Genomic DNA, 144,179 nt, shown 5'->3' on the forward strand with positions numbered 1-144,179 from the left:
CAGATCTCCACCTTGCGGTCCGTAGCATCCTTAAGGGAGGACATGGATGGCATCGGCAATGTGGCACTACGGACAAGACGGGTTACGTGAGAATCCACCTGTGGAGGGGATTCCCACTTTGCAAAATAATTATCCGCGAACGGATAAGCCACCGCCAGGCGTCTCTGCGGCTGGTATCTTTTGCCAGGCTGTTTCCACGCCTCCTCTAAATGGTCCACTAACTGACCCGAAAGAGGAAAGACTGTGGCATCGCCCTTCACATCTTTGAAAAAGGCATACTCAGATTTAGCCGCTGGGGGAACTTCGTCCTCAATCACCAAGGCTGTGCGGACCGCCCGAATAAGTCCAGGAATATATACTTTGGACTTAGCATCAGCGTCCTTAGTGTGGAGAGGTTCCTGATCGTAAGGATCCAGAATCTCCCCATCATCAGACGTCCCCTCGTCATCCTCATAAGGAACCGACAGAGACGCCACCGGCCGTTTATGCGGCCGCATCACAGACTCCCCTTGCAACACATCCGACAAGTGCTGTACAGAACTCGTCAGGGAGTTAACCCACGCTGGCTCCTGAGAAATCGGGAGCAGGGAAATAGGGAGACTGTGGTGTACCACCAATTGTCGTGGGAAACCCTGCATGGGTGACGACACCACTGACTGCTGGGACAAACCCATCGGTGTAAACGAGGGCTGCGGAGCTAACTGGCCCACTAAGGCTGTAAGCGCCTGAGCGAAACAAGCCCAGGGCGGCTCCTGTACCGGTGCTGTAACCGTAAGCGGCCGCGCCATGGACAAACACTGCCGGCAAAGGCCCTCCGCGCTACCTTCCCCCTCCGCTAACGGTACTTTACACGTAGTACACTGTAGCCGGAGAGGAAAATCACTTTCAGACATGATGGCACCAAGTATGTGACCCCTCTCACCAATTATATAGTAAATAGGCGAGAGACCACCCTGCAGCACCGCACCGCAAGGGCTTAGCAGAAAGAACAGGGACAGAATAAAGCTGACAGTTTAGAAGAAAAGTTACAGGCAGCAGCGCTAGCACAGTCACATACAATGCAAAGAAAATCAATTCCTGCACTAACAGCGCTGATCACTCAACTACGCAGACACAGGGCCTGGTAGGACACAGCGCTGCATACACAGACCTGACCACAGTGGAGGAGAGGTATGCAGGGGGACCCAGACCACGATGCTTCCTTCCAGGCTTCCAGCAGCGTTCACCATGCGTTCAGGAGAAGATGGCCGCCGAGGAGCAGAGAGGAGGCTGGCCTGGGGGAGGAGCGCTGCCACAGGACCAGTCGGCAGCATGCAGAGAGGGCTGTGTGCAGCGGGGGAGGCGCCGGCTGTGAGACAGGGAAGGCGCGCTCCCCTGGCATGCATTTAACCCCTGGGACGCTGCAGCGCTACCGCTCTGCTGCGGTCCGCTGTCCCAGGGGGTAGTGGAAGCGCAGGTTGGTCGCCTGGCTCCACGCTGCAGCCAGTCCGCAGGGAGCCCCCTGCCTGGGGACTTAGGACCATGTGACCAGCGGGGACCCACCACGGGACCCCACTGCTTACCTTTGTCCCCCTTGAATCCGGCCATGGTCCGGAACATCTGGGGTCACCGCTAGCTGTGACCCCAGATGCTCACCAGCATCCCCGGATCGATACCGGCGTTCTGGTACCGGCGGGGGTGTAGGGAAGACAGCATGGACGTCAGGACTGACTGTCCATGCTGTACATCCAGATGTGCAGCCACAGCTGCATAGAAGAAAGCTTCAGGGGCTCTTCTAGCCCCCACTCCGACAGGTGCACCCGACTCCGGCCGGGCACCAAACTAAACTGAGGTGCCTTGGCTCGGGGGCGGGGTATGGGAGGGGGACCCTAGTGCATCCTGGGAGGCTGAAAAGCTTAACCCTATGGTGCCCGGCGACTGACGTCACACCTATACCCCAAGGTATCCTGTGAATACCCTATGGACCCTGAAGTAGAAAGATCTGTTTTTCTATCCAGGTGCTTTTTTTCTGTTATGAGGGTTCCCATTGTATGAGAAAAGTCAGTTGGGACCATGACTGTTATCCTAATTGGGTATCAAGAGTGGTACCTCATTAGGCCTTTGCTGTTTGCATCTGCATAAGGTACATCGCTTCAGTGAGTTGCTGGATTCTTTTGTTTTGGTGAAGAAGGTTGCAGTTTGCAGTTTCTACTAGGCTTTCTTAATTTCACATGTTGTGTAATTCCTATGGATAGGGATTTTTGTTGTTGGTTAGAAAGAACAGCAGGAGTAAAGAGGGTTCACCATTTGATCCACATTTCACTGGACTTAAAGGAGGACTTGCCAATGGTTAGCTTACAAGATATTAATGTGATTCATATATATGGCTGAACCAGCCGGTGGCCAACTCTGAACTCCAGTTATTTTTTTTTTTAAGCATGTTTTTATTGAGCATATCACAAATTTTACAGAGTGCAATGAGAAACAGTATGTCCACATAAAGACGATAATAATAAAATATAACATGTATACACAATCAGCATGTGGTACACAATACAAGTTGTACTCCGATCCATTACAATTATTGTATTCGTTCGGAAAACAGCTTAATAAGAAGAAAAAGAAGGGTTGTTTCAATTATATTTATGAAAAGTAATCGATAACAATAAATCGACAATTAATAATAAAAGAAAAAGAAAGGTACTGAGGGGGGAAAGGGGATAACAATCCTCCAAGGCGGAAGCCTCAAACCAAAATAGATAACAGTTAGAAGATAACTACCAAAGCAACTATAACGGAATAGGCTCATCTTCCAACAATAGTTTGATCTCATACCAACCCGTGTGTTGAAAGTAAGTTTTAACCTTCAGTTGCATTGAGGATGGCAAAAGTGTCCACATAGCTTTCCCGTAATTTGAAAAAATTGTGCACCCTATCCTTCTTATGAAGGGATTCCTCCAGCCAATCCATTTTAAAATGGAAAAATAAATTGTCATGAAAAGGAGACAAGCTAGGAGTTTTGGGAAGCTGAGGCAAAGGTTGCTACCCCTGACTGGGTGGTTTTACATTTAAGGGGGAACTATTTGGGCTCTTGCAAGGGCTTTGAGTTTATTACTGCCATTAAGCAAGATCTGCAAGCTCTCATCGTTTGTTAACCTAACATGAGTTTAGTCTGGTCAGATATTGTACCATGTTGGTTTTGGAGAGGCATGCAAGAGGGTGCATCATTGGATAGGGTTTAGAAAAAAGTTAATATAGCAATCTCCAGGCTTACTCCCCATCCACTAGATGATTAAATTGAGCGATAACGATATTGTTATCATTCAATGGTTCATTAATCGTTTGCAAAAATGTCTAAAACGACCAGCGATGCGTGCTCCCGCTGGTCATTTAGACATCTATCATCGACCAAACATGCTGGACAACCTGACGATAACGCAGGTTCAGCATGTTAGGAGATGATTAATGTGCCTACACTGAACGACTGCTCGTTCAGTGTAGGCACATCACAGACTGACAAACGACTGCACGATTACAATGTCGTAATCGTGCAGTCTTTTGCCTGTCTTCTAGTGGATGGGCAGCATTTAGGTGGGTGTGTTATCAAACACCCAAATTTATGTTTTGAGTAGGAGGATTTTATAGGCCAGATGGGGTCCATCTCACTGGGAGGATTTGAAGTATTTCATTAAGGATCTTTTTTCATTCCTTTAATTTGCTAGGCAGGTCAATTTATGTTGGCAGGCTGGGGTTCTTTGAACCTGTGCTCCTCGTCAGCCTATTGTGGTGCATGTTTGCTTGGGTGGCATTTCCCTTTTGAGAGCGGCAAATTGATCACTACTTCAGCAGAGGACCTGGTCTTCATCTCAGGGAGGGGCTAGTGCTAGGCCAATTAAGGGGAAGTGGTACTGTCCAATCCTGTTTGGGTTGGGACGGATATCCAACCCATTTATTTATATATTATTGAGCTGTGGCCGAGGTAGCACTGCTTTTTTCCATGCCACTATATATAACAATTATCAATTTGATTAATAAATTAGGCTATGATCTCTTTATTACAATTATCTGTGTCTGTGTCGTTATTTCTATAGTTTAGCTTATTTTAGGCTTCAATTAATGGGAGTAATAATACCAATGAGTAAGTTAATAGAAACCTCACACACATACCTTAAAACTGAAATCTGTAGCAGCCATTGTGAGAATGGAGAATAAGGATACTAGTACATGCTCACCCCACACAGTAACAACCAAGCAGACAATGCACACTTACACCAAACTTATTTAAAAAAAAAAAAAAAAAGTAAGCAAATGGGGCAAAATGTACTCTTTTTTTGACCTTTAAAATGGATGGTCAGCTCAGTCTCTGGTCCCTTTCTGCTGTTCTGACCCCTCTGCCACTCTATCCTGGCGTCCCTACTCACTCTATCTCGCTGCCACCCACCCTGACTTCCTTGTTTCCAGCAGCCAGCTCTCATCTTCCTGGTCTGTCCTCTATCTCACAGTGGGAGGCTTATAATAATAATAATAGGATAATTCATCTCATTGATAGCGGTGCGTGCATCTGACCCCTGTCTGAGCCTCTGAATCCCAATACACTGTAGGTGCATCTGAGACGTCATTGAGTCCCTGAAACACAACACTCGAGCCCCTGCACCCCATAACTGTATGGGTGTGTCATTGCAGAGTGCGGGGGAGTTGTGGAGCAATGTAGTGCCTTCAATACACTACTGCAACATTATTGATATGGAAATCATGTAGTTTTATTTAAAATTAAGGTTGCGTTTGAGTCCCTGAACCCCAACACCTGCGGTACACTCCAACATGGTACGCTCCGTTGAGATTAATACTGAAAGACGCAACTCAAGGCATACCATGTGGTGCAAGATGCAGGGGAAGGGCTACATGGCGTAGGGCGCAACAAACTAGCTGGGCATATCTGTAGTGATAAATTATTGTTTTTTTTACAGTGGAACTACAGGTGCCAGCATGCCTGCCTTTAGCACTTGTGGAACTACAAGTGCCAGCAAGCAGCCAGCACCCATACCCCCACTGTAAGGAAAATAGCGAAAAAACACTACACACACACTGTAGATTGTTCAATATTAATACATACACCTACCATACTCACACATACTTACCTGCTGCCGGATGTTCTGTCCAAAAAAATCCTATACTCTGGTAGCAGGTAAGTATGTGTGAGTGTGGTAGGTGTATGTAATAAAATTGTACAATCTATGGTCTGTGTGCTTGTGATTTTGAAACTTTTTTTTCTTTTACAGTGGGGGCATGGGTCCCGGCGAGCTGCGAGGAAGAGTCCCGGGCTTCAACCTAAGCCTGGGGTGCTCGGGAGAGGGTTGACCCCTTTTTATTGGGGGTCCTCATCTCCCCTGAGATCCTCGGCTTGGGCTGATAATGTTTTGATTGGGGAGACCCGGTTAAAGGGTCCCCTGGCTGTGGCAATACGCCCCGGGTGGATTTGAGTCCAGTACTGGTGTTAAAATTAGGGGGGGACCCTACGCAATTTTTTGTCCCCTATTTTTAAAACCAGGATAAGCTCAGCAGCCCAGTTCTGGTTCCTATAATACGGGGGAACCCTACTCGTTTTTCCCCCATATTTTTAGGAACCAGAACTGGCTGAGCAGTTCGGGGCTGGTTATGCTTTTTGGTACCCCACGTCATTTTGTTTTATATTAACCCTTTAGATTGTTTCTGCATGTAAAAACTTACACAAATCACACAGATCTGTGTATGTTTCTGCCAAACTCACAGCTCAGGTGGTGGTCTATTTGAAACTTCAATTTAGCTGCGAGTTTGCTACAATTACACCAGAGATTGTAATCTCAAATTTTGGTAATTCCAGAGTTGTATCTTTTTCATGAAAAGTACTTCCGAGGTTTGGCCGATGGGGAGTTTATTTGAGTTTGCAATCCCACCCGAGTTTTTCAGTTAAAAGAGAGAAATTTCACCCGAATTTGCCTTTAGTAATTTGCGAGTTGAAAAAATGACTAAACTCACCAGAGATTGCAATCTCGAGCAAACTCGGATCTTAGTAAATTTACCCCATAGTGTAGTATTGTCTTCTATCAAATAACAAAATAAAATGAATACATTGCACTCACATTCTAAAGATAAAAATTAGCAAATATCACCATACCCAAGTGAATAACATAGGGCCACAATGGTTAGCTGGAGTAGATGTCCACAGATCCTGGACACCTGTTCCTTCACTCTTGGTTAGGTTATTGCCAACACCAATGCCCCAAGGAAATCTTCAGCTTAATATATTTCAGACTTATTCCTTAGTCAGACTAACTATAAACTCTGAAACGCGTTAAGAGGACCATTCCTGCTGGGCAAGAGAGGATGCAGTTGACCACATCCACATGTTCAACTCCAAGAAACTCCCATCAATTATTCTTTCTTAGGATGCAGAGAAGGCTTTCGACAAGATCTCATGGTACTTTGTCCCAGACTTTACAGTATTTTGGCCTCTTTGTAAGCTTTCTTACTGGAGTCACCTCTCATGGCTCATGGCAAGGCTTATGGTCAGTGGTTCTCCTCTGACCCAGTCTTCATTAGGAATGGTAAGTGCCAAGACTGTCCCTTTTCTCTTTCCTCTATGCCCTTGTTAAAGAGCACCAGATGGCACCCATTAAGGTCTCTACCAAAATAAGTGTAGTCTTTGGAGAAATTTTTAGCATAAGCAGGTCTGATTGACACAGATGCATGCATACATTCATCAGTGAGATTCATGCCTGTAAAAAAAACCCCAATGACCTGGGGTCCCCCCCTAAAGCACAACCAGCCCCAGACTTTTCATAGCCAGTCCTGGTTGTGAAAATACAGGGGACAAAAGACGACAAGGGACTGTGCTCCGAGCCGGTCCTGGTTCTGGAAATACAGGGATTTTAATAGTACAGTCCTGAACTCTCTAGGCTGTATCATGATTAAAAACACTTTCTATCTTCACATCTTAAAATTGAATTCTTCCACAAGTCTCCATTTAACATATCAGTTCATCATCTTGTCTGACATTATGGGGCATATTCAATCAGGTGCGAAAAGTTGTGTACTTTTCGCATGCCAGACTTTTTGCCGTCATCGCTGGTTTTTCCATGCGAAAAAGTATCGTGCGTGCCCCCGCTTATCCCCGTATTCAATTAGAAAGCGGCAAAAACGGCACCCGGCGAAACGCAAACAGGCAAAAAGTGCTGGAAGATTTGGGAAATCAGCCTGATACTCCCCAATCGATGCAATAACATTGGGGATCATGGCAGATGCCCCCGTATAGCCATGCTGAAGGTATTTGGGGTACTTAAATGCTCTCATTAGCTGCTAATTAGCGTCTTTGCACAAGTGGTGAAGAATAGCATTTAGCAGTTTTTTTTGGGTGAAAATACCTAGTCCCAGGAAATTTGGGGTACCAGAAAATGGGAGCAAACATGATTAAAATTTGCAAGTGTGCTTCAGCAAGCGCCTGCAATAAAAAAATAAAAAATCCCCATACTTGTAGACCCCCCCCCCCCGCAAAGTCTATTTCGCTAGTTAAGTTTGTACCCCAACTTTTAACTTTTTCGCCCCTTTTTTCAAAGTATTTTTTTAGGGTGTTTTTTTTTTTTTTAAATAAGAATTTTTTGATGCAGTTTACCTCTGGGGACCTGCCCTAAGAGTGCAGAGTAGTTTCCCCACCTATGCACCCCAAAACTGAAATTCTGCACTTTTTTGCGACTACTATTCATATGCGAAACTTTTCCGCCAGGTTTATTGCATTGAGTTTCCGCACCGGTGAAAAGTCTCCACAATTGCATACGGGGTTAATTTTTCACTTGGCGAAATGATGGCAGCAGCTAAACTTTTTCACTGAAAATGGCTTTTCGCACTTAATTCAATACGGCCCTAAGTGCTGTTACATGTGTCTAATAGCTGTCTATCAGACCACTGCATAGCAGGGCTGCTACAGTGTATGAAAGTCCTATTTTTTTTTTCCCCTATCCAGTGCAGATATGCTATTATTCTTTTTCTTATATTAATAAACTTTATTTGAAGCATAGTTTCATCTCAAATACATACTCATTCATTTGTTTACATCTTAACCATATCAGTTATCCAATTCTGGTCTTATACTGTATGTATATATATATATATATATATATATATATATACATATATATATATATATAAAATATATTTTAGGAACATTTGTAACTGTACATTCTTTATCATACATCTAATAAACGATTTTAATACATCAAGTAGACGTGTGTGGCAAACTCCTCTATATACTTCATAAAGTATATCTAATCAATTAGTAATATTTGATCTTCCTGTGTAAGTATTCGGTTTTCAAACCATTGCATTGATATAAAATTTCTACGAATTAGGGTTTTTATATTGGGAGACAGAACTTCAATAAAACTTTCCCAAGTTGTTTCACTAGTTTCTCCTTTTGTATTGAAGCCTCCACCCATTCCATTTGAAAAATATGAAACAATTTTGCTCTAAATAAAGACATAGTTGTGGGAGAATTATATATCCACATATGCAACACACTTTTACATGCTGTTGAGGACACTGCTAATAATAATTTTTTAGGTCCTTTTTGTATTCAGATTCCTTCCGGTAAGATTCCCAATATAGCCCATTCCGCTGAATGGAGAAAAGGGATAACTAAATATCGCACAGCAAATTGCCACACATCAATACGAAATTTTTTAATATAAGAACACTGCCATAAGCAGTGATGTAAACCAGACATTTGAGATTTGCATTTAGGACACCTATGATTCTGTGACATACCCATACAGAAACGTCTTTTAGGAGATAGATATGTTCTATGATACAAGTTCTAAAACATTTTCGTATAAGTAATTGGCAGTATCATCTGAGATTAATTTATTAAATATTTTAATATTACAGTATCTCAATTGTTAGTTTAGGAAAATTATCCATTTCATGATTCCGATTGATGTTTTGGTGTAATCTAACGATTTGTGTAGTAGGTTATAATGAATAGAAATGACCCTTCAGGTGGGGATCGGCCTATTCAACAATTGATTCAAAGAGTTGGAGAGATCCACCGGCTTTAACCGACGCGTTATCGAGCCAACAATGTTGGGCCTGCAAAAATGCCAAATCATGTACATTAAGAATTCTATACAGAGAGCTAGCTTGTGCAAAGTTTAACGGTTTAACAGTGAACCTATCCAACAAGTGACCAACATTTCAGGTCCCCTCCAAATACCACTGATTGAAAGGATTACCGTCACTCCATTTTGAAAACCTGGGGTTTGTAATAGTGGCAAAAATTTAGATATATGGGGATTCATATTAAACTTTTTACATAGAATTAAAAATATTTTTTGGGTTTACAGGAGTACAGGGTTATTAATACTTACTAGGTCCAGTTCCATATCATATTGGTGTAAAACTACAATAAGATGAGTTTCTGCCAAAAAACCCTGTTCTAATGTTATATCTGTATATACCTGAGAATGTTGAATCCAAATCGCTTAGATGTCTAAGAATAGCTGCCTTATTATACCACTTTACATTTGGGAAATTAATACCGCCATAAGCCTTCCGCTGTTGTAACTTAAACATACTGATTCAAGATTTTTTATTCTGCCATATTAGTAGTACCCCTTATACAGAGGAGGCCCTACACACTATACACCATGTATGACAGAGATATACACAAACTAGACACCATGTAAGACTAAACACACACTTTGCAGCATGTATGAAAGGGGGGACAGGCACTGTGCGCCATGTATGACAGGCACTGTGCGCCATATATGACAGGGGGACACACGTATAATGCACCATGTATGATAGGGGGATACACACACTATGCACCATGTATGACAGGGGGATACACACATTATGCACCATGTATGACAGGGGGATACACAGAAAACACCATGTATGACAGGGGGATACACAAAAAACACCATGTATGACAGTGGGACACACACTATACACCATGTATTGCGGGGGTACAGACATTATACATCATAGATGACAGGGCATTATACACTATACCATGTATCACACAGGACACACACTATAATGCATCACTATATACAATACATAACAGGAGGCCACTAAATAATAATAATAATAATTTTATTTATATAGCGCTTTTCTTCTAAAGGACTCAAAGTGCTTTACATTTACAGTACAAAATACAAAATAAGCTTAAACAAGGGACATTAGTGAAATGCTTGGGTTAATAGGTGAGTCTTGAGTCTATTTTTGAAGGATTTTAGAGTGGAGGACTCTCGAACTGTGCGGGGAAGTGAGTTCCATAAGGTTGGAGCCACAAAACTGAAAGCTCGACCCCCAGACAAATTCCGTGAAATTCTAGGTACTGTTAATAGTCCTTCGTCAACGGATCGCAGTAATCGAGTGGGACAGTAGGGAATCAGAAGCTGCTTCAGGTACCCTGGGCCATGGTCATGAAGGGCTTTGTAAGTTATTAATCCAATCTTGAAAGCAATTCTCCATCTGACAGGCAGCCAGTGAAGGGAGTAGAGGAATGGGTGTTATGTGGCTGGAATGGGGCTGGTTGGCTAATAGCCTGGCAGCTGCGTTTTGTACCATCTGCAAGCGGTGTAATTCTTTTGCTGGGAGACCGAGGTAGAGGGCGTTGCAGTAGTCTAGGCGTGATGATATAAATGCATGTATGACTTTAGGCAGATCTTCTGAGGGAATTAAGTGCTTGATTCTGGCTATGTTCCTCAGATGAAAGACTGAGGATTTGATTGTGGCTGATACCTGATGTTTAAGTGTCAAGCCACTATCCAGGACAACACCAAGATTCCGCACATATTTAGTGTTTGTAATTCTGAACCCCCAAGAGTAAGTCCTGTTGGTTGGCTATGCTGTAGCCCTGTCCTGTGACCTATCATAAGAACCTCTGTTTTATCAGGGTTCAGTCGCAGCCAACTGGCACTCATCCACTCCTGAAGCTCAGCTAGGCAGCCATTTAGGGTTGTTATTGGGTCCTTTGTACCTGGAGCAAAGGATAGGTACAGTTGTGTATCATCTGCATAGCAGTGGTAAACCAGGCCATGACGTCTGATTATTTCACCCAGTGGCAGCATGTATACTGCAAAAAGTATTGGAGATAGTATAGAACCCTGTGGGACACCGCATGGAAGTGACACTGGTTTACTCCAGAAGAAACTCTGTGACCTGCCAGTGAGAAATGATTTAAACCATCTAAGGACTGTGCCATCCAGTCCACAGAAATTTTACAGGCGCTCAATTAGAATCCCATGGTCCACAGTATCAAATGCTGCTGAGAGATCCAGAAGGATTAAGATTGAACAATCACCTCTGTCTCTTGCCATCAGAAGATCATTAAGCACCCATACCAGGGCTGTTTCAGTGCTATGTCTTCTCCTGAATCCCGACTGGAATGGATCATAAATATCATGGGTAGACAGGTGGGTTTCCAGTTGCATTGCCACCACTTTCTCAATGACCTTTCCTAGAAAAGGAAGGTTTGATACTGGTCTATAGTTGGTCATGCAGTCAGGGTCTAAATTAGGTTTTTTAAGAAGTGGTCTAACAATTGCTTCCTTTAGTGGTTCTGGAAAAATGGCTGTTTGCAAAGAGCATTGAACTATTTTTGCAATTACAGGGCCAATAATGTCTATACACCCTATGAGAAGCTTGGTTGAGGCAGGGTCCAGATCACAGTTGGTGGGTTGCAACATTCTGATAATTTTAGCAATGTCTTTTGCATCCATTATGTCAAAACTGTTCCAGGGAGAAAGGTGGCTTACCTTGGCAGGCTTGGTAGTTTGGCACTCCTTTGATGGCACTGTGGGGATTCCAGCCCGGATGGAGGATACTTTATCTGCAAAGAATTTTGCAAACTCATTGCATCTTGACTGGGAGAGGGTTTCATCATGCTGCAGGCATGCTGGTTTGCAAAGCATCTCCACTGTACGGAAAAGCTGAGCCGGCCTATTGTTTGCTGCCTTGATCTCATTTGAAAGGAACTCTGTTTTCTTACGGGTGATTGTTGATTGATATTCTCTTATATGTTTGATTAGTGTTAACTTATCCTCTACCAGGTTCGTCTTCCTCCATCGTCTTTCAAGTCTACGCCCCCTTTTCTTGAGTTCACTAACACTATTGTCATACCAAGGGGCTTAACAGTGTGGTATGAGGGGTCGTATACGCACAGGGGCAATAATATCCACTGCAGCTGTCACATCCCTGTTATAGTAATGGACAAGGGAACAAGGATCTTCACAGGCCCCCATTACCGCAGAATGATCCAGGTTTGCTGCAAGAGCCTGGGGAGTCATGCCCCTCCTTGGACGATACCTTGTCAACTCCATGGGTAAAGTTCTGTTTTGAGGGGTTGCAACTGAGAAGTGAATTGAGTGGTGGTCTGACCACGTGACTGGGTTTATATTTAGGTCAGAGACATCTAATCCAATCTGGAAGACAAGATCAAGAGTGTGACCACTTATATGAGTAGCCGAAGGGATGACTTGTGTGAGGCCCAGAGCATTCATTGTGCACAGGAGATCTTGGCCAAGGTAAGAGAGCTCATCACCAACCCATGCATTGAAATCCCCAAGGATCAGCCATCTTTGATGCTCCAGAACTAGTCCAGCAACAATATATGCAAATTCTTGTAGAAATATCTTTCCATCTCCAGGGGGGCGGTAAATGAGAAGTACTCTGAATATTAGTTCTGTAGAACTCCGAGCAGCGATGCACTCAAATGAGTGAGTCATTTCCATTGGGTGAACCCTAAGTTTAAGTGCTTTTCTAAAGCAGATGGCCACTCCCCCTCCCCTGCGGTTAAGTCTTGGGTTGTGAATGACAGAATAATTTGTTGGAACTGCAGCTTCCAAGATAGGTGCTGCATTTTCATCTAGCCAAGTCTCTGTAATACAGGCAAGATCTGCAGATTCAATAAGGTCAGCAATTGTGGCAGTCTTGTTTCTTATAGATCTGGCATTACAAAGGACAGACCTGATTGGGCATTCCGGAGTGCCTGTAGTTTTCTTTATATTGATTGTGGGAGCTCTGGGGATGTCAGTCACAGAGCGGGAGTTTAATGATCTGTTCTTCCAAGCACAGGGCCTTTGATAGGTACCACTTCTATTTGTCTCCTATATGAGACTGTTGAACCTGAAGGCAAGGAACTTACTTGGTTACAGCGGATAAGAGATTTTCGTCCTCGCTTCCCACGACTGCCCCGTTGAGTTTTTTTGAAAATGCCAAGGGATTTAAGAATAGAAGCCTGTGCTGGATCAATAAGAACTGCTGCTCGTGGTGGGCGGAGTGAAAGCATAAAGTTGGAGGTGTAAAAATACATTGGGTCATCGATGAGAGAGCATGAATTGCATTTGATGATGAGAGAAGATCAAGTAGTTTTTATTTTTCTGTTTTCTCAACTCTGTGTATGATCCAGGAGTTATAATGGGATTCATGAGCAGACTAATTTAATTTGGCCATTGCTATGTCCAGTTGCTTCTCTCTTGTAATATATTGTACACCATATACAATGTCTGAGAGGGGACAGGACTCGTAAATGCGGCTCACTCTGGGAGATGACGATAATACAGAGCCGGGAAGAAGTTCTGCAGCAGCTGAGGGGCAGGAGAGAAAGGGGCTGAGGGGCAGGAGAGAAAGGGGCCGAGGGGCAGGAGAGAAAGAGACTGAATGGAAACAGTGAGAGACTGAGGGGCAGGAGAGAGAAGGAGAGAGACTGAGGGGCAGGAGAGAGAAGGAGAGAGACTGAGGGGCAGGAGAGAGAAGGAGAGAGACTGAGGGGCAGGAGAGAGAAGGAGAGAGACTGAGGGGCAGGAGAGAGAAGGAGAGAGACTGAGGGGCAGGAGAGCGAGAGACTGTGGGGCAAGAGAGCGAGAGACTGTGGGGCAAGAGAGCGAGAGACTGTGGGGCGAGAGCGAGAGACTGAGGGGCAAGAGAGCGAGAGACTGTGGGGCAAGAGAGCGAGAGACTGTGGGGCAAGAGAGCGAGAGACTGTGGGGCAAGAGAGCGAGAGACTGTGGGGCAAGAGAGCGAGAGACTGGGGTAAGAGAGCGAGACACTGAGGGGCAGGAGAGCAAGAGGCTGAGGGGCAGGAGAGCAAGAGGCTGAGGGGCAGGAGAGCAAGAGGCTGAGAGGCAGGAGAGCAAGAGGCTGAGAGGCAGGAGAGCAAGAGGCTGAAGGGCAGAAGAGTATGACACTGAGAGGTAGGAGACCGAGGGGCAGGAGAGGGAGACCGGGGGGCAAGAGAGGGAGACCAGGGGGCAAGAGAGGGAGACCGGGGGGCAGGAGAGGGAGACCAGGGGGCAGGAGAGGGAGACCAAGGGTCAGGAGAGAGAGACCAAGGGGACAGACACAGGGAAATTCAAAGGATAGACAGTAGGAAACAAATTCAACATCTGGCATAACTGTTATAAATAAACCTTCCTTATTATGAAAGTAATTGATGTGATTGTGTCCCCCCATCGGAAAGAGATTCTGCGGCAGCAGGGGGGCAAGAGGCTGAGAGGCAGGAGCGTAAGACACTGAGGGGTAGGAGCGCAAGATGCTGAGGGCCTGGAGAGTAAGATTCTGAGGGTCAGGAGAGAAAGAGGCTGAGGGCCAGGAGAGTAAGAGGCTGAGGGCCAGGCGAGTAAGAGGCTTAGGGCCAGGAGAGTATGGCACAGAGGGGCAGGAGAGAAAGAGGCTGAGAGGCAAGAGAGAAAGAGGCTGAGAGGCAAGAGAGAGACACTGAGAGGGAGGATAAGATGCTGAGGGGGAGGAGAGTAAAACACCGAGGGGCAGGAGAGTAAGACACTGAAGGGCAGGAGAGAGAGACCAAGGGGACAGACACAGGGGAATCCAAAGGATTGAAGGGCAGGAGAGAGACACCAAGGGGACAGACACAGGGAAGTCCAAAGGATAGACAGTAGGAAACAAGATCCATTTAACGTCTGTCATAACTGTTATAAATAAACCTTCCTTATTATGAAAGTAATTGATGTGATTATGTCCCCCCGTCGGGAAGAGGTTCTGCAGCAGTTGGGGGGCAAGAGAAAAAGAGACTGAGGGGCTGGAAAGAGAGAGACTGAGGGGCAGGAGAGAGACAGAGGGGCTGGAGAGAAAGACATAGGGACAGGAGAGACCGGTGGGCAGGAGAGAGAGACCTAGGGGACAGACACAGGGAAATCCAAAGGGTAGACAGTAGGAAACAAGATCCGTTCAACGTCTGGCATAACTGTTACAAATAAACCTTTCTTATTATGAAAGTAATTGATATGATTGTGTCCCCCCATCGGGAAGAGGTTATGCAGAAGCTGACACCTCCCCCCCGATTGTACCTTTCTGTGAATACACAGTTGCTCAGCGCCGTTGATTTGATGCAGGGTCTTGGAGAAGCTTCTTTGCTCCTGAGATGTGCAGTGGTCGGGGCGCCATGCTGTGGATGAGCGTCGTGATGAGGAGCCCTGCGAAGGTCGGAGCCTGAGTGTCACCGGCCGTAGGGCGTGACTATGGAGAGCAGCTGCTGTAGCAGCAGTAGCGTCCAGCCCAGCTAATACCACTGCACCTGCACACAATCACCACATCGGTCGCCAGGCAGCAGCAAATGGCAGCATGCGACAGGACAGAGGGGGTGAGGAGAGACCACCAATGAAGGCAGCTCAGGCGGGCCTGACCACCAGACACTCACAGGACCCGGGACTTAGTCACACAGAGTAGGAAGCTACATTGTGCAGTGCAACGAAAGGATAGGCTGCCCTGACGGCGGCGCCCCCCTCTGCTGGGCTTGCAGCGCCACCCAGGGCACATGCCCTGCTCAACCCCCCTAGTTACGCCACTGCTCATGAACTTTCTGCAGCACATCCCACATTTCTCTTGTAGTGTCACAGATATATATATATATATGCACCTGGGCCGTAGCCGGGGTAGTGCGGCCTGTGCAATAGCACAGGGCACCACAGGTCAGGGGGCGCTGTTTGGGCCTGTAACTTTTCTGTTTATTATCATTCTTGCTTGTACCTTCCTCTTATTTCATCCCCAGCATCTCATGGCCTCCCCCATCTCTTCCCTGGCCCTTCCCCATGAGGCCATGGCCCTTTTTTGGGGGCATTATGTCCCTTTGAAAAATGAGGGGGGGCACCACTGCTCTTTCTGGCACAGGGCACCAAAAAGTCTAGTTACGGCTCTGATATGCACACTCTGATCATCTACACTGAGAGATTGTGCATGCTGGGCTTTCTCAGGCCATTCCACTGTGACTGTATCAGGCTTAGTATCTTGTATACATTTCCACATATATTCTCTTATGAGCAGTATTTTTACTTTGAATTTCCATGTCTGATAGTAATGAGTCTAACCAGAGCAGAGAATTTGGTTTGAAACACTGTAGCAGGAGCAATTTCTCCTGGGCTCTATCTTTTCTGTCACTGAGGTACAGACTTTTATTCTTAAATTCTTAGGTTTTTTTTCTGCAGTTCTGGGCCCATAGCCTGTTAGCAGATACACTACATAGAAGCAGCAGAGAGTATAAACAAACAGGAACTCTATTTATTTACAAACCGAAATGCTTTCTTCTATAACAGAGTCTGGATCATTGGTGTCAAACTTGTGGCCATCCAGCTGCAGTGGAACTACACATCTCAGCATGCACTGCCAGTTTTGCTATTAGGGCATGCTGGAATATGTAGTGCCACAGCAGCTGGATGGCCATGAGTTTGACACCCATGGTCAAACTTATTCAGCAGCTGAACACAGATGACACCTGCATGTATAATAAACACATTTGGGAACAGTGGTTGCGATATTAAAGTGATTAATGTCTAACATTGAAATACATTACAAGCTTCGATGAGTACCAGTATTGCCCCATCCTATTCACCAAAATCAAATCTGACCTGCTCTCTTGGCACCCCTATTATCCCGTGGCTGGGCAGATAAAATATCCTTCCTTGCCTCCTTTATCTTGTCTGGATCATCCCTGTGTGTGTGCCCCACTCTCTCACCTTCCAAAAACACTTATCTATGTTCATCTGGCATTATATCTCAGATAGATATTTCATGACCTCAATGTGTACTACTGGGCAGAGCCGGATTTAGACCTCATAGGGCCTTAGGCAAGATACCGTTTTTGGGCCCCCCCTCAAACAATCCATAGCAGTATATTTTCAGGATCAGGACAGTGACACGGGCAGGACAGAGGTGACAGGGTCAAGACAATGGTAACAGGACTGAGGTGGCAGGTGCAGGATAGGGCAGTAAAGAGGTAACAGGGCAGAGAGAGAAAGGCGGGACAGTTGTGACAGGACAAAGGTGACAGGGACAGAGTCAGGACAGAGGTGACAGGACCAGGACAATGGGGGCTGGGGAGACAGGGCCAGGATAGAAGGGTGCAGGTACAGGACAGAGGTAACAGGGACATTAAATGAGGTGCCAGGGCAGAGGTGATAGGACCAGGACAGAGGTGACAGGGACAGGACAGTGGGGGCAGTATAGAGGTGACAGGTCCAGGACAGCATTGACAGTACCAGGAAAAAAGGTGACAGAACCAGAACAGAGTGGACATGGAAAGGACAGGGGTAACAGGGCCAGGACAGAACCGAGGGGACAGGAGATAGGGGTGACAAGGTCAGGACAGAACATAGGGAACAGGAGATGTGGGTGACAAGGTCAGGACAGAACATAGGGAACAGGAGATATGGGTGACAAGGCCAGGACAGAAATGACAGGGCCACAACAGAGGTACCAGGACAGAGGGGACAGGACAGAGTTAACAGGTGGATAGTAAACCTGCCAGGCCACTGACCTTACCCTTACCCCTGCAGTTGTGGGTCACATGGTTCTGGCATCAGACGTCCTTCAGCCCAGCTTGCTCCCTTAATATCTTTGACATTGCCTAGCCTCTTGGGAGCTTCCTGTGTCCATAATCTGGCCCAGCAATCACCATGATAACTAGATAATCACATACAACAATAACAGAGTACTCTTACTGTTGTATGTGATTCCTGCACACTAGCCAGCCTGAGCATTTGAGATTGAGACTCATTCAGAAGGCACACACACTTCCGTGCCAGCCCAGCAGCACACCATGCAGCAGCCTCACTTACCATTCTCAGAGTATCCACTCTTGCTCCCTGATGCTCCTCTTCAGTGGCTCCTCTCCGGCAGTCTCAGGCTATCTGCACAGTGCACGGCACGTGACATCACGTGTGCTGTGCCAATATACAAAAAAAATAAAAAAACCTTTATTGCAGAGCTCCGCCGAACACTGCCTGATCGCGGCACCCGGCCCCGCAATAGTGTGTGAGCCCAATCTCCCCTGACCTGTAACTCTACCTCTTCCCTCCTCCTCCTCCACTGTGCTGTGTGCTGATACTATACTGCCTGCTGCTTGTGTGTGCTGCGCAGCAGGGCCAGGTTCTCTCTAGGGATTTCAGGGGGGCCCGGCTACAGGCCCCTTGGGACCTGCCGGGCCCTAGGCGGCCGCTTAGGTTACGTAGCGGTAAATCCGCCCCTGCTACTGGGCAGCAGCCTCATTGTGGTTTCCATTGCACCTCTGGTTTCCCTGTCCTGGGTCAACCTAGAGTCCACTTATTTAGGCATATCAATGCCGCCCTGTCTTTGAGGTCTTGAGAAATCTACTAGATCTGCCTTCTTAATACCTATACTCACTTTTGCAACCTATGATCTAAGAGATTTGTAAGGGCCATCTACCCATGGCCACTTCTCCACTATTACTCCTCTTTTGAATACAGCAAAGACTTAACATTAGCACTGTCCACTGCTTTCCCCTGACCCTATATCAGGTTTTGGATAGGTTTTGCTGCTAAGCTCTTGGTCAGATGCTCCTTTCTATCCTATGAGGGCCTCAGGACCAAATACCCAGATTTTAAAACACAAATTCTTCAAATACCTGCAACTTAGAATTTTTTTTCAGATTTCCAGTTGGGTAGACCCCACCTCACTTTCCCCATTTGAGAAGTTATCATTCTATTATGGAAGGGAACAATTTAATTCCTTTACAATATTGTTCTAGATAGTATCTAAGGCTCACCAGCTGATATGAGCAAGAGAGGTACTTAGGCCATCCAGAAACTATAAACCTACAAGGGTTCCCTGTCGTTTAATTTCAACATTGATTAGATTGCCTATAAGGCATTCTATAAATGGTACCTCACTCTTGATAAACTCACTAGAATCTACCCCTCAGCCTCCCTGGCCTGCGGATAGAATTGTTGCCAATCTGACATATTTCTGCATATTTGGTATACTTGCCCTACAATATGCTCTTCTTGGGATAAAGTGAGATTTCTCATCTCTCCACTCCTCCCATGTCCCAGATGTAGATCCCAACTACACAAAATGTGTTTCCCACATACTGGCCGCAGCTCACTGCTTATTGCCAAGTTCCGGAAACAGGTTTAGCCACTTCATGTCTCAGAATTAAAGTATTTTGACAGAAAAGACCACCTGCCACTTATATGAGAGGAAAATGTAATCAGATTTGGGTTTCCTGGACATATATGTAGTCCTCCACTTTTGCTCCCCCCCAGGTCTTACATCCAGCTGCTTCTCCTCATTATCATAGATTTTCCCACCATTTTTTCAGCTTATAGAGGATTACCTCATTGTGTTTTTGTACCCACACTTGTTTTTCCATGGGACCGCCCAACTTAAGCAAAGACGCGAAATAGCAGCTATTGAGAACATTTAAAGTACCTTCAGCAGGGCTATTCGGGGGCATCTACAGTACAGTGATCCCCAATGTTGGTGCATCTCTTGGGGGGTGTCAGGCTGTTTTCTCCAAATCTGACAGGACTTTGCGCATGTTACAGTTTTGGCGGCTACCATTTTCGCCGATTTCTAATTGAATATGGGGAAAAGCGGGCACGGGCGCAATACTTTTCCGCATTGAAAAGTGGCGAAGTGGTCAAAAAGTACTGCATGCGAAAAGTACGGGACTTTTTGCATGGAATTGAATATGGCCTATAGTTGTAAACTAGGTTTGGATATCTAAAGGGATATGTATTAATGCGCTCTATTTGATCTTAAGCAGCTCAATTAATATAAATAACTTAAGTGAATGTAATAACACTGAGCGCTATATGGATGATAATACACATAAATGAATGTGGCACCTGTAAAGAAAATTCTTTACAGGTGCCACATTCATTTATGTTTATTACCATACATATAGCGCTCAGTGTTATTACATTCACCTATGTTTGGATATCTGTTGAGCACTAAGAAGGTGAGCTATTTCCAGAACAATGGTTTGAGCCGACAGATGCCCACTACTTCCTCACTGATATATATATATATATATAATGACACATACACATATGTCCTACAGATGACTGGTAGAAATGCAAACTGAATCAGTGAATGAATGTCAAATACTTTACTCAAATTACAAGTCTTCATCAATAATTCACGATCTGAACATAGGGAATAAAAGGTAGAAGATATGGTTGGGCATACCAAAAAAAACAAATTGTTATATTGGAGTGATAATGAAATCACCTGAGATGAGTCAATGATGATGAACCTGCTGGAATCTGAGGTATGGACAATTGAATCAAAACTGGAAAAATAAATAAATAAATAAAAATAAATATAATAAACTAAAAAGCAAAAGTACTGCGTTAATTGTCAATAAATTGTTCAAAATAATAATCAGTCTAAGAGTGAGGCCTGAAAATCCTTGAGCTCATAGACTGTTTGGTAATTGGTATTGGAAGTTTACAATGTAGGTGCGGCGTCCCGCACTATAGTATTGATGAATGCTGTGGAGTACGTGCCGTGGTGGTGAATCGGGGGGATATTTCTGGGGTAAGCAGCACGGACTGTACCCGAAGTACACTGGGAGGTGTGTGTCTAACCCGTGTCCGTCTGGGGTGGATGTCGCCGGAGAGCGCCCGGGCTACCTGGCAGTCTCCGGCGCACCCCGCCGGACCGGTCACTAGGTAATTTTTTGTTTTTTTCCAGTTTTGCTTCAATTGTCCATACGTCAGATTCCAGCAGGTTCATCATCATTGACTCATCTCAGATGATTTCATTATCACTCCAAGATAACAATTTTTTTTTTTTTTTGGTATGCCCAACCATATTTTCTACCTTTATTTTATACCTTTATTTATTATTATTGATGCAGACTTGTAATTTGAGTAAAGTATTTATGACATTCATTCACTGATTCAGTTTGCATTTCTACCAGTCATCTGTAGGACATATATGTATGTGTCATATATATATATATATATATAACATACCACCACAAATAGGGGTATTAGAGTGCACTTTACCTGATCCTATTGGTATCCACAGTATTGATTCTCCCCTCTTACTCTAGAAGGCAAGACACCCTTCTACAAAGTGCAGCCTACCCCGCACCCTTAGTCAAAGTCCAGCGCGCAGTATTCCTCCCCGTTTTCTCTGTAAGTATAATCATAGTTACCAATTATGTGAAAAACATCCTGTGTAATGTACAGTGGGAAAATGTCAAACTGTATTATTCAAAAAGGTGACTATTATTTAGAAACATTTTATATCCTCACAAAGATTTAACTTATGCAAGGCAAATGCATAGCCCTTTTCAAATGGCAAAATACACATATATAAACTTTTGACAATTCAAAAAATATGTAAAATGTTTTATTTTTAAACGTAAATTCATAATGTGGGCAAAGGGAATCCCATTGTACATCTAATCAAAGAACTCTTTTAAAGATCAGGAACCATTCTATTCCAAATTTCAGAATTAGGAACATTATTAACCAGCGATTTTCACCAGTTCTAAATAGTTACATTTATTTGCTGCACAGTAAACCATAAGTATTACCTAAACGATTACTGAATGAAGAGATTTTATCAATAGTACACAATAAGCCATTTTTTGCTAACTTTTATAAATTACATATTTTGTCCTATTGTAATGCTATGATAATTGGAAATGCCAGGCAAATGTAGCCTGTTAGAAGTTTTCTTTCAAGCAGCATTCTAGGGTGAAGTGAATCTGCCAAAGAACAGGATACTGCGGCTTTGCTTGTGTATGATAAAGAAAAGGAATGGATGGTCACAAGTGACTCTCGGAACAAAACGTGCACAGCGCAGCATAATTACAGCAGCTGTAGCAGCAGCTGCCTCAGTACCCTCCTCATTCACCTCCACAAAGGATTTGTGCACCACTTTAGACAGAACCAAGTCATGATCACCAGACATGCCGGATAAATCACACTTGCCGATATCAAAGGCATCAGACATCCCTAAACAGCTGAGAACAGACTCCAGGTCGTAGAAGTCTTCTAGCTTGAATTTAGGTAAAGAGAGTTCCACTTCTGTCCTTTCCAAAGTCTCCGGATTTGTCCAGTCTGCAAATTTCTTATAAGTAAGCTCCTGTTCAATCTGAGGACAAATACAAACCAGTTTATTACAAGGTTAATTGGTAATGCTTGGGAAGAAAAGTAGTAAATGTTAATGATATCAATTGTAAATTGTCATCAATAGGCAAATAAATCCCAGTTTTATGTAAAAGAGAAACTCACAAGAGAAAATAATAAGCTAATAATAATTAACTATAGTGTACCGTGTTTTGAGGCCAATTGGATTTTCTTAAATTTTTTTGATGGGTGGAATGATGCATTTATTGAGGACCGAATTATATTGTGTGAAATTTGTTGCTTAGAATAGAAATATAAAGATCACGTTTCCCAATTACAGTATTTACGTTCATGTGCCGGTCTCTCTTCCCCCTTGTTATCCCAAAATCCATGTCACTAGTGCATCATGTCCTTATCTCCTACTGTGGACACTTTGTGGCACCTTATAAATAAAAGTAAATAATACTGAAATGTTTCTCTTTGTGGCAGAATATGTAGACATAAAAGGGCAATGTGTTGCCCTCTCTTAAATATTAGTGTTACCTAGGTAATTCTCAGGTATGTAGTCTCACAGCTATCAGATCTGATAGTGCTATACATTTCAGGGTTAATCACATTGCTCTTCAAAGACTGGGATAAGTGGCTTGGATACCCTAGTGCAGTGGTTCTCAAACTTGGCCCTGAGGACCCTAAACAGTTCACGTTTTGCAGGTCACCTAGCTAGTGCACAGGTGTATTCATTACTCACTAACAAATTTTAAAAGATCCACAGGCGGAGCTAATTATTTCACTTGTGATTCTGTGGGGAGACTTGGAAAACATGCACTGTTTGAGGTCCTGAGGACAGAGTTTGAGAACCTGTGGCCTAGTGAGTTATTCCTATAAATAAGGTATTGCATAAGTTAGGTTCCCAAACTCCGCCATTAAAGTCCAGGTTTTAAGGATGTCCATGCCTAAAGGAAAGGGGAATTAATTAGTACCTCAACCATTTGCTCTAACAAGCTGGTCTCAAGCTTGGATATCCTTAAAACCTGGATTGTAATGATAGAGTATGGGAAACTAAGTTAGACAATAGATTAACAATCAACACTTTTTTTTTTTTTTTAAGAAAAAATAGACTGGGATATATTTGTAAATTGAAATAAGAAACGGATTTATGTAGACACAACATACAAATTCAATATTCAAAAGATAATTATGCACCCCCCCCACACATTCCAAATAACACATCTATTCTCATATCCAACACACTGAACTGTAAACATTAAATCACGTTTAAAGGAATTCTTAAGACTATACTTATATATACTGTACATGCATAAATCACAGATTGATTAGTTATAGATCATTTGCAATATAACAATAAATAGTGTGCTTGAAGAAATATCTTCAAAACACCTTTCACAAATCTCAGTGCAATATACTACTGCATTACCTTCACTTTTGTCTCTCCAGAATTTACATCTAAATTTAAAGATTTAAAGCATGCAAATCCTTTCCCGAAGTGTAAATACACAACAGGTATTAAATAATTGTACCTTTACCTTGATATTCATCTTGTACTTTGTATTGTAGATAGTGAAAATACTATACAATGGACTTGTAACAATGTTATTAACAGGGTAGGTATTCATAAAAAATGAAATGACAAATGCTTCTTAAAATGAAAAAATAACTTTAAAAGCTAAATATGGCCAATTACATAGTGCTCTTCTTTTAAACAAATTAAAATAGGATTTATAAACAGTAAGGAGGTGTCCTGAAATGTGCACAAGAACTGCCAACACAAAGCAACCTATAAGTGTCACCAAACACTTGTAATAAACATGGAAAAAAATTAGTTTAGGAGAATTCATAAAGGCGCTCAATATAATTACATTCCTTTTACACGGAGAGATGAATCCGAAATTGTGATCCTCCCCCTCTTAGATTTGAACCTCAAAAAGAATATTCACAATAGTGTAATAAAGTCAATAAAAGTCCAATAGTTACACTGAGCGCACGTCAAAGTTAAATCCACCACCCAGAATAATATTTCTTCTTCTCCTGATCGGTATTAAACATACAAGACTCAAATGGTCATAGGCATGTAAAGATCTCATAAAAGAAACAGACCATTTTATGGTCAAAACATGTTGGTTGGCGGTTTGCTGGACTTCAGGCTTGATAAGAGTAATGGGGGGCATCCACTAAACGATTTTAGCAGGCGATTGAACGATAACGATATCGTTCAATCGTTTAAAAATCGTTTGCAAATCGTTCAGAAATAGTTTCTAACGATGTACGATGCGCGCTCCCGCTGGTCGTGTGATCGTGTCCTCCATCGAGTGAACATGCAGGTCAATTTCACTTGATCGCTTCTATATCGCTTGTACATCGTTTGCACATCGTTTAGGGTGAATGATCAAACGATGAACCACTCCCTGACACTACTCCCTGACACTCCCACACCACCATTTTGTTTATTCTGCCCTGACGGAGCGTCTGACAAGATCACAAATAGAAGCTCGGTGAGTATTTATTTGTACACCACTGTCCACCAATGTAGCACTCCCTGGGGACTGGCACTGGGAAGGGGTACAAGAGGGGGCACACAAGTGGGGTGTGGCACTTGGAGGGTGCTGCATAGAGGGATTTGGGGGTGTGCAGTAAAAGGGCATACTGTGGGGGGGGTGCTGCATAAAGGGCAAGGGGGTGCTGCATAAAGGGCATAGGGGGGAGAGGCTGCATACAGGGCATAGGGGGAGAGGCTGCATACAGGGCATAGGGGGAGAGGCTGCATACAGGGCATAGGGGGAGAGGCTGCATACAGGGCAGAGGAGAGGCTGCATAAAGGGCATGGGGGGAGGCTGCATAAAGGGCATGGGGGGAGGCTGCATAAAGGGCATGGGGGGGAGAGGCTGCATACAGGGCATGGGGGGGAGAGGCTGCATACAGGGCAGGGGGGGAGAGGCTGCATACAGGGCAGGGGGGGGAGAGGCTGCATACAGGGCATGGGGGAGAGGCTGCATACAGGGCAGAGGGGAGAGGCTGCATACAGGGCAGAGGGGAGAGGCTTCATACAGGGCATGGAGGGAGAGGCTGCATACAGGGCAGAGGCTGCATACAGGGCATGGGGGGAGAGGCTGCATACAGGGCAGAGGAGGGGGAGGCTGCATAAAGGGCATAGGGGGAGAGGCTGCATACGGGGCATAGTTGGAGAGGCTGCATACAGGGCAGAGGGGAGAGGCTGCATACAGGGCATAGTTGGAGAGGCTGCATAAAGGGCATGGGGGTGCTGCATACAGGGCATAGGGGGGAGGCTGCATGGGGTAATGCATTTTTTTCTCACTTGCAGACATGACTGGAACTCAATCCAGAGCGTTTGTGACCGGGTTCATTGAGATCTACCAGGCCAATGAGTGCCTTTGGAAGCACGCAGATCGGGACTACTCCAATCGTGACGTCAAGCTTCAGGCACTGAAGAAGTTGTTAGTATACAGTCGGGAGTGCGACAGTGATGTTGGCATAGACTGGGTGAAGAACAAGATCCAGGGGTTGAGAACAGTGTTCCTGAAGGGGCACAAGAAGTATGAAGATTCAAAACGTTCGGGAGCAGGTGCAGATGAAGTCATAAAGCCGAAGTTATGGTACTATGACTTGCTCAAATTCGTCCTTGACCAAGAGCCAAAGACACGGGCGCGGTCTTCGCTGGTTCCCGAGGAAGAAGAGACCCTCGTGGAGAATGTGGAGGGGCAGGACCAGGTATGCCATTAAACTATTGTATTTTTTAATTGGACATTGGCCATGATTCAGAGCCGCTCGCTGCGACAGAGTGCTCGCTCTGAATAAGGACCACTATAGCGAGCGGCCATGATGATGGTCGCGATGGTCAAGACCATCGCGACCATCGGGCAGGCGACGAGACCCTTGTGGTAGGGTCTCTTGGCCGCAAGCACCAGAGAGATTTCGGCTCTAACAGAGCCAAAATCTCTCCCACTGACATAACTCGTGATGTCAATGGGGTGGCCCCAAACGGTAGGCGTTCACATGGAAACGCCTCCGTTTGGCCAGCCACCCCCTTTGCCCGCCCACCAAAGGGGGCGTGCTGTCACTCAACATCGACAGCACGACCCCTTTGGTGCCAGACCTGGATCGACGGAGTGCCCGTCGCTATCCGGGTCTCGCGCATGCGCACGACGGAGCCGGCTCCGTGGTGCGCATGCGCTCTGGGCCACCATCGACCCAGTTGTGAGCGCTCACCACTTGCGTCCTGGTCTGAATCAGGCCCATAGTGTATTATTTTTTGCTAGGATGGACAGGATGGTGATGCTCCAAATGTTGTGCTTTTTTAATTAAAAAAACATATTGTAAGGCACTGTATGTATGTTTATTTTGTTAATATCTAAATACTTTTATTATTTGTTTGTCATTTTTCCAAAGGAGGAAGTCCTGGATGTGATTCCTGTCCCTTCAACCAGCGAGACCACAGAGGTTATGGAGTCTAGAATTGAGAGGCCGGCAGTGGCAGCACCCGCCAAGAAGCGGAGGACGGCTTCCAGGACTCCATCCTCTGGCCCGTCAAGAAGTGACAGATTTTTGAGTCACGCGGAGGAGGTATTACATACACCTCCCGGGCCAAATCAAACTTTTGCAGCTCACATCGGCAACGAAATGGACAGCATGGCTCATAACCAGCTGCATCATTTCAAGCGTATTATATATAACGCTCTGTTACTAGCTAACGATGGAAAATTGGACGAGCATAGTAACATAGGGTCATATATGATGGCGCAGCCCACCCCATTGTCTTCTGACAATTTCCCTATCCCACCTCATAGACCCGCGTCCCAACTAATGCCAATTCCTCCTCCGTCACATCCCCTCACCTATCATGCGTCGGGCGCCCCACAGACACCAGTTCCCATTCCCACCACATCCAGCAGTGAAGTGCGCTCATCATGGATGAGCGCACAAGCCACGCTGGAGGCCGATGATGAAGTGTATTTTAATTATTAGATATTTTTTAATGTTCGGTTTTTTTAAGTGATTCTAAATTTGACACTTCTTTTTCTTTGGTTCTTTGTCAAGGCTGAATTTGAGCATGTACATAGTGCCTTAACTTGGGCAAATGTACTTCATTTGCACCTGTTTTCTGAACGTGTTGATTTCTGCATACTTCTTGTGCTCCCATGGACACAGTTTTTGAACCCTATTTCTTGTTCTTCACCCTGCTTATGTTGACATCACTGTTTAGCTCCCGACTGTATATTACACTTATTTCAGTGCCTGAAGCTTCTCATTTTTGGAGTAGTCCCTACTGAGGAGGCACTCAGTGGCCTGGTAATATTCAATGAATCCGGTCCAGTTTTTTTTTTTTTGATACTTATAAAAATGTTAAACTTCAATACTCTGGTCTTGTGTTTTTCTTTCTTGATGGTGCATTCATGTAGAATAAATGTTTGGTTGTGGGTGTGATTTTCATTAACCAATGTGTGTGAATTGAATATGTGTACCATTCATCCTATGTATACTGAACCTGAATAATTTGTGAATTCAGGGCCTGATTCTGACAAGGTCGCAAGCACTGAGCGCTCGCAACGGGGTCGATGGTTGACCACTGGGCATGCGCACCACGGAGCCGGCTCCGTTGTGCACATGCGCGAGACCCGGCTAGCGACGGACAATCCGTCGCTCCGGGTCTCACACCAAAGGGTTTGTGCTGTCGATGTTGAATGACAGCACGCCCCCTTTGGTGGGCGGGCCGGGGGGGTAGAAGCCCAAACGGAAGCGTTCCTGCCGGAACGCCTGCCGTCTGGGGGCGGCCCCACTGACATCACTTGTGAACTTCCGGCTCTGTTAATGCCGAAAGATCTCTGGGGCTTGCGTTGGCCGAGACCCTACCACAAAGGTCTCATTGCAAGCCGGATGGTCGCTACGGTCTTGACCATGGTGACCATCATCCTGGCCGCTCGCAATAGTTGTGGGTGGTCACCCACAGCTATGCTAGGGGCCAGGAGGCCACTTAATTAAAAAAAAAAAAACCCTGATTCTGAGCGAGCGCTCTATCAGAGCGACCGTATCTGAATCAGGCCCACAATTTTCACACCTAATCATTGCTTTATACCCATATTATATCCAGATGTTGTTCGAAAACCAAAACAAAATCTTATAAAAAAAAACAAAACACTTTAAAAAAATAAAACACTATACTATTTTCCAAAAAAAACAGAATAATTATAAATGAATTTATCTAAAAGCATAAGCAACTTTAAATTTGGAACATTTTGGTACATGATCTAATGACATTTTAGTAAATTTAATTCAAATAAGTATCCACAAAGTCAGTGTTTGTAAAATCTTTTATTGTCATTTTCAAAATATTAAGTATGGGTAAAATAAACAATTATATGTAATTATCTTGCCATTCCACAGCACCCACACCATTGAAGAAATGGAGGTATTCCTCCCTTATTGCTTTTGCACGCCCTGACGCAACCTGAGGGACTCTGGATTGGGATACTGTGGCAAGAGTTCATTGTTCACCGTTTGTTCGGGCCGCTCCAAAACAGAGGTAGGCAAGTGTGTTTGGGATGTTGCTTTATGCCGTAACAAGTTGTGTAGAGCACAGCAGGCCATTGCTACCCATTCAATTTTTGTAATTTCCAGATTAATAGGTGTATAGAAAATTCTAAACCTGCTGCACATGATGCCAAACGAATTTTCCACAGTATGCCTAGCCCTTGAAAGGCGATAATTAAAGATACGCCGCTCTTTGGTTAAACCCCTTTGGGGATAGGGTTTCATTACATTCTCCTGTAAGGCAAAGGCCGCATCAGCTACGAACACAAAGTTCAATTGATGCTTGCAATGTGAAACAGGCGGTAAATTGAGGGCGCCAGAGATCATACGATGGTAAAATTCAGTGTCCTTAAATGATCCACGGCCATTTTTACCCACATCTATAAAAATAAATTCGTAGTTGGCGTTGACAATGGCCATCAACACAAGGCTAAAATAACCTTTATAATTGTAGTAGAGCGAGCCACTATTAGCTGGTGGGACAATGCGCACATGCTTCCCATCAATTGCCCCACCACAATTTGGAAAGTTCCACTTATCTTCAAATTGCTGAGCTATTGTTTGCCATTCCTCCACGATAGATGGAAACTAAAACAAAATAATATAAATAAAAAAAATAAAAAAATGCAAAAAGAGATTTAACACTTTGGGGTAGATGTATGATAGCGGCACTTACCGTGCCCCTATACCGCTTCATGCTTCGCCTCTTTTCCGAGGCGAAGCAGGAAGCATTACCAATGAGACGTAAGAACATCTCATCGGACGGAAAGGGGGAGCCTTAAATCCCCCCTCCGGCACTAACCGCTGGAGAGCACAGCGCATCAGCCTAGTGCTGATGCACTGTGTCTGTCCCGGCCGGCTCTCGCCAGTATCGCGAGATCCCCATGTGCAGCCCTAGAGCCGGCAGCAGCCCCAGAAGGGACAGCGCTGTCCCTGTTGTGGGTATAGGCTAGCGCCAGGCTGTAGCTGTCCATAACGCCAGCTACATGGTCATGCGGTATGGCCGTTTATATATAGCCCTTATGCTCGGCGGTGCTATCTTGTAGATAGCAGCACCAATAATGACAATTACTGTCCAGACCCCCCGATCATACATCGGGGAGAAACGGTATCAGCGCACATAACGTGCGCAGATACTGGGTTTGGGCTTCATACATCAACCCCATTATATTCCAATTTAAAACAGATTTTTACAATATGGTATGTGAAGTGTTTTTTAGCAAATAAAATTACTCTTGAGTCCTGCACATACACATCTCCTGGGGGGGGGGGGATAGTGGGGTCCTGCACATACACATCTCAGGGGGGGGGGGATAGTGGGGTCCTGCACATACACATCTCAGGGGGGGGGGGGATAGTGGGGTCCTGCACATACACATCTCAGGGGGGGGGGGGGGGATAGTGGGGTCCTGCAGCACATGATATGTGAGAGATTAGGGCAGACTGTGGGGACCTGCAAGTGTATACTAGGAGTCCTGCACATACACATTTGGGGGGGGGGGGGGGATACTGGGGTCCTGCAGCACATATGTGAGAGATTAGGGCAGACTGCGGGGACCTGCAAGTGTATACTAGGAGTCCTGCACATACACATTTGGGGGGGGGGGAAATACTGGGGTCCTGCACCATATAGTAGAGGGGTAGCACATGATGAGTGACAGATTAGGGAAGACTGCGGGGACCTGCAAGTGTATACTAGGAGTCCTGCACATACAAACATTTCTGAGGGGAGAGGGAAGTAATGGGTTCCTGGATCACTTAATAAATGAACAGTATAAAATGTGATTACCTTAAAATACTCAGCCTTCAAAACCATAAATATGGCTCGACAGGTCTCTGGAATTATGCGACCTAAAGTTTGCGCAGAGATGAGGGTGCCAAACTTTAAGTCAGCAAGGGATCTGCCAGTCGCCAGGAACCGCAGGGTAGCTATCAGCCTCTCCTCAGGGGGTATGGCCCTTCGCATCCTCGTATCCTGCCTCTCGATATAGTCACCAAACTCAATAACTCCCGGAAGGTGACGTCATCCATCCTCAGATAGTTTCGGAAGTCATCAGGGTTGTTCTCACGTAGTCCCATCAGCAGTGGCATGTGCGACAGAGTATCCCTCTGCAGCAACCACTCCCTGGTCCAGCATGAGTGCACCCTTCTCCGTCTCTCAGACCTCTCCCTATCAGCTAAAAGCACGACTCCAGCATATGCGGTCATCACACGATAGCGATAAGAAGGATCCATGAGGAAGAGAAATAAGTACAGTTTGTTTAAAGACAAGCCAAAAACAAACCACAGCAAATGAGCAATGCAACAGCGTTCAGCAGGTATAAACCAAACCAAACTAGCCACAGAGCATAAATGCAATGAGTAAAATGGCCGCCAGCTCTTTATTCCCTCAGTATAGCCACGCCCACCGCTCTAAAATATCTGCCCACTATAGCAGAGAGCTGTCAATCACAGTTTGAAACGACATCGTTTATCCTTAGATCTTTTGAAAATCGTTTACAAATCGTTCAGAGTGGAAGATCAAATTTCAAGGGAAAATCGTTTAGAGGTTGGACAGGGCTAAAATCGTTTAGTGGATGCCCCCCATAAGAGATACTGATGGTCAATGTACCTGAGCTGAACATCTAAGAAGGGACCAAGGCTTTACAAATATGACTCATATGCCTATGACAATGTGAGTCTTGTGACTATTACTCTATTGTGAATATTCTTTTTGAGGGTCAAGTTTACTCCGAGGAGGTGGATCACAATTGAGGATTCACCTCTCCATGAAAAAGGAATGTAATTATAATGTGCCTTTATGAATTTTCTTAAATGGGATTCAGTATATTTAAGTGCTTGGGAATAAGAAAGAGAGATTTATTTAATAATATGGTTAAACTAAAGGAAGTGTGTTGCAACAAATTAACTTTAATTATTCTAGCAGTACTCAATGGGCGGAATTCAATTGATTACGCGGTTCGGAACTCCCGTCTAAAGTGACAGGAGATCGCGGGCCGCTATTCAATTGATGCCGTTTTTGCGCGATCGCGCCCATAGAGGTCAGGTTTAGCCGCGTAAAGTAGCTAAACCCGACAAAAATGCTGGGCGCGACCGCGAAAAGTGCTGTTTGGGCGCCCAAACAGGTCACTTTTCACACATTTCAGCTCTTATCCCCCTGGGGCTGCGAGCTGAAATGTAGTGCTGGCAACTGATTGCTCCCGACAGGAGCAAGAAATTGAATAGCTCCGTCGGGCGCGATAGGGGCTGGAATCAATTGAATTCTGCCCAATAAATCAATAGTGCTTATGATCTACAAGTTAGAACAGATCTGTGTTATTTGCACAATATTCCTAAAATATACAGGGATCTATTTACTAAGCTTTGTTAGGAGACAAAGTGAACGGTGATAAGGTACCAGCCAATCAGCTCCTAACTGCAATTTTTCAAACACAGCCTGTGACATGGCAGTTAGGAGCTGATCGGCTGGTATAACCGTTCACTTTATCTCCTAACAAAGCTTAAATAGACCCCACAGAACCTTAAAGAAAATAATTTGCAATATTGCAGTGATCTGCTCCCAAGTAATATTTTAAACCTAAGAACAAGGTTTTTAGTAATATGACTTAAGCAACTCAGGAAAAATCTCACTTTGATATATGAATACTAATATGCAAAACGTCTGGGCCTGCTCTGTCATATATGACGGTCCAGGAGGACTCGAAGTACAAGAGAGACTGGTGTTAAGAGAGGTGGCCAGTAAAAAAACTTTGGTATTTCCAAGCTGACCTCTAGTCCCCTGGCTTTGCTTGCACATAACTTGTAGGGAACATGTCATGGAAGTGGTTCGTAACACCTACACTGGTCTCATTTGCAAAAGGTACCTCACAATAAAAAGGGTTAGCAAGCAGCAATCTAGCAGGTAGTAAGTATATTGGTGTATGGGTCACTAATATCCACTAGCTGACTAGCTGCTAGACTAGATTTATGCTGTCTTTAGTATGCATTACAATGGGCCCTTCAATTTATATTAGTCACCAGAAAATAGTTTCAGTAACCATTACCATGAGGTGGTGGGACAGACAAGAGCATTGCTTCCAAGTTGAAGGGGTCTGTAAGGTTTCTGCCATCCTGCTCTCTGAGTTGGTTTCTGTTATAATTTAGGCAAGTGGAGGTATGGTGGATTGTGATAGTTGTGGGGACCCTACAAATATTTTCACAGGAAGAAAGGAGCATATAGCTAAAAACACAGACAACCCGTGTAACTTTTAAGCACACAAGTTCCCGTATTGAAGTTAAGGTCTGAACCTCAAACTATAGCCTAAACACACAGCTTGCTTGTTAAACATTTGTATAAATGCGTTCACAAATCAAAAAAACATATAAGATGGATCTTATAAAAAGTAGATTGAGTTACAAAATCCACTATATATAATTACTGGCCTAATTATGCATAAGACAGGTTTACAGCTAAGTGAATAAATTTAATAAGTGGCACTTTCAACCACTTGCTTGGTGCATTAACTACAACCACGCCAAGCTGGGCTTTTCCTGACACAGTCGCTTCAAATCGCCCATTGGTAACTTCTGGGAAATCATTTTCTGACAGTAACCTTCTTGAAATCCAAGCTGAAGAGTCTCAGGGTAACTTTAGCTACACACACTTCTCCGTTGGCTACAATCACTGCCTGTGATCAGTGAGACTAACATGCCTACCAGCCTGGGCTGACTACAGAAGCATCTCCCAAAAGTAACTCCCTCACCCAGACCGCAGTGATTGTTGATCCTCAGGAACACCCACCTACTACTGCTGGCTGCTCCTACTGCAGAACTGTGAAGTGTTTGATATACCCAACACATAAATACACACACAGACATTATATATATATATATATATATATATATATATATATAATTATGTGTGTGTGTCAGTGTGTTATTTATGTGTTAACATAGTAATAAAGAAAATAACTAATTTTTTTTACCAAAAATGTCCCCAAAACTGTTGATTAACATTTGTAGTATAACATTCCATAAATAATTAGTTTACTTTTTGCCATATGCAGATTTGTTAAGAATATTACTGTTAAATTTACAATAGCCATTATTCAGATAATTTTATAAAATAAACCAATTTTTATACTATGTTGACACACATACATATTGTGTTAACAGGAGTGTGTATTATATATATATATTTTTTGTTTGAGTGTGCGTATGTGTATATATACACACTCATAAACCGTGATAAGTTAAAAAAAGAAAAACTTTCTAAAATAATTTTTTCCAAAAATCTCTAAAATTGTTGATTTTTTTAATCAAAGTATGTGTATATTAGCTATTTAAACTTTTCAGTATAATATTAACAGATCTGCACATGTTAAAATAAACTAACTCGATATTATTTATGGAATTTTTGATAAAAAAAAATAAAATACTAAATCAACAATTGTTTGGCCATTTTTTTTATTTTTTTTTAAATATTAGTCATTTAAGTGTTTAAAGCCACACAGTCTTCAGAAGTTTCAGTCATTGGATTTAAAAATCATTTTTAACACAAAACAGGCATTTTTTAAATCCAGCGGCCATAGCCACCAAAGAGTCGACTGTAAAAAGTGCAGAAAAATTTACCCCTTAACTACTTTTACTATACATAAATTTTAATGTGTTGGCAAAATGTGTAGATCTCTGCAGTACATCATGTAACACATTGTGGCCAAACTTTAGGTACAGTATACATTTAAAAAAATATATTTGTGTGAGAATTAACAAATGACAAATATTGCTTTGATAGGACACTTGTTTTTTTTATTACGTATGAAAAACATTGAACTTCACCTTCATATAACAATGCAAATTATTGTGGTCTTTTTTATTTTTAAGAAAATTAGGTGTTGTGTAATGCATTACATTTTGAATTACTCAATGAAAAATAGAGTTATCATAATCCTGTATTTTGACAGAAGTACTTGTGACTACTTTTAATATGAAACAATTCTAAATCTTAGCCAGGCTCCAGAACTGCCACTAACCCACATGGCTGTATATCCCCTACAGAAATAGTTCAAAATAAGGGAATTTGGCAATTTTTCTCACCCAAAACAAAGGTTTTGGTGCATTAGGAGTGCACAGCGGATTACTACAATGCAATATTCATAAATGTACACGTACACATTCAAAAACACGCCTTAACTGAAAAGAGCGTAAGGCATTCAAAGGTAATTGAACAATTTGTGAATGTTACAAGAGGCTTTTAATTTGGTTCAACCTATGTTTTAGGTGTAGTGCCCCTTAAGATGGAGAAGAGAAAATTGTTTAAGGTGAAGTGAATCTGCCACAAAACAAAATGCTCCGGCTTTGTGCATGAGTGATAAAGAACAGAAAAGGATGGTCACAGACAATCTTTGGCACAATCCTCATACAACGCATCATCATAATTCCTGCTGTGGCAGCAGCAGCCTCTGTACCTTCCTCATTCACATCCACAAAAGACTTGTGCACTACTTTAGAGAGGATCAAGTCATTATTCGTAGACATTCCTGAGAAGTCAGCTTTGCTTTGGTCAAAAGCATCAGGCATCCCCATGTCACTAAGCACAGATTTCAGGTCATAACTGTCTTCTAGCTTAAATTTCGGTACAGACAACTCCATTTCTATTAGGTCCATCCTTTCTGGATTTGTCCATTCCAAAAATTTGTTGTAGGTTAGCTCTTTCTCAAGCTGAAAAAAGAAACAAAACATGGCAACAGGTCACTAAGAATTTTCACACTACATGAAGGGAATGTATAGCTAAGTTTTGTGCATGTGGTGCCAAGAGGTGTGGGGGATCTGCCTTGGCACCTGCAGCAAAGTTAGATAATAGGTTCCTACCCAGATCAGTATGACCTACTTTTCAGAGCAGTAACATATAATCTCCACTGCTGCAGACACCCAAGGCAAGAGGAAAAACTGCATGCACCAACTGCAGCCTCATCCACCATGTGGGGAATGTGAGTGAATGAAAAAGAGCAGTTGCAGAATATTGGCAGAATTCAGAGCTTTCTATTAGTCCAAGCTGCCACACCCTCATAGACTACTCGTACATTCAGTTAGCGTCAAGGGGGGTGTGTATCTGTGTTTTGTCAATAAAGTTAAATTTTGTTAAAAAGTGTTAATTTTCCCTGTGTATGAAGACTTTTGGACCACCCTGTAGAAGCAATTTTCAGAATGGTTACATTAAATTTATAATCCCATTTACTTTTTAAAAGGTACAATTTGTGTGGGCTTCAAAACATACAATTCATGATCAATAATACATTTTTAAGGAGTTGCGTTATATATTTTATAAGGTGTGATTACAGTTTGAGAACTTTTAATTATCATTGTTTTTATCCCAATCTTCTGTGCAAACCCAGTTTTAAAATTGCCAAACATGGAACCTGAAGCAATCACTTCATTAGAATGCGAATAAGGGCAAAGCTGTCTCTAACAGAGGCATGGCATGTTATGAAGAGAAGAGAGTTTAAGCAGCAGCCTAGACTGCATGGAATAGCTGAATAAGCAGGGTCCACACTTAGTTACGCCACTGGATGAGAGCCTAAGGGAGGGGGTGGGTGCTCAGGACAGTGGTTAGTGTGTAGTGCTCAATCAAACACACCGCCGACGGGTATTAAACTCACTGACAGCGCCACTACTACCTGGCAGCAGCTGTGTTTGTTTTAGTAGTCAATAGGAATCAGACTCACTCATTGGCTGTTGCACTCAGGGCTGGAGCCAGACTGGAGCTCACTCATGAGCTTCACCTTCCAGCTCCCGCAATGGATGAAGGGAGAAATGCCATTGTGCTGATAGGAACCGGAGGAGTGGGCGCAGGAGCAGGGATTCAGGTAAGTATAATGTGTATCTGATGTGCCAGGGGCACTGCGTAATGTGCACTACAACAGGGGGTTTTGCATAAAAGGCACAACTATTGAGAACATTGCATAAGGGGCACCACTACAGTGGGCATTCCATGAGGGGCAATACCAGGGGCATTGCATAAGGGGCATTTACTACTGGGGGCATTAAGGTTCATATGGAATGGAAAGGAATGTTTCCAGAGTGACAAAAAACATTGTGTCATGTTATGGTATGCGGCCACAGCCACTTTTTCAGGGTGCGTGCACAAAGTGTGTGTGGGGGGGGGGGCACAGTTGCTCCGTTTTTCATCTTGCCCTGGGCTCCTAGTTACGTCACGGCTCTCATCAAACTGATGTAGGAAAATGTAATAGGATAAAATTTTTCTTTAAATTCATCATATAACTGCTGTGCGTGTTCTCAATGATTTCTTATCTTCTCAGACGTAGACCCTTTCATTACTTCTTATGAAACAAGGTATGTGCAAAACAGTCTATCATATCAAATTATCTGCTTTCTCTCTGGTATAAATCACTATTTTAGTGTATCTCCCTTGTTGTACATACATATATATACCCCAGCTACAGTATGGTGTTGAAAATGACATCAGTGAAAAATCCATCAAACATCGAATATATGGATATCCTTTACATCTGATTTGTGCAATGAAAGAAAATCCCACATCATGATGCTGCCACCACCACAAGTCTGAATTGTTGCACATGGCATGATAGATCTATGGACTTACGCTTTTCTTTTTTTTACCATCTCCTGCTCTTCTCATCAGAATGACAGCAGAAATTCATGATGCAATGTTTTCTCAGTTCTCCAGTGTTTGTGTTCTTCATCCAACTATAATAGCACCTTACTACTCACAGGAATGGAACTCAGGATTGCAGTCATAACCATTCTAAGGCAAGCATCGATGGAGCTGCACTTTGTAATTCTGAATACACTTTTTAGATGACTGACAGTAGCAAATCTAATACTATGTGCAATACTTGCAGACTTTCTGGCTCCTTCCTCTGGGAAGTGAAAGCCAAGTAGGCATTGCAAGGGGCAAGATGCGGCATAGGTGGGCGGTGAGGGATGACATGATGGTGTCATTGTGGTGTCGCCCCGCTATAAAATGCAGAGATTACCGACATTGTAAAGTTAAAGGGTGGGGCTACAATGACGCAATTCAGTGTGAATCATATATCATTGGCCGTCTGGACCATCCACTTTACTTGGGCAGCAGCTTCAGACCGGGAGACTTGAATACTCTTCTCGGTGAACGGGAGCACAACCCGAGTTTCGGGAAACTCCCGACCGAGTAGGCAACTATACTCCGTGTCAGTTCTGCACATCTTTGTTGGCAATTCCATGCAAAAAAATCCTGTAGCTGTGCCAGATACTCTTGCGTGGTGGATGCAGGCATTAAATATTTGTGCAATGGCAAACTCATGCAGACAGGAAGAAACTATGCGTCGAGCCTAAGATAGCAGTATTATTCGCAGGTAGCCAGCATTAGGTGCAAACAGCAGATGACTGGCTGTACGAGAATGCCCAATTGACTGCCATATAGTATGTTTTTGTGAGTGTTCTTAAGAAAAAAAAAAATCCTTTGCATATGTGGGACAAGTAGTTTCTGCTGTATTAAACAGATCTTTTTTAGATTAATTATTGCCTATCAGTGAATGCATTTTGTTGTACATAAAATAAATGGTTTACAAAATGGGTACAATGGGATGCAAATGTGTTTGGTACGTGTCTAGACTAGACTCACAAGCTATTATTGCCGAATTAAATGCATCCTGAACTCTACATTGGAGCCAAAAGACTGTCTTTGCATGTGTTTTTTTTCTTCCTTCAAGAGTAATTTATACCCAGTTTGTGACCAAACCTACATAAGACATGTATAATTGGTCACAAAATGATTAGCTTATGGTCATACCATAAACATAAGCATATTTGTATGAAATGAAACAACATTTTCAAAACATCCTTTACATAGGCATTGATCTGAAATGACCCAACACTGCACCTGATCCAGAGGTGGACGCTGTTGTGGCTTTTCAGTTTATGAAAGAGTCCGAGTCACATTGCACATGTATCCTGATGGGTACTGTTAGGGGTTGCAGAAATAATTTAGTTACAGAGAGAGGAAGTGTCAGTGGGCATTTATGGGAGGTAACGGGGAGGGCTAGCCACATGCTGAGGTGTTTTTTGCAGTTGCACGGATTTTAGCAGCCAAGTTCAGACGTACATTCTGCACCTCCATAATGCTGGTGCAAAGTTTGATGATGCGACTGATGGTGCAACTGTTTACGCAAAGCAGCAGAGTAGTGCCACAGTTGGGGGGGGGGGGGGACACTAAGAATTCCATTGGCTGCGGCATTAGCATAAAGATGAAGTCACAGTTACACCAGCATTAGAGTCCACCTTTGGCTCACAATTTTTAACATTTAGGGGGTGTCCAATTAGCTATCCCTATTTTTAGCTAAAAAGTCAGAACCATTGGGACACCATCCTTACAGTCTAGGCTAAATAATTATTTAATTACCTTAAGTGGGTCAATAATGACTTGTAACTTTTAGGGTGAAAAAGTAAAAAAAAAAAAAAAAATTTTGGTAAATGGGTTTAAAGTTGTGGGACAAGTATATGGAGGTGCTGTATGGATGGGACAGGGGTTTTAAACATTGCAGGTGCAAGTAACAGGTGTAGTTTAATTTTATTTTAAAAATGCCCTATAACAACATGAAAATATACTTACACCCATTTTAATGTACCATTATCACCTGTCATCCATGCAAATTGGTTTTCTCCAGTTTTGCAATAGGATAGCACAATAATCCTGAGAAAACTTATCGTTATCGCGCCTAATTGGATACCCCCCTTAACGTCCTCAGTGCCAATGAGTCCTCAGCACGGTGTTCAAACCAAAAAAAAAAAAAACACCCATTAAGAAAAAAAAAAATTCACACCAGTACTCTGCCAGCCGTTACTCTGGTAGGGGCAGGGTGAGGAGGCGGCAGTTTATGCCACTGCCCTTCATGAAATAGTGCAAATTAACGGGATGGTGGAGGTAGGGGACTGCACTTAAAGTGCCCTACCTACCCTATACTGGCAGCTATAAACTCTGAACGAGGCAAGTCCAGGGCGCCCTTAGCGTTAGCCGCGCGGGGGGGGGGGCACTTAGGTTTAGGGACTGTAGCAGGACAGGCTTAGTTTTTTTTTTTTGGGGGGGGGGGATGGGATTGGGGACTATATTTTGGCATTAATTGTGAGGGGTAGGCTACAAAAAGGGAGGTTTAGGGGGTGATGGTAAGTATACTTACCGGACCCCTGCTGAGATACCAAACATCGGGATACCGCTGTCGGTATTCTGACAGGAGGCATCCCGACAGCTGGCATTCCATACTGATTCCTTTTTTACAACTGGAGTGATTGTTTGCCACTGCACGTGTTTGAGTTGCAATGCGCTTGTGTCGTGGTACGTTTCCGGAGCCGCACGCTGCAAGTCTTTATTTGCAGTGTGGTTGACAGACAGGGACCGTTTGGGGAGACAACTGGCGCATGGTGCTGATCACTCATATCGGGCCTGTCTTTTGCCATATTACCCTAGATGGTGTACTTTTTCCTGAATTTTGCTACTTTTTCTTCTTCTGAGTTTGCCTATAGTGTATTAGGTACTTAGGATTAATGTTTGGCACAGCTAAGTCGCAACATCCGTGGCGTGCTAAATGGGGATACTTGGAGTAATTTGCACTTAGGTGTATGTGGACCCATCACTTATACCCCTTTTACACATACAGCAAAACCCTCGGTCTTTTGCAGTGAACGCGCATCGACCCGGGTTTTTGCTATATGTGAATAGAAATGTCCTGAGTCCACGATCCTGCTCTGTACCAGGGTCAGCCTGAGACCTGCGAAATTCCGAGTTGATAGACCCGTGTAATTCCCAGGTCTTATGTCTGAAAGGGGTGTCAAGTGCCTATCTCTCAGTTTCTAGTTCCTACACTTGTGGCAGCACTGTTTGAAAGAGTGAATACCTCCCTCTCTTATACCCCTTTCACACATAAGACCCTGGAAATACATGGCATCAACCTGGGTTTCAGCTGCAACCCTCCTTTCACAGTACACCAAAAACCTGGGAAGTTCCTGGGTCGAACACATTCACATTGAAACCGTGTTGCATGTGCTCCCTGTCATGTGGCCCGGCGCCTGCAGTTGATGTGATCTGCAGGTGCTCTAAACAGCCAAACACTTTCTGAGCAACCCGGGTCACGTTTGTTCACACTATAGGCTCCTGGGAAAAACCCTGGTGCTGAGAGGGTCGCAAACACTCATAGCCAAGGGTCTGTTTACACATAGCCAAGACCTGGGTTCAGCTGCTTGGCCCAGCAAAAACTCTGGTTGTTGGTGTATGTGTGAAAGGGGTATGTACTATGTAGTAATTAGTAATATAACTTTTGTTAGACTACTATAAAACACAATTTTATCATCTATCAACCAAGTATGAATTTAGCAACATCGAACAGAGATATGTGAAGTTAGCTGACCAAATAGTAATTTCTTCTCATTTGCTGTGTAGTCAACATTTGAATTAGGGAATGTAACATCTTCCTTTTTGCTCACTGCTGCCAATTGATTGTATAAAGTAGCCAGAACTTTGTGGGCCCCATAGCAATATTTTGTCGGGGCCTCCACCCAAATGCTTCTAGAGAGAGTTACCTCTCTCCACAGTGGTTGTTAATTTTATGCCCCATTGTAGCACCCTAGTGCATTTTATGAACCATAGTAGTTCCCTAGTTAATGTTTTGCAGAATAGTAGTGAACTAATACACATTGTACCACACAGGGCATCAGTTCATATTATGTATGTCATACTGCAGTACCCCCAGTTCACAATGTGCCACACTGCGGTGCTGCTAGAACACATTATGCCACACAGTGCAACCAGTTCACATTATGCCATACTGTGTCCCCAGTACAGACTGCGCCATAATTACAGTGCTCCCAGTTCATATTATGCTACATTAGAGTGCCCCCAGTATATTAAAAATGTTATTAACACTTACACACAAATAGTGCCAGCATTTTCCGTTGCGCTTTTCAATTAGGATCAAAACAGTAATACTGTATAACAGAAAATAAAACATGGTAATACCAAAGAGGGGCATGCTGACAAGTGTATACTCTATAGTTTACATCCAGGGCCGGTTCTAGACCTTTTGGAGCTCAGGGCGAAAGTTTCCTACAGTAGCAAAATATAGGGGTGTGGCTTCGTGGGGAAGGGACGTGTACATAGATTAGTACTAAATTCACATTACACCACGCAGTAGTGTCCATTATTCAGATTACACCACAGAGTAGTGTCCGTAATTCACATTACAGCACGCAGTAGTACTCCTTACACACGTTACACCACATTAGAGCTACTTAACCATGGTACATCACAGTAGAGCCCTTTATACATGTTACACCACAGTAGGGCCGCTTATACAAGTTACAATGCAGTAGAGAAGTTTATACACTTTAAGAGTAGAGCCCCTTATACACATTATGCCATGGTAGAGACACTGCAGGATATGGGGAGGGGTGGAATGCACAGCTCAGGCAGCTGCAGCACTGCCACTGCAATATATATTAGCAGCGGTGTGCCCGGTTGAGAAGAAGCCGAGTGCACCGCTACTATTATACATTGCAGTAGACGGTCAGTGGTGGCGGTACATACAAGGGTGGATTGCAGCATCCCCATAACGCTTTAAATGCTGGTAAATGTTGTTAAAACACTTAAATAAGAACACTGCCGTCTTAACTGAAAACCCTCATGCTAACAAATCTTAAGCCCCGCACCCACTAGACGGTATAATGAATAATAACGATATCATCGTTCAGTTGTTCGTTATATCGGCCAGTGGATATGGCATCAACGATCAGCGATGTGCACTCCCGCTGGTCGTTGACAACATCACTTATTGCCTGAACCTGCGGTCTAACCTGACAATATTGTCAGGTTGTGCAGGTTCGGCGATGAGGGAGGGTGCCGGCACTGAACGATATCGTGAATGACATTGTTTGGTGTGGGTGCTCAATGTCGTTAAGGACATTGATCACACCACTGCCGGGGATACACTTCCCTTCACCTATACAGCTCCCATTCCCTAATCCACATATCAGACATTGCTCCCCTTTCCCTAGCTACATTTACACAGGGGCTCCCCTTCCCCTTTCCAGTGTTTCCACATCCCTCACAGGGCTCCTCTTCCCCCTTGTGTTGCCATTTTCCTCCTCCTAATACTACAGCACAACATAAATAACCCCACCCCCTCCGGTGGCCACGGCTCCCCTCACTGTACAGCACTTACCTTTTACGTTCACTTCCCTCACGGGCCGGTAGTTGCTGGGAGAGGATGAGCACTGAGTTGTGGGCGGAGCTGCATGATGATGACTCGTCGGACCACAGACTAAGATCTGAGAAGTCATTAAGCAGCCCCACCCCATTGCTGCTCAGCCTCACCAGCGGAGTGTCTTATTAAAGATATTAATGCTGGTGCCAGGCAGTTCTGCGAGGGCAATGGCGGCGGGGCATCCGCGATGGACAAGGATAGTAATAGCAGCTATAGAGGGCAATCACCAGCCCCTCCCCCCTTCCTCCCTCTCCTGGATCCACCACTGCCTCTTGCTGCCACAGTCCCTGAAGGAACCACCGTTCACATGTCCTCCCTGCAGCGCCACTCAGGGGCGACCCTGGGGAAGGGGAGCAGCACAGCCCCTTCTCGCACACTCTTTCTAGCCCTGGCAGGTACCTTACCTTCCTCCAAGTCCTGTGCGTGGCTGACAGCAGGGAGCATTAGTTCCTTGCGAGTCACGCTCTACACACCAGCGTAGTCAGTCTTTTTTTTTTATATCTATGGGGACTTAGCGGCGCCCTCTAGGGGCCGGCGCTCCGGGCGACGGCCCTGTTAGCACACCCCTGGAGCAGTCACTGTTTACATCCACTACACACACTCCTGTTACCATTACAATATCCACTATTCACACCACTCACTGAAAATGGATCCATTAGCCAGTCTTCTCCTACATAGAAGTCTGATAAAATAAGAGGTTCATGGGAATATAATCACTTATCTCACCTTATTTGCCAATGGTGATGCTTCAAGTGCTACATTTCCATTGACAGCTTCTGAATCTTACATGGCGGTCCTATGCCTTCAGGGCATGGGCCTGCCGTATATGATTCAGGAATGAGAATATTTCAGTTTACTGTCAGTGTAAAGACGAAAAAAAAAAAGCAGGTAACAACCAGCTCCTACCTGATGGGGATACTACCTAATGCAGGAATTTCCACTTTGAGTAGATTTCATAATCTCAACACACGATCTCTGTGTAAAACAGTCCTAATCTCGGAGATCACAGAGACGGTCACCTATATGAGCATGGACAACTCCCCCTTTTCAAATTGCACAACAATCCTGATCTAACTGCTTAGGAGGCAATTTTAGAAATGGAGGAGGCCCCGGACCCAGGTAGTAGTTGCCTAAGATTCTGGGCCCCATAGCAATGGCACCACCCGCATCTACTATGGCTATGTCCATAAAGAGGTATATTTTTACTTACCGGTGTGCTAGTACCAAGTGTGCCAGAATAACAGGCAAAATGATCCCTGGTTCCACAGTTTATAAATGCATATCTATTTGATTAGCTCTGGATTTAATTAAAAGAAAAAAAAAAAACACACCACCAACCACACATACACTTGTCTGTACTTCCCTTCATCAATTTCAATAAAAAAAAAAAAAAAAGACCATTTTAGGTACATTTTATTTGACGTATCACGATGAATAAGCTAACATTTTAAATTTCTGAAAATTCAAAGTCTTCTGAAAAAAAAGAAGAGTATGATACAATTTTTGTGGGTACTGCATAAAAAAATTACTGAAATTAACATTATGTTTGTACATCCTCAAACTAGAATTACAAAATATTAAATATATTTGTGAAGAGTATTGAGTGTACTACACACTGTATAGTGGTGGAAATTTGCACTAAGTTACAGTAAAAGCTTGTTTTCCTACATTTATTTAGATCAAAATTGTCTTTAGTATCAAGATTATCAAGTCATTGAGAGGAAGAACCTCTTAAGTGTGCAATACAAAATCCTAGAAGATCATTTTTGTATGTAAGCGGAATAAAAATGCACATTCATGGACTCTAGGTAGAACTTCCAGATTCGTCCATCAGGTGAGACAAAATAATGCATTCCCAGTTACAGCCATTTTAACATGCAAAGTCACGCCAGGGCCATTTCTTCCATTGGACTTGCTGGGCAGTTGCCCAAGGGCCCGAAGCTTGTAGGGGCTCGCCAACCCGCCGCCCCTCTGCAGCCACGGCCAGTTGGTAAATTTGTGATATTTTTATAAGCCGGTCGCGTGTGCATGTGTTGGAGGTCTGAAGGGAATGCAGGAGGGTTTAATTTTATTGACCATTTTACATTTTTTCCCCGTGAATGGGTGGGTAAAGGCCCCAGTGCATTGATTTGCCCAGGGCCCACACTGCTGTTAAGACAACACTGAGTCACGTACTTAGCCATGCAAAACAATATTTGTATTGTAGATGCATATTTTTCCAATGGTAGGTGCATGATTCACTGCAGTGTTTCCCAAACTCATTTCTCAGGAAGCACTAGCAGTGCATGGTTTCCATTTTTCCTAGTTGGTGCACACGTGTATTAATTACTGCCTGAGATTTTAAAAGATCCACAGGTAGAGCCAATTATTTCACTTGTGATTCTGTGAAGATACCTGGAAACCATGGACTGTTAGTGCTCCCCGAGGAATACGTTTGGTAAACACTGATTCACTGTATAAAATATGTGCTTATGCCTGGTAAGGTCATAGATCGTTATATTGTAAACTGTGCCGAACAGGGTCATCCTCATCCATGTCCTCGTATGTTCTCATTGTATGCTCCATTTATCTCCCTATTGTTCATGCAGAGGAGATTATATTGGTGCTACAGATGTGTCGTCATACATCATTGCTGCAGTCATGCCAAACAGCCCATATCGGCATGCCAGGTCCCGTGTGACAATTCTAGCGCCAAGTGTCTTTTTTGGCAAAAATGCATCTTAGGGGCATATTCAATTAGCCACGAAAAGTCCCATCCTTTCACCTGCCGGACTTTCCGCCTACATCGCGTGTTTTTGGAGAGAACACTTTCCGTGCGAGCGGCCGCTTTTCGCCCTATTCAATTCCAAGAGATGCGAAAATGCGTCCCGGCGAAACTTTAACAGTCGAAATGTGCTGTCAGATTTGGGGAAATCAGCCTGACACCCCCAAAAGATGCACTGACATTGGGGATCACTATAGATACCCCTGAATAGCCCTGCTGAAGGCATTTAGGCTGCTTAAATGCTCTCAGTAGCTGCTAATTAGCGTCTTTGCACAAATGGTGAAGAATAGCATTTAGCAGGTTTTTTTTAAACCTTTAAGTTTGTCCCCCAACTTTGGACTTTTTTGCCCCCAAAACGAAAGTACTTTTTGGGGTGATTAAAAAATACTTAAAACTTTTTTTTGACGCAGTTTACCTTTTTTTCGGGGCTGTCCCAAGGCTGCAGTGGTGTTCCCCCAACTTGGCACCCCAAACCCCCAATTCTGCGCTTTTTTCCAGCTGCATTCAGAGGCAAATCTTTACTGCTGGTTACAAGGAGCAGACTATTCGCACCAGCGAAAAGTGTTTGGAATTAAATACGGGGATAAGTTCTCGCCTGGGGAAATGCAGTCACCGGCAAAAACGGCTTATCGCGGCTAATGAGATGAGACTGTCACACTAGGAGACTGCGCTAATACCTGTGTGTAGAAAATGGCTCTGTTGTTTTGGAAAGATAAATTAATGAGGAAGCTGGTACTGCAAATTACTAGTTAGAAAAAAAAAATACAAAAGCATTACTTTTAGTTCATTTTCTTACAACTTCAATATAAAAGCACTTTTTGGCCATTTTAGGTAGAATGTCTTTGCCACGTGAAGAGAAATAAGCAAACCTATGCTAGTTATTGGCAATTCAAAACCTACTGAAACCAAAACCAAAAATAAAACGTAATTTGTACTGCCTAAATTATTACGGATGTTAACGTTGGAATTTGACCAGGTCATTAAGTACACCATATGTACAGTGGTGAAAGGGCTCATACCATCTTTATATGAGATGGAGATACTATATGTAATAAGACGTTTCCTACCTTTTCCAGTCCAGTAGTTCCATCCTGAATATCATCAGGCAGCAGTATAATCATGCTCAACTCATTATTAACATATGGTAACTCAATGACCTTGGTGAACAATTCTCCTACATAAGTCATTGGATATTTGGCCTTTTTATACATCATCTGCACAGGCTTGGTTTCATTCTATAAAATAGAAAAAGTACTGTATTATGATCATGGCTTTTATTACTAAAACTAGGATGTAGCAATGATATTCATTAGTAGTCCAAAAGGCATTCAAGCTACATATATCAGACAAAGAAATAAATATCAAAAGGTTTAGTTGAAAATATGGGGCAGTGGTCAATTTTGGGACCAAAGGACAATCTATTTGTTGTTTAATTTTGTCCTTTAACATGGTGATGGTTTTGGTGGCTAGAATATGGACCGAGGAAATAAACTCTCTTTTGGGGGCAAACTACAAATAGTTACAAACTAAAAATAGGATACAACACTATTTAAAAATGCAACAATTATATAAGTGATTATCCAAACATATCATACACCCCCCCTATACACAAGTAAGGGTGCAGGAATGACCCCAGTGTGTGCATAGAATGTGAAGCAAGCCAGTTGGGGTAGAGATAGATCCCCTTCCATAGATGTACGTTGACATCATCTGCCAGTGTCCATCGTCATACTCTACCATCCAAGTGGGCATATAGAGGTGTAATATATATTCTTGTGGCGAGCAAAGCGAGCCAACGTGCCCGTAGCATGGCGAGCGAAGCGAGCCTGCATGGGGCCAACTTTCTTATTTTTGTGGAACGTGTTGGCAGAAATCTCCACTTCGGCCCTCACTCACATCACTTCCAGGTACAGCTACTGAAGGGGTTTTATGCTCTGCCAAGCCAGTTGCTGCAAAACACGCATCAAACCCTGGGGACCCCTGCTGTGAGCACACCGGGCTCCCTCCTGCACCTTGGCACCATCAAAGTCATCTCCATTATACTGAAAAGTATCTTTACCAATTTTTACTACACTCTCATTGGCATTCTGTGTAATTTCTAAGATCTTGGAATCAATCTCCCTAACAGACAACAGTGCAGACCTGCCACTGATATTCCTATCCATAATGATTTATGGCAGAGGTTCCCAAACTCAGCCCTCAAGGCACAATAACAATTCAGGTTTTAAGGATAACCATGCTTGGGCACAGGTGACTTAATTCTTACCTCAGTCTTTTGATTTAACCATTTGTGCTCAACCATATATATCCTTAAAACTTGGACTGTTAGGCTGCCTTGAGGACTGAGTTTAGGTACCTCTGATTTATGGGGTTTGTCAGCACTTAGTACAGTAATCAAAATAACTTACAAAGTGTTGTACTAATTGCTTTTATTACAATAAAAAGTTTCAGAAATGTAACTGCCTACTGTCTTTAAAACCCAGCTCAAATGCGTTTGTGATTTGCCTCTGAGCAGCATATAACATTTGCCAGCATTGATTAGATTGGTCATTCCATTATCAACAACATAAATCTATGTCCACTTATGTATAAGATGTAGAAGTCTGGATACATACTTTCAAATATTACCACAATGCAAAATATTAGCATTAATAATATATGAAATGGGCATTCATAAAAATATACACTTCCAGCACATACCTTATTCAGTCTAAAAGGCATTTCACGAGTATGATCTTTATTAAATTGGTTTGCCCAGTTTCCCTTGAAATAAATGGCATTGACAAGCACTAGTCTGGTGAGAGCATCCACACTACCGCTAGGCAGCAAGTCCTGGATTTTACCTGAAAGATGACGGATGAATAATGAACACACAACACGACAGGAGATGCACAGAGTAAATACAATGTTTTCAAATCACTAAAATTAGAAGATAAATTGTGTTTTACTATGTAGTGGCGCAAAAATGAGAGTTATGGCAAGAACTTACCTTTCACTCTCTTTGCTCAAAGTCCATAGGGTCCACAGGGAGACCTTGGGGGTGTAGGTGATGGGAACCAATCCGGGCACCACGCAGTTAAAAGTTTTCAGCTCCCAGGATGCATTGGGTCCACTCTCCCTATACTCCGTCCCCAAGCCTCAGGCTGGAGTAGGATAAGAGAGAAGGAAGACTAGAACACTCAAGAATCACACTCACAGACAACCGATGACCAGTACGATAGCCCATATGAAGCCAGGTGTGTCAGGGCGGGTGCCCTGTGAATCCTATGGACTTCAAAGAAAGAGCATTAAAAAGGTTCTTGCCGTAACTCATTTTCTTATTCAGGGTCCATAGGATCCACAGGGAGACCTTGGGGATGTCCCAAAGCAGTCATTTTAAGGGTGGGGATTGCTCCTGCGCTGAGAGGAGAATCCGGCGCCCAAAGGAAGCATCCTGAGGAGGCGAAGATATCAAAGGCATTGAACTTCAGAAAGTTCAGGACAGAATACCATGTGGACACCTTACACAGCTGATCAGCCGAGGCGCCACGGCGAGCTGCCCACGAGGGACCCACAGACTGAGTAGAATGAGAAGTAACAGTAGCCAGTACAGGAAGTGAAATCCATGTAGCACACATAAGGAGTCTGATTTCCGAAGGGACATGGTATGGTTCACATACATCCTGAAAGCACGTACCACATCCAAGGAGGCCTCACCTGCCGAGAGGTCTGGTGATTGAAAGGCCGGAACTACAATTTCCTCATTAATGTGGAAACTAGTTACAACTTTTGGAAGGAAACCAGGGAGAGTCCGAAGAACAGCCCTGTCCTCATGGAATATCAGAAATGGGGGGCGGGGGCGCGACAGGAGAGCGCCCCTAAATCTGACACTCTTCTGGCTGTCGCTATAGCCAGAAGAAAAAGAGTCTTCACTGTTAAACACTTGAGCTCCACAGACTCCACGGGTTCAAATGGAGGATGCAAAGAACTACTGGTAAATCCCAAGGAGCCGACTGGAGGGACAAAGGGAGGGTGAATCCGGAGGACACCCAGGAGGAAGGCGTGGATTTCAGTTAGTGGAGCAAGTCTACGCTGGAACCAAATGGACAGAGCAGAGACATGCACTTACAGTTAGGCCTGGTTGGGTCCTAGGCTCAATCCAGCTTGAAGGCAGGCCAGTTCTCAGGAAATCCTAAACACCTGGGGTTCATAGCCTCAGGAGGGATGTCTCAAGAGCCACATTGTCAAAGATAGACGACCCAACTCCGGGTAAAGGCAAGGACCCTGAGACAACAGGTCCAGTCGATGAGGTAGCAGGAACGGAGTGTCGATGAAGAGACCCCAAAGATCCAAGTACCAATGACATGTGGACCAAGCTGGAGCCACCAGCAGGACAGCGTCTCTGTCTTGTTCGAACTTCCGAAGAACTCGAGGAAGAACGCAAACTAGAAAGTCCACTACACTGACAATGCATCTACAAAGGCTGCCTTTCTTGTTCTGGACCTGTACCCAGACAGTTTATGATTGTGTCGGTAGTCCATGAGGGATGTGACCCTCGGCCCATGTCAGAATGCGGGACACTTCTGTCATTGTTGCCTGACTTTGAGTACCCCCTTGATGATAGATGTAACCCACTGTTCTGGCATTGTTGGACTGAACCTGTACAGGTTTTCCGTGAAGTATGTGCTGGGCCAGGTTGAGGGCCCTGTAGACAGCTCGAAGTTCCAATATGCTGATTGGCAGGGTTGATTTGACCGATGTCCAACGGGCCTAAAAGGAGTGTGGACTGGTCACTACGCCCCAGCCCCGGAGACTGGCGCCCGTTGTTAGGATTACCCAGTCCGGAATCCAAAAGAGGCGACAGTTGGTTAGATGAGATGTCTGTAGCCACCAAGATAGACACAGACGCATCTCTGGAGAGAGCACCATCGTCTGGGCTTTGATCCGTTGGGGTAACACGTTCCACCTGGAGAGGATCAGCCTTTGCAGAGGCCACCATGTCGAAGGTGGACACCATGGATTCCAGAACCTGCATTGCTGAGTGATTGACACTCGGCGAATGTGGAGACATCTGCACACTCGTAGTTGAAGTGTGGAGATCTTGTCATATGTCAGAAAGATTCTCTGATTCTGAGAATCCAGCAGGGCTCCCAGATGAATCTTTCTCTGAGACGGATTCAGGGAAGACTTTTTATAGTTTATTAACCATCCGTGCTTGTGCAGGAAAGCAATGGTTAGCTGCAGATGGTGGTGAAGTACTTCTGGGGATCCTGCTAGAAGCAGGTGGTCGTCCAGATATGGTAACAGACACCGAGACCACGCAAGTGGGCCGCCTTGATAGCCATAACTTTGGTAAACACCTGTGGAACTGTGGATAGTCCAAAGGACAGAGCCTGAAATTGGAAGTGTTGCTGTAGTATAGCAAACCGGATATTGCTGCTGTGAGGGCGCTATAGGCACATGTAGGTACGCGTCCTGAATATCCAGAGATACCATGAAGTCCTCAGGCTCCATAGCTGGATGATGGAGCATAGGGTTTACATCCCGAACCTGGGTACCCTGAGGAATTTGTTCAGGGATTTGAGGTTGAGAATAGGCCGATGAGACCCATTCGGCTTCTGAACCAGAAAGAGTAGAATAATAACCAGTCTCTCGCTGAGATAGTGAGACTGGCACAATTACCCCTGCTTGCAGCAAGGACTGTATGGCTTTCTGGATCTTGAGCCTGTGTAGGAAGACAGGTGGGGAGGCCCTCTAAGAAATTAGAGGGCATACCCGTGAGAGACCACTTCTCTTACCGAAGCATCCGTGGTGGATTGACACCAGCACTGAGTTAACTGAAGAAGTCGGCCTCCCACTCTGGGATGTCCCAGAGGGAGGCCTGTCCTGTCAGGCTGAGGATTTATCCTCGGGCTTTGAAGCAGGGCATTTGGTGTTCCAGGTCTGCTTGGTCCTGGGTTTGGCGGCCCTAGTGGAAGGCGACTGCCTAGGAAAGAACTGACCTTTAGGTTTTCCCTGAGGATGAAAGGACTTAAGTGATGTAGTCCGAGGCCTAGTAGAAGTAGTTGCTGAAGGCAGAAATGCAGTTTTTGATGCTGCCAACGTGGTTACAATCTTGTCAATGTCTGAGCCAAACAAGATCTCCCCCTTGTAGGGTAACCCTTCTAGGTCTTTCTTTGAATCCGCATCTGCCTTCCATGAGCATAGCCACAGGGTATGGCGGCCAGACACAGCCGTGGCCAAAGCTCTGGAGGTTAGGAGACTGGCATCCAATGTCGCTTCTCTAATATAGGAAGCTGCATCTTGAACGTGAGCGACAAAAGACATCTGATCCCTATAAGCATCTGAGGGAAAAGAGTCTTCAAGTGCATCATCCCAGCTCTCTATAGCTTTTGCAATAGCTATGATTGGACAGGCAACAGCCCCTGAAAGAGAGTTATTGATTTCATGCAAGCTTCCACTTTCCTAACCGTAGGATACTTCAAGGAAGTAACTGTAGAAATAGGCAATGTAGCACTTATAATTAAACGCGTAACGTGAATCCACCGCAGGGGGTGTTTCCCATTTTGCACAAGGAGCCACAGGATCCCTCCTCCAGAGGGGAGTCAGGATTAGAGAGATCAGTATCTACTGCCTCCTCAGGTGAGAATTCAGAATCTGAGAGTTGCGTGGACTGTGACGATAACACAGGACACTTAGAGGGCTTACTGGGTAAGGGCTTCTCACCTTGCAACATTAGATGTAGCCACTAGACTCTGTACAGAGCTAGAGAGTACATCTACCCATGCTGGGGGCACTGGAGGTACCCGTATCGCCTACACCTGTTGTGGCAACCCCAAAGGGGGAATTACAGCCTGCTGTGATACCCCCATAGGGGGAATGACGGCCGGAACCACCAGGCGGTCCGCAATAGTGGCCAGAACCTGAGAAATTGATGCCACGGGGGGCTCTTGCACATGTGCTGGGTTTTCCGATGAGCCTGGTGAAGTATAACACTTACTACATAACCAATCTTGTATCAAATCCTCATCACTTAAGCCTGCAGCACATAGATTGCATGATAGCAGTATGGGTGCAGATGCCTATTTGTTACTGTTGCCTTTGCTAGACATAGCTGCTGAGTAATATGGCACACAATATGGCACTGGGTATAATGCAACCACCGTGTATGTAGGATACTAGTAGGAATGCAATATACTGGTCCTGTCCTATGCTTGGGAGTTGCAGGAGCACACAGCCCAAATATGGCCTAGGAATGTGTTCATTACCCTTGTCAGACAAGTTTGCAGGATAAAATGACACACAATATGGCACTGGGTACAAAGCAACAAGTATGTATAAATACTAACAGGGAGCAATATACTGGTCCTGTCTTATGCTTAGGTAAGCTTCAGGAGCCTGTTGCCTAAATATGGCACAGTGCAGCACACATCAGTATGTAACAGACCTCACAACTAATAATAATTTATATATATATATATATATATATATATATATATATATATACACACACACATATATAGTGTCATAAATATTGGGACATTGTCAGAATTTTCATATTTAGGCCTATATTCACCACCACAATGGCTTTGAAATGAAACAAACAAGATGTGCTTTAACTGCAGACTTTCAGATTTAATTTGAGGGTAATTACATCCAAATCAGGTGAACGGTGTAGGAGAAGACTTCACAAGAGTGTTCACCACAAGATGTAAACTATATATATATATATATATATATATATATATATATATATATATATATATAATCAAGTGCGGCACTCCAAGCAATAAAAACCTAACAATCAGCTTAGTGGTGGTAACGTTTCAATGCAACAGCATTTTCGTCAGACGAAAGTGCTGTTGCATTGAAACGTTACCACCACTAAGCTGATTGTTAGGTTTTTATTGCTTGGAGTGCCGCACTTGACTCCTCGTATACTTCATCACTACAGTGGGGGCAAACAGCTAAGTAACGCTTATTACTTTGAGGTGCCGGACTCTTGCATATAATATATATATATATATATATATATATATACACACACATATATACATATACACACACACACACACACACACACACACACAGTATGTCAGGTATGAACCACCCTACCACCTGTATTAGGGCAGAAATGACGAAAGAGTATAGCCATAAGCTGACAGATAGAAAAAAGGAGACAGACATTCAGCGCTAGCACAAGTCACATGCACTGCAGGAAAGATGCTGCAAAGCGGCACTATACTCAACTACACAGACTCAGTGTCTGGTAGGCAATAGCGCTACATACGCTGACCCCTTTTTTAATGGGGAGAGGTATGCAAGAGGACCGGACCACACAATGCCTGGGAGAACTGCGACTGCACCATGAGAAAATGGCCGCCAGAGACCTCAGAGGGGGCATGTCCGGAGGAGGAGAGCATTTCAGGGAAGCCAGACCACAGTGGAAAGGCGCGCTGAGCTGATCGGAGGAGCCGCTTAAACAGGGAAGCTGTCTCCCCTGGCCGGTTATTAATCCTTGGGACTCTGGTTTCCTGCACCAAATTGTCTCTGGTGGTCCAGTGGAGATCGATGGCTGGAACCTGCGTCCACACCCAGCCACCTCCGGTCTGTCCCCAGAGACCGGAGGTATCGACTGCCGCGAGCACCGACCCGCCTTACCTGTCTCCTGATGTCCGGGTGCAGTCTGGGTCCTCTCCAGGGGCCCTGGCTAGTGCTGACCCCCAGAATGCCCGCCAAGATCCCCAGGTCAGAACTGGCGTCGCGGCACCGAAGGGGTGATGGAGCGGCAGCGCAGACGTCCCACGGACAGTCTGCTGCTGCTTGCTCTCCGTTGTAAAAGTTAAAAAAAAATCATAAAATAAAAAGCTTAAGCCTAAACAGCCCCCTGCGTAATGATGACCGACTCCGGCTCGGAGGTGCTTCTGGCTCGGGGTATAGGGAGTTGACTCAATGCATCCTGGGAGCTGAAAGCTTTAACTGCATGGTGCCCGGGTTAGTTCCCATCACCCACAGCCCCAAGGTCTCCCTGTGGAGCCTATGGACCCTGAAGAAGAAAAGGTTTCATGGTGCAAAAATTATACAGTAGGACCAAGATTGTCCATGTTAAACCAAGAGGTTGCTAAAATAATCAAATTAATCATTAAAACAAAAATATATGTACAGTGCATACTGATGGTTCCCCTCTTTCCCTACTTTTATAATTATGTATGGGAAAGAGTATGCTCCTAAGGCCAACCCAGAGAAGGTGATGGCTAATTGCCAGGCTAAATTTCCGACAGCTAAATCTGATCCAGGCACTGTTTGTGCAGCTTGTGAGACAGAGGTCCAGGCTCCTTGGTCCCCAGTCTTACCTCCCATTGATCGGTCAGGGCTAAAGAATTGGCAGGCTATGGGGCAGATTGAATTAGTCTCGGGATTTACCCTGTGACTAATTGCCGGCCTAAATTCCGGCGGCGCAGGGAAAAGCTATTCAATTAAACAGCCTTTTCCCCGTGCCGAAAAAAAAATCGGGACACATGAGCGGAAACACACCAATTCCGGGTAAACTGCGAAATCAATGTTTTTATTCTTTTCCTCGCGCGCAAGGCCGATTCAGTCGTTTTTACACATATTTTTACCTCGCACCTATATGAGGTGCGAGGTAAAGTCCACGGGGACTCCCACGCGAAAAATCCCAGCTAATTGAATAGGTCCAGTGCAGCAATTAGCCGCGGGCTAAATCCTGCAGCTAATTGAATCTGCCCCTATGCGGATTCTAAAAAAAATCCCTGGCGGTGCTTCCTTTTCAGGGGGCATATTTTGTGGGCCATAGTTGGATAAAATTATTCTATGGACACTGGAGAGAAGGTCCCCTTTTTGCCTTCATCTGCTCCTAAATCTAGAGGGACAACTTTTTGACTGGTTCAGTCCTTTTGGTTTCAGAATAAATCCAGGGACAGGTTATCTCAGAGGTTCAGGCCCCGGTGAGGCGTGCGGCTCATGACAAAAGTAAGCAATTCTGGGCTGCCCGTTGTCAGATGGCTTGAGGTCTGACAAACGCCAGACATGATGGACAGGAACTCCCCCCAGGGGAGCATGTGGTTTAGGCCCATCTATTATTATTCCAGGAAAGATGGTTAGAAACCTCAGACATTTGTGACCAGAGGTTATAAGATAGACCTCGCAGATCCCTCTTAAAACAGATTCTTCTCCATGGATCTTCTAAATGATCAAAAAAATAAAAAAATAAAAAAAACACCACATCTGGCCTTGGATGCTTTTATTCAAAAGTTACTTTCAGCATATGTATTCTCCTTGTTCCCTGACAACAAAGAAGAATGGTGCTTTACGCAAATCTTTTTGTTTTAGTTCAAAAGTAGATGGCTCTTTCAGGCTAATTTTAAATAGAGAATCTCCAGGTAGCCAGATTCAAAATGGATTTAAGGTCTGTAATTCGTAGAATGAAGAAGGTGGGGCTTCTGGTGTCTTTAGACATTAAAAAACAGGCCTGCATATGTCTGTCTATTTGGGAAGGTCATCAGTCCTTACTCAGGTTTGCAGTCAAACAGCAGCAGTTTCAGTTCAGAGCACTCCAATGTAGCTTTGACACCGCACAGGGGAGTCGTAACGAAAGTTATGGCTGTAATCGCGGCCTCTCAGATCCAGGGGGAATCACAATAAGCTTATAGGCAAAGTTCCCTACAGGTTTGTTAGGCTATGTGGGTCAGAACTAACAGGTTTTAGACTCTCATGGTCGGACCATAAAACTAAGCGCTTGGAATATCTGGCTAGTCGGGAATAAAAGGTGCCTACACACTTGGCGATGTGCTCACGATCCCACATGGTGTCCGATTTCCCCTTCAACTCTCCCCAGCAGTTCCCCGACAGTCGCGGGCACGATTTGGTGTTAGAAACGGTCCAATGTGACAAACGATCTATTGTGCCTCCTAACTATTCCAGTGCATCGTGACTGAGATTGTCAGGTCTGCCCTACAGCACGGCAGATCTGAAGATGCGATGTACGACCTGTGGGGACGCGCATCTGCATCGTGATCATGAGTGGACATGATACCGTCGGAATCGGGCAAATCGTGTAAAATATCGCCAAGTGTGTAGGCACCTTTAGACTTTGTGGCATGTGGGCTCTCAGTATAAAATAAACAGTATAAGAAAAATAAAGAGAAGTGCTCAGACAGACTAATGTTTTTGCAGTGATAAAGAGACAGATGGTATATATAAAAAGGATGTAATTTATTACACTAAGCCAAACAACAAATATTAATGGACAAAGTAAAAATTCAATAAAAGACAAGCAGAATAGCAAATTCTTGTACAATGGCAATCTTGTCACAAGACACTTCCTCGTGACCAATAGTTTAAAAATGTATGTAGTAATATATTCTTATACCCTTCTCAGAGGAAACTCTTTTAGGGATATGATCAAGTCCCAGTTACAGAGTTTTCCTACCGGAGGATAAGAATCTGGCTCTGCAAGATCTTGAGAATTTTATGTTGCAGGAAAGGGAAGTGTCAGTGTTTTTTTACATGAAAGTTGAGGGCAAGATGGTTTGCCCAGTTTAATTCCTGGGTGTTTCAACTGGAACTGCTGAGGAAATGGGACGGGCTCCACACTTTGATGAATCCCAGGTTTTTACCCTGTCTCTCAGGACACTTCACCCCCTCCTGTAGTAGTTAAGACAGCTGCAATATGAGCAGGTGCCATCTAACTGCCATCTGGGATTGGATCCTAGTAACCATGGATGCCAGTCACAGAGATTGGGATGCGGTAATTCTTAACTCCACCTTCCAGGGAAGGTGGTCAGCGGAGCTGGTGGCCAGCCAATGTGCTGAGGCTTCAGAGTTACTGTAATTCTACACTCTCGGGGCAGCCCAGTCTCTAGTAGAAGGGAGAGATGTAAAGGTTCAGATGGACAATGCGACTGTGGGGGGCCTATCTGAACAATAAGGGAGGTACCAGGAGTGCACAGGAAAAGAGGTAGGCCAGCCAGGTTTTTCATTGGGCATAGAAGCACATTCTTTTGTAGAGATGGGGTCCCATCATTTATCATTAAGATGATTCTGGTCGTGTTTCTCACCCCTGACCCTGGTTTTGCTTTTACCTTACTAACCTACATTGAGCCTCTTTCTTCTGATCCTATAAGCTTTACTTTGACCCATACATAAGCTGTCTGGCACTTGTACGTTTCTTTTCAGCACCTGGGCTAACTTCCTACTGAAATGACTGCACGGGAAGTTACAGTATGTGAACTCTTTCTGGGATGCAATACCCTACACAGGTACCTTTTTCCAATTAAACTAGTCTGTTTAATTTTAAGGGGTGCATATATTTTCACACCACATGGGAAGCTGAAATACCAAAGTCATGTTTAACTTCTTTTACCAAAACTTTGCTGACACCACAGAACAGTAACTTGGCAAATTGACCAACTAGGATCATAACATGACAACATTTAACAACTTATTTAGAACTAGTGTAATGCAATCTAATTGCAAAACAAAATTATACCCTAAGATCACCTTCAGTTTTTTGTTCCACCCAGTTATTGATTTCTTTTCTGCAATCTTCTGACTTCCCAGAGAAGTCTACAGACTGTAAATCAGCAAGATAATGTTTCTGGGTTGATCCCAGAAATTCCTGTTAAAAATAAAACAACAATTTCAGGCGCACACTATTTCAAGATTATTAGAACTGATAATAACAGACCTTTTATGCAAATTAGGCAAAATTTGTAATGAACATTTCATAAACCTTGTCAAATGGAACAGAATTTGGCAGCACCAACAAAACAGCAAAAATTACTGAAGCAGGTGCAGGTAAATATTTAATGTAATGATCTCAAGAAGATAAACCAGGCATGTCAAACATGCGGCCCGAATAAACATTTTATGAGGCCGACAGTGTGGGCCTACATAGATACATACATACATATATATATTGCGGCCCACACCCCTGCCACGATCGGAGCTCAGCTCCGATCGGGCAGTCTTTACTTTAGTTAGAGCTGGCAACGCTGGTCTCTGAAGCGATCAAAAGCCTCTCATCGTTTCAGAGGCCAGCGTCCCCAGTAATGCAGCGACGAGAAGAGCCTGCGCCTGCCACTCTGGATCTAATTAGAACCAATCAGCGGCAGCGTATACGTGGGACGGTGGAAGTGAAGACGGCGCGGACTGGAGCGGTGCCCAGTGGCCATCGTGAAGAAAGGCAAGTACTGCACAGGTGAGTGGGGCCTGTTCTATACTGGGAGAGGGCACAGCATAAGGGGCATTAAAGGACACAACATAAGGGGCATTACTGGGGGTACTGCATAAGGGGCATTACTGGGGGCTCTGCATAAGGGGCACTACTAAGGACATTACTGGGGGCACTGCATAAGTGAACTACTAGGGAAATTACTGGGGCACTGCATAAGGGGCATTGCATAATGGGCACAAATTCAGGGGGCATTGCATAAGGGGCACTACTACAGGGGGCACTGCATTGGATTTTATTAATAAAAAAACATTTCGAAATTGCATATAAGACTTTTTTTTTCGTTGTGGCCCACACACTCTTAAGACCTTGAATATTCGGCCCAGTTGGTATTTTGAGTTTGACATGCCTGGGATAAACCATACAATAAACACACTGCTTATTTATAAACAAACAAACAGACCAAAGGTTTGCTGAACTGGGCTATTCATCAACAAATACCATTTGCTCACCAGACAGATCTAGTAATGAGATTTAATTGTCAGCCGCCAGAGTGACAGCTGGCATTTTACCCATCAGCTCACAAATGACACTTACACAGATTGTTCCAGGCAGAATTTTTGTTGTGAACCAGGTTTTTTTTTTTTTTTTTTTTTCAAATAAAGACTGAAAAAAGCTGCAAGCATAAAGTAACAAAAACAGTGTCTGGAACAATGTAAGTAATATTTGTAATACCAACAAATCTTTTGACTTTTTAGTGGGTTGAATACTTCTGCAAGCCACTGTAAATCTTTGTCATTATGTAATAAATGTCCCAGGAATAATGGTTTAAGAGCATGTGCTTCCATGTTTGTTACCTTACTGGGAGAAGAGCAGAGCTGTCTCAACTATGGTATATGTAATATTATACAACACTTAAATTCAGGAGTACAATGCATACACCAATGTGTATGGAAAGAATAAAATTATTGCAGGGTTAATCCATATGACCCCAAAGTTAAGTAGAGAACTATTGAATGATTGGAGAAATATATCTTAATTCAGATATTGCCAATTTAGGCATGCAAATGTGCAATACAGAGGTGTCCTCACTCATCTTTGCTGCAGTCATGCCAAACATCCCCTCTCAGTGCGACTGGTCCCATGAGACACTGCTAGCGTCTTTTATTGCCAAAAATGCTTCCAAGTCGCGATGCGATGTGCTAAGATAGACATATCACACTGCATGGCATATTGAGGACAGATGAGCAAGGACAAAAAAAAAAAAAAAAAAAGGATGCAAGAGTATAAGTGACCACAATCCAAATATCAAAAGCATCAATAAAAACATTAATTTAATAAACATAAAAAATATCAAAGATACCTATTCTATTGTGACACATCTCATGTAGAATGATGCGTTAAATATATTAAGCTTGTTATACATTTCAGTTAGGGTCACTTCTACACCAATAGCCTCAATCTTTGTCCACTCTTTCAAGCAGTTGAAAGCACTTACAAAGTTGACGTTTCAGTATGTTGGTTGGTGTTGGAGAGATCACTTCAGCCTGTTCGACTATTTTGCAAGCAAGTTGTGTTTACAGGATCAGTTCCCTCCAGTACCAGCCTCCCTCCACTACATTAGCTCACTCAGCACATATCACTGGTTGCGAAAGCTGAAGAAGTCAGTAGGTGGCCAGTGGAGAAGCCACAGCACTGTTCACACATGCCTGCCAGCCAAATGTGGCACCTCTCCTTAGTGAAGAGATGAAAAACATTATGGGGTTGATTCATTTACGAGTGGACCGCATTCAGGGACATGTTTTCGCATTGTACATGCATGATTTTGGGGAGAAATTTACTCACACCTCCGCATTGCCTTGACTTATTAAAAAGGACTGGGTAGAAGCTAGTTTCACCATATCAGAAATTGCGATGAGTGGGTACGGTTTCTGGGAAACCAAACCCACCCGAACGTACCTGATCGGAGCAAATTCGAGTGCTGGCTCGGAACTCCCTGCCATTTTGAGATTTCAAAACATCATCTTCCCGGCGTCTGATCTTGCGCATTTTGGATCCGACATATATCCCTCCCGCAGTGATTCGGGTGCCGGAGGTGTGTATCTCGTGGAAAACTTCGGAGGGAACCAGCTACTAGATGGTTCGATTAGTCTTTCCTTTTCATTGATTGACCATTTCTCGTCGTTATTGAGGTGCAAGTCCCCATCTATGGCCTTCTTGCTTTTGCTGAATGGTGACAGCAGAGCAATTTCAAGACTTCAAGTTTAACTTGAAGAACTTCAAAGCAACACTGTGTCTTTGATGGGCAATGGCACCCACATGTCAATGACTCCCTTAGAGTAAATACTGGCCAAACTAATTTTTTGATAGGAAGTCAGCAAAACGTTGTATATATTTTTTTATAGTGCAGGAACATCATTCTATATTATATTACTTCTTGTGTATTGTTTAAAAAAAAAAAAGGGTTTATGTTGAACAAAACTTCAGGCCGCGATACTATATTTTAGGTCTAACACTAATGTGTCAATAGGTCAAGTGCCACCGTCTTATTATCTGCACAGTGCTTCACAGTCGTTGGGCAGCTTGTTGTTAAAAAAGTGCGTGTTTAAATAACTCCAGGCGTCGATAAGGATCATGACAAACAGAACAGAAGGGGCAGCAAGCAAACATTAGCGCTGCTGACACCTGTCATGACTATACTAGTCCTTCAATGTAATCTACTAAAGCCAGTGCTCAAGGGCATAGAGGGTTTAAGTCAGGGCATCTGGAGGCAAAACAATATTTTTAATTGCTAAGAAAAATATCACCTCTAATAAAGGGAAAGTTTCCTGCAGAAAAACATAAAACTGCCAACATGCCATACACCACGCACAGTGGCAAAGAAAGACTCAGGCCTTGACCTTTATTCACGGTGGTTCTGCAACTGCTGGCAGTCAGGCACCTTCTTTTGCCTTACACGATATTGCAAGACTGTCTCACTCTCGAGTATGGAAGATGTGTTAAAAAAATGAAAAAAGGAAAATCAGTGCTAAAAAAAAAATAATAATAATTAAAAAAAAACAACAACTGTGTTCAGAAATGTTACAAAAAGTTGATTCTTAACGTGCATATCCACTAGACGAGAGTGGAAAGACTTTACGATTACTACACTGTAATCGTGCAATCATTCTCCATCCTGTGCAGTGGATAATGTGCCTACACTGAACAATATGTTGTTCAGTGCAGGCACCCTCCCTCATCCGTGAACAGGCACAAACTGTCGTTATTGGCAGGTTGGCCTGCATGTTCATGCGATGATTGAGGGCGAAAACGACCAGCTGGAGCGCGCATCGCTGGTCTTTTTCAAAATCTTAATGTACGATCTATGAACGATTAAACGATAATGTCGTAATCATTCATTTTAATAGTCTAGTGCAGTGGTTCTCAAGCTCGGTCCTCAGGACCCCACACAGGTCACGTTTTGCAGGTCACCCAGCAGGAGCACAGGTGTACTCATTACTCACTAACAAATTTGAAAAGATCAACAGGTGGAGCTAATTATTTCACTAGTAATTCTGTGAGGAGACCCGGAAAACAAGCACTGTTTGGGGTCCTGAGGACAGAGATTGAGAACCTGTGGTTTAGTGGATATGCACCTTAAGGAGTATATTTACTGAAGTGCAGGTTTGTAGAAATGGAGATGTTGCCCATAGCAACCAATCAGATTCGGCTTTCAATTTATCTGGCACCTTACAGAAAATAATAGCTAGAATCTGATTGGTTGCAATGGGCAACGCCTCCACTTCTAAAAATCTACACTCTAGAAAATATACCCGTGTCCTTGAGTGCTGTGTGAGCCTGACCTTTCTGATACATTGCATGTAGAGAAGCCTCCTTCCACCATTTCTGCGCACTCTGCCAATGTGGGGACGAGCGACACAAGATGCCGACAGAAAATTGAGGATGCTACTGGGGAAGTGCAACAGGATGATGGGGATATTTGTGTAGCCAATGCCGTTAATGAGGAGGTTGATGATGAGGATGTTGTTTGATCCTTATGTGCGCGTTTTGCCTTATCTAGGTTAAACACTCTGCACCCTTCTACTCACAAACCAACTGTAATAATAGTGAAGGTGCAATAGACAACATCACTAATATTCCATAGTACAATACATCTAGCATCTACTTTCTCCACAGAGAACTTACAAGAGAATTTTATACAACCGAAGTCATCATTGTAGTCTTGTCTCCCTGAAAGAGTACAGCAGTCAATTTCTAGAGTGAAGCCATGGACTGTAATAGGATGATTACACATGGTTGCATGGTTTACATTCTGTGGAGATGATTCGATTGTATTTTCAGTGGCTATTTTTTAGGGTGCCCGACAGACAATTCAAGTGTTGGTCCTTCCGCAGCGCAAGCATTGTACCCTCAGAAGAGTGCGAGCAGAAATGTGCAATAAACCTGTGATTACGGCACCCTAACCACAGTTTGGGCACCCTAACCAGGCCTTTACACGGGTTTAGCGATTTTACATGGCTAAACCTGTGCTAATAGGGCGTGAAGGCCGCGATAATTAATGGGTGCCCAGAACAATTGAATTGCAACACTGGGTGCCTATTAATTATCGCTGTTCACACAACAATTGAATCACCCCCTTTAACAGTTAATGTGATAACAACTAATACCAAAAGGGTTTTATTTTTAAACATGAATTGGACCCTGGAGAAGGAGTGATCATCTGTGTCCAGGAACATAGATTTTGCAGTTATATTTCAGGTTATAGTTTCCAAAGAAAGTTAATTTGTTTTCCCTCATGTTGCCAATAAACTTACACCAAGGAATGTAAATGACTTTTCTCCATATAGGCGGTTAGCAGTTCTCAATAGATAGTCTGTCCCGGGCTTGTTAATCTCAGAGATAAGAGACTGAAATGAAGTATGGACATCCTTTGCTTTATCAAACTGAAGCACCTGCGAACAAAAAATGTAATGATTATAAAAATTAAGAATATTTTTTTTTAGTGAAAGGAATTGGCTTAGATGTCAGTGTTGCAATTCTCTAAAACAGCCATGTGTCAAAAATTCCCAGAGACAGCAGAATTGCCCCTCCAACCAGGTGATTATCCAAACAATTATAGAACATAATAAGAATGCTGGACAGTTGGAAGGAATATTTGTAATCTACAGATTCATCTAACATAATAACCGGGAAATGAAAGCTCTATATTCTGATATTATTTAATGTATCTTGCTTATTACAATATTATTTAGCCTGACTACGACCAGAGCAGAGCTGTTCACCACGGGTATACTAATAATAATGGGGGCCAAATGTAATAGGGTGCAAGTTTTTTGTCTACGTCAAATTTGCACATTTAGAAGGTGCGAGTTTGTCCCACATCTGGCAAATGTAATAGAGTGAGAGTTTAAGGGTCCAGTTTGGACTCTCAGGCGAGGTAAAACTGCAGGTAAACTCGCAACTTATAATGCAACTTTCATTACTTAGTGCGAGTTACACAGAGGCATGCACAGATCAGCGAAATCTGTGCATGCTTCTGTGTTTAAAAAAAAAAAAAAAAAAAAAGAAGAGTAAAAATCAAAGTACCAAGCTTTTCTGAGGCGGTCCTGGTTGTGAAAATACATGGTGAAAAAGATGTAGGGTTCCCTTGTATTTCCATCAACCAGCTCAATAACCAAGTCCAGGTTGTGGAAATACGAGGGACAAAATGTGTAGGGGTCCCCCCCCAGTGTTATCCACAGCCAGCGCCGGACTTTCTAGTGAGGTTTTAATGCCACAGCCCAGTCAAAGCATTATCACCCCACGCTAGTCAGCCAAGGTCGGGGATCCCCGGGGAGGTGGGACCCCCCCAATAAAGGGGTTACCCTCTCCAGGGCACCCCAGGCCTGGGCTGAGAGCCTTGGACTATCCCCGGCACACCTGGGCGATGGGTGCCAGGTTGATTGTGTGAAAAAAAAATAGAACAACATTGTCTTTTACAGGAGAACCAAGAGGTCCCAGCAAGCCACCCACACATGCCGGTACTTGGAGACCACAAGTACCAGCATGCAGGGCATTAAGGACCTGCTGGTACCTCTAGTTCAACTGTACAATGAATATTAAAAAACAACACGACACAGACAGGGGTTTTATTTTATTACACATGCACTCACGCTGCATACTTACCTTGCCCCTAGCGCCGGCCTGTCCCTTTCTCCAGTAGAATCCAATTTCGGGACTTCTCAAAAAAAAAACTTAAAAAAAACGTACAAACATACTCACCTACCCCTTGTGTCATGTCCCCTTCTTTCCATGTAGGCATCCATTGTCCGCAAAATTCTGGACCCACAGACACTTTTTCACTTTTATAGGATTTTTTTTTTTTTTTTTTTAAGCTCAGAAGCATGCACGGATCTCACTGATCTGTGAAAGCCTCTGTGTAACTCGCACCTGCTCAGGCTATACTCACTAGACTGAAGCAGGTCTATTTTTTTGCGAGTTTTAGGTCAGTAATATTGTGCACATTAAAAACTTGCACTCTATTACACTTGCAGAGTTGTGTCTTCACAATGGTAAAACATCTGGATGTGAGCTTTGCCATTGCGAGTTGTGGGGGTGTGAGAAACATGAGAGTTTGCATGTTCTTGCAACCTATTACATAGAGTGAGTCCTAAAAATGTGCGAGTATAGCGCTATACTCGCACATTTTCAAAACTTGGACTCCATTGCATTTAGCCCTGGAACTTTATCAAACTTCCTGTGATTTATTACATAGTCTGGCCTTTACACTGGACCAGTCATCAGAGTGGTCACTAAGATCTACTATTTAGCAGATTCAGCCAGTATAAATATTTATGTTTGAAAATGTTCATATAAGTGCAATCACACATTTTATTATAGTCCACAAATATACAACTACCCTACTTAAAATGGCAAAAAGCTAATTTATATGCTAATTTTATAAATGCATTTTTTATGAGCTCCTGACAATGAAGTGAAGCAAGATTTACATTTCAACATATTTAAATATTCTCCCCCCATCTGTGTGCTGTACTTTCCATACTAACCTTTGACATCTGAGCAGCCGTCTCCCCTTTAGCTCCCAGAAAAACCATTGCCAGAGCAGAGGAGATGCTTATTGGGGAGAAGAACACGTTACTTGTATTACTGTCAGCTAGCTTCTTAAATAAATCCATAGCAAAGGAGCCATTTGCTTCACCTAGGGAACACATTGTTCAAAGTCTGCAATCAAACCTGCAAGATTAAAAGGAGAACCTATGAATATTTATATATCTATAGCCACCAGGCCAATCAACACATCTGCTGCACATGGTAAACTTCTGCCAGTAGTTACACAAATGCATAAATGCTGCTGTACTCAAAACCATTCCAAAAAAATTCCCTTGTTTATCAGAGATAAATGGCGACAGTCAGAGAAGGAGGGACACAATTTTCAACATTACCTTGCTACTCTGCCTTTACTCAGGCTGAGAAACATGACATATCTATTACATACTAGTTGTTGCCTGGCTGTATACCGTATTCGTATGCCACAGCGATATGGACAGCTGGCTTCCCCCTCACAGCTCATCATAGGCAGCCGTAGCCAAACAAAATATCAAAATATGTTGGTTTTATCTAGTGTCATAAATATAACGTAGATCTAAAAAAAAAAAAAAAAAAAAAAAAAAAAATAATAATAATAATAATAAAAAAAAAAAAAAAGCACCCTGCCCTCACAGCCTGTGGATGCTGTGTTCACCCGCGGGTCACAGTGTCCCGCGGGTCACAGTGTCCCGCGGGTGGAGAAATGTGCGGTGATCCGGTCACCGCCGGAGAATAGACGTCGGGCGCATGCGCATGGCGTCTATTCTCCCTGTCTGCAGCGCTTGGGGGCTGCCCTGTGTGTCCGTAAGTGCCAGGCACGCCCCCAAGAGTGACGAAAAGGGGAAGCGTCTTATATACACGCCCCCTTTTCAATGGTCACACCCCCTTTTTGGGGTGCGCACACAAAGGTGCCCTCTCTGGCTCCGGCGCCCTGCTTGCCGCCAGAGTGAACACTATAATATATATGTTGGCATGAGAATTATGATATACTACTATTATATTGCAGTTTTTACCTCAAATTTATGTCATACATTATACTGCAATAACTACTCAATTATCTCACACATTTTAAATGACCAATTCTATATCACCTACATTACAATTAAAACCTTGAGTGAAATCGGGTACCGCATTGATTTAGTCCCCAAGATTGAGTTTAACAAATATAACCCTTACAGATACTGTAGTTTGGCTGCAATAATCCTGTGAGGCAGGACAACAGAAAGAATTAGCCTCACAGGATAATTCTAGCCAATCGATATACTTATGGTCACTCCTGGGGAGCACCACCAACTGGGTTATTAAGAGAGGAACTACCCTCCGAATATTAAACACATGTTGGTTGTTATATGATATAACAATAATTTATGCTTTCATCAAGTGAGGAGTCCCCCCGTTTGTTATACTGTAGTTTGCCCATCTCCCCCTCTGGTTATACCCAGGGCCGGCGCAACCCACTCAGCAGATCATGCACAGCAGGGAGGTACCAGACTGGAGAGGCGCTATCCCTGCGGGAAGAGCTAGATTGCCTTCAGTTTCTGTGGCTGCAGCACTGCTGAGTCTTCTGTTGCTTCTGCCGGCTACTGCTGCGCCTGTCAAACTATGACAGGCAGCGGCAGCCTGCTATAGAGACTTTTCTCCCCCCTCTTTGCCTGCCATCCCCTTATGCCACTCCCCGCTTCTCCTTGCTGTGCTGAGCCTTACCTGCTGTTGAATGACAGGCAGGCTCAGCGAGCAGCTCCTTAACACCACAGCGGGATCGCAGCTGGGTCCCCCTTATATGACAGCCAAGCAGCAGGCTGAGCCTGCCTGGCTGAGCAGCTCCTCACCACGCCCGGCGGGCGGCACCGCCGCTCTTGCCTGGCCGGGTCCTCCCCTCTGCCTGTACTGTCAAACTGAATGACAGCCAGGCAGCAGGCTTAGCCTGAGCGGCACTGCTTCTCTTGTTCCGTTGCTGTGTCCTGTCCCCCCCTGAGTCCCCTCCCCACCTGACCTGGTGCTCCTAGTCTCCAGTGCTGCCCTCTCTATCTCTCCTCTCCCCTCTACTCCATTTCTTCCCTTCCCCTCTCATAACAGGTCAGGACTAGAATGAGATATAGCCCAGCCTAAGAGGAGCATCAAGAAATTCAAAAGGAGTGGAGAAGACAGAAACTAACAGTTGCAGAGAAAAGGTAAGTGTTATTTGAAATGTTTTAGATATATATCTATTTAAAAAGGTAATATTTATTGAAGTAAAATTATTTTGGCTTATACAGGGCATCCGGAAAATATTCACAACGCTTCAGTTTTTCCACATTTTGTTATGTTACATCCTTATTCCAAAATGGAATAAATTAATTTTTGTCCTCAAAATTCTACACACAATACCCCATAATGACAACGTGTTAAAAAATTTTTTGCGATTTTTGCAAATTTAATAAAAAAAAAAAAAAAAAACTAAGAAAATCACATGTACATAAGTATTCACAACCTTTGCTCAATACTTTGTTGATGCACCTTTGGCAGCAATTACAGCCTCAAGTCTTTTTGAATATGATGCCACAAACTTGGCACACCTATCTTTGGAAAAAAAGGGTTTGGTTTCGGCGCTTCCATAGGATCTATGGATCTTGGTGTTCCCCTCATGGGATAAAGAGAGGGAATATATAGTTATCTATGCTTGGTGAGACCTTCTGCCCGGGGATCCTGCTAAGCGAATACTGACATTACAGATAAGCTTATAGAATTATTTTATTATGTACGGGCATTTTTACTTTATCTTATGTGTGCATTAAATTGTATTGTGTTATTGGATTACACTATGGTCCTTTTCTCTTTTTATACTATTTATTGCATGTCATTACGGATGGTACTTTTATGAATTTGAGCAACCCTGCTCTGAATAAGAAAGTGAAGTGCTGACTACACCGGTGTGTTTTATGCTGATTGATTTGTGATTAAATTCCACCGCTGAAGGTACACCTCCATCACATAGGTGATTTTTTCTGGTGAAGGGTACCTAATAATGCACTGGCTATAATCTGGTTTCCTGAAACACATTGATTGCACCATGGGAGTGCGCTCTCTGTTTTCCTCCCTCTGACCGTTTGAAGATATCCAGTGAAACCATCTGTGACGTCATTGTTGCAATCGGCAACCACTGTAGGACCACAGTGATTATTAGGTCCAACGCTACACACTCACCGAAAAAGGGTGAGTGCGATTCTTACATCGCTATTTCTTATTTGCTAATATTTACAGATTTACACTATATATATATTTGTTCTCTCTTTATCCCATGTGGGGAACACCAAGATATCCATAGATCCTACGGAAGCACCGGAACCAATCCCTTTTTTTCTAGCGTATGTTTGAGGAGCTCTGTTGAAAAGCCCCTGCTGTTCATGGCTGCATATCCAATTGGATCTCTTTTTGTATGAAACTCAGCACCAGTCACACATCCCCAAATCACACCTATCTTTGTGCAGTTTCGCCCATTCCTCTTTGCAGCACCTCTCAAGCTCCATCAGGTTGGATGGGAAGCGTCAGTGCACAGCCATTTTCAGACCTTTCCAGAGATGTTCAATCATATACAAGTCTGGGCTCTGGCTGGGCCACTCAAGGACATTCACAGAGTTGTCCTGAAGCCACTCCTTTGATATCTTGGCTGTGTGCTTAAGGTAGTTATCCTGCTGAAAGATTAACCGTTGCCCCAGTCTGAGATAAAGAGCGCTCTGGAGCAGGTTTTCATCCAGGATGTCTCTGTACATTGCTGCATTCAGCTTTCCCTCTATCCTGACTAGTCTCCCAGTTCCTGCCGCTGAAAAACATCCCCACAGCATGATGCTGCCACCACCATACTTCACTGTAGGGATGGTATTGGCCTGGTGATGAGCGGTGCCTGGTTTCCTCCAAACATAACACCTGCCATTCTCGCCAAAGGGTTCAATCTTTGTCTCTCATGTTCTGAGAGTCCTTCAGGTGCATTTTGGCAAACTCTACACAGGCTGCCATGTCCTTTTTACTAAGGAGTGACTTCCGTCCGGCCACTCTACCATACAGGCCTGATTGGTGGATTGCTGCAGAGATGGTTGTCCTTCTGGAAAGTAATCCTCTTTCCACAGAGGAATGCTGTAGCTCTGACAGAGCGACCATCGGGTTCTTGGTTACCTCCCTGACTAGGGCCCTTCTCCACCGATCACTCAGTTTAGATGGCTGGCCAACTCTAGGAAGTGTCCTGGTGGTTCCGAACTTCTTCCTCATTGGGACCTTCAAAACCAGCAGATTTTTCTGTACCCATCCCCAGATTTGTGCCTCGAGACAAACCTCTCTCGGAGGTCTACAGACAATTCTTTGGACTTCATGCTTGGTTTGTGATCTGACATGCACGGTCAAGTGTGGGACCTTATATAGACCGATGTATGCCTTTCAAAATCATGTCCAATCTACTGAATTTACCAAAGGTGGACTCCAATTAAGCTGTAGGAACATCTCAAGGATGATCAGTGGAAACAGGATGCACCTGAGCTCAATTTTGAGCTTCATGGCAAAGGCTGTGTATACTTATGTACATGTGATTTCTTATTGTTTTTTTTTTTAATTAAATTTGCAAAAATCTCCAAAAAAAACAAAAACCTTTTACATGTTGTCATTATGGGGTATTGTGTGTATAATTTTGAGGACAAAAATTAATTTATTCCATTTTGGAATAAGGCTGTTACATAACAAAATGTGAAAAAACTGAAGCATTGTGAATACTTTCCGGATGCACTGTAGATAATAGTAGAGGGTAGGGTGGGGTATGTACATGTGTATTAAAAAAATAATATATTTCATATTTTAAATTAATTATTCACATACATTTAAAATGTGAAAATTATTATTAGGGATGCAGTCATAATCCAGATTGTGGGATCCAAACACTATTCAGAATACTGGTGCCGGTATCCCGAAGGTAAGTACTCTGGTTAGGGGGAGGGTTAGGATTAGGCACTAAGGGGAGGGTTAGGTTTAGTCGGAATGGGTATGAAATACCGCTCGATTCCCGTCAGCGGCAGCCCAACAGGAGCAGAGTGCGACGCAGCGGAAGCCCGACAGCGCTGGAAATCCCGATCGTGGATAGGTAAGTATCCACTAACCTAACCCCCCTAACCCTCCTTAGGGGTGCCTAACCCTAACTTCCCCCCCAAGTGCCTAACCCTAACCACCCCCTTCCCCGCTACCTAAACCTAAGTCCCCCGGGGGGGTGCCTAACCCTAACCCTCCCTCCCCCTTGCCTAACCCTAAGTCCCCCCCGGGAACCCTAAACCTAACCCTCCCCCCCGCGGCTGTCCGCTCTCGGCGCCCGGCATCACTACGATCGTGTTGCCGGGCGCCGGTCTCCCGGCGTCGGGGAAATGCGGGCGTCTACATCTAGACCCGGCTTTAGAATTACTTTGTTCGGTTACTATATTTTTTCTTTTATTAATGTAGTTTCCTACTGACTGTCACTTACTGATTTTTCCTGGCCATCACCCTCTCCCCTTTCTCTGTCACCTCTCTCTCTCTCCTGTCAACCTTTTCCAGTCACGTGCTCTCTCCTTTTCTGTTACCCTCTACCTCTCACTATCACCTTTTTCTTCCACGGTCACTCACTGTCTCTTCCCAATGTCACCCAATGTTTTTTTTTTAATAATGCAATTTCCCACTGACTGTAAGCCACTGCTTTTTCCAGGCTGCCATCCTCTCCCTGTCACCTCGCTCTCCTTTCACCCTCTCCCTGTGAGCCCCTCTCTCTCACTTTCTGCCTCATCCTGTCACCCTTTGCTTCTCCCCATCATCCACCGCCTCTCGCCAGCGTCACCCTCTGCCTTTCCTGATCACCCACTACCTCACCCTGTCACCCTCTACCCTTTATATACAAAAGGTGGAGAGCAGGTCTGTAACTAGGGTGGTGTGGCCGGTGCCCAGTGGGAGGGCCTTAAAGAGAAACCCATAGGCTTCTATTGGGCAACGCCATCTAAGGATGACGTTGCCCACTTATCCAAGTCCTAGAATGTTGCATTCCGGGGCTTGGTGCATATGAGCAATGCAGTCAAACCCCGAAAAATGCATTTTCTGGGGGTTTACAGCATTTCTGACATTGATGCATCCTGCCCAAAGTGTATAAATAGTAAAATGTAAAACAGGGGATGCATTTTTAGTAACATCTTTTTATTGGAGCAATAAATAAACTAGTTGAGAACAGATACAGGAGTCTAATCACTAACTTTACAACATATTGTACATTGAATTCAAAATATGAAACACTGTAAAGAAACACGACAAGAGGAAATATTTGTAGAAGGGCGCAAATTTAGTGTGCAGGGGGGAGCAGAACACCCTAGCTCCGGCCCTGGTTATACCACTGAGAATACAGCAACACATTGCCTATTACAAGCTAAATGTGTCATCGCTGACCGATCTGTGCATGTGTTCTTGTTATATTCCAATTTATTCTGATTCCTGTTTTTTAGAATTCTTATCCTCTTATATTTTATCCAGCTTTATTTTATTTAGGATTTATATTATGCCATTTTTGAAATGTAAACCAGTTCTCTGCAATGGAACCTAGACATTAGTGCTAAAAATAATGGTGGGTACACACTACATGATATGCTCCCTGAGCGATATCGTGTAGTGTTGTCCCCGGCAGGCTGTGCTCAATGTCGTTCATGACATTGAGCACAGCCGCTGAACGATATCATTAACGATATCGTTCAGCGCCGGGCTCTCTCCCCCATTCCCTGACATGCAGCAACCTGACGAGATCGTCAGGTTGGCCTGCATGTCAGCCCAATGAACGATAATGACGAACGACCCGCGGGAACGCGTGTCGTCATCGTTAATCTTTTTGGGGTTAAAAATGGACGATAAAGTGGACGACTGAACGATAACGATATAGTTATCGTTCAGTCGTCCACTTTATCGCCCAGTGTGTACGCACCTTAACTTATATATTAACAATAAACTAACTTGGGCCCTAGTCTCTACTTCCAGTATCTTCTGTAAGAAATGTTCCTCACACTTGGTTAATAAGCTCATTTCATGGTCATGTTTACCTTCTTTTCAGGTCATTTTACATAATTTGTGTCATGTTGTGATCCCCTCAATGTGGAGCTATGTAATAACAGATCAGTGTTTATAACTGCAAATTTGCAGATTCACCATTATTCTATTATTGCACCTTCTGTATTTCAAGGTGCAGATCTGTTCCATTTTTGTGTTTGAAACTTATTATATTAGTTGAAGAGCAAAAGAGCACTTGGGAAGTGGTTGGCATTTTCCGTCAGAAGTATAGAGAGAATAGCTGATCATGGGCCTGATTCAGAACCGATCGCAGCTGCGTAATTGCACCTGCGAAAATATGCTGTCTGACACAGCTTTGCCAGCATAGAGATGCCCACTACTGCTTTCGCACATCCGTAATACCTCACAGTCCTGCATATACATCGGTAACATCGGCCCCTCATGCACAATTACAGCTGCTCTGACCAGTCACAGAAATTGCAAGACTCGTTGCAGGCAGTGAGTACTCAAGCTACGTATGCTATCGTAGTGACTAATTTATGCATGCCCATGCAACAGCGTTCAAATGGACAGGCACGTCTGCGTTTCTGCAATCTCTCCCCATCACCACCCCCAAACGCTCAGGGCCTGTCAGTCACTCTGCAATGGATTCCTACCTGGGTGCGTGATTGCAGTGCATATGCATGCTCAATGGCTAACAATCGCTGCATACATAGTTGCAATTGTGATCACTGCTGAATCGGGTCCTATGGCCTTTTGCATGGAGGGAAATGTTGTTCCTCTTGCAAAGCAGGAAAGGTCCCAGTAAATGTGCCCTCTCAACTGCTTTATCAGATTTAAATGATCCAACCCCGCAAAATGAATTAGTTTCCCTACTTTAAGGTGCATACACACGGTCAGATATGTCAGATGAACGAGTAAACGATCTACCAAGGATTTGAACAATTTTTGCCTGTATAAAAATGAATGGAATCGTCCAAATCTGACTGCAAACACATCAGATATTGTTATCTGACAAACGGGAATGCGCATCGTTCATCTGACAAACATGTCAGATTTTCCTTCAGATATGAACGATTTTTAAAATAGTTATTGTACAGATCTGAAGGAAAATCTGACAGTGTGTATGCACCTTTAGTGAAAAAGGTGCAAATCTGCTCATAAATAATCCAACTCATTCCCTTGGTCAACATCAGTAAATACAAACATCGTGACTGAGTTCACAATATAATTTTTTTTAGTGAGGTTTTATACTTCTGCAGTTGGAAAAAATGGTTACTAAGGGGGAGATTTATCAAGCCTTCTAAAGATGACAAGCTGAGGTGCTGCATATAGCAACAAATGACATTTTTAGCTAGAGATGGGCAGTTCAGTTTTGGCTCGGATTTCCCTCCAAGTTCGGACCTCAGAACAAGGCAAAATGTCATCTCCTATGAACATCTGTGCCAAGATGTCCATGAAAGATGCAGTAGTGCCTTTTTCTGAGGTCCAAACTTGGCGGGAATATCTGAGCCAAAACTGAACCGCCCATCTCAGATTTTAGCTATTATTTTATATAATGTTCTAGGTAACTAGAACCTGCTAATGTCAACAACTCCACTTCTCCTCTTTAGAAGGCTTGATAAATCTACCCCAAAATATTGCCCCTTGGCTGGTAAAGGTAAAGTACTCATGTTCTACAATAAAGGAGGAGGAAATGTAAAATTTTGTTTGAAAGTCCCTTTTCATAAATGCTTACTCCTGCCCTTTCCTCCCTGGCTGTGTAATGCTTGGTACACACTGCCCGATATATCGTTTGTACAGCAGATGACCAAAATATTGTACACACAATACATATGTGAAAGACGTCAGCACAGCAGATACAATATATCAGAAATATATATCTTTTACATCTGCTTGTGCACGCACATGACCAACCGATATGCTGGTCACAGAAATCAGTGATAATGACATCACAGCTGGTTCTTCTGCCCATATCGGGTGGCCGATTGGTAAGGGTGTATGCACAGGTCATTTGTGCATAACCTTGCCAAATTGTTCAGGTCTGCCAATCTAGTGATTTGTCATTCAAGTGTGTACACCACATAAGAGACTTCTACCAGAAACCCTTACAGAGAAACAATGTATCTATTACTGTAAAAGCCTGCCCTGTTTTGGCTTTTGTAGGCCACAGACTTTCTAATCTGGAAGCCGGCGGTTGAAATGGCAATCGCCGAAATCCCGACATTGAAAGCCCGGCATGGGACTAAACATACGCGTCTGAATACAGACGCTTATCACTAGCCCCACGCCGAAATCTTGACGCCCGGCATACCGAACGTAGGTAAGCCGGGCATTGGGAGCTCCTAGCCACGTGGTCAGGTTTATAGGGTAAGTTTTAGGTATGATATACACAGGTGCTTTTCATGCATACATGGTACATTACACAAATTAAAGTCACGTACCCAAAATATCCATGGTAGTGCTGGCCAGTCCATGGAGAGAGCACGATGCACCAAGTATATAGCTTTAAGAGCTGCTAATTAATATGTTTTCTATAGACAGAACACGCATGCCTTGCTTCTAAAGCTGGGTACACACTGGAGCAATGCCGAGCTGATTTGCTGTTTCGTAACGACAAATCTCATGCCTACCCTCCCGAATATCGGGTGCTGCTCCCGACCCCCCGGAAAGGCAGGCAAGACTCCCGGCTACCGCCCCCCCTCCCTCCCCTCCCCACTACTACAAGAAACCCCCACAGCAGGGGCAAGATGACACGATTCATGCTGAATGGCGTAATCGTGGCTCCGCCCCCATGCCCCACAATGCCAATATTTTCTGCATTACGAAGAGGGGCGGAGCCACGGTGACGCGATCACGTGGCCCGCCCCCAAAACCACGTCATTACCTGGCCTCACCCCCCGCTGTGCGCAGACATTCAGCTCCCTCCCGGAAGGAGGGAGCTGAATGTTGGCAAGTATGTCTAGAACTACAGTAAACCTACAGTTCTCCTTCGAATGGTGAATACAGTTTAACACTGCATTCTACATATAGTTTTCAAGGTACAATGAAATGGATTTACTAATGATTAGCTATACACCCAGTGCCCACTTTATTAAGTACACCTTTCATCTTTTGGTGATCCTGTGCCCACTGTAGCCTCAGTTTTCTATTGAAAGTAGACAGGAGTGGAACCTAGTGTTGTCTTCTGCTACTGTGGCCCACTTCAAGGTTTAATGTGCTGGGCATTTAGTGATTCTTTCTGCATTCTACTGTAGTAATGCATGGTTATTGGAGTTATGGTTGCATTCCTGTCAGCTTGAACCATTCTGGCCATTCTCCTCTGATCTCTCTCATTAGCAAGGCATTTGATGCTATATGATTGGCTGTTAAAATTTTTGCATTGAGCTGCAGCTATACGATAGGCTGCTTATATATTTGCATTAATGAGCCAATGAGTACTGTGATTTAAAACAACAAGATTACCAAAAGTACTGTTTTCCAGACCAGTAGGCTCAGCTTTTTATTCTTAACTGACTTTTTCCTCCCCAAAACGGCTTAGAAATTTTTTTTTTTTTTAACTAAAGTTTAAAAATATATTTATACACACAAACCATAATTTATAGAATATAAAATATATGTTATAATTTGTTGAAAAAGGAATATATAAAACATGCCTAGGGGCTCGAACCCCCTCGTGTCCATAGGCCTCAAATGTACACTTACCTCACCCCCCTCCACAATGACAATAGATCACATGGGGCAGTACTTCTCCCCCTCTCACACATGCAGGGATAACTGATGATCAGTTTACAATTGCTGCAGCAGATCTTTGCACTTGCAGAGATCAGCCAAGGAGTACAAAGTTCCCCTCCTCGCACTTTTGTCCCTGACTCCAGAATTCCGTTCGCATAGCATTCTGGGGCAGGATACCGGCAGTGATGTCGCGGTTACAAAGTACTGCATCACTGCATGGGGGACCGGGGAGTCAGAGCAGATCCGTTCGGCCCATGTGTGGAATGGATCTCCTCTTTAAAAAGGCAGGCAATGCAGTGGGGCGGCGCGGCCACGTGGGATGCAGCCTCAGCTAAAGCACAGCTGGCTGCGGTCGCATCCTATGTGACCACGCTAGTTAATTAAATGTTCCAGCAACATTGCAAGTTTATCCTCATAACCCGTAGAGGTGCACAGGAGAAGTTTGCGATGTTGAGCTATTGTAAGGGGCATATATGTAGGCAGCTGAACATTGCCGTGATGTTAGGTGGCACGTAATCCTGGAGTCAATAGGCCCCTTTATGTGTTAATTGCAGCTGTTACTGTAAGCACAAAAACAATAAAATGTCCACTGTTCAATACAGATGTTTTCTAGTTAGAATTTAAAATGTTTATACTTAACCTCCTTTCCATGTCTATCATATAGTCCCATATCTAAAACCAGAATTACTGTATAAACTTCTGTAAATCTGGTAACCCTGAGAATGAAGACTAAGAAGGGGTGAATAAACTAGAGTGATTAAAGAGGTGACTAAGCTAGGGAGTTTAGAAAACTGCTGCTATAAATCTAGTAAAAGGTCAGTGCAGTCACACCCAATAAGATAGTCGTGTCATAAAAGATGTAAATAACATACGATTCACACAATTCAGCGCTTATGTTCTACTTTCTATGAAAATATATAAAAACATGCATTGCATAGTGCAGAGGATCCCAAACTCAGTCCTCAAGCACCCTAAAGGGGAATACACACTTGCCAATATTTTGGATGACTGAAAGATAACGATTTCGTTATCGTTCAAAATATCGGCTAGTGTTTATGCTAAAAAAGACCAGCGATGCACGCTCCCACTGGTCGTTTACGATAACCCCAGTCGGATGTACATGCAACCCAATCTGGGGTTATCGTAAGCGATGCCATGCTGCTGAATGCAGTATGGCCCAGCATCTTAAACCCCCACCCCCCAATGTCGTACATCGCTGGTCGGCATCCTGCCGGGCCCGCCGAGTACAATATCACCACATACACACATCGTATAGTGTGTATGCGGCTTAACAGTCCAAGTTTTAAAGGATAGCCATGCTTGGGTACAGGTGACTTAATAAGTACATCAGTCTGATTAAACCATCTATGCACAGCCATTAATAGCCTAAAGGTGAGTACACGCTGGATTATTTTTATGAACGATAACAATATCATTCAATGATATATGATTCAAATCGTCCAGTGTATATGAACTTAACAACGAACGATGCGCGCTCCTGATATCCCCAGTCGACTGTACATGCAGTCCAATCTGGGGATACTGTATAGCATAGCCCCGCTCGGCCCACCTCCCCCAGCCGATATCACTCAATACACACATCGTCCAGTGTGTACGGGGTTTAAGAATCTGGACTATTAGGATGCCTTGAGGAGAAAGGGCCTGATTCAGACGCGCTCGCAAGCGGGTCGATGGTGGGCAAGTGCGCATGCGCAAGCCCCGTAGCGAGTGAGAAATCACTCGCTCCGGGGCTCGCAACAAAACGGGGCGGCTATCGATGCCCCGTTTTGTAGGCGGGGTGGCTGAACAAACTGAGGTGTTTCCGAAGGAACGCCTGCCGTTTGTGGGCGGCCCTACTGACATCACGAGTGATGTCAGTAGTGGACTTCCGAGACCTGAAACCCTACCACAGGGTCTCCTCGCAAGCACACACACACACACAAATTGACAGCGGAACTCTCAGGACTTGAAAAAATAAGACTCACGACTTCAACGTTTCAGTCGATTGGACTTTTATCAAGAACAGCACAACGTGATATCAAAACATACCTTTATACCCCCAAACATCCCATAATGTGAACGTGCATCCTGCCTTGCCGTCCACCAAGTGAATGACGTCACTCAGGAGGGACCGGTGCATACATGGTAACGCGGCCGCTCAGAACAAAGAACGCCACTAGAGGTTGCCGTGGCAACCCGGTTCTGAGTAGCGGTCGCTGGAAGCTAAATGATACAGTAGAGAACATCCAAACAGCAATACATAGGGTACATGATCCCAACATATGGTCTTTATGATCATGGTAAATGCGTCAGTGTCAGAAATATAAAAGTAATAAATATATGTGAGCATGAATGCCCGGGCAGGTAAGTAAATAAAATATGGTACAATACAGTAAAGTGTGACCCAACAAACAGTGTGCAAAAATAAAAAATGAGAAAGAAAAAGATATGCAAACAGTGTTGCATAGGGCAAAGAAATACTATAAGTACAAGCCGCAGGGAAAGGAAGTACACATACCTTAAAAGGTATAGATGTAAAAAAAAAAAAAAAAACAGAGGACATGGGTACATAATGTGATGACCCTGTACAGGTGGCACTGGATAAATGTAAATATAACCAACAAATAGTATGTAGCCATAACAAAAAATGGGACCATAGTAAAAGATAATATAGATGTGTCCACAGTAACACAACTGCACACTCACTGAGGAATAAAGCAACCTGGAGCTGAAGTTAATCTCGGAAGTTGCTGTGCGTCATAGAAACATGCATATATATCATAGTAAATTAGAGGATAAGGGGGACACAGCACATGGGGAAAACATGGAAGACAAAAGTGTTGGCTGAAGTGCAAATAAGGATAGTGTCAAGTTACAGCACCAGGTATTCCAAGGTGGTCTCCCATCCAAGTACTGACCTGGCCTACATTGCTTAGCTTCAAAGATCAGATGGTATAAGGCGTGTCCAGTGTAGAATGGCAGTAAACATGACATAAATAATCCAGAATGTATGCACGGCCGATAGGCCCACATACCTTGCTGAACCACAGAGGGTAAGAAATACCCAGTATGTGCTGAAGAGTGTAATATATATATATATATATATAAATAATTTTACAGGGCTTCACAAATCCTGGTCGCCAGGACGACCAAGTTTTCAGACCTGGCAACTGGACTTTGCACCGAAGAGAGAAAGCCCTTAGAAGCTCTGGGGATCTCAGAAATAAGTTCAGCAGTCCCAGTATATCCTGTGGTCTCTGGGTCTCGGCATCTCCAGCGCGCCGGTATCTGGGTCTCGGCATCTCCAGTACAGCGGTCTCTGCATTCCGGTATCCCTGCCTTTCTCAGGTCCCAGACTCCTAATTCCTCGGTGGTCACAGCAGCTTTGGCAGAACCAGCGGTCCCAGGCATCCCCAGTGAAAAATAAGAGCAGCAACAGCAATCCATTATGGTAAGACACATTGCTTCTAGTTGCCCCTTTACATCAAGCCTCCATCCTGACACCTACTATCTTGGCCTCCTGCGGTGCCTTATTTGGTCCTGAAGCCACTCTGATGATCTGTTCAGCTGTCCTCCTCACCCCTCTGCTGGGCTTTAAAGTTTACTTAGTCAAATAATCTACTGCAGACATTTTATTTTAAGGTCTTCCCCTTATAAAAGTTATTAATTGGGGACCCTGCTGTGTGGCATGCTATGATTTGGCAGCCCTACTGTGTGGCATACTATATATTGGGCATCAGAGATAGGCATGTGGCTTGGTTTGATGGTGTGGTGGTTATATGGCATGTTGGGAGGTCTGAGGGGCATTGAAGTTGCTTGTTTGGTAGTGTATACAAGGTTTCATATATTTTGGTTGTGGACGATTGTCTGGCTCCTAAATTTTTAAGCTGCCTCCTAGATTTTAGAAAAAAAATTGTCGAGCCTTGTTATATTATATACACAAACGCCAATTACCCCCCACGGGGAAATGCAATAAAATTTTCCCCGTGTAGTAAAAACAGTGGTTAACTTGCGCTGAGATAATGATTCAAGGTTAACTGCAGAGTCAATGGGTTCCCCCGCACGCTAACCCCCAGAGATGATGCATTTTCTCTGACTTTTTCCTCACAGCTCCTGAAGCGGCAAGGAAAATTCCACCTCTGTAGTTTAAAGCGTGAGCAAAACCGGCTAACTGAATCTCCCGACGCCTGTAATAAGCCGCTAATTGGATTCTCCCCTAAGAGTGCTTTGAGTTTCCAAATCCTAGCTAGAATGTCAAAATGATTAACTAAGTTTATTGCAGTATTATGAACCAGCTTAGGGCCTGATTCAGACCTGGACGCAAGTGGGCGTTCGCTCGTTCGGCGTACGAGCGTAAAAATGTAAAATCAAGCGCACGCTCGTATGTTCGCTAGCAGCTAATCTTCCGCCCCACAGTCTCCCAACCCCTCTTCTAGCTAGCGAACGTTCTAAATAGCAACCGTCCGTCTCCTCTTTGGTTGCAGGGAACGCTCGCACAAGTCAATTCCGGAAGTGGTCCTGTCAGTTTTCGATTGCCTGTTATTTCATTCAGGAAACATACTTGAATCGATTAATGGCAGTCACTATATTACCTTAATTGGTATTCACATGTTTGCAATCCTTTTTTTCAATGTCAATAAACTTTATTATTGTTAGTGTGTGTCATTGATTCCGCAGAATACGTACGGTTGGACCAAGGGGATGGTTGTTCAAAATTAAAAGTTGGTTTGAATGCTACTATTGTTTTGCGTTTTTTTATATGCAGATTTTTCATCTTTTTTATTAATATTTAAATTAGCTTACGCATGTCACTGCATCAAGCCTATCATAACTCACATTATATTTGTGAGGGTGTAGGTCACATGACTCATACAATAACCAATAGAATGCTTTCTGTTAATTTACAAAGTACATTAGCCAATCATATTTTTTCTAGGCCCTTTATTAAAACTGTTTTGTGTAAAAAAAATCATTGCCATCATGAGAGCCGCAGCTTTTTGCCGAAGAGAACTCCTGGTCCTCACTGATGTGATGGACCGGAGATTAACGTACTCCACGGGCCCCATCACTAACCTCCGCAAGCAGCGTGCCTACGCGGAGGTGCGGCGCCGTCTGCATAGGATCGGATTCCGCCGAAATATCGGACAGTTGGAAAGGCGGTGGTCCGATCTCCGGCGCCGATCCCCACGCCTGTTGGACATTTTGCGTCAGCAAATCATGGAAAGTAAGGGTTTGTTTTAATAATATTTAAAATGTAAGCATACCTGCGTGTGCATGTTTCCCGTATAGCCCTGTTTCTTTATTTTGGAAATACCTGCGTGTGCATGTTTCCCGTATAGCCCTGTTTTTTTTTTTCGGATTTTTGAGTTTAAATTTTGGATTCAAAATTTAAAATATGTAATAATCTACATTTTTCAACATCATTTAGGGGCTGAGCACAGACTACGACGTCTCCAACGTCGGGCTCGTCCCCTCTCCCCCACCCAAACATCCTCTCCCCACTCTTCCCCAAATTCCCCCTCCGCCCCAGACCTTGCAGACCGTGAGGCCCCTCCCTCTCCTCACATTCCTATCCCTCCAACTTTACCCTCCCCTCCACCCCCCCCCTCTCTTTTCCTCACCCTCAACGTCTTCCCAAATCAACCCTCCTCCCTCCGAGCAGCACTGGCCCACCTCTGAAGAGGAAGATTTCGGGGCACCTGGCCCAGGCAGCATTAGGCCCGGTATGTTTCCCTTTTAAACTATGGTTGCTTTTGCATTTTTTGGTTTTTGGGTGATGTTGTCCTTTTGCCTGTGCAGTTCAAAATTGTAAAGTAGTTCTAATGTTTTGGATATATATCTTTGTGAAACAATGCCTAGGATGTTTTCCCCTTACACTTTTGACATGTCCAAACACTCATACTTGTGTCTTTCTTGTTTACGGTAACAACAAATGTAGTATTTTTGCGTAGTTGTAACTCTCTTTTATGTTTTGTCCAAATAATTTTTGTCTTTGTTTTTCCACAATCTTTTCGTTTGGCATTCATTTTGTTTGGTTGTTTTTTGGTGTCATCTTTTTTTGAGTAGTCTGTTTTTTTAGTTGTTTTCTCACATATAAATTATGGTGTCATTTTAGTAATCCGCTAATTTTTTTGACCCACAGAGGACCAGAGGCGTTATGAAGACATTTATGCAGGATTGCAGATTATGAGGGGCCATGTAGTTGGGCTGCTTGTGGCGTTGGATCACATTTTGGCGCGCCAGCGCCACTAATTTTTTTTTTTTTTACACCTCCAAAAATGTTGTAAAAAATAAATTATATTTTGGTTTATTTAAGTCTCATTCCTTGTGTGTCAATTTTAGATTGGTGAATCTTACATAAGTCTACTATTTGTCCATGTTTTTTAAATAAATGTAAATGTGTTTGTCGAAAGCTCAAGTAAGTATGTAAGCTTGCACATTAAACACATAACAATACCAATAGGTTTGGAGAAGTAACCTCAAAATGTGAAGATTGTTTGGTGTGGGTAATGTTACATTGAAAGCTACCTGCTTAGGCCTACAATTGCAAACATACTGATTCACCATAATACCTTTGGTGTTTGTTTTTAGCAACAAAGCAGGGTACTAAACTTTTCCAAATAAGAAATTACAGTATTAGGCATTAAGCAACTTTGCATTTTTAGAAACAGGTTACACTTGGTTGTAATTTACGATGGAAATGGTTGGTGAACGTCAAATAAAATTTTAATGCACACAAATAACACCAAGTGAATACACACAATAATTTCGAAAAACCAAACCACACACACAAGTTAAAAGTCACACCCAAAACCCCCAAAAAAACACAATCAGGAACTGTTTGAAGTAGCATGCCAACATGAATCCACAAATGAGGAGAAGAAATCATTGTTCCCGAAGTTATATCCAATATGTCCACATAAAGTCATTTGTGTTGATCAGGTAGTAGGCATGGTTTTTTATGGTTATTTTAGGAAATAAAAAGAAAAAAAAAAAACTGTTAAAAGTGAACTTTAAAATATTACATGTCTACATTGTGGCATTTTTAAACATTATGAGGAAATAATTACCTAAAATATCTGGCCACAACTTCATCGTGTATGGCCCCCCCACATACTGACCTCCAACCAACCTCGGGGGGGCCGTCCTCAGGCAAGGCATCCTCTGGCTGCATTGGGACACCACTCCTTATGGCGATGTTGTGAAATATACCACACAGGACCACAATTTTCAAAACCATATCCGGCAAATACATGAGGTCGCCACCAGAGCGGTGGAGGCATCTGAATCGGGCGATACAGCACTCCACCACCTGCCTGGTGGCTGTAAGTGCGGAATTATACTCACTTTGTGGCCCTGGTGTGGGAACCAAATAAGGAGTGAGCAGCCAGGGCGTGCAAGAGTAAGCACTGTCTCTTGTGAAAAAAACAAAACAAACATCAGGACCATTGTGTTACAAGCTTTGCATTGGTTTCAACAGAAGGTGTCAACTTACCCAGAAGCCACGCATCACCAGCTTGTAGGTTGTTTAATTTGTGCCAAATCCCTGATTGCCGGATGACGAAGGAATCATGTGCACTGCCGGGGAATTTGGCATTCAGGGACAGGATCTGGAGGGAGGCATCACATACCACCATTACATTCAGTGAATGAAAGTGCTTGCGGTTCCTAAAAATAGCCTCCAGCCTTGCTGGAGGCTGAAGTGGTATGTGAGTGCCATCCACAACCCCTATGATGTGTGGGAAGCCAGCTATTTGGTAAAAATTCGCCTTCGCCACATTAAGGTTACCCATATCCAATGGCATTTGAATAAAATGATGGAGGTGTTTAAAAAGGGCCTCCATCACTGCCCTCAGGATCCTTGAAAAGGAGGATTGGGATATTCCCGCAACTACTCCCACAGTGGTTTGAAAGGATCCTGAGGCACAAAAATGTAACACCGACATTAATTGACTAAGTGGTGGTATTGCTGTAGGACTGTCAATTTGCCGTTCAAGATCACTCTCTATTAATGAGAGTGTCTCTATGATGATTTGGGGCGGCAGACGGTATCGCCGTAACACATCATCTGGCACTCCAAAAAGGGTGACACGTGTTCTATATATCTGGGGCCTTGCACGCCTACGAGGCCTACGCCTGGGACGAAGTTGAGGTTGGTCGGGTTCTGAAACCATGGCCAATATAATACGACCAACATCAACCTGAAATGGTAAGCCAGGTAATTATTGTTTTAGACAAATGTGTTAAGAAAAATATACTTATCTTTTCTCAGAAATCCAAAGATGCTTACAGGCCTGGGACGTGTCATATGCAGAACACCCTACATTTCAAAAGTAGAAAATATGTTTAAGATTCATTAAATAAAATATGATTGTAAACAAATTGTTTTCGTGAAAAAATAAAGAAGGGAGCACACATTAGTTCAGAAAATACTACGCTACATTTAGTGTTAAGACATGATTTTACACTGAAAATTAAAAAAAAATTAGTTTGTAAAATAGTACACTACTTTTACAGTTAAATCAAGACACATTAGTTCGCAAAATAGTATGCTACTTTTACAGTTAAAACCACTCAAACATTATTTTGCTAAATAGTACGCTACATTTAGTGGTAAGACATGATTGTTCCACGAAAAAAAAAACATTACTTTGCGAAACATATGCTAAGAACAACACATCTAATTTGTAAAATCATGAAAACAAAAACACTTACCAAAAACAGACAAATATCCCAAAGTTCAAAAACTTCACTGGGGCAATGCCAAACTAACTGTAAACAAACAAACAAAAAAATTAAACACATTTGAAAACTATTTACTATTTTTTTTTACGGTGGTTTTTGACAATACTTACTCCAAAAATCACCCAAAAATAGCCAAAAAAAAAAAAAAAAAAAAAAACAACGGAAAAGAAAGAAGCTAGAAAAAAAAACAAAATATCGCTCCGAAAATGTCCTCCTTCTACTCACTAAGCCTCTAAACCACTCCAACGCCAAACCTCCAACAAACAACATGCCACATCGACTCCAGTCACACCAAGCCATAAATAGTCTTTATTTTCCCGCTCAAATTAAGGACGGACAATAGGAGCACACAGTCAATGATGCGGCCGAATAATGCTGACGCATGTATAAAAACGTCACTGAAAAGCCAAATCGGTCTGCTGTAGTGAGACCTGAAAGACCAAAATGACTACAGAGCAGCAAAGCAGTGGCCAAGAGGTGCCAGTTAAGTATTTCTCTTTTTTGGGCAAAAGGATTCTGTTTAACAATAATTTGGGGAACATTTTACATTATAAATTTTAATCCCATTTTCAAAAAAGGTGTTGAGGATGCCATGGAAGAAGCTGCTGGGCCTAGTAGGCCAACTAAACAAAAAAAAAAAAAAAAGGCTGCAACAATTCACAAGAAAGGAGATGGAGGTTTTGGTGCAAATGTGCAATGACAACCTGCCACAGGCAGCAAGGAATATGGGTGCAAGCCAGAAATGGAAAATGTGGGATGACATAGCCAGTGGTGTCAATAGGGTGGGTGATTGTGAACGTTCAACCAGGGAGGTCAAACGCCGGTACGTAATAACTACATTTTAGTAAAAAGTGTTTACAGGTCCAAATACTGCAGGAATAACGCCAACTTTTTACCCCACAGATGGAGCGACTTCAAATATCGTCTTAAGCAAAAACTGGCTGATAGGGCTAGGCATGCAGGGGGGACAGGTGGGGGTCCCACCCCTGTGTCACTGGAGCTCACAGATTTGGAGGAGATGGCCCAGGGGTGTGTGCAGGATGAGGAGGTGTTTGGCGTGTCGAACATGGATACCGACATGCCTGACTTTGCGGCTCCTCATGTTGCCTCAGGTAAATGTTGTAATGTTAACAACCCAGAAATGTGTGTGGGACAATATCTAGATTACAATGTTACTCTTTTCTCTTTTTTTCACAGAGACACAGGCGGATGAGTCTGCTCCAGAGGGGAGCTTTGGCCGCAGAATTTCTGCTGCCTCTGCAGGGGAGGAAGCAGTAGATCTGACTGGGGACCCTGTGGCAGACAGTTCAGGGCATTCCCCCTCGCAGGCAGTGGGCCTCCTCACTGATCTCAATATTAAAACGGATCAGCAGACCGAGATTCTGCTGAGGATGGACGCCAGTCTGCTACGGGTGGCGGACTCCCTGGAGCAAAGTGCTGCGGCCAACGTGACCATTGTTAAGGCCCTGGTGGAAAATACTGGGGCCAACGTGCGAATAGCAAATGCCCTGGAGCAGCTCGTTCGCCAGCACATGTTGGAGCCGGCCTCCCTTCCTGCCGGAACATCAGGACCCCCCACCTCTGGCACAACAACAGCCATCCCTCCAAATGTGCCTAGCCCTATGCCTAGTCCAGAGGCCACAACATCTGCCTCTGGCCAGGCCAGCAGAAGGACATCCCGGACCTGTTCAGGCTCCCTCCCGACCCCGGCAAAACGGGCCAAAAGGCGATGACAGCACTGGCTAATTTTCCCACAATCCTTCTCAGTGTTTGCCCCAGATTCCTTATTGCCCAAAACCTCCCTCTCCTTTCTTGTGATTTTTTTATTAATTGTGTTGTTTGTGGATTTCAAATGCCACTTATTTTGTTTGTGTGTTTCTAAAATAATTTGTTATTTGTTTTTACGTTATTAAGTTTTTATTATTTCCCCCAAATTTTAAAAAAATAAAAAAAATAAAGTTGAAAATCTGCACAATTCTATTGTTAATTTATTCAAAAACTGGTTAAAAGGTAATCCCGCAAACAACATTACAAACAATACAACGGAAATCTAAACATTATTTTAGAAAAAAAAAAAACCAAGGGTTAAAAACAATTTATGAGTTTTAATTAACACTTAGCAAAAAACAAAAGGACGATTGTTTTCTTGGCCCCTAAAAAATGAAGAAAAACAACAAACCTGCCTACAATATTGTTGCCCTAAAAAAAAAGAAAAGAAAACAAATTTGGCAAAAACACGCAAATGTCAAATAATTGATTGTCTAACCCAGAAATTAGCAGCTGAGTAGTTCACCTGCGTACGGTTTTTTGCTAGTAAAAAAAGGCTATTGGCTAAACACCTTACAAGCATTTTTGCAATTCAAAACTGATTGTTTTGAGGCCTCAATTGATAAATCGGGAAACCATCGATGAGCCTCGGGAAGAACGAAGAGACCATCGTCATTGCGGTAGAGAATACCAGACCACAAGCTGAACGAGCAGTTTTAATGGAAAGTGGATCAGACAGTGACGTAACACTTGTTCCGTTCACATCAGATAATTTATGTACGCCCAAAAAACGCCTCGACACGCCTGCGTTTTCCCATCTCCACCCCCATCACCGCCCCAAAACGGACAGTTCTGTCAATCACAATTGACATGTCACTTCCTGTTCGCTATTCGACGAACGACTTAAAAAATGATCGCAATCAGCCGTACGCACATGCGCACTGTTACACCGACGCATGCGTGGTTTAACAACATCGGATGACTACGAGCGTACGACCGCTTACGAGCGGCTCTGAATGAGGGCCTTAGATCCAAGGCAGAGAGTTACATTCAACAGAAAGAGAAGATATGGCAGTGATTACCAAGCAGTATGACACTTGTGCATTAGGATACAAGGTTGGACATGTCAGAAGAATTTTTGGGTTATAAGAAAAATACATTCGTTTAGGATGTGTAGTATGATTTGTACAGGTATTTTAAGTATATTTTAATTGTGCATGAAACCAATGTGTAGTCATTCATTTGAATTTTCAAATATATAGATTTTATACCTTGCACTCTCTCCCACCAAAACAAAAACAAATGGGCTAAAGAAATGGCCTTCATCTTACGGCCCAAAGGTGAAGTTATCAGTTGCCACTATGACTATTCAGAGGGGCTGGCAACAGTAAAGGTGCCCACACACATAGCGATCTGCACACGATCCAAAGATGTGTGCGATTTCCCCTGAACTCTTCCCCGGCAGTCCTACACACGATTTGGAGTAAAAAGCATCCAATCTGACTTAAGATCTATCTTGCATCTTAACTTTTTTTTTTTTTTTTCCAGTGCATCGGGTCCCAGATTGTCAGAACTGCCCTACTGCACGGCAGATCTGACGATGCGATGTGCGACCAGCGGGGACTCACGATTTACTCTCAATTTGGCCATATTTTACACGATCTGTTGTTCCAATGTGTCAGAATCTGCCAGATCGGGTAATATATCGCTGTGTGTGGCCAGCATAACTCTTTACTGTGAATAGATACAATGTATGCTAATCCCAGAACTAGAATGTTCTAATGTTTGGTTTTCTGATCTCTTCTATCTACTGCTAGGTGGACGTCCCTGCCAATTTTTACACAAAACGTGAATAGATGTGCATGTTCAGTAGTTTGACAGATTAATATTTTTAGACTGGTAATGAGACTGTTGTAAGAAAGAAAAAGAAATAGGTTGTACCCTATAATTTGCACTATATACTGTAACGGAGGAAGGTGTATGCTTCAAATTAGAAGGAAACGCTCTTCTTTAAGGTGCCCATCCACTAGCAGACATGAAAACGACTGCATGATTACAACATTGTAATCGTGCAATCGTTTGTCAGTCTGTGATGAGCCTGCACTGAACGAGCAGTCGTTCAGTGCATGCTCATCAATCATCTGCAAACATGCTCAACCTGACGTTATCGATGATAGATGTCTAAACGACCAGCGGGCATGCGCATCGCTGGTCATTTTAGACATTTCTGCAAACGATTGAACCATAACGATCATTCAATTGCTCAACTTAATCATCTAGTGGATGGGCACCTTTAGCATTTTTGCGCCTACCACTTAATTGTGTGGAAAAGGTTCACGTATCTTGAAATTTACATTTCTCATCATCCAAAGCAGATTCATTGTTTCCATTTGTATATAACATAGGGACTGCATTGTTGAAGTTGCCTTTGAGATCAAGTTATTCTGAACGGGATGTAGTTTGAAAGCTGATTGTCTAAATCCCGACCGCCGGCTTCGAGACGTTCTAATCCCGGCATGGTACTAATGACAGGCGTCTAAATCTAGACGCCTGTCATTAACCAGACGCCGGAAGACCGACGCCTGGCATCCCGATCGAAGTGATGCCAGGCGTGGACAGCCGCAGGGGTTTTAGGGTTAGGGCTCCCGGGGGAACTTGGGGTTAGGCACCCCCGGAGGGGGGTTAGGCACCCCCAGGGAGAGGTTAGGGTTAGGCAACCCCCCGGGGGACTGAGGCGTACGCGGCGGGGAAGGGGGGGGGGGGGGTTAGGTTTAGGCACTTAGGGGGATTAGGGTTAGGCACTTGAGGGGGCGGGATTAGGGTTAGGCACCCCTAAGGGAGTGTTAGGGGGAGGAATTAGGTTAGTGATACTTACCTTAGGGACGATCGGGATTTTCACCCTTGCCGGGCTGCCGGAATTTGAACCGCCGGACATGCGTCCAACAATAATACCTACTGCACCCTTCTGAACAAGTTGGTTGCTTCCATGAAGGTTGTACAGTTTGCACACACCTTATATACCCAGGAGGATTAATAAAAAAAAAAATAATACATGATGATGTTTGCCTTCAGCACTATTGTACTATTATGCAGAAGATAAGTATGATAGAGGATATTGCAATGAAAATGCTAATAGTTAATGGTCAATCTTCTGATTTCTATCCATATGTTGATTGCAAATCAACTGCATTTAATATTATGGCTACTTTAAATCCAATGTACAATACCGACAACTTTTTTAAAAAAAGCCACTTAGTTAATATGCTTCTGTTTGGTGTCTAAGACCACTTATAGAAATATAGAATTTACTGGCAGTAAAAACAGATATATGTCTTTTTCCCCACAAATTATGTAGTCACAATAGCAACATACTGGACTTGTGCATTAAGTATTTTACTATTTAAGTCCCCATCAAAACTGCAGGCAGACTATTCCAAGGACCTATTCAGCCTTCTGTTAATCATAAAAAATATTATGATGTTTTTTATTCCTTTGTCTTAAACTCCTATTAATAATTTTGGTATATTTTTATCATATCGCAACTGTTCCTTCTCTGGTCCAAGCTTTAAATGTCCAGCCCTTTAAGTCTTTAGGAGGTAGATTTTCGTGTCAACCCCAATGTAAACATTTTCATAAAAGAAATACGTGAACGGATCCAAATTTTATATATATATATATATATATATATATATATATATATATATATCATTCCTTTCCTTTTCCCAGTAGCTCAGCAAATTTTGGTTCTAGTTTCAGGATATCCCATGCCAGGTAGGCGTGGGTCTTTCTTTTATTTTTTAAAGGGCTCACTTCATTGCAGCCAATGCACAGAAGAAGCTGCAAGCATCACTAGGTTGACAGCGGTATTCAAATCTCCTATCTGGCTAACATCATCATTTATTCTCTGCATTCAGATGCATTATTTGCAGAGACCGCTTTGGATGAGGATCACAGGGGGGAATTCAATTCAGTGCGATGTTGAATAGCGACGGGAGAGAGCTCCCGAAGCTATTCAATACACCGCGCTGTTTGGATGCGAGGAAGCTATTCAATACACCCTGGGGATGCGAGGAGAAATCTGACCCAAGTGCCGGGCGCAGCTGTTTTTCTGCATAGCGCGGTGCTAACAGCCGCGCGCCCGACACTTTGGTCGTAGCATGGCGGTTACCGCGCCTTAACACCCTTGTTAAGGCGTGATAACCCGCATTCTACGACCACACAGCACACTGAATTGAATAGCTCCGGGTGCTCGCTCCCGGCGCTATTCAATTCGCGTTGAATAGAATTCCCCCCATAGGTAGTAGGGGCTCCTACTCTTGGTGTTTAGTGGGGCTGGAGCCCACAGCTGATAGAATATACAGACTGAGCGAACAAAGTGGTAGCTGTATAATTAACAAGAACTGTTATTTTATAGGGCCCGTTTTATTTGTACTCTAGTTATCAGCAATTTCTTAGGTTTTAGACAACTAAAATATGGGCATTGTATTGTATGCATTCTTACACAAAGGCATGAAAGAAATTAACTGGGCCAGGAGTGGAGCATTAAAATATGTGAGTATTTCAGCTCATCTTCCTCCTGCATGTCCATGTGTAGACAAGTTTAAAGTAGAAGTGGGTATTCCAACATGTATTTAACCCGAGCACCTTACGTAGGGATGCACAACCTTTGTTGACAAAGGGGCGCATTGGGAGATTGGAATCATTTATGGGAGCAGCAATAAATATGTACAAATTGCTACAGGAAGAGTGGAACCGGTTGACAGTTATGCCAAAAATTCCTATGTAGAAAGAAGCATGAGCTCTATGGTGGTGTGTCAACTCAATGTAGTGGGAGTGGTCTACACAACCTCATCGCCACAGAGTCCCTTCCGAAGCAACTTCATTTCCCATTCTTTGAAGTTGAACATAGAGATTTTAACAGCAAATCAGTGAAACTCACCAATTCTGATATGCTGACAGTTTGACGAATGCCACAGTAGCCGGTACATAAATTCTTAAGAACTTTACCTGGCATGATCGCATAGGATGCAATCCTATCCCATCCTAGAGAGGGGTGTTTTTATACAGACAAATGCCTGGGAACTGTCGGCTCGCTCACGCCAGACAAATCATGCTACGTGGCGTATTGAGGCTAGATGTATGAGGAAACATCTGTAGGCTGGACCCAACTGCTTGTAAGCATATTAAATAAATTTAAAAAAAGTAGTCATAGTAATGTAGCATAAATACTACTTGAGAAGTGACTCCAGTGACAAATTATGTACGGGGCAGCTTACATGTCTAAAACATACAGCAAATCAGGTTTGTAAGAATTTCTTTTTTTCATAATTTTGCCTTTCAATATGAGACAACAATGTTCTTTGAGGTTGCTAAATAAAAAACGTCAAATTGCATGAACAAGTGCCTTACGCAGAAACAATTGTTAACCAGAATTTGTATATTACAACATAAAGGGAAACCAAACATAGGCGGGCAGTTAATGAAAAGGATTGCTATGTATAATATAGCTTTACCGTAACAGCTCTTTTGCAGAGAATAATTTGCCTTTGGGCCAAACTGGGAGTTATTTAAAGACAACTGTTCCATTTATAAATAACCTTTTGAAACACTAACAGGTAGGATCACTATCAATTTATTGCAGAAACACTTCCTTCTGCTTTCTGGTTATCTTATCTAAGCACACACTACAGATGTGTGCTCATTCACCCACCCTTTCTGTGCCATATGGCGCGATTAAGATGCTCCGGCACAAGAAGCAGTTGCCGAACTTTTGTACCTATTTCTTCATTTAATATCTTTGTCACATCAGAGTTGCATCCAAAGATGCTTAGTGTGTTTAGCGTTAAAGCTGCATACACACACACACACGATTGTTACCAACGATTTTCTGTCAGATTATCTGCCAGATTTTTTAAAGTGTAATGAACGATTTTTGCATGTTCCCTTAATGAAAATCGTTCAGTTGGTCAGTCTGACTGAACTACAAACGCGAACGCGCATGAACGATAATCGTTCATCGTTCTAACTCAGAAAGTGAACGATTTTTTCAACTATTGAACAATATCATTATCAATTATTTTTGTCGCAATGGAGTTGGAATAAAGTCGCAGATTACGGTCAACGCTGCATGGCGCAGCTCTCCCATATTGGTCCTTGTTCTTTTGCCTTATTATCCAGGTTAGCGTCTGAGTTGCTGCATTCTATGCCAGTGTCCCCGGCACTTGTGCATTGTACTTTTGTTGGATTAGAGATCTGAATAAAATGCAAATTTGGTACAAAACTATGTGACAGGAGGCATGACGCCTTTAGTGCCATTATCTGTGGTGCCCCTATTTATTGAGAAGTCAGGCTAGGTGTATGTGGGCACATATGTACTGCATTGTTCCGTAAAGGGAAGTCAGAATAAATGAAAAAGGGTAGAGCCATTAAATATCAATTACAGCTAAATAAATAAGACCTTGAGGATGTTTATATAAATAGGTAAATGAGTTTGCAGTAGGCTATATAAAATTGTAAAATATCTGAGCCATTTAAACAGGTTAGTCTTCATTATGTTTCCAACTAGTTGTCAGCATGTTGAGCCTGTCAGCTTGTCTGTCTTGTAAAGAAAGTCCCTATCCGAAAGAAAAGGGAAGTGCCCAAATATTGCAAAGAAAAAACACTATTTAAGGGTGCCAGCTATCTGAACTGCCCTCCTTCCAGTGCTTATATCATGACCGGAACACTGATTTAATACATGCAACAATTGCTGAACTGTGGGTGGGTTACATGCAGCTGAGAAGGTTAGACAAATATTGACAACTCCTTTCATACATCTATGAAATCATTTTATATATCTAAGCCCTAGTGCACATTTTTGTTATGCTGGGTACATACTGGACGATTTATTGGCCAGCATATCTTATGTGCGTCGGCCAGTGTGTACCCGCGATATATCTGTGAGCAAGGTCATTCACAGACATATCACGTCAGCTGTGCAGCACAGCCGATGCCCAATATATCTGCAGATATATCGGGGCATCGTGCTGTGTGTACAGACGGTCGGCCGTCCGCCAGGACACTAGAAGCGGAGGCCGCAGGGAGGAGGGCGTGATGCCGCCCCCAGGCCAGATGATGGTCGTTCATACACATTGAATGGCCATCATCTTCCAGGCAGCCTTGGGTCCTGCTGGCCAGGGGTGTGACCGCCCCTCTCCCCACGGCTGCCGCTACATGTGTAGGGGCAATTGGCTGATCGTCCGTACACACTTGCCGATGGACAGATATCTGCCATCAGCTGTGCAGCACAGCCGATGCGATATGTCTGAACGACGTAGTTCACAGACATATCACTGGCCAACGAGCACCAGATATATTGGCCGATCAATTCATCAGCCAGTTTGTACCCAGCTTAACTGAATGGGTGATAATTGATTGCCGGCCCGTATTCAATAAGCTCCGCTTAGCGGGGATTTCTCCTGAGACCCGAAAAGAAACCCGTTAACTGCGCAGTTATCGAGTGATAACTGGCAGTTAACGCACAGGTCCATGAACTTATCATGGATCCTGTGAGTCAACGCCAGAAAACCTGTGTTAACGTACGCGTTTAAAGCGTGTGAATGCAGAAGGCTAATTGTATAACCCTGGGCGTTAAAGTCTGAGGCTATCTCCCATTATTACATGCAAGTCATTTTAGATGCGTTTTACCATAAGTCTTAACACTAGCATTATAATATGTAATTAATTTTGAGAACATCCCAGTAGGCCCTGCCACAGTTTTGCTATTTGGCCATGCTAAAAATGTTGCAATGCATGTTAGTATTTGTAGTTCAACAACAGCTGGAGGGCCGCTTATTGCCCACCCCTGGGTTAGGGTAGGTACTCACCTGTAGGCGTCGGGATGGTGACCCAGTCAGGATGCCGGCATCAGGATTTTCACAGCCGGGATCCTGAGCTCCAGCATCCCTTACCCATCTCGGTAGAATATATTATTTTAGAAACGCATGGGTCTCATTTACAGTTATGATTTATGAGTCTATAGTACCTAACTCACCAGGGACATTTTCATTTTTAGTAAAAATATCCCAGCTATGTATTACGGGGAACTCGTGATATCTGCGAGTTATATCCCTGGCATTTGGGAGAAGTTATTCACAGAAGTGAAAGACTTCCCCGGGTGAAGCTGACACTGCGCAAGCGCACAGCGTCAGCTTCCGGAACTGGCCGGGGGCTGCACCTGTAACCCCCAAGGCTTACAGTAGTTTACACCATCTGAAGATGGTGTAAACTACCGGTGCTAAACTCCAAAAAGCTTCACCTTTTGGAGTTTAGTACATAGGGGTCAGATCGTAGTCCCCATTGATTAGCGACCTGAGGGTAAATTTACTAAGATGTGAGTTCTATTAAGAAGTGATGTTGCCCATAGCAACCAGATTCTACTTCTCATTTATCTAGCACCTTCTAGAAGATAATACCTGGAATCTGATTGGTTGCTATGGGCAACATCACTTCTTAATAGAATTTCCATCTTAGTAAATTTACCCCCTGCAGCGCTAATTAGCACTTTGCCGGAGATATCTGTGAAATCTCCTGCACTGTGCTATTAATAGGAACAACACATAAACATGCAGTTTCTGCATCATTTTATGTAAAAATCAGCTTGATACATATGCCCAGGCGCGCCTAAATGTGTACCAGGCACAAAGAGCAGTCTAGCTATTACTGTAGAGACATCAGGCTGCAGAAAAGCGATTGAGGCATTTGCATGATCGATAACAATACTGCCCGCCTATATTATCATAACAAATAACATTAAGTATTAGAAGCAAAGGAATTATGTTACAGGAATAACTTGCATTGCACATTGGTTTTCACTTTGCCTTCACCTGTTCACCAACACACATGTAAAAAAACACTGGCTATTACTAATCATTAGACATAATTCTGTGAATTAAAAGTATCCTCCCCACTGTAACTATTGAAAGGCAATGTAATTATTTAATTTATATAAACTTCACAAATAAAATGTGGCCATTTAAATAAAATCTATTTTAAGAAATGTATAATGTAAAACATTACAAAAAAGGTATTAATAATAATCAGTACCCTAGTCCTAAACATACACAAATCCATATGTTTAATTACTGCACCCCAGCAACACATCGCAATACATATCACATTTGTCTGAGCCCATTACTTTGCTGTAAGAAACAAGAACATTTAGCACAGCACTACAAACCTTAGTACATACCCTAGAACAAAAAAAGTTTTACGTCTGTATGCCCAAATCGTAGTAGAGTATTCGTACTCAGCGCTACAGATCAGCTCTGTGCTCGGAATAAAACACCAGAAATATACTGTACCATCCTCACCTGTAGCCGCCGGGGTTCAGAGAGAGTGTGGATAGGAGTGAATGGGTGTGAGCGCTATACAGTGTAGTATATAGTAACGGCCTGCCTAACAGCGCAGGGAACGCTGCCCTCTAGTGGTGGAAGCAGAAGTATCAGGAACACAGCAGCAGGAAGTTGTCATGTGCCGTCTAAGTCTGACTCATGCTGTAGAAATGTTCACGCCCTTGGCTGCTAGGACTGTCCATCCAGTGCTCAGCTTAAAGAGATAGTATAGTTAAACATACGTATAGAAAGTTTCATTTAAATTATAATAAAGAACAACTACTAGCAACTTTTATTTCTGTCCCACAGTACCTTGCAGAGGTCTGGTGTCATGTTCTACTGTATATTGTCTGCAGATTACAGTTTAGCAGTGCCTCTAATGTAGGGGAGGATCAGGGAAGTGTGTGTGTGGGGGGTTACAGCAGGTGCCTTTTTTTTTTTCAATTTATATGGTTGGGTATAGATCCCCTTCAGTGAATGTTCCAGATGTGACATAGAACTAATTCCGCCCTCACTCCACACTAGATTCAAGTTGGAGAAAGGACCTCTGACCATGTGATTGCTACGGCAAGACCGGTCCACTACCAGTGTTACCATCCACTTGGGCATAGAATGAGAATATAAACCTGTGGCAAGTGAAGCAAGCCACCGTGCTCAAAGTGTGGCGAGCCCATGAAGGGACATTTTTGGCCCTCATTCTGAACCTTGCCCCTCCCCCTTTTGTCACGGGTCATGTGGTTGGGACGTCAGAGGTCCAGTACACCAACTCATTCTAGACCCAACCATATGCTTAAAGGCCACCTACAGAAGAAATGTGTGCCCTCGCTTTGCTCCAGGGGTGTATCTATGATGGGTGCAGGATGTGCGGTGGACACGGGCCCCTGGGGGCCCACACCTCATACCCTGCACCCATTTATTAAATACCTCTCCGGAGATGCACGTTGGCAGTACCATTGATCAACAAACCGTCTGGAAAATGGGCGCCGTGACCATTTTCCCGGTGTTTTATTTATTTATTACGTGTTATTTATATAGCGCACACATATGCTGCAGTGCTTTACAGAGAATATTTATCCATTCACATCAGTCAGGGGAGCTTACAATCTATGTTGCCTATAACATACGCACACACATACACAAGCACAGACACCAGGGTTAATTTTGTTTTGGGAGCCAATTAACCTACCAGTATATTCTTGGGAGTGTGGGAGGAAACCTGAGCACCCGAAGGAAACCCACGCAAGCACAGGGAGAATATACAAACTCCACACAGTTAGGGCCGTGGTGGGAATCGAACCCATGACCTCAGTGCTGTGAGGCAGTAATGCTAACCATTACACCGTCTGTGCTGCACCGATGTTTTGCCAAGGCGCAGTGAGATCACCGGGAAAATTGCTGCCACACCATTTTCCCTGTGACCTGCGCAGTAGACTCCGGCAGAACACTACAGTTTACTCTAGAGCAGTGATTCCCAACCTCGGTCCTCAAGGCACACTAACAGTCCTGGTTTTAGTGATATCCATGATTGTGCACAGATGGTTAAATCAAAATAACTGAGGTACTAATTAAGTCACAAGTATGGCTATCCCTAAAACCTGGACTGTTAGTGTGCCTTGAGGACCGTGGTTCCTGCTCTAGAGCTTAGAGTCTGCTACGCTCAGTGCGCTGCCGACAGCCGGGCTGAGAGGAGGGGCCCCCGGATGGAGACTGCACACGGGCCCCCTCCTCTGTTAATACTTCCCTGCTTCACTCGCTATGCTTCACGCATGTGGCTCACTCACCACAGGTTACTATTCTCAATCAATGTCCACGTGGTAGTAACTGCTGATGTCAGGGTACATTTACTGAAGGGGAACTATCCGCAACCATATGAATATGGGTATCGCTATATTTATTTATTTTATTACCAGTTATTGATATAACGCAGAGCTTTACAGAGAACATTTGGCCATTCACATCAGTCCTTGCCCCAGTGGAGCTTACAATCTATATTCCCAGGAGGAGTCTTTAAAAAGTGTGAAAGAGTCCTCTGATACCCCTGGGATGTAACGCTCAGATTAACATTATGGGGTAAATTTACTAAAGTGAGAGTTCTTAGAAGTGAGTTTTAGAAGAGATGTTGTCCATATCAACCAGATTCTAGCTATTATCTTCTAGAAGGTGCTAGTTAAATGTTAAGTAGAATCTGATTGGTTGCTATGGGCAACATCACTTCTAAAACTCACTTCTAAAAATTCTCTCTTTAGTAAATTTACCCGTATCAGTGCAAATTACATTTAGTTAGTACCTACTACCTAGCAGCTAGAATGTATGCGCCTTAGAGTGTGATCTGTAAATATATTCCACTCTACATTACAGCATACTTGCCTACATTGGTTTTCTTTTCCCTGGGAGAAGCCTTGAACAGAGAAGCAGGTTGTTGTTGATGGGGGCGGGGCCTGATAGATCGCATAATTAAGCCCCGCCCCTTCACGGGGGACCCGCGATCACAGCGGAAATTCTCCCCATTCTGCCCACTTCACTAGGAAGTGGGCAGAATGCGGGAGAAGTGCCCACCCTTCCGGGGGTGCGGGGGGTTACCCGAAAAATCGTAAGCCTCCCGAGAAAACCGGGAGGGTAGGCATGTGTGCATTACAGATACTACTGTGCTAATAATACTAGCTACACAATACTTTCCAGTTCATGTAACTGTTCATTCTCTAGATCAGTAACTGGCAACAGGTGGCCATTTTCCCGGAGACCCGCAGATGCGCTGTAGATTCTGGCATGAAGCCAGAGTCTATAGCGCTCAGTGCCGCTAAGCCGCCGTCAGAGAAGAGGGGGCCCAAACGGAGGATTCACACGGGCCACCTCCTCTATTAAAATGCCCCTGGCAAAACGGTTTTACCAAAATGAACAGTTAGGGACTGATTCAGATATTTAAGCAAATGCCATTGCAGCTGCGATCTCACATGGATCGCAATTCATACTTGCCACCTTAGAATTTCTCTTCCCCGGGAGAAACCCGGGGAGGAGAAACAGGTGGGTGGAGTTGGGGCGGAGCCAGTGGTCGAAGTGGGGCGGTATACGGCAGTATGACATACCGCCACTTCCCGGCCCCACTTCATTTTAGAGAATGCACCAGCGCTGGGATCCAGTATGGGATCCCAGCCCTGAAACAGTGGCAGCAATGTGTAGAGATGTGTCCCGCAGGGGACACATCTCAATCGCGGCAGCGGAGGTGCTGACATGTAGCCGGGACAAAGTACCTGGTCCCGGCTGCACTGTAAGCACCACGCACTGTGCGGCTGCCAGCCAATCACGAGGCTCGCAGCCGCCAGCCAATCGCGGGACTCGTGGCCGCCAGCCAATCGCAAGGCTCGCAGCCGCCAGCCAATGAGAAGCTGCCAAATGGCAGCTTCTCATTGGCTCATAGCGGCGCCAGGTAAACTGCAGTGAAGAAGACCAGAGGATCCCGGTGGCTCCACTCCAGCAGCGCAGGTAAGAGGGAATTAGAGAGAGGGGGGCAGACAGAGGGAGGCAGGCTAACTATTGTAGGGGGTGAAAAAGAAAGGGAATCAGTAAAAGCAAGGTGTGAGAGAGGGGAGCAGGCAGGGAGAAGGGTGAGGGGAGTGTGGGGGGGGGTAGAAGTACAATGGGGTGATATGAAAGCAGGGGCCCATAGGGGGGGGATTCAATCTCCATACCCTCACCTCTAAATTACCACTTCGAGCACTGGGCGGAGCTGAGTGGAATTGCATCATTAAGCCCCACCACTCACGAGAGTTTACCACGACTATGCATATTTAAAATAGGGGTAGGGTAATTTATGCAATTCTCATAGAATCGTGTCATTAGGCCCCGCCTACAATGCATGGACCCGCCGATCACCGCTAATATTTTCCCCATTCTGCCTATTTCACTAGGAAGTGGGCAGAATGCAGGAAAAGTGCCTACCCTTCCGGTAGTGCGGGGGGTTACACGAAAAATAGGGAGCCTCCCGCGAATTCCGGGAGGGTAGGCATGTATGTCTCAATTGCAAAAATATGTTAATGTCTCCAAAGCGTATCCGAGCATAGGAACGCCCACTGTTGCCTTCTCATATGCTTCCGACGACGTGCACAAGCGGGAACATCGACGCAGTTCGGGCAGTCGCGCAGCTTCTGAGGCAAGTCTGGACGTGTCTTAAACACTGCTTCTCCCCTGACACACTGAGAGCCCTCAGGGTGCGAAGGAGATCGCTATGGCTAATTTATGCACGCCCATGAAACGGAGTTTAAACAATCAGACACGCCCGCATTTGGTTAGCCAACCCCTGTTACCTCCCACAAACGCTGATTATCTGTCAATCACTTTGCGAGTGAATCCTCTGTGCGAGAGTAACCACAAACAATCGCTGGGCTGTGCAGTGTGGTTTACACTTACGCACAATGACTAATAATCCTCAATCTGCGTAAATATCTGAATCAGGCCCTTAGTTCCTAGCACTGATCAGCAAAGTGTAGGGTGTTGGCTCCTGGCTCCAGCACTGAACCCTCAGGCAAGATACCTGTATACATACTTGTTTATAAAGTAAATATGTTTCCAACTATCCTACTGACTGCTGCTGCAAGTAAAATGCCTTCCTTCTTGTAATTTTCACAAATTACTGAACCATGTGAATTTTCATAGTGCAAAGTAAAAAAAAAATACTATAGCGTAAATGTAATAGGATGCGTAGTTCTGACATCAACTTGTCTCATGTGATACTGCCCAATGTTTTAAAGTAGCAGTTATTTAACAGGCAAAACCAGGTTGATTTTGATTGTTAAATAACTGCTACTTTAAGACATTGGGCAGTCTCGCACAGGACTTGCCGATGTCAGAACTTACCCCTATGACTTACAGACTTAATCAATATTCCAAAATCAATAAAAACTTTTTTTTCTTTTTTCAAATAAATTCACTTACTGTAATTTTACTGCTCCCTAGATGACTGAGGGCCTGATTCAGCTTTTGGGAATAGAGGGCCTGATTCAGACCCGCTCACTAGGATGCGTTCGCACGCAGCCGTCAGCTGCCTGAGTATGCAAATCCTGCGATCGCTAGCAAGACATTAGCACGCCCACTATGTCTTGCCGTGCGATCGCGGTGTGTATTTAGACACCCACCAGTCTGACATTAGACGCCCACTTTCCCTTTGTAACATATGTCATCTCCAGGAAGTGTATTACACAATCGGTAACATTGAGTAACATCGCAGCACTTGTGGCTGACCATACCCTACCGCAAGCACTGCGAGTGCTGCTGTGTGTAATTCAGCCATGTGACGTGTATTATGACACTGCGTCTTAATTATGCACGCCTCTGAAACGGCATTCAGATGCACAGACACGCCTGTGTTCACACCACCACACCCCCGTCTCCATCGACCAACCCCTGTCACCACCCACAAGAGGCACGTCCTGTCACTCATTGTAGCGGGATGTCTATGTACAGGGGGCCTGATTCAGACCCGGTCGCAAGCGCTGAGCACTCTCAACCGGGTCGATGGTGGCCCAGAGCGCACGCGCACGATGGAACCGGCTCCGTCGTGCGCATGCGCGAGACCTGGATAGCGACTTGAATCCGTCGCTCCGGGTCTCGTACCAAAGTGGGCGTGCTGTCGATGTTGCGTGACAGCACGCCCCCTTTGGTGGGTGGGACAGGGGGGTGGCTGGCCAGACGGAGGCGTTCCCATGGGAACACCTACCGTCTGGGGGCGTCCCCACTGACATCACAAGTGATGTCAGTGGGAGAGCTTTCGGCTCTGTTAGAGCCGAAAGCTCTCTGGGGCTTGCGGCAACGAGACCCTATAACAAGGGTCTCGTCGCAAGCCCGATGGTCGCGACGGTCTTGACCATCGCGACCATCTTCCTAGCCACTGGCTATAGCTGTGGGTGGTCACCCACAGCTATGCGAGCGGCCAGGAGGCCCTGATTCAGAGCGAGCGCTCTGTCAGAGCGTCCGGCTCTGAATCAGGGCCAGGGTGCGAACGCTTCCTGATCGCATAGACTAGTTCGTGCACACGCACTGCGTCTTGTACGCATGCACACAATGCAAACATCGGTACGCTACGTGGGAACGCAGTCTAGCAAACGGGTCTGAATCAGGGCTAGAGTACAATATAGCAAGTAACTGTGAACCTGGACAAACCATGTTGCAATGCAAGGGGTGCAAATACATAATATTTTTTGCAATGTGGGGTAAATACTGGATAATTTTACATGTAGCTCACAAATACTGGACAGCTTTAATTTTACATTGCAACTGAAATTACAGTTTGGACAGTCCTATCTCCCAAATCTAAATCTCTCTGCACATTTTACATCTGCCCCACGTGCAGTGCAACATGGTTTTACCGGATCGCCCCGATAATTGTAGCGTGTGTGCGGGCGGCCGAGAGTTAAATATTGCTCGGTCGGGCATGCTGGATTGTCCAGCATGCCCGTCCGATGCGACATTTATGAGTTGAAATGTTGGCCGCATCGGGCAGTGTAAGCCCAGCCGCGGCCAACAGACAGACATTTCCTGTGTTCCATCCCATGAAAGGAACAGGGAAATGTCTCCTACCCCGGGGGCGGAGCACAGATGTCGGGGCTAATACACTGTGAGATATCTCACAGTGTATGCCGCGGACATCTGTGGGCTGGCAGGCTGCCAGATAAAATGTCTGTCGGCCTGATAGGCATTTTATCTGGACGTGTATGCCCAGCTTATCTCTATTCCCTAAGCTGAATCAGGCACTGAGAGAGCTCACTCAGGTTGCCTCTTCACACTATATAAAGACTGATGGATAACATTACATCCCACAAATGCTGACTATCTGTGCGAGCATTGCTCAATCTGCATAAATATCTGCATTGCGTAAATATCTGAATCAGGCCCTTAGTTCCTAGCACTGATCAGTAAAATGTAGGGTGTCGGATCCTGGCTCCAGCACTTAACCCTCATGCAGGATAACTGTATACATACGTACAGTGCATCTGGAAAGTATTCACAATGCTTCACTTTTTCCACATTTTGTTATGTTACAGCCTTATTCCAAAATGGAATAAATTAATTTTTGTACTCAAAATTCTACACACAATACCCCATAATGACATCGTGTCTAAAGTTTTTTTGAGATTTTTGCAAATTGAATAAAAAGAAAAACACTAAGAAATCATATGCACGTAAGTATTCACAGCCTTTGCCATGAAGCTCAAAATTGAGCACAGGTGCATCCTGTTTCCACTGATCATCCCTGAGATGTTTCTACAACTTAATAGGAGTCCACCTGTGGTAAATTCAGTTGATTGGACATGACTTTGAAAGGCATACACCTTTCCATATAAGGTCCCACACTTGACCGTGCATATCGAGCACAAATCAAGCAAAAAGTCCAAGGAAATGTCTGTAGACCTTCAAGACAGGATTGTCTTGAGGCACAAATCTGGGGAAGTGTACAGAAAAATATCTGCTGCTTTGAAGGTCCCAATGAGCACAGTGGCCAAAGTCCGGAACCACTAGGACTCTTCCTAGAGTTGGCTGGCTGTCTAAACTGAGCGATCGGGGGAGAAGGGCCCTAGTCAGGAAGGTGACCAAGAACCCTTGGTCACCTTCTTTCAGAGCTACAGCATTCCTCTGTAGAGAGAGGAGAAACTTCCAGAAGGACAACCATCTCTACAGCAATCCACCAATCAGTCCTATATGGTAGAGTGGCCAGACGGAAGCCACTCCTTAGTAAGAAACACATGGCAGCCCGCCTGGAGTTTGCCAAAATGCACCTGAAGGACTCTCAGACCATGAGAAACGAAGTTCTCTGGTCTGATGAGACAAAGATTGAACTCTTTGGTGTGAATGCCAGGCGTTATGTTTGGAGGAAACCAGTCACCGCTAATCACCAGGCCAATACCATCCCTACAGTGAAGCATGGTGGTGGCAGCATCATGCTGTGGGGATGTTTTTCAGCGGCAGGAACTGGGAGACTAGTCAGGATAGAGGGAAAGCTGAATGCAGCAATGTACAGAGACATCCTGGATGAAAACCTGCTCCAGAGCGCTCTTGACCTGGACCTTGACTGGGGCGATGGTTCATCTTTCAGCAGGACAACAACACTAAGCACACAGCCAAGATATCAAAGGAGTGGCTTCAGGACAACTCTCTGGAGAGATCTGAAAATGGCTGTGCACCGACACTTCCAATCCAACCTGATGGAGCTTGAGAGGTGCTGCAAAGAGGAATGGGTGAAACTGCCCAAGATAGGTGTGCCAAGCTGGTGGCATCAGATTCAAAAAGACTTGAGGCTGTAATTGCTGCCAAAGGGTGCATCAACAAAGTATTGAGAAAAGGTTGTGAATACTTATGTACATGTAATTTCAAATGACATCAGATGAACTTTCAGAACTGAAGGGAAATACGTTAGTACTGTGGGATCTTCCTATCTACCTTTTATGCAGTGAGCCTCCGGCAATTACCGGCTAACGACCTCTGCCTAATAATATGCTAAAACAGACGTGGTAAGCCACACTTGACTACTGGAGACCTCACTCCTCGTCTGTCATGGTCCTACAGTGCTGGATACATTGCCTGTGCCTGGATACATTGCCCGTGCTGAGTGAGAAGCAGGAAGGTAAACTCAGTCACTGAGGATTCCATACCCTGCCCATCATTGAATTTCAGTGTTAGTTGCTAAGACACACTGCACATCACGACTGAGAGACCCAGGGTTGAGATTTGCTTCCCCCATTCTTCATTACTGGTAATTATTGCAGTGATAACTTTGGAACTGTTATTTAGTTCGGGACTGATTCACTTGTATATGAACGCCACTGGGCATGTGCACAGCCAGCGGCTCTAACTCTGGGATTATACAGTGGGAAAAAGGAAATACACTCCCTTACTAACAGCTTCCTAACTCATAACAATGGCCCTCATTCAGAGCCGTACGCTCTGAGCAGAGCGCACGCTCTGAATGAGGGCCGGCCTCCATGAAAATGGAGCGTCCTCCTGGACGCTCGTATAGCTGTGGGTCACCACCCACAGGCTATACGACCGTGCAGTTTGATGGCCGCGATGGTCTTGACCATCGCGACCATCGAAACTGCGAGCCGGAGCCTGCGGTTGAGGTTTTCAACCGCAAGCTCCGGAGTGATTTTGGCTCTATCAGTGCCAAAATCACTCCCACTGACATCACTAGTGATGTCAGTGGGCCGGCTTCTGACGGGAGGCGTTCCCGTGGGAACGCCCCCGTCAGGGAGGCACGCCCCCGGCACGCCTACCAAAGGGGGCGTGCTGTCAATCAACATCGACAGCACGCCCCCTTTGATCAGACACAACGAGTGAAGGACTTTCCTCCGTCGTGCGCATGCTCAGTCCAGAACATCGACCCACTTGCGAGCGGACAGCCACTCGCGAGTGGGTCTGAATCAGGACCAATGTGTCTAAAATGTACCTGATCTATTGATGTGGCTGGTTTCAATTTAACATGCAGAGGCGGATTTGATACAAAACTATCAATTGGATGAACATTAGCATGCACTGTGAAATTATTTAATATTAACAAAACAAGTGTATTTTACACAGAGACATTCTGCATTTAAAGGATTATAAATTGTGCTGGGGCTAATACATTAAGTGTAGTCTATTTGTATGTTTGTTTGATGAAGAGCCACTCTCTCTTTAGTTTATATTATATTTTTAAATAATGTGTTTTAAATTGCTTTAATTTAAGATGAAATATTGTCTACGTATAAACCAGACTTTTCCTTTTTAATCAGTAATCTAAACTTGGTATAGCGCAATTTAGTTTTCACGGTTTTTATGGTTTATGTTTGGAGGATGCAGAATCTGCTTCTTTAATTGCTGCAATCTGGGTGAGAATCTGATTAAGCATTTATGTAGAGGACATTGGTTGACCAGCACTATCAGATTTAACTTGGTTTTTGTTAGCTTACAAAGCCCACCTGGTCTGGGTAAATGAGGGAATGGAGGATGGGGTTTAATCTGTTCACCAGAATTTTGGCAAAAAGTTTAAGGTTGGTGTTTAGAAGGGAGATCGGGCGATAGTAACCAATTGATCTTTACCTGGCTAAGGTATAGCTGTTATATTGGCCTACTAGTGTCCGGGTGAAAACAAAGTCATAAACTTCCCGGTCGCACAAGAAAGGTTCAATAATTGGAAAAAAATGTTATAAGCATTCCCCATTATGCACATTTCATGCTGTCCCTTTTTGCCTTGTCCGTGTGAAAAAAGCTACCATTGAGACTGTGGGTGAAAGTAGCTCTGAGATAGGGAACAAGAGTACCCTGGAAGGTTTTATAGTAAGAGAAAGGAAGGCCATCAGGGCCTGGTTCTTTGGAGAGTTTCTGGGATTTAAGAGCAGTGTATACCTCTTCTTCAGTAATGGAAAAATTGAGCGTCGCAGAAGTGGAAGAGTCAATCTGAGGCAAGGCACAGGAAGACATAATCAGGAATAGGAAGAGGAGGAGCGGGCCGAGGAGAAGCATTGTCCTCAATATTATAAAAGTGACTATAGTAAACCAAAAATATTTAATTTGAGCAAATCAGAAGGTCAAATCGGGCATATCGTGCATTGTGTATGCCCTATAGTGTGCTCCCGCTAGTCGCTATCGTGTGATTGCCCATACTGCACAGTCAAACACACTATATTGCATGTGAGGCTGTACATATTAATCAAGGATGGAACAGTGATCATTCCGTCGTTCATTAAATCTTTTAGGTGTGTACCGGCAGTATTCTTTGGAGTGGGGTGAAGGGAAATCGCCCCCTCCACCTGCACGATTGCTGGTCGTACAAGTGTTTAGCTGGTCGTACAAGTGTTGGTGCACACAATAATTCTTGTAGCTACTGTACTAAAACATACTTTCTTTATTTCATTTGCATTAAAAATAATTATTAATTCTACAGGCAATAGAGGCAAAATATTTGTTAAACTAATTAAAAGTATAAAGATAGTGAAGAAATGTTGATCAGACAGATAGAAAAGGTGATTTAACATTTTAATTTCAAGAATACTGTACCCACAACTTATTCCATTATGTATATCTTGACTTTTATTTTGCCTATATTGCGCCGGGAGATTCAATGAGCAGGGTTTACCCCGTACGTTAAACTACTGAGGTGCAAATGTTAGCAAGAAAATGCACCCTCTGGAGGTTAATGCGCGGAGAAACTTCTACATCCGTGGAATCAGTGGTTTAGCATGTGTTAACCCCTGGTTTACCACTTGGGAAAAATGCTATTTCATTGAAAAGCATTTCCCTAAACAGCGCGGGTGATTAGCTGCAGGGTTAACCATGCGGCTATTTGAATTCCTCTCCTAAAGACACACCCCCTTTATCGTCACTCAGAACATTCCTATCCATATGCACCTTAACCCCAGTAGTGCCCCTTATACACTACCCCCAGTATGCAATGTCCCCAGTTGTGGTCCCTCTTATGGCACCCCCCACTCGGCAGCTGCAGAGAAAAGTCCAGTGAGCAAATAAAACTTTTGCTCATTTATTCAATACATGCTGGAATAAATTGTTGCTTTTAAAAGGAGTGTTGTTGCAGCATTTGAAGTATACTGCTACTATTGGAACCTGCTTTCTAGTAGTGTGGATATATCATGGAAACAACATGGTTTAGAAAATAAGAACATAAGTCCGATTATTCTTTTAGAACTCGTACTGGATTGGAGATTATTTGAGGTTCTTGATGAATATCAATTTGTACAACAAGTATATGCCAACATAAGTTCCTGATTCAGCAATGCACTGCTGATCACAGATCCCCAATTATAGGGAATCTACGCATGCGCAGGACCTGCAAATGGGTTTTGCAAAATAACACACAAGCATTTGCGGGGGGGGGGACCTGCGTTCACAGAATTGGGGGCATGTCACCCCTGTTTTCTGGTAGTGACAAGACCAGGATGTGCATCCATGGATGCAGACTCCCTGGCCTTGCAGGCTGACAGGACCCGGTCAGGCTGCAGTAAGCTTCAGCTACTGAGGCCTGACCAAAGAGTCAATCATCACAATAGGTGTCAGACACCTCCTGCTGCATTTGCATTTTAGCAAGGACGGAGTTGCAAAGCTGCACACAAGCACCTTTGCAATTCCTTCCTTTCTAAAATGCAAATGCAGCAGGAGGTGTCTGCTGAAACAGGCCCATAGTTCCTTTTTAATTCTTGATTGCATATAGATGGCTTAACTGTTTAACTGTGTATGGTGGCTGAAGAATATTGAAGCGCCAGCTCAGGTAAAATTTTTCCTTTGTGACTTGTTATAATCCCTGCCTATTTGTTGTTCACTATGTTTAGATCCTTGTTCATTCTAAATGCAGACAGTTATATTGTTACAAATCTTCTCTATTATCACTCAGCACTAATCGCCATGCAATTTCAACTTCTAAGGTGCGTACACACTAGACGATATTTTACACGATTCACCCGATTTCGACACATTGGAATGACAAATCGTGTAAAATATGTCCAAATCGTGAGTGTCCACTCATGATCACGATGCCGATACTTGTACCCATGGGTCGTACATCGCATCTTCAGAGCTTGCCTACTGCAGGCAAGATTTGCCAATCTCATACATGATTTTGTGCAGATAGATGTCCTGGAGAGCCTGGGAGCTGCCGGAGAGAGCACGTTATCGCATTGTGAGCACATCGTCTAGTGCAGAGGTTCTCAATCTCGGTCCTCAGGACCCCACACAGGTCAAGTTTTCCAAGTCACCCAGCAGGTGCGCAGGTGTGTTCATTACTCACTGACTAATTATTTCACTTGTGATTATGTGAGGAGATCTGGAAAACATGCACTGTTTGGGGTCCTGAGGACTGAGATTGAGAACCTGTGGTCTAGTGCAGTGGTTCTCAAACTCGGTCCTCAGGACCCCACACAGTTCACGTTTTCCAGGTCACCCAGCAGGTGCACAGGTGTAGTCATTACGCACTGACACATTTTAAAAGAGCCACAGGTGCAGCTAATTATTTCACTTGTGATTCCGTGAGGAGACCTGGAAAACATGCACTGCTTGGAGTCCTGAGGACAGAGTTTGAGAACCTGTGGTCTAGTATGTAGGCACCTCTAGTTTGTATGAACAGCTGTGTATTTTTCTAATGAGAAATTCAGTTAACATTCTCAAATAGTTGTTGCAATAGTTTCTAGATTGCTCACTGTGTCAGTTATTAAGGTGCAACATTTTAACTATGCTTCCCTGCACAGCTTGAGATCTCTTGTTTCAAATTACAATTTTGACTTCCCTATATAGTTTATAGCATTAGTGCTCCTGCAGGTATCTAAAATTGCTGCTATCTTATTAGTTACTACTATGCTAGGCTGTCAGGGAGCCGATATTAGTGTGACATATTACTCACTGTACATGCTGTCTTGGTATTCCCTGTTTTCTAGGTATTGGTCATCATGGACTTTGCATATTATATAGATAGCAGCTGATAAGGATGCTAGTATCATATCACAGCATAGCTTGCTTATAATTTAGATAGCAGCTGATAAAGATGCCGGTGTCTTTTCACAGCAGAGCCTGCAGCAGTGCAGTCTATTAATGTATAATAGACCATGCACGCTGTTCATACACTCATATTCCACATATAATTAACTTTTAACGTAGATGAGTGGGCACATTAACCAAGTGTTACACTACATTTTGGCCATTAACAGTGTGATCATATGAAATCTATTGTACACGCTGTATAGTCATTCAAAATTTCTCCTATCTTAAGGTGTGTACACACGTAACGATTTTTTGAACGATTTGTTGTTAACGACGTCGTTATCGTTCAAAAAATCATTCAGTTTCTGAGTTATAACGATGAACAATAATCGTTCAAGTGTGCTCCCCTTTGTAGTTATCATTCATCGTCCATTTCAGACTGTCCAACATAACGATTTTCATTAAGGGAAGGAACATTTTTCATTCATCATTGCAAAAATTGTTTATTACAATTCAAAAAATCGTTCACTTTTTCAATGGAAAATCTGACAGAAAATCTGACAGATAATCGTTGGTTACAAAATCGTTACGTGTGTATGCACCTTTACACTTGTAGGCACAGTTATTAGCTGGTGGATAACAAACGCTGACACATGTTTTGGTGGTATAGCTTTTTGAAGGCATCATCCCATTTGTACTTTAGTGCCATCACATATCCCCACAGTCCTAGCTTGGTGCTGACTTGGCTGCCTGTAGGGGGAGCTGCAGCAGAAGCGCGCAGTCCCTCCTAGGCAGCCTTCCTACCAAGCTCTATCCTCCTGCTCCCTTTACTAGAGCTGCCGTCTGTGCCGGGTAAGGAGTGATTCTTGCCTCCCCGGCACTCTCCATCTCCACTCACTGCAGGTAAGTTATTGGGGGGTGTCGAGGGTGGATGGCTAAGCTGCCACGGGGGGGGAGGGGGTGTTAATTTTTTATGTGTGGTGCAAGGGGAGAGGGGGGGGCTGCTGGCTGCGTTTGTGTGAAATAAGTATGTGTCTGTATAGGCTTTAAGTGGGTGTATGTACATGTGACAGTATGTGTCAGTGTTTGTGTATGTATGTGTGTATATATATATATATGTGTGTCAGTGTGTGTATGTATATGTATCAGTGTGTGTGTATGTATATGTGCAAGTGTGTATATCTGTCAGTGTGTGTGTGTATGTATATGTGTCAGTGTGTATGTATATGTGCAAGTGTGTATACAGTCAGGTGCATAAATATTGGTCAAATTAGAGGATAAGAGTGGGGAAAAAGGGGGAAAAACGCTCACCGCACAAGCGACAAAATCACCATGTAATTATAGAGGGAAATCAAAGAATATATTCTTCTATGTAAGAAAAAGAGAAAACGGGATATACCCACAGTATTCCTATGGATCCAAATTAATTAATGGAATTGTGGTGGTGCTGCTCAGAGTAATTCAATGTGGAACAAAGGAAAAGGGAATGAGGTTCAAGGACCAAATCCAAGACTCTATAACGGCGCACTCATTATAGCTGGTAAGTATGTAATACTTAATAAAATATAACTTTTAATAAATTCTAGCTAAAACAGACTAACATAACATACAGACATGGAAAATGGTGCAAAAGTGCTGAGAATAAGAATATTCCCATAAAAAGGCGAAATATACTAAAGACCATACAACATAAATGTTCAAAAGTTATACCCAATACTAAACAGTATTGGTATGTCACAAACAGAATGTATAAAATTACACTCAGGTCATAAACTTGCCAGGGATAAATGAAATGGCACGCATTGAATGGAGAAATATCACAAACTGCAAATACAATCACAATCACAAATTCAATACCAACACAATTAGGTCCTGTGAATGGACCAATCAGTTATGGATATTTACCGTATAGTACAGAAAGAAGGTATAGTGAGGGGTATTAAGAGTCCCGATTCATTACAGAGTTCTACTGCTTGCCATCATGCTATAGCAGAGAATGGGAAGTGAGAGACCCGTATGTCACAGTAACCCCTCGAAAATAAAGAGAAATCACGACCCTGTAGCAGGCATTCATTAAATTCCTTCCTCTGTCATACTATAATAGCATTGGACAGAAAGGAGGGAAAAAATTACTGGGCTGGAGGCGGGAAGTGAAAGAATATATAGTTATAGTGTACCAATGGTCAATATTAATTTATATAGGTCCTTGTGAAATTGCAATGTAGATACCATATAGTACAGAAAAATAGAAGTATGAGGTATAAAACCCTGGTCCATCAACGAGTTCTGCTGCTTCCCATCTTGCAATAAGCAGAGGCTGGGAGGTGAGAGACCCGTGTTTCACAGTAACCCCAAGAAAAATTAGACAATATCTAACCCCTTGAACAGACATTCATTTCTACCCCTTTATTGTTTTGCTACTATGGCATTGGACAATAAAAAGGGGGAAGTTACTAGGCTGTAAGCGAGGAAAGATAGGAAAAGAGGTAAGTTAACCTGAACCTGTATCAAGATGTAATCACACAAAGTAGTTAACTCTATTCAAAGAGAATCAAAATGTGGTTACAGGTAATAGGTAGTTAATCCTTATAAAAAAGGGGAGAGAGGGTTGGCAGGTTGTCAATAAACAAATTGCATCTCATGTTCTTAGCGTATTGCGACTTATTGACAAATATCTAGTTGTATACTGAAAGTATTTACCTATGAACACATGAATTTTAGCACAATCTGCTCATATGACAATAAATATCATGTAATTCAATTACATTGACTAAAGGTAAAAAGCGGACCCTATGAGTGGTATCTGTAAACTCACATGAGCAAAAAGTACTGTCTGGTTATAATACAGAAATGTAACAGCAGCCAAGTCTGCTATACAGCAGAATGCAGTAATCTGTATGTAACCAAAATAGGGCACCAGAAATCTGTACTGGTATTAATTAGGGTCACTCACAGGCATGTAATAGTTATATGCAATACATCAATATAAGTATACAGCTGCTGCAGGTGGAGTGTCAATGTCGTAAATGCTGTATATGGGAGAAACTCCAAACTATGGTGTAATAAAAAAGTAGTTTCCAGGGTGTCCTGCATGTGCACCATGTAGGACACCCCTACACTCAGGTTATATTTGGGATTCTACTTTTTTATTACACCATAGTTTGGAGTTTCTCCCATATACAGCGTTTACAACATTGACACTCCACCTGCAGCAGCTGTATACTTATATTGATGTATTGCATATAACAATTACATGCCTGTGAGTGACCCTAATTAATACCAGTACAGATTTCTGGTGCCCTATTTTGGTTACATACAGATTACTGTATTCTGCTGTATAGCAGACTTGGCTGCTGTTACATTTCTGTATTATAACCAGACAGTACTTTTTGCTCATGTGAGTTTACAGATACCACTCATAGGGTCCGCTTTTTACCCTTAGTCAATGTAATTGAATTACATGATATTTATTGTCATATGAGCAGATTTTGCTAAAATTCATGTGTTCATAGGTAAATACTTTCAGTATACAACTAGATATTTGTCAATAAATCGCAATACGCTAAGAACATGAGATGCAATTTGTTTATTGACAACCTGCCAACCCTCTCTCCCCTTTTTTATAAGGATTAACTACCTAATACCTGTAACCACATTTTGATTCTCTTTGAATAGAGTTAACTACTTTGTGTGATTACATCTTGATACAGGTTCAGGTTAACTTACCTCTTTTCCTATCTTTCCTCGCTTACAGCCTAGTAACTTCCCCCTTTTTATTGTCCAATGCCATAGTAGCAAAACAATAAAGGGGTAGAAATGAATGTCTGTTCAAGGGGTTAGATATTGTCTAATTTTTCTTGGGGTTACTGTGAAACACGGGTCTCTCACCTCCCAGCCTCTGCTTATTGCAAGATGGGAAGCAGCAGAACTTGTTGATGGACCAGGCTTCTTATACCTCATACTTCTATTTTTCTGTACTATATGGTATCTACATTGCAATTTCACAAGGACCTATATAAATTAATATTGACCATTGGTACACTATAACTATATATTCTTTCACTTCCCGCCACCAGCCCAGTAATTTTTTCCCTCCTTTCTGTCCAATGCTATTATAGTATGACAGAGGAAGGAATTTAATGAATGCCTGCTACAGGGTCGTGATTTCTCTTTATTTTCGAGGGGTTACTGTGACATACGAGTCTCTCACTTCCCATTCTCTGCTATAGCATGATGGCAAGCAGTAGAACTCTGTAATGAATCGGGACTCTTAATACCCCTCACTATACCTTCTTTCTGTACTATACGGTAAATATCCATAACTGATTGGTCCATTCACAGGACCTAATTGTGTTGGTATTGAATTTGTGATTGTGATTGTATTTGCAGTTTGTGATATTTCTCCATTCAATGCATAAATATTGGGACATTGACAGAATTTTCATATTTTGGCCTCTATTTACCACCACAATGGCTTTGAAATGAAACAAACAAGATGTGCTTTAACTGAAGACTTTCAGATTTAATTTGAGGGTAATTACATCCAAATCAGGTGAACGGTGTAGGAATTACAAAGGTTTCTATATGTGCCTCCCACTTTTTAAGGGGCCAAAAGTAATGGGACTATTAACTCAAAAGCTATTTCAAGGACAGGTGTGGGCTATTCCCTCATTATCTCATTATCAATTAAGCAGGTAAAAGGTCTGGAGTTGATTCTAGGTGTGACATTTGCATTTGGAATCAGTTGCTGTCGACTCTCAATATGAGATCCAAAGAGCTGTCACTATTAGTGAAGCAAGCCATCGTTAGGCTGAAAAATCAAAACAAACCCATCAGAGAGACAGCAAAAACATTAGGTGTGGCCAAATCAACTGTTTGGAACTTTCTTAAAAAGAAAGAATGCACCGGAGAGCTCAGCAACACCAAAAGACCCGGAAGACCACGGAAAACAACTGTAGTGGATGACAGAAGAATTATTTCCCTGGTGAAGAAAAACCCCTTCACAACAGTTGGCCAAATCAAGAACACTCTCCAGGAGGTAGGTGTATATGTGTCAAAGTCAACAATCAAGAGAAGACTTCACAAGAGTGAATATAGAGGGTTCACCACAAGATGTAAACCATTGGTGAGCCACAAAAATAGGAAGACCAGATTAGAGTTTGTCAAACAACATCTAAAAAAGCCATTACAGTTCTGGAACAACATCCTATGGACAGATGAGACAAAGATCAACTTGTACCGGAATGATGGGAAGAGAAGAGTATGGAGGAGGAAAGGAACTGCTCATGATCCAAAACATACCACCTCATCAGTGAAGCATGGTGGTGGTAGTGTCATTGCGTGGGCATGTATGGGTGCCAATGGAACTGGTTCCCTTGTATTTATTGATGATGTGACTGCTGACAAAAGCAGCAGAATGAATTCTGAAGTGTTTCGGGCAATATTATATGCTCATATTCAGTCAAATGCTTCAGAACTCATTGGACGGCGCTTCACAGTGCAAATGGACAATGACCTGAAGCATACTGCAAAAGCAACCAAAGAGTTTTTGAAGGCTAAAAAGTGGAATGTTATGCAATGGCCAAGTCAATCCCCTGACCTGAATCCGATTGAGCATGCATTTCACTTGAAGAAGACAAAACTGAAGGGAAAATGCCCCAAGAACAAGCAGGAACTGAAGACATTTGCAGTAGAGGCCTGGCAGAGCATCACCAGGGATGAAACCCAGCGTCTGGTGATGTCTATGCGTTCCAGACTTCAGGCTGTAATTGCCTGCAAAGGATTTGCAACAAAGTATTAAAAAGTGAAAGTTAGATTTAGGATTGTTTAGTTTGTCCCATTACTTTTGGCCCCTTAAAAAGTGGGAGGCACATATGGAAACCGTTGTAATTCCTACACCGTTCACCTGATTTGGATGTAACTGCCCTCAAATTAAATCTGAAAGTCTGCAGTTAAAGCACATCTTGTTTGTTTCATTTCAAAGCCATTGTGGTGGTGAATAGAGGCCAAAATATGAAAATTATGTCAATGTCCCAATATTTATGCACCTAACTGTATGTGTCAGTGTGTATGTACATGTATATGTGTGTGTGTATGTATGTATGTGTCAGTGTGTGTGTATGTACATGTATGTGTCAATGTGTCTATGTGTGTATATGGGTCAGTGTGTGTATATGGGTCAGTGTGTATGTGTGTGTCAGTGTGTGTCTGTGTTGAGACACAATGCAGGAGGGGAATGATGGTGTTTTGAGAGACAACGTAGGAGGGTAGGTGATGGTGTGCTGAGAGTTGATGCAGGGGAGAGGTGATGGTGTGCTGAGAGTTGATGCAGGGGAGAGGTGATGGTGTGCTGAGAGTTGATGCAGGGGGAGGTGATGGTGTGCTGAGAGTTGACGACGTGGGGAGATTATGGTGTGCTGGGAGTTGACGCAGGGAGGAAGGTAATGGTGTGCTAAGAGATGACAACGTGGGGAGATGATGTGCTGAGAGTTGACGAGATGATGGTGTGCTGAGAGTTGACACGGGTGGTGATGGTGTGCTGAGAGATGATGTGGCTAAGAGATGATGCACTGAGATGATGGTGTGGCTGAGAGACACAGGGGGAATTAGTCTGGTTGAACAGCTATTGTATGATGATGACCTTGTTAATATTCCTACACAAACAGGCATCTTCCGGACGATGTGACCTACAAGAATATTGAATACCGACTGAAGATGCTGTCGTCCCAGGGAGGATGTATTTTTTTAGAGGTTCCACATTGTGCAAAACCACCGTATAGGTAAGGTGCATATGGAATAGAAAGGAATGTTCCCAGACTGACAAGAAATTGGTGGCGTGTCATGTTGGCCTGCCCCATTTTCAGAAGCCACACCCCTTTTGTTGTTTGACCACACCTATTTTGTGTTGCGCGCAAAACTTTTTTACTGTGTGTGTGTATGTGGGGGGACGCGAATCTTAGATTTGCCCTGGGCTCCGAAGACCCTAGTTACGCCACTGGGTGTGGGTGGTGGTTGAGGACCGGGAACCACTCAGTTAAAGCTTTCAGGTCAAAGGATGCACTGGTCCAACCCCCTATACCCTGCCCCCAAGCCAGAGGCACCTCAGTTTCGTTGGTGCCCGGCCGGAGTCGACTCACCATTATGCAGTGAGCTGCTTGGGCAGCCCAAAAAGCTTTTATTTTATGATTTATTTTTTTTTTTATACTTTTCCTGTTGAGCAAGCAGCAGCAGATGGTCCACAGGACGTCTGCGCTGCCGCTCCGTCACCCCTCCGGGTGCTGCAATGCTTGCTTTGGCTGGGGATTTCAGCTGGGCAGCCCGGGGTCCTTGCTATCCCGCCCCGCAACGAGACCCAGACTGCAGCCTGGACACAAGGGGACAGGTAAGGCGGGTCATCGCTCGCGGTGACCTGCGGATTGGCAGTCATACCTCAGGGGACAGACCGGAGGCACTGAGAGTGAACACAGGCTTTGTCCATAGTGATCCACTAGACCACCAGGGTACATAAGGAGCGGGAATCCAGAATCCCAGTGGTTAAAAATCAGCATGGGGAGGCAGCTTTCCCCATTAAAGCGGCCCTCCCCTCAGCTCAGGGTGCCATTCCTCTGAGGTCTCGCTTCCCTGAACTGCTATCCTGCTCCAACCATGCCCCTCATATGTCTCTGGCGGCCATTTTCTACCAGACTCAGCCACAGCTCTCTCAGGGAAGTGCAGGGTCCAGTCCCCCTACATACTTCTCCCTGGAGTCAGGTTATGCAGCACTATAGCCTACCAAATGTTGAGTCACCGACCACAGAATCTGTGTAGTTGATTGTAGTGACCTTCTGCAGTTATATTGTATTTCTGCATTGTATGTGACTTATGCTAGCACTGCCTGTCTGTTTATTTGGGATCAGTATAAAATACCGCCGGACACAGCCTAAACCTAAGTCTCCCAGGGGAGAGCCTATCCCTAACTTCCCCCCCGGGGGTGCCTAACCATAACCACCCCTTTCCCTAGCCTAGTCCTAACCCTCCCAGGGGGGTTCCTAACCCTAAGTCCCCCCTGGGAGCCCCTAACCTAACCCTCCCCTCCCCGAAGCTGTCCGCGCCCGCCTCCCGGCTTACCTTCAATCGGTATGCTGGGCGTCAGGCTCCCGGCGTAGGTAAAATGACAGGCATTGGGATCTTGATGCCTGGCGTTTGGCTTCTGGCATAGGTAAAATGACAGGTGTCGGGATCTTGAAGCCTGTCATTAGACCCCTGCTGGGATTAGACAGTCGGGAAGCCGGTGGTCAGCATTTCGACCGTGGGCTTCCTGACTGCGTCCCATTTATTTCTCTATACTGTTAGTATATATCTTTCCCTTTTTTTCTGACTTTGCCCTAACATACAGGTGTATTCAGGGTTTTTCTTGTGCCTCACATTTCCAAAACAAATGTATTTGTGAGGGCTGTCACATACAGTTGGTTACTGCACTGTGCTATATTTGTGCTGTGTGCTACTTCAGCTTGCCCAAGCATAAAACAGGAACAGTAAATTGCATTCCTACTTGTATCCTACATACCCAATGGTTGCAATGTACCCAGTGCCATATTGTGGGCTATACTACTCTATAGCTATGTCTAGCAAAGGCAAGAGTAGCAAGCAAGCATATGCACCCATACTGCTCTCATGCAACTTATGTGCTGCAGGCTTAAGTGAGGAGGATTTGATACAAGATGGGTTATGTGTTAAATGTTATACTCCACCAACTCAATCAGACCCCCCAGCTCCTGCACAAGAGCCCCCCTGGGCTTCCGTTTCTCAGGTGCTGGCTACTATTGTGGACCGCTTAGTGGTACTGACTGTAATTCTCCCTATGGGGTTACCACAACAGGCTGCAATTCCCCCTCTTGGGTTGCAACAACAGGTTCAGGCGATACAGGTACCTCCTGTGCCCCTCCATGGGTATACATACTCTTTAACTCAGTACAAAGTCTGGTGGCTACCTCTGAAGCCTTTTCAAACTATGTTGCAAGGTGAGAAGCCCCTACCCAGTAAGCCTTCTAAGCGTCCTGTGTTATCTTTACAGTCCACGCATCTCTCAGATTCTGAAGTGTCATCTGATGAGGCAGAAGATGCTGATCTCTCTAACATTGACTCCCCTCTGTGAAAGGATGAAAGTCAGTCTAAAATTAATATTCCTGCCTTGGTGCGGGCTGTTAGCTCCAACTTACTCATAGATGAAGATGAGCCAGCCCGAAATCAAAGCACCCACAGTTTAAATGACAGAAAGTGGCTTCAGCAGAATTCCCTCTATCGGATCAATTAGCTGAACACATGGCTGCAGCCTGGCAGATGCCTGGTAAGAGGTTTCAGCCCCAAAAATGTCTGACCTCCTGTTATCCATTTCTTGCCACTCATTGTTCAAAATAAGAGACTCCCCCTGCGGTGGTTTCACATGTTATGTATTTAATTAAAAGCGCTATGTTGCCTATCCCTACAGTATCCTCTTTGAAGAACCCTACAGATAGAAAGGTTGAATCAATATACTCTCTTTCAGGGGCTGTTGCCTGTCTGACCAAGGCTATTGCATGGGTGGCTAAAGCTATAGATAACTGGACTGACGCACTTGGAGACTCTTTTCCCTCAGAGGCTTCTAAGGATCAGATGTCTTTTGTTGCACACATACGAGATGCAGCTTCCTATATTGAAGAAGCAACATTGGATGCCAGTCTCCTAACCTCCAGAGTCTCGGCCACAGCAGTGTCTTCCCGCCGTAACCTGTGGCTATGCTCATGGAAGGCAGATGCAGATTCTGAGAAATGCCTAGAAGTGTTACCCTACAATGGGTAGATAATGTTTGGCCCGGACCATGACAAGATTGTAACCACATTGGTCAGCATCAAAAACTACATTTCTGCCTTCAGCAACTACTAATACAACGCCTTGGACTACATACTTTAGGTTCTTTTGGTCCTAAAGGCTAGTCCTTTCCTAGGTAGTCGGCTTCCACAAGGGCTGCCAAGCCCAGGGCCAAGCAGGCCTGGACCACCAGACGCACTGCTTCAAAATCCTAGGTAAACCCTCAGCCTGACGGGACGGGCCTCCTTCTGGGGGATACCAGAATGGGAGGCCGACTTCTTCAGTTTGCCTAGTGCTGGTGTTAAACTACCACATATGCTTGGGTAAGAGAAGTGGTCTCTCACGGGTACACCCTCTCATTTCTTTGACTGCCACCACACCAGTTTTTCTACAAAGGCCCTTCTTCAGACCCAAGCAAGGCCCTACAAATCCAGAAAGCATACAGTCCTTGCTGCAAGCAGGGGTAATTGAGCCAGTCCCGCTATCTCAGCGGGAAACCGGATAATATTCTACTCTCTTTCTGGTTCAGAAGCCGAATGGGTCTCATTGGCCTATCTTCAACCTCAAATCCCTGAACAAATTCCTTAGGTTACCCAGGTTCAGGATGGAAACCCTACACTCTATCATCCTAGCTATGGAGCCTGTGGACTTTATGGTATCTCTGGATATTCAGGACGCATACCTACATGTACCTATAGTGCCCTATCATTAGCGATATCTCAGGTTTCCTATACTACAGCAACACTTCCAATTTCAGGCTCTGCCCTTTGGACTATCCACAGCTCCACGGGTGTTTACCAAAATTATGGCTATCATGGCGGTCCACCTGCATGGTCAGAGTGTCCGACTGCTACCATATCTGGAAAACCTCCTGCTCTTAGCAGGATCCCCAGAAGTGCTTCACGACCATCTGCGGCTAACCATTGCTTTCCTTCAATAAGCACAGATGATTAATCAACTGGAAAAAGTCCTTTCTGAATCCCTCACAGAGAATGATTCATGTGGGAGCCCTGCTGGATTCTCAGGATTCAAGAATCTTTCTGACATCAGACAAGATCTCCACACTTCAACTATGAGTGCACAGATGTCTCCACAGTCACCGGGTCTCGATCCAATCAGCAATGCAGGTTCTGGGATCTATGATGTCCACTTTTGACATGGTGGAGTATGCTCAGTTTCACTCCAGGCCTTTGCAAAGGCTGATCCTCTCCAGGTGGAACGGTTACCCCATTGGATCAAAGCTCAGACAATGGTGCTCTCTCTCTCTCTCGAGGTGCATCTGTCTCTATCTTGGTGGCTACAGACATCTCATCTAACCAGGGGTTGCCCCTTTTGGATCTCTGATTGGGTCCTCCTAACAATGGATGACAGTCTCTGGGGCTGGGGTGCAGTGACCAGTCAACACTCCTTCCATGGCCATTGGACATCAACATTGCCAATCAACATATTGGAACTTCGAGCTGTCTATAGAGCCCTCATACTGGCCCAGGACATATTTAAGGGAAAACCTGTACAGGTACAGCCCGGCAATACCACAACAGTGGTTTACATCAACCATCAAGGAGGCACTCGAAGTCTGGCAGCAATGACAGAAGTGTCACGCATTTTGACATTGGCCGAGGGTCACCTCCCGGCCATCTCTGCAGTGTTCACTACAGAAGTTCTCTATTGGGAGCAGACTTCCTCAACCATCATGACGTGCATACCGGGGAATGGTCTCTTCACCTAGAGGTTTTTCAATTCCTAGTGAACAGATGGGACCTGCCAGAGGTGGACCTTATGGCCTCTCGACACAATCACAAACTGCCGGTGTATGGGTCCACAACAAGGTATACCATGGCAACCTTTGTAGATGCATTGTCAGGTATGTGGACCTTCCAGTTTGCTTACCTATTCCCTCCAGTCTCCCTTCTGGGAACCCCAGTTATAGACCTGATCCCTTTTTTGGGAACTTTTGGCACCATTATTGTTAGTTAGGAAGTCTGGAATGACCACTTGAGGTGGCATGTCGGTCTGTACCTTGAGATGTTGAGTGTCACTCTTTTTTGAGCTGTGGAAGGAGCAGTCTTTAATGAAGTGACTTGCGCTTCCACAATACCTGCATAGCAGGTCATCCTTTCATCGCTGGCGCTCAGCCTCAGAAAGTTTAGGATGCCAAAAACTCCGGAATCTCCTTTCAGACCACATGGAAGGAGTCACCCCTAGACTAGGGGAACCGGAATCTGTGGTCTTTACTGCTTCAGAAAATAGGGAAATGGCTTTTGTGGCATCCGAAGAACTTCCAAATAATTCAGTAATTTACTGATTTTTTCAGGGAATGATGTCATCAACTGCTCAACAGAAGCCTGTAATATCCCCAGTTGTTCAGGACTCCCATTACTGGTAAACTGAGGGGCAGAGAACAGTCCCTTTTGAAAGGTGCAAAAAAGTATTTGTCCACATGATTGACAAAGCTTAGATTTGTCAGGAACATTTTTATTTTCAGAAATCTGCTGCTGCAGAGCATCTACATGAATGGATAGTCCTAAGAAGGCTTGTGATGTGAGGGTTTGCAGGTCTTCACAGATTTTCAATCTGCTGAACAAAGCTGGAACTGGATTCCCATCTGGATTCTGACTTGAAGAGGTCCTGGCTTAAGGGTGAAGACTGGACTGGATTTTTCAGAGCAGGACCCATCTTGCTATACTCCAGAAATTTTTGGGCTGACTATAATGTTATGAATGCCCCTGCACTAATTGCAAGAGACCCCTAGAGTTCGCTGATGGGGCTCATGCAATAGACAGGGATCCAAAGAAAGCAAACCTGGAGTTAGCAGCAGGCAAAACAAGAGTTAAATGCAGGAGCAAACAGGTGTAGGTGAGTACTGGAATCAGCAATTGTGAGACTTGCTAGATGATTGGAAAACCTACAGAGTTGCAATAAACTGACACAGTAAGGGTGAGTAGTATTAAATCTGCAATGCTGGAAATGGATTTGATAGTGGCTGGCCAGCTACTCTGGATGCAGGTAGTAATGCTGTAGAACCTGCAATGCTGGCAAAGGATTCGATAGTGGCAGGCCAGTTACTCTGGATGCAGGTAGGAATACTGTAGAACCTGTAGTGCTGGAAATGAATTTGACAGTGGCAGCCAGTTACCCTGGATGCAGGTAGGAACACTGTAAAATTGGTAACTGCCATAGATACACAGTCTAGGGTTTAAAAGTGGCCTTGAGAGCCAATGATGCGGCAAGTGTGCCGATGTTGTGGTGATGGTGCCATTGTTGCAGCAATAGCCGTAGATAAACAGTCTAGGGTTTGCAAATGGCTTTGAGAGCCAATGGTGTGGCAAGTGTGCCACTGGTGCTGCTGTTGAAGCACGGGAGCTGCTTGGAGTGGCTAGGAAGCCGATTGAAGAATGGTGGTAGCACGGGAGCTACTAGATGCAGCTGGGAAGCCGTATGGAGATTGGTGGTAGCATGGAAGCTACTTGGTGCGGCTAGGAAGCCGTATGGTGAACATTGGCAGCATGGGAGCTTCTGGGAGCGGCTTTGAAGCTGAATGGGAGTTTAGGGAACAGGAGAACAGGAACAACCTGACTCTGCAGCCAGGCTGAGGGAACTCATAGACACTCTATACTGGGCCGGTTCTAGACATTGTGGAGCTCAGGGCGAAAGTTCACAGTTGCGCCCCCCCCCTAAAATAAAAAACTTTTTGTAGATGACGTTCCTCTGCACGCACTGAAAGCACACGTGCTTCCGGAAAGGGGGCGTGTCCTTGCGGAACACCCCCAATTCATCACACTGTGGGGCTGGACTTCCCCCAAGTTCTCCCCTCATGGCGAATAATTGCCATGTGCAGTAATGCGCCTTACACAGTAATGCCCTTTATAAATACATTATGCCACATGCAGTAATGCCCTTTATAAACACATTATGCCACATGCAGTTATGCCCTGTATAACACATTATGCCACATGCAGTAATGCCCTGTATAACACATTATGCCACATGCAGTAATGGCCTTTATAACACATTATGCCACATGCAGTAATTGTTTTTATAACACATTATGCCACATGCAGTAATGGTTTTTATAACACATTATGCCACATGCAGTAATGCCCTGTATAACACATTATGCCACATGCAGTAATGCCCTGTATAACACATTATGCCACATGCAGTAATGCCCTGTATAACACATTATGCCACATGCAGTAATGCCCTGTATAACACATTATGCCACATGCAGTAATGCCCTGTATAACACATTGTGCCACACACAGTAATTCCCTTTATAATACAGTATCCCCAATTCAAATTACGCCACACATTAGTCCCTTATTCATGTTATGACACACAGTGGTGCCCCTTTTACACAATGCCCAAATTAGTGCCCCTTATATGCAAGGCCCACAGTACTGAGTAGTAGTGCCCCTAATACAATGCCTACAGCAGTAGTGCCCCCTATAGTAGTGTCCACATTAGTAGTGCCCCAGTAATAATGCCCCCTATATTAGTGCCCACAGTAGGAATGCCCCCTATAGTAGTGCCCAAAGTTGTAATGCCCCCATTAGTGCCCCTATAGTAGTGGCCCCAGTAGTAATGTCCCCTTATAGACATGTCCCCAGTAGTAATGCCCCCTTATAGACATGCCCCCAGGAGTAATGCCCCAGTAGTAATGCTCCCTTATAGACATGCCCCCAGTAGAAATAACCCCTTATAGACATGCTCCCAGTAGTAAAGTCCCCCTATAGACATGTCCCCAGTAGTAATGCCCCTTATAGACATGCCCCCAATAGTAATGCCCCCTTATAGACATGCTCCCAGTAGTAATGCCCCCTTATAGACATGCCCCCAGTAGTAATGCCCCATGCCTCCCTTCTGAAAAATACAAAATACAAACACAATACTTACCTTAGGCCCCACTCCTGTGTCCGCTGCCGTCCGGTCCGACCACGGCTCCTCCACGGATCTATGGGAGAGACGTCATGACATCCCTTCCATAGTGCTCTATGCGGGAGCCGGAGCTCTGGAGTGAGCTTCGGCTGCTGCTGCAGGGAGGGAGCCAGGTGCCCGCTGATAACAAATATCAGCAGGCCCCTGGCAACGCTGGGAGGTCCGGCGCTGTTTTTTTTTATTATGGGATTTTTTTTTTTTTACCTTCTGGGGACTCAGTGGCGCCCTCTAGGGGTCGGCGCCCCGGGCGACTGCCCTGTTAGCCCACCCCTAGAACCGCCAGGTGCAATAGATCAGTGAGTATTAATAGGCTGAAGTCCCAATTAGTTTTGCACTTGTGGAATACACATCACTTCCTGAGGCGTGCCAATCTCCTAGCAACAGGAAGAACTGGAGTAACCCCATCCTGTATGGGCAGACTGTCAAAGTGTCAAGTCGTGACCGTGACTTGTAACAGCCGTGGTGCCTCAACTGAATAGCTTTGTAAGGTGACCACGTGGTCCCGTGTCCGTGCCTGAGGTTCTATACCTTTGATACATTTGCCTCTCAGGATGCTTCATTTTGGCGCCAGATTCTCGTCTCGGCGCAGGAGCATCCCCCCTTAAATGACTGCTTTGGGATATCCCCAAGGTCTCCCTTTGGAGCCCTATGGACCCTGAAGAAGCAAATGAGAGTTATGGGAAAACTTACCTTTTGTTAACTCTCTTTCTTTGAAGTCCATAGGGTCCACAGGGCACCCGCCGAATGCACCTGGCTTCATATAGGCTGTTTCTGGTCACCGGTTTCCTGGCTCCTCCTTAGTGAGAGTGTGATTCTTGTGTGTACCAGTCTTCCTTCTCTCTTCCCCTCATCTGGCCTTTAGCTTGTCATGAACTGAGGTGGTTCGGGGCGGGTCATAGGGGGTTGGACCAGTGCATCCGGGGAGTTGAAAGCTATAACTGTGTGGTGCCCAGTCCTCAACCACCACCTACACCCCAAGGTCTCCCTGTGGACCCTATGGACTTCGAAGAAAGATAGATAACAAAGGTAAGTTTTACCATAACTCATTTTTTTTCTGCTAGTTGTTTGCTTTTGTTTTGCATTAATTTATGTTTCTTATTCTTAACCAATCATTTTTAGATCGTATTAATGTACTGTATACAGTTTTTTCTTAATTTAATCTTTTTCTTTTGTTAGGTAAGCTTGCTTGTTTGTTAGTTCTACAAATATAGCACTTTATGCAGTAAATTGGCTAAAGTGAGTTTTTAGAAGTGGAGATGTTGCCCATAGCAACCAATCAGATTCTAGCATAAGTAGAATCTGATTGGTTGGTATGGGCAACATCTCCACCTCCAAAAATTCTCACTTTAGTAAATTTACCCCTATGTGTCAGATGGTTTGGATTTGAGAAGTAAAATAATAAGCATATAGATGCAAGAGGTATATTTGTAGAAATAACATACAATTATTGAAAATAATAGGATGTATATTTTGGCGCTTTTTAAAGAAATATGCGGATGTGTGGAAAGAATATAACTGCCTAATTATACAATAACTGACAGGAAACTATGAACACACTACACAAAATACACTAGTAACAATAAAACCAGGAAATAAATAATGTGAGAGGCTTAAGGAGATAAGTGTCTAAAAGAATAACTGCCTAATTATAAAGTCAGTGGCAGTGGTCTAATACATTTCATAATATTTACCTTATATTAACCACTTTCCTTTGGGATAACCACATTGTATATTTAATGAGGTTACAAGATCATTTAAACCATTGTAAAAGAGTAATTTTATCTCATATCTATATATCTCAAAAAAGAATATACCATACCAGTGACATGAGGCCTATGAAATATTGGTTCATATCACAAATTAAGAAACTAAAAAACAGACTGTAAACACGTTATAAACACCTAACAATTGTTTAGAAGTCTTCATATATAAACGGAGTTCTCCCATAAGGAATTCCTATGAGGGGGGCATATTGTTTCAGGGGCTACAGTTCATTAATACGTAGTGAGCTGAAATTTGGCATGGACTCGTAGAACTGTCTCCTAGTGCGTAAATTTCATAGCAAAAAAATAAGTAATTGGGAACAATCTAAAGTTTAAGCTGTCAATTTTTTTCTTCCACTTCCTGTTTAGCCAAAACTGCCACTTTTCTGCTGTAATCTATGAGGGAGTTTTGGAAGGCATAACTCAGGGTACAGGATGAATTAAGACTTGGGGTTTGTTTTATTATGTAGCTCTTGTTCTAGTGTAGGGTCTTTTTGGGTTAAGGTTTTTGAGAAAGTTACAGGTTTTTATTAAAAAGCCAAATTATGCTCTATTTTAAGTATAGGGATTTCAATTTGTTATGCACGTCAAGTAGCACCTACAGGTGCTGTACTGAGAGTGGCTTCACTTGGGAGCCGCAAGATGGCTGACTTTTCTCCACATCCAGTTTGGTGGGAACCGCTAGGTAACCTTTAGTAACCTAGCGGTTTCCACCATTGAAGTCAATAGTGGGAACCGCTCACTGGCTGAGAAAGACGTAGGCTTGCCTCTTTCAGCCAATGAACCATTGCCCATGTATTTCTATGTGAAATGCCACAACTGAGCTGTCGTTCGGGAAGTACCATCCTTAGAGGACGATACTTGAGTCCGTGGCTTGCGTCTTAGCATTTTTTTTTATTTGTGAAGACGTTGATGCCTACATGAAGAAGAGGACATGAATGGCTACAGGGAGTATGTGTGAGTGTAATAAAGTGTACTTTCATGGTGTGTGAGGCTTGTCTTTTTTTAATATTTATTTTGCAGGTCACTATAGGTACCAGCAAGCCTTTAATGCCCTGCATGCTGGTACTTGTGGTTCACCAAGTATCAGCATGTGAGGGAGGTTTGTTGGGACCTTTTAGTTTTACTGTAAGCAGCATTATTACTTAATCTAATTTCTGAAACATTCAAACACGCATTCACTGCCCAGGGGTACCAGAGATAGCCCCGGACTATCAGTTCAGGCCTGGGGTGCCCTGGAGAGGGAGAACCCCTTAATTGGGGGGGTCCCCACCACCCCATGTATCCCCAGTCTGGGCTGACTAGCAGCCCAATGTGAATGCTTTGGCCAGGGATCTGGTGAAAGAGTCTGGTGCTGGTTTTGAAAAATATGGGGGACCCCTACTAATTTTGTCACCTGTATTTCCAAAACTAGGTCTGAGCCTGGTGCCAGAAAATTAAACACGGGGGACCCCTATGTCTTATTCCCCCAGTACTTTCACAACCAAGACCTGCTCATAAAAGCCTGGTGCTTGTTTTGCATTTAAGGGGGACCCCACATAGTTTTAATTTTTTCCTTATTTTACACTCAGAGCCATATTCAATTTGAGCGGACTCGCGATACTTTTCCGGCTCCCAGACTTTTTGCCTACATCGTGTGTTTTGTAGGTGGAAAAGTATCGTGCGCGTGCCTGCGTATCCCCGTATTCAGTTTGAAAGTACGCGAAAACGGGACCTGGCAAAACTTGAACAGGCTTAAAGTACTGTCAGATTTGGGGAAATCAGCCTGACACCCCCCAAAAGATGCTCTGACATGGGGGTTAGCTATGGTTATCCCTGATTTGGCTTGCTGAAGGTATTTGGTGTTTGTAAATGGGCTCAATAGCGTTTTTGTATAAGTGGTCCAGAATAGTATTCAGGAGTTTTTGTGCAGAAAATAACTTATCCCAGCAAATTTGGGGTACTTGAAAATGGGGGTCAGCATATTTTAAAGTTGAAAAAATCGTGAAAAATCCACCTGCCGAAAGCCCCTGCAATGAAAAAAAACACATGGGGCAAACTTGGGGACACCCCCAGAGTATAATTCGCTAGTCTTTAACTTTGTCCCTCAACTTTTTTTTTCACCCCCAAATTCAAAGTGATTTTTTGGGGGGTGTCCTTACTTGTTTTTTTTCTATTTTTTGATGCAGTTTACCTTTGGGGGACAGTCTGAAGGCTGCACGGGGGTTCCTGCAACGTTGCACCCCAAAACCCCAATTCTGCACTTTTTTCCGCCTGCTATTCATAGGCGAAACTTTTCCGCCTATTACATTGCATTGACTTTCCACCTAGGCAGAAAGTCTTTCAAATTGAATACGGTGATACTTTTCCGCCTTAAGGGTGAAGACTGGACTGGATTTTTCAGAGCAGGACCCATCTTGCTATACTCCAGAAATTTTTGGGCCGACTATAATGTTATGAATGCCCCTGCACTAATTGCAAGAGACCCCTAGAGTTCGCTGATGGGGCTCATGCAATAGACAGGGATCCAAAGAAAGCAAACCTGGAGTTAGCAGCAGGCAAAACAAGAGTTAAATGCAGGAGCAAACAGGTGTAGGTGAGTACTGGAATCAGCAATTGTGAGACTTGCTAGATGATTGGAAAACCTACAGAGTTGCAATAAACTGACACAGTAAGGGTGAGTAGTATTAAACCTGCAATGCTGGAAATGGATTTGATAGTGGCTGGCCAGCTACTCTGGATGCAGGTAGGAATGCTGTAGAACCTGCAATGCTGGCAAAGGATTCGATAGTGGCAGGCCAGTTACTCTGGATGCAGGTAGGAATACTGTAGAACCTGTAGTGCTGGAAATGAATTTGACAGTGGCAGCCAGTTACCCTGGATGCAGGTAGGAACACTGTAAAATTGGTAACTGCCATAGATACACAGTCTAGGGTTTAAAAGTGGCCTTGAGAGCCAATGATGCGGCAAGTGTGCCGATGTTGCGGTGATGGTGCCAATGTTGCAGCAATAGCCATAGATAAACAGTCTAGGGTTTGCAAATGGCTTTGAGAGCCAATGGTGTGGCAAGTGTGCCACTGGTGCCGCTGTTGAAGCACGGGAGCTGCTTGGAGTGGCTAGGAAGCCGAATGAAGAATGGTGGTAGCACGGGAGCTACTAGATGCGGCTGGGAAGCCGTATGGAGATTGCTGGTAGCATGGAAGCTACTTGGTGCGGCTAGGAAGCCGTATTGTGAACATTGGCAGCATGGGAGCTTCTGAGAGCGGCTTTGAAGCTGAATGGGAGTTTAGAGAGCAGGAGAACAGGAACAACCTGACTCTGCAGCCAGGCTGAGGGAACTCATAGACACTCTATACAGGGCCGGTTCTAGACATTGTGGAGCTCAGGGCGAAAGTTCACAGTTGAGCCCCCCGCCTAAAATAAAAAACTTTTTGTAGATGACGTTCCTCTGCGCGCACTGAAAGCACACGTGCTTCCGGAAAGGGGGCGTGTCCTTGCGGAACACCCCCAATTCATCACACTGTGGGGCTGGACTTCCCCCAAGTTCTCCCCTCATGGCGAATAATTGCCATGTGCAGTAATGCGCCTTACACAGTAATGCCCTTTATAAATACATTATGCCACATGCAGTAATGCCCTTTATAAACACATTATGCCACATGCAGTTATGCCCTGTATAACACATTATGCCACACGCAGTAATGTCCTGTATAACACATTATGCCACATGCAGTAATGTCCTGTATAACACATTATGCCACATGCAGTAATGTCCTGTATAACACATTATGCCACACGCAGTAATGCCCTGTATAACACATTATGCCACATGCAGTAATGGCCTTTATAACACATTTTGCCACATGCAGTAATTGTTTTTATAACACATTATGCCACATGCAGTAATGCCCTGTATAACACATTATGCCACATGCAGTAATGGCCTTTATAACACATTTTGCCACATGCACTAATTGTTTTTATAACACATTATGCCACATGCAGTAATGCCCTGTATAACACATTATGCCACATGCAGTAATGCCCTGTATAACACATTATGCCACATGCAGTGATGCCCTGTATAACACATTATGCCACATGCAGTAATGCCCTGTATAACACATTATGCCACATGCAGTAATGCCCTGTATAACACATTATGCCACACGCAGTAATGCCCTGTATATTACATTGTGCCACACACAGTAATTCCCTTTATAATACAGTATCCCCAATTCAAATTACGCCACACATTAGTCCCTTATTCATGTTATGACACACAGTGGTGCCCCTTTTACACAATGCCCAAATTAGTGCCCCTTATATGCAAGGCCCACAGTACTGAGTAGTAGTGCCCCTAATACAATGCCTACAGCAGTAGTGCCCCCTATAGTAGTGTCCACATTAGTAGTGCCCCAGTAATAATGCCCCCTATATTAGTGCCCACAGTAGGAATGCCCCCTATAGTAGTGCCCAAAGTTGTAATGCCCCCATTAGTGCCCCTATAGTAGTGGCCCCAGTAGTAATGTCCCCTTTTAGACATGTCCCCAGTAGTAATGCCCCCTTATAGACATGCCCCCAGGAGTAATGCCCCAGTAGTAATGCCCCCTTATAGACATGCCCCCAGTAGAAATGACCCCTTATAGACATGCTCCCAGTAGTAAAGTCCCCCTATAGACATGTCCCCAGTAGTAATGCCCCTTATAGACATGCCCCCAATAGTAATGCCCCCTTATAGACATGCTCCCAGTAGTAATGCCCCCTTATAGACATGCCCCCAGTAGTAATGCCCCATGCCTCCCTTCTGAAAAATACAAAATACAAACACAATACTTACCTTAGGCCCCACTCCTGTGTCCGCTGCCGTCCGGTCCGACCACGGCTCCACCACGGATCTATGGGAGAGACGTCATGACATCCCTTCCATAGTGCTCTATGCGGGAGCCGGAGCTCTGGAGTGAGATTCGGCTGCTGCTGCAGGGAGGGAGCCGGGTGGCCCGCTGATAACAAATATCAGCAGGCCCCTGGCAACGCTGGGAGGTCCGGCGCTGTTTTTTTTTATTATGGGATTATTATTTTTTTACCTTCTGGGGACTCAGTGGCGCCCTCTAGGGGTCGGCGCCCCGGGCAACGGCCCTGTTAGCCCACCCCTAGAACCACCACTGACTCTATAGTCAGCACAGGTGCAATAGATCAGTGAGTATTAATAGGCTGAAGTCCCAATTAGTTTTACACTTGTGGAATACACATCACTTCCTGAGGTGTGCCAATCTCCTAGCAACAGGAAGAACTGGAGTAACCCCATCCTGTATGGGCAGACTGTCAAAGTGTCAAGTCGCGACCGTGACTTGTAACAGCTGTGGTGCCTCAACTGAATAGCTTTGTAAGGTGACCACGTGGTCCCGTGACCGTGCCTGAGGTTCTATACCTTTGATACATTTACCTTTCAGGATGCTTCATTTTGGCGCCAGATTCTCGTCTCGGCGCAGGAGCATCCCCCCTTAAATTACTGCTTTGGGATATCCCCAAGGTCTCCCTTTGGAGCCCTATGGACCCTGAAGAAGCAAATGAGAGTTATGGGAAAACTTACCTTTTGTTAACTCTCTTTCTTTGAAGTCCATAGGCTCCACAGGGCACCCGCCGAATGCACCTGGTTTCATATAGGCTGTTTCTGGTCACTGGTTTCCTGGCTCCTCCTTAGTGAGAGTGTGATTCTTGTGTGTACCAGTCTTCCTTCTCTCTTCCCCTCATCTGGCCTTTAGCTTGTCATGAACTGAGGTGGTTCGGGGCGGGTCATAGGGGGTTGGACCAGTGCATCCGGGGAGTTGAAAGCTTTAACTGTCTGGTGCCCAGTGCTCAACCACCACCTACACCCCAAGGTCTCCCTGTGGACCCTATGGACTACGAAGAAAGATAGATAACAAAGGTAAGTTTTACCATAACTCATTTTTTTTCTGTTAGTTGTTTGCTTTTGTTTTGCATTAATTTATGTTTCTTATTCTTAACCAATCATTTTTAGAACGTATTAATGTACTGTATACAGTTTTTTCTTAATTTAATCTTTTTCTTTTGTTAGGTAAGCTTGCTTGTTTGTTAGTTCTACAAATATAGCACTTTATGCAGTAAATTGGCTAAAGTGAGTTTTTAGAAGTGGAGATGTTGCCCATAGCAACCAATCAGATTCTAGCATAAGTAGAATCTGATTGGTTGGTATGGGCAACATCTCCACCTCCAAAAATTCTCACTTTAGTAAATTTACCCCTATGTGTCAGATGGTTTGGATTTGAGAAGTAAAATAATAAGCATATAGATGCAAGAGGTATATTTGTAGAAATAACATACAATTATTGAAAATAATAGGATGTATATTTTGGCGCTTTTTAAAGAAATATGCGGATGTGTGGAAAGAATATAACTGCCTAATTATACAATAACTGACAGGAAACTATGAACACACTACACAAAATACACTAGTAACAATAAAACCAGGAAATAAATAATGTGAGAGGCTTAAGGAGATAAGTGTCTAAAAGAATAACTGCCTAATTATAAAGTCAGTGGCAGTGGTCTAATACATTTCATAATATTTACCTTATATTAACCACTTTCCTTTGGGATAACCACATTGTATATTTAATGAGGTTACAAGATCATTTAAACCATTGTAAAAGAGTAATTTTATCTCATATCTATATATCTCAAAAAAGAATATACCATACCAGTGACATTAGGCCTATGAAATATTGGTTCATATCACAAATTAAGAAACTAAACAACAGACTGTAAACACATTATAAACACCTAACAATTGTTTAGAAGTCATCATATATAAACGGAGTTCTCCCATAAGGAATTCCTATGAGGGGGGCATATTGTTTCAGGGGCTACAGTTCATTAATACGTAGTGAGCTGAAATTTGGCATGGACTCGTAGAACTGTCTCCTAGTGCGTAAATTTCATAGCAAAAAAATAAGTAATTGGGAACAATCTAAAGTTTAAGCTGTCAATTTTTTTCTTCCACTTCCTGTTTAGCCAAAACTGCCACTTTTCTGCTGTAATCTATGAGGGAGTTTTGGAAGGCATAACTCAGGGTACAGGATGAATTAAGACTTGGGGTTTGTTTTATTACGTAGCTCTTGTTCTAATGTAGGGTCTTTTTGGGTTAAGGTTTTTGAGAAAGTTACAGGTTTTTATTAAAAAGCCAAATTATGCTCTATTTTAAGTATAGGGATTTCAATTTGTTACGCACGTCAAGTAGCACCTACAGGTGCTGTACTGAGAGTGGCTTCACTTGGGAGCCGCAAGATGGCTGACTTTTCCCCACATCCAGTTTGTTGGGAACCGCTAGGTAACCTTTAGTAACCTAGCGGTTTCCACCATTGAAGTCAATAGTGGGAACCGCTCTCTGGCTGAGAAAGACGTAAGCTTGCCTCTTTCAGCCAATGAACCATTGCCCATGTATTTCTATGTGAAATGCCACAACTGAGCTGTCGTTCGGGAAGTACCATCCTTAGAGGACGATACTTGAGTCCGTGGCTTGCGTCTTAGCATTTTTTTTTATTTGTGAAGACGTTGATGCCTACATGAAGAAGAGGACATGAATGGCTACAGGGAGTATGTGTGAGTGTAATAAAGTGTACTTTCATGGTGTGTGAGGCTTGTCTTTTTTTAATATTTATTTTGCAGGTCACTATAGGTACCAGCAAGCCTTTAATGCCCTGCATGCTGGTACTTGTGGTTCACCAAGTATCAGCATGTGAGGGAGGTTTGTTGGGACCTTTTAGTTTTACTGTAAGCAGCATTATTACTTAATCTAATTTCTGAAACTTTCAAACCGCATTCACTGCCCAGGGGTACCGGAGATAGCCCCGGACTATCAGTTCAGGCCTGGGGTGCCCTGGAGAGGGAGAACCCCTTAATTGTGGGGGTCCTCACCACCCCATGTATCCCCAGTCTGGGCTGACTAGCAGCCCAGTGTGAATGCTTTGGCCAGGGATCTGGTGAAAGAGTCTGGTGCTGGTTTTGAAAAATATGGGGGACCCCTACTAATTTTGTCACCTGTATTTCCAAAACTAGGTCTGAGCCTGGTGCCAGAAAATTAAACACGGGGGACCCCTATGTCTTATTCCCCCAGTACTTTCACAACCAAGACCAGCTCATAAAAGCCTGGTGCTTGTTTTGCATTTAAGGGGGACGCCACATTGTTTTAATTTTTTCCTTATTTTACACTCAGAGCCATATTCAATTTGAGCGGACCCGCGATACTTTTCCGCCTCCCAGACTTTTTGCCTACATCGCGTGTTTTGTAGGTGGAAAAGTATCGCGCGCGTGCCTGCGTATCCCCGTATTCAGTTTGAAAGTACGCGAAAACGGGACCTGGCAAAACTTGAACAGGCTTAAAGTACTGTCAGATTTGGGGAAATCAGCCTGACACCCCCCAAAAGATGCTCTGACATGGGGGTTAGCTATGGTTATCCCTGATTTGGCTTGCTGAAGGTATTTGGTGTTTGTAAATGGGCTCAATAGCGTTTTTGTATAAGTGGTGCAGAATAGTATTCAGGAGTTTTTGTGCAGAAAATAACTTATCCCAGCAAATTTGGGGTACTTGAAAATGGGGGTCAGCATATTTTAAAGTTGAAAAAATCGTGAAAAATCCACCTGCCGAAAGCCCCTGCAATGAAAAAAACACATGGGGCAAACTTGGGGACACCCCCACAGTATAGTTCGCTAGTCTTTAACTTTGTCCCTCAACTTTTTTTTTCACCCCCAAATTCAAAGTGATTTTTGGGGGGTGTCCTTAATTGTTTTTTTTCTATTTTTTGATGCAGTTTACCTTTGTGGGACAGTCTGAAGGCTGCACGGGGGTTCCCGCAACGTTGCACCCCAAAACCCCAATTCTGCACTCTTTTCCGCCTGCTATTCATAGGCGAAACTTTCCGCCTATTACATTGCATTGACTTTCCACCTAGGCAGAAAGTCTTTCAAATTGAATACGGTGATACTTTTCCGCCTGGCGAAATTATGTAATCAGCGAAACTTTTCCGCGGATTCCGGCTTTTCGCCTCAAATTGAATACGGGCCTTAGTAGGTTTTTTCACACAGAAGCATGCACGGATGTAACTGACACTTGCTCATTCTAAAATCGCCAGCATGAAGTAGGTTTTGGGGGATTTTGAGTTGAATTGTGTGTTCAATTTGGTGTTAGTTTTCAAATCTAATATTAGTAAATCAGGGGATCCTATGTTGGTCTATGTAAAAGTACTGATGTTTAGACAATATTTGATTTTGAAGGAGATTTGGTTTTATATTCTATTTCACAATTGATTTAGACTAGTAAATCTCTGATGCTCAACTGCAAAATCACCCAAAACACAAAATCACCAAAATTGAACTTTGATAAATATACCCCATTTTGTGCAACTCTAAGGGCCATTTTCAATTCGTAGTGAAAAGTCCATTATAAGCGATAATTTATCGCTGATGACGTAATTTTTGCCATTTTCTCTTATCCCCATATTCAATTTCAAAGACTTTTCGCTGGTGCAAGTCTTTGTAAAATAACAGGGATAACTTTTCACCAGTGCAGAAGTGGGGTTTTGGGGTGCAGAATTGAAAAAAACTATCCTGCAGCCTTTGGAATGTCCCCTTAAAGTCATCTTTGTCAAAATTTGTAAAAATTAGCATAGGACACCCCTAAAAAAAGTGGTTTTGTTTTGGGGGAGAATAAAAAAGGTGGGGGGAAAACTTAAAAACTAGCGAAATTGACTCGGGGGGGGGGGGTGCCCAAGTAAGTGCCAAGTTTTTTCTAGAATGCGGATGGTTGTGGCTGGTGGATGTTTGAAGAATTAAAAAAAAATCACTTTAGTGACTTAAAACTATGCTTGCACCCATTTTCGTGTACCCCAAATTTGATGGGACTAGTTATTTTCCCAAATAAATAAAACTAAATGCTATTCTTCACCACTTCTTCAAAGATGCATTTATGCACCTGCCGCGGCTGTTTGAAAACCCCAATTATCTTTAGCAGGCCAATTCGGGGGTAGACATAGTGATCCCCCATGTCAGACCATCTTTTGGGGGGTGACAGGCTGATTTCCCCAAAAGAGACAGGACTTCTCGATACTTATCTTTCGCCGGGTCCCGTTTTTTGCTGATTCCTAATTGAATACAGGGATAAGTGGGCATGTGCCCGATACTTTATCCCCTCCAAAAACGGCGATGATGGTGAAAATTCCGACCTTGGACTTTTCGCTTCAAATTGAATACGGGCCTAAATCAAGCTCTGAGTGTATAAAGTGTGTATATTTTATGCACTCACACCACATGTTAGATCATACAGTAGCAGAGCAGAAATCCCAGTTATGTTTCATTTATTTCACCAAAACTGATAACTTGCTGACTCAGAAGGGAAACTTGGCTGGCTGTATATATATATATATATATATATATATATATATATATATATATATATATTTTATGAATTGTTTATTTTTAAGTTAGCATACAAAAAGAGTTACATATTGATATCACATTAGAAAAATATAAAAGGTAACAAGCTTTTGATTGTGATCCAATCTAAGATTAAAAGAAAGCTCATTAAATAACCCCTTATACCAACATATATATCAAAAACTGCAAGAGAAATAGAGACATATATTTCAAACCTTTTCTAGAGGGGGGAGAGATGAGAAAAAAGGAGGATGTGTTCGGAAAGAGTGGGGCTGCAGAAAAACAAATATATGCAAAGGTGAATTATATGACTGTAGAAATATGTAATGATCAAAGAAGACTTGAGATAAACTAAATATGTTTACACCTAATTCCTGGGGACTAGGGCCTTGTATGAGGTAGAAGATTTGTACTCCATCCAACTAAACCAAGTTGCCACAAAATCTGAGAGCTTCTTCAGGGATGTGTAATAAACATCCTCCATATTCATATAGAAGTCCAAATGCTGACACCAATCCCATACTGAAGGAGCCACTACAGAATGACAGCGTACTGGAACAACCGCTTTAACTGAATTACTTATATGCTTAAGGAGGGATTTCTTATATCAGTATATAGGTGTAACTGTGTAGGAGAGTAACCAAATATCCAGTCCTGCCGGAACATGATAACCCAAAATTTCTGAAGATATTGTTAGAATTCCTGACCAAAAGGGGAAAATTAGGGGACCGTCCCACCATATGTGTATCTGAGTACCTCTATCTTTTCCACATCTCCAACACAAGGGGGTAACAGAGGGGAAATACTTATGCAACATAACCGGACAACTGTACCATCTTGTCAGGAGTTTATATTAAGTTTCAAGTACTTCTGAGCCTGATGAGCATACAGAGGTAATTTGAAACGCTTTCTCCCTAATAATGTATATATCACTTTGTATAAGGGCACCGTCCCATGATTCACAAAATGATGGGTTAGCAGGAAAGTGGTCAGACAGGAGGATTTGATAAATACTTGAAAAAACATGAGTGGGGTCTGAAGTTTGAGAGCACATGATCTCAACTGCTGTAAGATCTCTGCCAAAAGTGGTGAACCTGAAAGTCAAACCAGTAGTCCCGATCAAGGATACCTGCAGACACACACAATTCCGAGAAGGATTTAAACACCCCATCAGAGATCAGATGTTTCTGTGTGGTAACACCTGCCTCCTTCCACAAAGGCATTGACCAACCGAAGGTCCCAGGCGGAAAGAGAGGATTCACAAAAATAGGTGTAAGTGGAGATATAACTGAGGAGATTCTGGGCACAGTTTTCTCCACAATAATAAAGTGGGGCCAACTGTAGTGTGGACTAAATTTATAATTTTAGAACACCACAGTGTATGGCTCGTGAAGATTAGTTGAAGAAAATTCATATTCTACCCATTGTTTCTTCCCGGGACCCCTAAACCAATCTAGAATCATGTGCAAAACTGTAGTTTGATAATAGGCCGAAATCATGGGTAACTGCTGTCCACCCCGAGTTTTTCATCTAAAAAGATTAATATGCCTAAACCTAGGTTTCTGTCCACCCCACGCCTCTGGCAAAAAGCTGGGCGGAAGTTTCATGGATACCGCTTGAAAGAGGTACAGGAGCCCAGGAGGTACATTTTAACTATGTTTATGCGTCCTAGCCAAGAAAACTTTTTTGTGAACCATTGTGTCAGTTCCAGTCATATTTTATTCAAGAGAGGGCTATGATTGAGGGTCATAGTTGTATTCAGATATGTTGGAATAAGTACACGGAAATACTTAATGTGGGAGTGGTGCCACGGAAAGAGGAAGTTAGGGCAGAGACAGTCTCCACTGAGGCAGTAACATTCAACGCTGTGGATTTTGCATAATTGATTTTAAAATTGGTCAACCGACCAAATCGTTCAATTTCTTCCATGAAGTTAGGCAGAGAAGTCACCAGATTGGTGATAATTGCAATTAAATCATCAGCAAAAAAGCCAGGCGATGATCTCTAGCACCATCTCTCATCGAAGTAAAGTTTGGATTACTTCTGATTGCCCTCGCCAGAGCCTCCATATACAATACAAAAACCAATGGTGAAAGAGGGCAGCCCTGACGATTGTCATTAGAGATCTCAGGGCCTTATTTAGCTTGGATCGTAGTTGCTAACTTGTGTGCAATTCTGTAGGCAGGTTTTAGTCGGATATATGCAAATGCTTCATTCGCAAAGCCGCGCACAGCTAACATATACACGCTCTCCGCCTATGCTCACATTCATAACCACCCAAACCAGGCCAAACATCGATGGACATCGAACCCATACCCAGCATTGCGGCAGGTCAGATCTTACTCACAAATTGCTAACTTTCCAAGTCACGTGGAAAGCTCAGGCTAATTTATGCATGCCCATGCAATGGCATTCAAATGCACGCCTGCGTTTCCCCAAGCCCCCCATCACCACCCCCAAAGACTCTCTGCCTGTCAATCAATCTGCTAATTCCCTATGTGCAGTCCATGGTGTGCATGAGTTCACAATGGACAGTTCACGCACGCGCACTGTGATGCATGCACAGTACGCAGCAATCCACAGATAGCGTCCACATTAGCAACTGCGATCCAACCTGAATCAGGCCCTCAATGATTTCTCGGATAGTGTTCCATTTACTCTGACCTGTAAGAATCTTCTGTAAGAACACCTCTCCCAGACCCAACCACCTCAGATTCCCCACCATAAAGCCCCAATCCACCTGATCAAAAGCCTTCTCGGCATCTGTGGAGAGAAGTACTTTCAGGACATTTTACTCTGAGCAAAGCTAATCAGGTCAATCACTTTAGTAGTATTGTCCCTCGCCTCTCTGCCTGGTACAAAGCCAACTTGGTCAGAGTAGATTACACGTGGAAGCAGTGGTTCAAGACAGTTTGCTAAGTTTAGCATACAATTTAACATCAAAATTTAAAAGAGAGATTGGCCTATAGCTGGCAGGATGGTCTGTGCCCTCCTTAGGGATGATAGTAATATGGACACTAAGGGACTGATTAGAGAAAGGGGTCTGCTGAGATACCACATTACATGCCCGCAGTAAAAGAGGAATTTGTTTATCCTGAAAGGCTTTATAATATGATACAGTAAAGCCATCAGGGCCTGGGCCCTTGCCCATCGGCGATGACTTGAGTACCTCTAACAAACCACCTGCCATAAAAGGCTCATCCAGTGCTTGTGATACTGCCTCAGAGAGAATAGGGAACTTACTTCCTCCAAGAACCTCCTAACTGCGAGTTAATGAGTAGCTCAGTCGAATTCTGTGCGAGCCGAGGTTAAATTATACAATTCCAAATAAAAAGTTTGAAAGACTCTGGCAATTTCTCCATCTGTGACACAAAGAGCACCAGTAGAGTCCTTGAGTTTGAAAATATAAGAAAGTGACCCCTGAGAGCTCTTCCTAACATCTTGCCTGGTTTGTTTACCCTACCTGTGATATTTGTAGCGATATCGTTTGTATGCTCGCCATACCCCATCATTAAGCACACTATTCAAAGAAGTCCTAGCTTTCTGAAGCTCCACATATGTGACAGGAGCAAGTGTACTTTTATGAGCCAGTTCCAGGGCTTTTATTTTAGAGAGCAGATCATTTCTGCACTCAGTTTTTTGTTTCTTAAGAGAGAAACCAAGCTGAATAAACTTGCCCCTGACAACAGACTTATGTGCCTCCCAAATCGCGACCGGCGAGACATCTTTGGTTCAATGGCCTATGGCCTCTAGTTGTCCCCACATGTGGAGTCTCTAAGGAATTGCTCATTGAACCGCCAATGCCAATGTCGAGGTGGGGGATAGTGGAGTAGTAAATAGAGGGTAATAGGAGCATGGTCAGAACCCACCGTCTGTCCAATGGTTGCATCTAAAAGGATGTCTAAATAGGAATGGTTCACAAAAAATGAATCTATACGGGAATATGAATTATGTGCGGGCAAAAACAATGTATAGTTCCTTTCTGCAGCGTGTAGCAACCTGCAAACGTAAATATTTGATGTGCTGTGGTGGCTTTAATCAGCAAACCCCGACCATCTCCAATAGGTTCCTCTGTAGCATTCGTAAGTTAAGGTGTTTAGATAATAAGAGCGACTCCCTGAGCCTTAGCGCCAGAGAACTCGTTTTAGTAACTCTGAGGGAAGTGTCGAGAGCGAAGGCCTGCAGAGGAACCCTTCTTAAAGTATGTCTCCTGCAGGAACACAATATCAAACTTGTCAACATACAATGAGTGCAATAAATGATACCTTTCTCAGGGGCATTGAGACCTTTTACGTTATTAGAAAACAGTGTTAGTTTAACCATAGAGAAATATCTTACCATCAGGTATCGAGATACAGTCATAAAGAACAGTTATCACCTGCATTGAATAAAGAGAAGCAAGATAGGGAAGGAAACAACACTGGAGTAAAGAGGGAGAAACAGACATGGACATGTGGAGACAATAATATAACATCTCGGGGAGGTGGGGACTCTGAGGGTACTGGTGAATATGACACCAAAGAAGAGCATATTTTCATATATTAAGCCTAGGTGTGAACCTTAGAAATAAACAGACCTAACCCAGAAACAAAACAATTATAACAGCATCAGAAGCATGCAAAATGGTTAGGAAGGACACCCAAAATGAGTAATCATTTAGAGAACAGACAGCATAATAGATACATCAGACAATCAGTCAGACAATCCTGCCTACACAGACTGAAGGATATCAAATTATATAATTAAGTCTTTGTTTATGTGACTGCTGGAATATCAGCCTCTGGGTTGCTACAGGGTCATCGTCTGGAATTACAGACCTTGTGCCAAGTGTCCTTGCGTGATTGAGGTGGGATAGAAGGCACAAGAGGGTTCTGCCAATTAGGAAGAGTGAGGGGCGCCAGACCTAAAGAGGAGAAGAATTTCGGAACATCCTCATATTCTTGTTAGACACACAGGGTCCCCTCATGAACCACATGAATGCTGAAAGGAAATCCCCAGTGAAACCTTATCTCACATTTTTTTATGTTCTTTGCTGAGTTGACAAAGCATATGTCTCCATTGTAGGGTGTTCCAGGAGAGATCCTGGTAAATTTGTATTTGATGGTCATTAAAGTCGATATCCTCAACTTGTCTGGCTTTCCACATGATATCTTCTTTTTCTATGAAATAATGAAGGTGGCAAATTATATCTCGGGGCCATTCCAAAGGCATGCCTTTAGAGCGCAATGCTCAATGTGCTCTATAGAACATTATCTGAGAGTCCAGATCAGCACCCAAAAGCTTGTCAAAGATTTTGGTTCGAGCATCAACAATACCTTGCAGGGGCACATCCTCAGGAATACCTTTCATCCTCAAATAATTTTTGCTGCCTCTATCATCAATGTCATCCAATCTCCGCTTCATGTCAATCAATGAGTGAGACTGACGGGATATGGTGTCATGGAGGTCAGCGAGTTAAGAGTCTGTCTTTTCTGAATGCTCCTCGAGTGTCACTACCCTGTCCATTACTTGAGTGAGATCAGTTTTCAGAGAGGTAATGCGGGCTTCTATAGAATCCTAAATCTTCAGCTCCATAAGTTGTAAGTCCAGTTAAATATCTTGCCAGGTTGGGAGAGATCTAATATGAGCTAAGATTTTGGTAAAATCCAAACTGCCAGCCCAAGATAAAGACGTCAGAGGGGGGCTGTGAGTATTAGAAGTGGTTCCCTCCTCTGAACTTCCGGACACCATAGGGGGAGAAATAGGATCAAGTGGAACAGGCCTAGGTATGAACGCTCCAACTAGAGAGTGAAGGCCTCCGTCAAGGATGTTTTGGTCAGAGTGGCTACAGATTTCTTAGGATTATTACATCTCACCATGGAACAGGTCACCAGATCTCTGAGCTAGGACTACTTTATAAGATAAGGGATAGAGTCTAGGCGCAAGTCTAATAGGTGTCACATCTCCTGGTCCCCTCTGGTGAAGTGGCATAATCAAGGCATAGCAGACACTGACAAGGCGCCTATCTTGGGGCATACAATGGTCCCCATAGATGTATTATTGCTAGTAGTTTAGAGCATAAAGTGTGAGTGATATAGTAAATAATGAAATGAGGTGAACTAGAGACCTTATGGAGATCTGAAAGTCTTGTTAAATATCTTGCTGGGTTTGGAGGGATCTAAGAAGAGTTAAGATTTTGGTAACATCCAAACTGCCAGTCCCAGATGAACACATCAGAGGAGGTTGTGCATATTAGAAATGGATCCCTCTTCCGAAATTCCGGACACCATAGGGGAAGAAATAGGATCAGGTGGAACAGGCTTAGGTGTGGATACTCCAACTAGAGAATGAAGGCCTCTGTCAAGGATGTTTTGGTTGGAGTGGCTACAGATTTCTTAGGATTATTACATCTCACCATGGAACAGGTCACCAGATCTCTGAGCTGAGAGTGAAGGACTCCGCAAGTCTAATAGGTGTCACTTTGCATGGTCCCCTCTGGTGAAGTGGCATAATCAAGGCATTGCAAATTATGATAAGGCGCCTATCTCTGGGCATACACTGGACCCCATAGATGTATTATCACTATTAGTTTAGAGCATAAAGTGTGAGTGAGATAGTAAATAAAGAAAAGAGGTGATCTAGAAACCTTATAAAGATCTGAAAGCCCACAGAGCCTAATCTGTAGTCAAGTATGACAATTTCAATAGAGCACAGTTGAGTGTAATTAATGAAAAGGCCACAAGATGGGGTTCTGACACCAAAAATTAGACAGCTGCAACAAGTTACGATGGTGTAAATACAGTCTTATATATAGAAGATATCGAACAATCTATAAAAAGGGACATGCACTTTACTCTCACTCAGGGAAATCTTCAAAACAGCTGCCTTAGATTTGTGAAGAAGGGTGGAGGTCACAAATATTGCTTGAGGGTTCAGTTGTACACAGCAGAGTAAAGCCCCTCAG

The 144,179-nt window shown here is 43.8% G+C and overlaps 1 protein-coding gene across 4 annotated transcripts; it reads right to left on the bottom strand.

Annotated features, from left to right (window-relative positions):
• Positions 1–21,617: 21,617 nt before the first annotated feature.
• On the bottom strand, positions 21,618–96,992 carry LOC148524821 (serpin B6-like). 4 transcript variants are annotated; one of them, XM_088471730.1, is made up of 7 exons: positions 96,810–96,992; positions 66,147–66,333; positions 63,915–64,052; positions 58,428–58,545; positions 48,630–48,772; positions 46,997–47,164; positions 21,618–22,380 (listed from the first exon to the last, which is right to left on the bottom strand). In XM_088471730.1, exons 2-7 carry the CDS (start codon positions 66,309–66,311, stop codon positions 21,976–21,978), a joined length of 1,137 nt encoding a protein of 378 aa, XP_088327856.1. In that variant the 5' UTR covers positions 66,312–66,333; positions 96,810–96,992; the 3' UTR covers positions 21,618–21,975. The 4 variants fall into 4 exon arrangements, with proteins under 4 accessions (XP_088327856.1, XP_088327855.1, XP_088327857.1 ...); XM_088471729.1 differs by lacking the exon at positions 21,618–22,380 and adding an exon at positions 34,682–35,615 and having other exon boundaries at positions 96,810–96,989; XM_088471731.1 differs by lacking the exons at positions 21,618–22,380; positions 96,810–96,992 and adding exons at positions 34,682–35,615; positions 96,689–96,787.
• Positions 96,993–144,179: the final 47,187 nt, after the last annotated feature.

Source organism: Taudactylus pleione, unplaced genomic scaffold, assembly GCF_031769625.1.
Source record: "Taudactylus pleione unplaced genomic scaffold, aTauple2 ptg000116l, whole genome shotgun sequence".
Classification (NCBI taxonomy): domain Eukaryota; kingdom Metazoa; phylum Chordata; class Amphibia; order Anura; family Myobatrachidae; genus Taudactylus; species Taudactylus pleione.

Bases quoted from the DNA above. Each gene is read 5' to 3' on its own strand.
- LOC148524821 (XM_088471730.1), bottom strand. From the start codon at position 66,311: ATGTGTTCCCTAGGTGAAGCAAATGGCTCCTTTGCTATGGATTTATTT. The intron at 64,053-66,146 runs GTTAGTATGGAA...TTTTGTTCGCAG, and splicing joins CGGCTGCTCAGATGTCAAAG to GTGCTTCAGTTTGATAAAGC. The intron at 58,546-63,914 runs GTAAGTTTATTG...TATTTTTAACAG, and splicing joins AGTCATTTACATTCCTTGGT to GAATTTCTGGGATCAACCCA.